At 45.0% G+C, this 144,179-nt stretch overlaps 2 protein-coding genes across 3 annotated transcripts; both read right to left on the bottom strand.

Annotated features, from left to right (window-relative positions):
* Nucleotides 1-54,848: 54,848 nt before the first annotated feature.
* Nucleotides 54,849-58,676, bottom strand: zfp36l2 (zinc finger protein 36, C3H type-like 2). 2 transcript variants are annotated; one of them, XM_070916121.1, is made up of 2 exons: nt 58,360-58,676; nt 54,849-58,086 (listed from the first exon to the last, which is right to left on the bottom strand). In XM_070916121.1, the coding sequence occupies exons 1-2, from the start codon at nt 58,453-58,455 to the stop codon at nt 56,884-56,886; spliced, it is 1,299 nt and encodes a 432-aa protein (XP_070772222.1). In that variant the 5' UTR covers nt 58,456-58,676; the 3' UTR covers nt 54,849-56,883. The 2 variants fall into 2 exon arrangements, with proteins under 2 accessions (XP_070772222.1, XP_070772221.1); XM_070916120.1 differs by having other exon boundaries at nt 58,366-58,676.
* Nucleotides 58,677-61,421: 2,745 nt separating this feature from the next.
* thada (THADA armadillo repeat containing) lies at nt 61,422-143,380 on the bottom strand. Its single transcript, XM_070915950.1, has 37 exons — nt 143,308-143,380; nt 143,024-143,133; nt 142,777-142,907; nt 142,093-142,241; nt 141,948-141,980; nt 141,815-141,863; nt 141,402-141,598; nt 140,924-141,018; nt 140,465-140,688; nt 139,570-140,279; nt 139,234-139,388; nt 138,947-139,102; nt 138,730-138,837; nt 138,441-138,564; nt 137,731-137,876; nt 137,280-137,508; nt 137,054-137,189; nt 136,732-136,868; nt 135,635-135,781; nt 134,760-134,920; nt 128,692-128,801; nt 125,270-125,402; nt 122,583-122,705; nt 122,277-122,399; nt 121,883-121,974; nt 115,395-115,484; nt 110,631-110,762; nt 102,581-102,749; nt 93,006-93,109; nt 90,181-90,263; nt 81,813-82,195; nt 77,713-77,837; nt 75,559-75,631; nt 75,104-75,254; nt 74,836-74,958; nt 63,011-63,186; nt 61,422-62,048 (listed from the first exon to the last, which is right to left on the bottom strand). The coding sequence occupies exons 1-37, from the start codon at nt 143,378-143,380 to the stop codon at nt 61,731-61,733; spliced, it is 5,778 nt and encodes a 1,925-aa protein (XP_070772051.1). The 3' UTR covers nt 61,422-61,730.
* Between the last annotated feature and the right edge of the window lie 799 nt (nt 143,381-144,179).

Genomic DNA, 144,179 nt, shown 5'->3' with positions numbered 1-144,179 from the left:
TTTAACCGAAGCGTAGGTCTTCCATGCCCCAATTTGTTCTTATTCTTTAACATTTTGCAATTTGTAACCCTGGCTGCCACGTGAATACATTTTATGTATGAGTACGAGGTAGATTATGGGGCCTCCCTTCCAGATATATACGTAGCCTCAGTATAGGCCACCTCCCTCTATGTCAACCCGCTAAAACTTTTACAGAAGTTAGTGCCGCACTTAAGACCGGCCTCGTCACCTTTAGTCTGCACAGCAATCTGGTCTGATCTGCAGAGCAACCGATTCAGCTTCTGCAAAAATGGAGACCAGCGAGATAGAGCTGACAGACAGTTTTGTGCTGCTGTGTCAGTGAGTACATGGGAGGAGAAGGCTGTCAATCATCAATGGTCCCGTGGCTTTAGCCTTTCTTGCAAGATTGATTTCTAGTGTCGATTTTCCCATGTGAGACAGCGGAGTGATGCGGGGGTGCGGTTGTGTAAGAGGATTCCTGACGTGCATCGCTCTCTTTGTGCGTGTTTGTTTCCTGCAGAGTTTGTAAGGTTGCTGTTAGTGCACGCATGCAGATGCTTGGGTGTGTTGGGCGCACACCATCGCAAACAACATCGGCCTTTTAATCTATGCTCGGGGCAGGAAGGCCTAGCGCAAGGTTGGAAGAGAAACAGCTCAACGCGACACATTTAGGGTTGCAGCGCTCACGGTTGCGTCAGCGCAAGAAGAAAAGAAGCGAGAAAGAGGCAGAGAGGGAGAGACGGAGTGTGTTTGTATGCTAAAGAGGAAGCCACCGTGGTGAGATAAACAGCTCTTATCTGCGGCCGTGAGCATATTGCAGGGCTGGTTGAGAAACCGCAGTGTACGTAAGAGAGCAGACAGGTACACAGGCTGAGTGTGCTGATGTGAAGGAGATGAGAGGCAACGATTAGCACACCAGCTGTCTTACACACACACACACACACACACACACACACAGTCACACATGAACACTCTTCACAGGCAAAACACATGCATGAAAATATGATTACACACTATACTGTGATTACTATATACTATCTGCCAAGCACCAAACAGCAGACAAACAAAGTTAGCTTCCAGCCAGTGAACATAGCGGAGAATCTGGCAGCTGATGAGCCACAGATTTCCCTCAGGAGGTGGTGGAGACCAAAAACAGAGCTAAAAGGAGAGCGTGTATCGGCCTGACATTCATCAGTTGGCCCGAAAGACGACTCCAAATGAGTGCTCATGTTGCTCCATGTCTGTTGGATGTGCAAACAAGCACCTGTTTGATAGCCATATCAACATTTGCATAATGGGATAATATACAATGCTTGTTGTGAAAATGAGTTAATGCAGGGGTAAGTTTTCAGTCAATGAAGTGTGAGTTTCTCTTGGTTGCACTCCGGCTGTCAGGCCATGGCGTCTATCACCACTCCTATTTCAATCTTGAAATGCTAAAGCATCATGTGGTTGGGTTTTATTATACTTGCAGAAAAACACTTAAAACGCTGAGTTCCCAGACAGGGATTAAACCTACAGCCTCAGACTGCGCTTGACTACCTTTAAAAATGTACGCAACCTTTCACAAAGCCCTGATCCAGGATCCTCAGAACAGTTCAGTCATCGCGAGGAGCGTGACTCAGCCTGTGAAAACCGTTGTATGATGTCTTCTGTTCCTGAGAAACTAACCCCTGGCGATGTAGAGTGGCCTTGAGACTTCAAATTTGAACAGAGAGTGTTACAAGCTGGGGACATGGAGTTTATAAGATGTGTGCATTCACCAGGCAGGGAGCATCTAATGAAAGACGCTATCAGGGTTGCATTATGGGAAGTATAGGATTGATCCAGTGGTTTTGGAGCTTGACCTACATACTAGGGAAGTAAGGATAGCTTGGCTCCTCTGCTCCACCAATTCTTCATAGACTTCATAGAAGTACAGCATTAAACCAAAGGAGTGCCCCTTTAAGCAGCCCTAATAATCCACTTTGGGCTTAAATCCAGAACTCCCTTGCTTTAACTTTGCTTGGTTTTTCCTTGTCCAGACTATGAAAATATTCACTGAAAAATGAAAAAGGCACAGTGCCTGTCTATGGGAGTACGCAGATTATTATTTTAGCTGGTGCGTGTCTACATCCAGTCAGCGTGTGTGCCTGTGTGTGAATCCCACCTATGTCACAGCTTCGTTTCTTCACAGCATCTCATGTCTCATCTGTGCAGTCCGTGAATGAGTCATCCCAGCCTCGGCTCATGCAGGTTGAGTACAGACTGTCCTCATTCACAACAATGTCTTACTCAACCATCCAACCAACCAACCAACCAACCGACGCACCAGAGGATTAGCGAGTGTCCAATAGCGGGCGGTAATGAAATGTGTTTTCCCAGGGAGCAAAGGGCAACTCGATGGGTGTTTGAGGTGGGGAAGCACGTACTGTGTGTGTGTGTGTGTGTGTGTGTGTGTGTTTCTCATTCATCTGTCTGGCTGTGTTTGCCCACACTGAGCCAGTGCACTGGCTGAATGACAGCGCGCACCCACTCGCACAGTGATGTTGTGCATATGTGATGCGTCCATTGCCCAAACACAACCACAGACACGTCATGTACACGCAGAAAAATGGATACACATGCACAGACATGGATGGTAAACACACCTGGGAACAGACACACACACACACACACACACACACACACACACACAGTATCCACAGTCAGCACGTAAACATACACAGGCACGTATTTGAAGTGATCTCTCTGCCCCACGTTTTGCCAGGTACAGGAAGCATGCCTGCATTGGTAGTGTTTTGTGCTAACAGTGTGGTTTTGCATGTGGTGTGGCAATCTCTGCTCATATGGGTCCGCATGTGCTCACTCTGTTCTTTTTTCTTTTTTCTTTTTTCCACATCTCCTGTCAAGAAAACAGTGCGTGTGCACAACGGGAGTACACTGCAGCAGTGTGTCCGTGGGTGCTCCGCTGAGAACGTGTGCCCTCTGTGTGTGTGTGTGTGTGTGTGTGTGTGTGTGTGTGTGTGTGTGTGATGTGGTTTCATCCGTGCAACATCACAGAGGTTTCCAGTCATTCTGCTCAGCAACCAGACTTACCAACAGATAAAGGGACTCAGTGTTCTGATGTTATCGTAACCCGTCTTCATCTCTTTCTGTTTCCCTTCCTCGCTTTCTCTCTTTCCTCTTGAGAGAAAATCACTACAATATTTATAAGTTTCCTATTAAACAAACAGACCGAGTGGAACATGAGATTAACAGTATTTTTTCTTCTATATGTTATGGAATCGTTATGATATTCCTACGTGGGTTGTTTCCACTCAATAATAAACAGCATCATATATGAAGTTTTGCATAATTCTTGCGTATGATTCCTGTGATGATTCCTTATTGGAATTAAGAGTTTTGATGTGACATTTCTAATTTATTATAGATTATTTTAGTGCATTCTTGTTGGGATGCAGAGTCTCTCTTTTTCTGCCTTTTTTCCATCACCCCTGTCGCCCTCTCCCACTGTCTTTCATGTGCACACAGCAGAGCATGTTGCACAGTTGCCTCTGCTGCTGCTGCTGCTGCTGCTGCTGCTGCAGGGAAACCAAACCAGAGATCTTTTGAAGAGGTTTCCTCCAGTGATGCGAAGACAAACACCACAGGTGATTTGCACGAGTTGTGAGGTGACAGTGACTGGAGAGCACATGATTTACAGGCTTGTCTCTCTCTCTCTCTCTTTTTTTTTTTTTTCTTTTTTTTTTTTTAAGACAAAGTTCAAGGTTCCTATCCATATTTCACATAAACCCCCCGCGCTGTAGTAGCGCGACTCGAAAACCGCTGTTTTTGAATATCTCCTACACGATGCACACGTCCCGAACAGACTCCCTCGCTTACAGTAATTCATTATTTAGAACAGCCGGTTGACTCAGTCATTAATGGGAAATCATCAGTTTTTCATCTCAGAGATCTAAAATGGGCACCGTCTATTAGCACGTGTTCTATGAGCTCAACTAATCGTTTCCAGAGGAGCTCGGCTTCGCTCTTACAGTAAACACACTCTCGTCACTGCGTTTTTTTGTCAAACAACTTTGTGTTGTTGTGTTGTTGGTCTGCATCACCGCCATACACTCTTACTATTTCCAAAATTTGACATGGCTTATTGTGAGAGGAATGTCTCTCTGTACTCTTTTATTTCATACAGCTTCGGGTATCGGTCATAAATAAAAACAATCAAAGGAACGGCCTGACTTGTCTGACGCTCGTTGGACTGAGTCACAATCCAGTGAAATGAATTAATTTGATCCGTGTGTCCTTTTTTTGAAGAGTAAGCATTTTAACGCGTCATAGTAGGTTCAACCAACACCATTAACAATGGGTGAATTCCGTTTAGCTGTTATTAGCTCCATCTGCGCTTGTTCTGCTAGAACATACTATTCCCTTCGAAACGCTGCAGTTTACTCTATAGTGAGCAGTGCATTGAGATTTCGGACACTGAATCATCATGATAACAATCCCAAAATGCAATGCGTCAAATGTGATGCTAAAAACCCGTCCGAAATCTCAGCTTGCATTGTTGCATGCCCTTTGCACATTGTAGCATCAAATCTGACGCATTTTGGGATTGCTGGCAAAAGGTGGAGCACATGCTATGGACACTACTACAGACAACAAACTTCACTCACAACAACACAGTCCTACTTACTTTGTCCAAAAATAAAAAAAATCTTCCAATAGAGCAGCAGTACAGGCTAGCATTAGCAGAGGTAGCCTTTTTCACACTTTTTTGGTTTACCAGCTTCACAGAAACCTTGGTGATCATTTCTTGTTAAACTCTACTTCTGTTTCTTACTCTGAGAGCCGCCCTGTCGGAGGCAACGCAGCCTTTCACCTCGTTTCCCTGCTCATTCCGTCATAAAGCTATCATTCCCTCACACTGTCCCTTCCTTTTCTCCCGTATTCCCTTACGACCAGACAGAAAGGCCCAGCATTGCACCCTGTGTGCGGGCATATTGATTTTTACCCCCCCCCTCACCACCACCACCACCACCACCACCTTCCCAGTCCCACAATGGACCCCTGAGCAGAGCCGGGGCCCTTTATGAACTTGGGGGTCCCTTTTTTTTTTGTACAGTCTCCTAAATGAATAGGATAGGTAGGGGGGAAAAAGAGCGAAGGAGGGAGGGGAGAAAAGAAAAAGTGACACAACAAAAGAGGCGAGCGGGGGGTCCTGTGAGATGGAGGCAGGAGGAGGTTCTCCTCTCCTTCCCTCCTTCAACGAGGCTGCTTCTCCTCACTCCGCCTTTGATGTGCAGCGCTAGACCGAGATTCTGTCAAGTGCGCTGGTGGGGAAGAGTGTGTGTGTGTGCGTGTGTGTGTGTGTGTGTGTGTGTGTGTGTGTGTGTGGATAGGGTTGGGGGGCGTGAAAAAGCAAACTTGATGGGCTTCGGAAGTGCGGATAAAAAGAGGCACAGCTGGACTGATGGGAATGATGAGAGCCCCCTCCTCTCCCACACACACCATAAATACACACACACACACATGCAGGTGCACATACACACACACACACACACACACACAGTGAAAGTTTCCTCTTTTTTTTCTGTCTCTGCCCACATAGACACACTCCTCCAGATTCCCCCTCTGTCTCACACACACACACACGCACACACACACACACACACACACACACGGCTCCCTGGTGTTGTTGTCATTCACACTGGGCTTGTAAAAAGCCCCTCTGTTCGGGCTCCACCCCTCATTCTCCACTAATGGTCAGGTGTTTCTGTTCTTACCCACAGAAATCAATCAGCAGTCTGCTAGTTGTCTAGCTTCCTGAATGGTGTGTGTGTGTGTGTGTGTGTGTGTGTGTGTGTGTGTGTGTGTGTCTTTTTCTCCCTTTGACTGTATAACTGTAGGTGAGTTATTGCGAAGCCGATAACTCTCAGAAAGGAAAGTGCAGAGAAATGACTCACTGTAGTTTAAACAGTCTCTCACTCGGCTCATTGTTCCTTCCCTCGCTATCTCGCATATTCAAACCATCAGTCTCAGACAGGCCTGTGAGTCACCGCCCTCAGCCCACAGATTGATTTGCTTCCAGCCAAATCTTTAATTTGGTTTGATTTCTTCTTGGTAGGAGCTGCAGGCTAATCCATGAAAAAGCATTCCAGAAGATTGTCATCTTTGCTGTGCTCAAAGAAAGCAAACCTCTTTTTAAAGACACCATGACGAGCAGATTGCTGAGAAACACCTTTGCTCACGTGTAGATGCTGTCTCCACAAACGTGTTCAATTGTTTTATCCTGTTCGAGAAATGGAGCACGATCTTTACTGTTTAGGACAGTTGTAGACTAAATGACTTGGTCAGATGGATGTTTTTGGCCTGGTGTCCAGGCTGGCACATGGACGCTGCCAGGTGCCCACTGCTCGGGGGCCAGACAGCACTTCTAAGCCCTGCCACCTTTCACTCACTTTAATAGGTGGCGGTGTGAATACCCGATGGCACTAACACCAGCCTTTGGCGGGCAGCAGGCCCGGACGAACAGAACCTCTTATAAAACCGAGAGAAAAGATAGAGAGAGAGTTATAAAATGAAAGGCTGACGCCGTAAAGCAGCGCTCCAACACAGAGGGAAGGCAGAGAATCACCAAAACAAGTTACTCACCCTCGCACTCATCGGCCTGCCAGCCCCCGACATTTACATTAGAAGAGGAAGGACACAGTGGGCCTGTGGAGGGATAGAGGGATGGGGAGGAGAGGTCGGACACGCTATTGGGAGGTTGTAAACACTGTAAGACAGTATCTCCATGGAAGCCCGCACACTGCTCTGAGGCATCTCACCCCCACCCCTCCCCGCCAGCCGCCAGCCCCCCAGCCTTTCCAAAGCCAAGTACCCCTGACGGCCGGGCCCCAAAATCGGCCCCCTCGCCTCGCCTGCCAGCCTGGCTGTCCAGCACAGCAGATGTGCGCAGAGGAGTGGCCTTGGATGACTGGATCCCCTGGGCTTTACAGCGGGCGAGGGAGGAGGAAAGACAATGAGAGTGGCCTTGACAGAGGGCTTGTGTGACCAAGGTCCTGCGTTTGTGGAGCGCTTGCATTAACCGTAGGGCCACGTGTGGGATCACACATGTACACATGTGTATGTGCGCGTCTGTGGGTGTGTTTCCATGCGGCATTAGCTCTTCATGTTATTCAGTTGGATCACATTCATGCCTTCTCTAATGGTTCAATGTAATTAACAGTAAATGCCGCATGCCACCTGATCAGAAATTGGGAATTTACTTTAGGTGTCTTTCAAGCTGCTATAATTATTATATTGTGGATCAAATGACTACGAGTAATGTGAAAGGGAGCGCTCCGTGGTTCCCCTCAGCTCTACAGAACTGTTTAGCATCTGTTGTTGTACCGTTCAGGTCCACCCTCACTGTTCTCACCAGCCTCATTTTTCAGACAAAGTTAGCGGCTAGCTGGTGAACATAACGGACCAAAACAGATCTAAAAGGAGACTGAACATTGGATCTACATGTTAGCCGCGTCAACTTTATGAGGTCATTGCATGTCAAATGTTGTGTCATTTCATGCTGCTTTGAGTTGGATGTGTTTGTCTCAAAAGCTTGACGAAGAAGGCGAGATGGACAGTTCATTCATTCTTTGCTTTGAGTTCTCTTGTAGGTCCACTTTTACGTGTATTAGGGTTCCTGTCTTGTTTGTCCAGTCTCAGTTTGGTGTCGTTCCGAAGATTAGCTTTAAGCTAACTCTGGTACAAAAGCATTTATGTTTAATATTGGACATGGTTCCTTGCAACTAAAATAAAAAATGAATGAATAGATATGATGTATTAGCAATGAATGCATTTTGCTATAGACATAAAGGTCTGGAAATATAATTTTCACATGTATGTGCTGCATTGTGTATCTGGTATATTCACTCGTGGGGTCTTGTAAGCCCTTGTAGTCTGGACACATGACGTGGTATGCATGACAAAATAACAAAAATCTTTATTCATTATCATCTGGAAAAGCAACTTTTCACCCGTCGTGCCATACAAGCTGCCTGACACCTGTTGTATTTGAATGTAAATTTGAACTTCCATCTGTTATGCTGGACAGCTAGACTGGCAAAACTTCACATCGTTGCTATATGTGGACTGCATGTCAGCTTTGATGTTAAACAGCCAGTTTCTCTGTGTGTGCTTCTATGTGTGATCAGAGGCCATACAGCAAGCTATACAGCCGCCTGAACTGCATGCTGCTCCTCTGCAAAGGAAGGATGTGAGGGTGGAGGAGGAGGAGGAGGAGGAGGAGGAGGAGGAGGAAAACAGGTGGATTGAAATGGTGCTCTGCCTTGAAAGAGCCTCCTTTGAGCCTGTGGTCCCATTATACAGCAGCTATTATGTGGCCCTCAGCAGCCAAGCCGCTACGTGGAAGTTCCTTTACAGACAGACAGGAAGACAGACATACTGATAGACAGACACCTATTGACAGCATGGTGGACAGTCGGACGTGCTCTTGCACGGCTTCATTTTATATTCAACATTTTTCAGTTTGCACATTTCTTGACTTTTCAAAAGAATTTCCAAAAGTGAAATCAAAGTTTTTCCACATTAAGGCCCTCGTAAGGGCATGGTACAATTTCAGTACAGTGTCGTCAGCAAACTATAACACGCCGTGTGTTCAGGATAGTTCCCCGTTTGTCTCATATCTGTATTTATCAGACTCACAATCAAGTTTATTGCCAAGTAGGTTTTCACATGCAAGGGATTTGCATTGGTATATTAGTGACAATAAACATATTAAGTAGAAAATATAGAGAAAGCAAGCACTGCAAGCCGAGAAGCATGAATATAATACTGACAATAAAAATGCAATAAAATATTATTAATAAATATGTGCACAGGGGAGAAAGGGACATGGGATGGAGTTGCTGGTAGATGGGTGGATGCCCTGTAAAACAGATTCCCATTCATCAGCTCTGTATAAAGGCCTTTTATTGGGAACTCTGTTCGTTAGCCCTCTCACCTCCTGTATTCGCCACTTCACTCCCGGAGAGAGAGTGGGAAGCAGTTGAAAGATACACATGAGGAGGGAGCGGGACAGAAGTAAAAGGGTAGTTTAGGAAAAAACAGGCCTTCAGGGCTTTTTTTGTACACAAAAGAGTACGACAGAGTAAGAGAGCGAGGGAGGGGGATTGAATGCTCAGAGAGAGGGGAGCGTACAAGAGAAAAGGAGCGAGGGTTTACAGAGCTGGAGCGGGCAGTGCCTGCCAGGCGCTGAGGAATTCATGGTCGATTTGTCCTTGTTCGCGGCCGGTTTGCAATAAAAAAGGAGCTGAAGGGGAGAAGGGGCTGGACCGGGCTGGGGGCAAGCAACAGATTGCAGATGCCTCTATTGGAGAGGGCTCCTTGTGAAAAAGTAGGTCCACCTCTCTGAGTCCCGAGCCACCCTTTAGAGAAAAGAGCCCTTCTCTACTGTAAAGGAACGCTCGGGACATTGTGGGGCTTGTCAATGGCTCTCGGCTGGGGCACCGGGAGAATACAAGGAGGCCCAGTGTTCAGCGCCGCAGCTCCTTCTATAGAGGCCAGAACCGTAATGGGGGCCCTGGGGGCTCTACAGGGAGTTTAGAGGGCCCAGTTTCAATGAAGACCAAGTCTTTTTAACTGGTACATTGTGCGACTCTCTCTCCCTCTGTCCTAGAGATGGGAGAGAGGGAAATTCCTATGCAGATCAAACAGAATGTCTTCATTTCCAAATGAACGTGGGATGGCCGAAATTTGGAGGGACACAGTTTGAGACATTGAGGGGGTATTGTTAGTGTAGAGAGGCAGGGGGTTAGGTAGGTGTGTGTATGAGTGTGTGTGTGTGTGTGTGTGTGTCAAGTGTTGTTAACGCAGGCGGTGGTCAGCGTGGCCCATCCCAGGTGAGATTAGAGCCAATCACGGCCTGTTAAAGCAGCCGTCAATCAACACAGTGGACCACTGGACCCAGGGCAAGCTCCAGCTGTTTTCCAATGTGTGTGTGTGTGTACACTCTGTGCGCTGATTCTGTGTGACTGTGTTAGGTAAGGTCAGTCATGAGTTGTTACGACTCTGTTTTCCCATGAAATGAATTATTTAAAAAGCACATTTAACTTTTAGTTGCTGTAAGTATAATCACTTATAGCATCGAGACAAACACACGCAAACACAGAAAGCCATTCAGGACTTGGCTACCCACAACTTAGAAAAGACAAACTTTACACAGTCACCATGACCGCTGCAGACGGCTGTAGAAAATGTAGCTGATAAACAAAGTGCCGTCCAACGGAGCGGCTGTAGGATTTCCCCTAACCTCAACCAGTGGTCTGAAAACACAGTGAGAGTTCAGGCCTTTTTATACCTCTGTTGTCTAAACTCTTCTATCTATCTATCTGTATGTCTGCCACACTCTGGTTTCCAACTTGGGTCTTACCTTCACAGTTTTGGCCATTAGAAACGTTATGATGATGAGTGAATATGGCAAATGAGATCTGGGAACATAGCAACCTCACTGAAACAATAGTGGGGGTAGGACACACACGCAGTCAGATGATAAACAAGACGGCGCTCGCAGATCATGGAGTTGCACTGCGTGGACAAAAAGTGACAAAGTTGTTGAGTGAGAGTTTGAGAGAGAGGAATGTGAATGTGAGATTGGCAGTTTCGGAAAGTTAAAGAGCTCGTCGGACCCACTAAAGGTGTGGGGTGTGGAGGTTTCAAATGCTGTTAGACAGCTTCTACAGTACGGGCAACCGTACGTTTTATTTCAAATGTGACCATATTTTAAAAGGTCTGGTTGTGACACGTTGTAAAGTTATTGTCTGCTTGTTTGACGTGCATTCCCGGCTGCAGTTGATAAGATGATGCAAAAATGATGCAGTTAATATCCCTGCATGAAACCGCTGACTGGTGGGACGACACAGCGGACACAGTTTAGCCCACAGTTAATACGCTGCTTTGACACTCTGTCCATTCCTCTATATATCGTCATTGAACAGGGTTACCATTCTTCTGATATGGTCACCTCGCAGACTTCCCGAGCCCCCAAGCAACCATGGAAATGGCCCCTAGGCCTCAATGTGCAAGAAAACTGTGCATGTGCAACTACAGCAAGTACGGTAGGTCCGAGTTGAACCAGGAAGTTGGTCTGTAAACTGCTCTGGATGATTACAGTGGTAATGATTCTACCGTTCGCTTTCGTTTTCTCTTCCACACGAGTTGAGCAAACTTTGGGATTGCCTGACAGATCAGTGTTTCTTGTCCTGTCCACACTGTTCTTTGTAGTTGTTGCATGTCCTATAACATTACCTTTGGAGTGCAATTTTATCATAACCATCCTACAAAAAATATCCCAGTTGTAGGCTGTAATAAATTGGAAGTGTCCTTTAAGTTTCTGAAAACCAATAAACAGCCCTCTTGCTGCGATAACAAACACTGCAGTGAAATCACGTGATACCCAACTGTACTTTTGAAGCTATTGTAAAGCGGAGCTATTCTAAATTGAACACGCACTAACTCCCCGGGTTGGAGCGGTCGCCATCCATGAACTCCTGAACGGGAACCGGCGCTTCCTGCAGAAATCCCTCACCTCGCCAGCTGTCTGCCAATGCCTGCAGTGTGTGAGTGTGTGTGCTTTATCTAAGCATGCGACAGAGATACAGTGAGATGCGAGAGCGTGACACCTCTGACTGCCGGGTTCCTCCAATTGTTAGGCAGGAAGCCCGCTCCAGCTCGAGATAAAAGACAACGAGAAGGAAAATCCAGGGGAGAGACAGCGAGAGGGAGGGAGGGCAGGGAGTGCATAGAAATGCTCGCTCACCCCGGGGAGACAGTAGTGCAAAGGTGAGGGCTGTGCAAGAACAGAGGGGCCCGTGAACAACAACAGGAATAACAACAGCATGGTGAGTCACGCCTGTGGTTTAGAGGCTGCACTCAGCTGGTTCAGGGAGTGTGTGTGTGTGTGTGTGCCGAGGAGAGAGACCACACAATGACGCACAATCTCATCTTGACACCTGCTCACTGTGTGTAGGGTTCACACACACGTGTACCACAAATGTACGCAAAACCAAACGTGTAAAAATAATCTTACTTAGAGGTATGGAATTTTTTTTTTACATTGACTGGGTTTAAGATATCTGTATCTTTAGTTCTTTTCTATGTCCGTGAGTGTGTGTGCACTTGCGTACGTATCATAACAGTGGCCCTCCGCGTCGTTAAAACATTGGGGACATTTTGGAGGTCCGCTGTCTTAAATCATGTTAAAATCATGTCATGTAAAACCATCTGGTTAAAGTTCATACCCTTACTTTTTTTTAAAGTAAAGTGGCTGGATACTGCAGGCTGTTGAGGTCGCCTCTTCAGGGTTGCAAGTCCCCTCTTGGAATTTCCTTGGACAACATGTTTTTTTTTTAAGTATATTTGCATTTCAAAAGACCTTAAGAATGCTCTGTTCTATTTTTGTTTTTTCAAATTGAACAGAAACAGCTGTCCACACTTGGGTTGTTGTAAAATAATAGTCCACTGTTGGTAATGTAGGAAAGCCTGTGTGTGTGTGTGTGTGTTAGTTTCCGAAGATATGGTATGGGCTCTTGTTTTGATATTAATCTTTGTGGGTTTTCTTACGTCATGTCTTCTGCCTAATCAAACCAAAGAAACTGCATGAGTATCAAAACTGAGAACAATGACACGCATTAACCCCCGGTCCTTAAAAAGTATTGTTATTGTGCAGACGTATTGATTCTGCATATGCACAGTATGCTTGTTTATGTTGTATTAGTAAGTGTCCCCACACACTGGAATCTCCTGTGTCGTCTTCGTTGTGGCGTTTTGATGAACAAAGGTCTTCTCACGAAACCCTGTGTGGGTGCTTGACTTTTACACAGAATCAGTATAGCTATATATCGATAAATATAGATAGACAATATAGATCTTCTTATCTCATTTTTGGCAAGAAAACAAACAAGTGTATTTCCCAAAACTATGCCATTAATGACATTTTTAGTAATGACGACAAAAGTTGCAAAAAAGTTGCAAAAAAGTTGCTAGTTGCCGTGGAAGAGTGTTAAACAGGAAGCTGGTTTAGCTTTAATGGTGTCAGCCGTTGATCCACGGCTGGAGTTGCTTCCTCTTATTGTCTGCTCAACATTGATAAACAGACAACAGACACAGACATGCAAATACAAGGGCAAACACACATAAACGTATGATCACATGCTTCAGAATGGCACACACACACACACACACAAACAGTCCTTGCTGCTGTCCATCTGTTCAACAGGTCATGTAGATGTGATCAATGTCACATGGGGCCTGCTAAGTGCTTGTGCAGCACTCTCCCATCGCCGTGGTTACCCACTGACGGGCGCACATTGTCACGGCGACAGTGTAAGGGGGATGAACCAGGATTGGCCGTCCGAGCGTGCGCTTCATCAGGTCTGAGATTACATTTTGTTCCAGCAGCGGCGCGCAAGGTAGGCAGTGCCTTCCATGGCTCCCCTGTAAATCCTGCTCAATAAATTTGAATTTGTATTATTAATGTTTGTTCTTGAGATTTCCACATTTCATTTGTGTGTTACTTCAATAGTTTAGACGTTATGATGAGAAATGTAGCAGTTACACGTCATCAAATACGAAAATACTCGGCGGAATAAGCAGGGTTTTTAATGCCCATTCATTGTGAATGCAAGGCGAAAAAGCATGTTGCCTCGATCCTGTACTCCACAACATGAACGTCAAAAAGCAAAACTCTTCTGTGCCTTGTTACGTAAATATGTCACACCAGAAATGCTCTTCATTACGTACGAAATCGAGACTCAACTGGAAAAGTGGTATTTGGATTTGAACGTCGCCACGTCAGAACTCATTTCATTGTAGCCAACTTAAATCCAGTCAACACCAGTGTCATGGCGGCCACGGACGTCCCCGAACTGAACAATTCGGGCGAACAGGTCTCGGATTGACCTTGCATGCAGTACTACCTAGATTTCAACAGATGGCAGTAACGTGCCCTTTGAGACCTGTAACGTCATCCCTTTTTGAAAGAAGACACAGTTCATTAGGTTTAATCTGGCTTTCATAACGCAGTGCCCAGTGGCATGTCCAGACTTTTTTGAGACCCAAGTGGGCTACCAACTTATGCAGGGGTGGCATGAAGTACATGCACACACGTCAGAATAGCATTCATTTATCATTTCTCAGGTCTACTTTAATTACTAACGTTACTGTGTCTTACAGTTTCTTACTAATCCTGTGTATACATTATCATGCAATAAATAGACCTCGCTACGCAACAGAGTGGCAACCTTACCAATGTAATAGTAAAGCTTCCATATTTTATTCTTCAAGTCCTCCACAGGAAATAGTTCCTACAAAAGAGGGCTACACACGAAAGAAAACAATGCACATTCAAAAATACTCGTCAAACAAGGTTCTGTCTCTGAACGGGCAGATAGCCAATCAAACCACCCCAGGCCACCCCATGGACACGCCCCTGGCAGTGCCTACCCTGTCAGTGCCCCCCCCCACACACACACACACACACACAGACACACACACACACACACACACACACACGTCACTGAGCACCAGCTGGGTGGAGTCAGTGGCAGCAGGATAATGAAGCTATTGTCAATGAAGCTGCAAATCAGACATGGACATGGACAGACAACCTGTGGTTATCTAAACTCCGGGGCACGGCGCGGTGAAGCCCCGCTCCTCTGGCAGCCCGGGCAGGGTTACAGCGAGAGCACAGGTTAACACTGTGTGACTGACGCTTCATGTTTACATGTCTGTTTGTTACGTTGTTAGGGTTGGACCAATATGATTTCAATTGCTGATATTCTGGACTGACACTGATATTTCGATGAAAACAATGTTAGTCATTGTCATCCACTTCAGATGTGATGGGTGTTACTCTTTTCAGTGCGCATGATTACATAATTATTCTTTTGTGTGTCATTTTGTATAATTTAATGTGACAGTTTCATTGGGCGTTTGCATGAATATTGATTGTTATTAATTATTGTAATTGCTAGCTTGGGTTCTGGTGTGTTGAATATTGCATTTTTTTATTTGGAATATTCTTTGGTATAAAGAGGTCAGATGTAAAGATATGGAACCATCAGTAATTGGCAGTTTTAATCAGTATCGGCATCTGCCTTCAAAAACCCCAGCGCCTTCCTCATAGAATAAACCACTGAAGAATAATCAGAACCGGAATCAGAATCAGAAATACTTTATTGATCCCCGGGGGACATTGCACCTTAAGAGGTTGGTGATATTCTATGTTTGTCTAAAAACGCACTATTTACTCCTGTTTGAGTGACATTTGCTAAAAACTACAGTGGCCAGCTGTTTCAGGAAATTACTGAGCCTTACTGACAATATATTCGTGACCAGTGTTGGGGAGCAGCTATACTACACGTAGTACCACTACAAATGAAACTACGTTTGTTGTCAGTAAGAGACATAAATCGCCGTCCACATCCTTTAACTGGCTCTTTTTGGAAGTGGCCCGAGCAACACTTTCTAGGAGCAGCATCCTCCTCAAGACAACAAATAAAGGCAACACAATACTTAGTCACAAGGCACTTCTGCACAAACTGAACTAGCCACTTGTCTGAATGAGTCATGGCTCGAACAAAAGATGAGGCAGAACAATGGAAAGTCTATCCGTGGCCTTGAGACAGGTTTCACCGTCACCTGTTTCACCACTGGCAGCCATTTATTATCTATGCAACGCCCTGATCCTCAAACATGACAGGAGCGGATTCCTCTGTGTGGGCATGTACGAGTGCGTATGCTGTGTGTGTGTGTGTGTGTGGGTGTGTGTGTGTGGGTGTGTGGGTGTGTGTGTGTGTGTATCAGAGAGGCTGGGGGTGACAGGCTGACAGCTACCTGCAGAAAAGTGTCTCAGTATGTGGGTCATGTCCGTCAGCCTCTAATCCCCTGTGATGCAGACCTGTTTGAACAGCCAGCAGGTTCTCACCAACACAGTTATGTAAGAGCTGAATGGGGGGGGGGGGGGGGGGGGGGGGCCAAAGACAGAGAGAGAGAGAGAGAGAGAGAGAGAGATTGGTTTGCACTTGTCGTAGTTAATTTACCTGAGCTCACAAGGTCTACAATTAGACAGGAATTTCTTGGCACCTCAGAGTGCATGCGTGTGGGTAGGAAAAAGGGAGTGTGCATGAGTGTGTGTGTGTGTGTGTGTGTGTGTGTGTGTGTGTGTGTGCGTGTGTGTGCGCAGTAATGAGCAGGTGTTTGACTAAACAAAGTTGGGCAGCTGGAGATTCCCCCATGTCGCTCCAAGACTAACATTAGACGCGTACCGCAGGTTAATCGGACGCCACATCCCAATAATCGAATGGAAAATAACCAGCGCAGCGCCTACCGACTGTGCTTAACCCTTTCCGTGCCGGGCTAAAGAGCTGATCAGAACTGATGATAGCTCAGACTGTGTGCTGGCGGCCATCCTCACAAACAATACCACTGCTACTTCTGTCATTGAAATCTTGTATTCAGCTGGAGCAGCGTTAAAACTGATTTGTCTGAGTGATCATCATTCATGTGCAAGTGTGTTGAATGTGATCAAAATGTTGCCTTTATATCAGTTCACCCTCAACACCTTCCACAGACAACCAGTCTGGTACTGACATCCCAGTATCTTTTATTATTATTATTTGTTGCCTACAGCCACGCTAAGCTGTGAGGCTGTACTGTAGCACAGCGGCCCTTTGAGCTAAATGCTAACATCAGCATGCTAACAAGCTCCGAAGTATAATGCCAGCATGATGATGTTTGGTAGGTATAATGTTTACCATGTTCACCACCACCATTTACTTTAGAATATTAGCGTATTAGCTAATTGGCTCTGAACACACACAGCTGAGGCTGACAGGGAAAAGTTTTGCAGGTATTTGGTCGTAAACCAAAGTACGGGACACGTGAAAAACGTTGATGGTGTAAGATGAAACGTTAAGGGATCCCCGAACGCTATCCCGATTCATCCCGAGTCCCACGATTCCATGGCAATCCAGCCGATAGCTGTTTGAGTGTGTTGCACTCAAAGTGTTGCGTCAGTCCATCCAGTGGATGTCGAGATATTTTACCGGATGAGTGACAACTCCGACCTGCTGGTGGCGCTAGAGGAAAAGAAAGGTGATGACCGGAGTCACCATCCAGTCAAACAAGTTCATGGCAATCCATCCAGCAGTTGTTGAGAACATTAAAAGGTTCCGCATTGAATGCCGATAGCAGTGAGATTTGATCTGCTGTACTGTTAACCCGGCTGCATAATACAATGGATAACATTGACTATATAGTCCCTACATGATATAGGTTTATTATGTTGCAGCATGGACACCTCAGACGGGCCATTGTCCGCTGCAGGGTTCAAACATGTGACCTTTTCACTCCATGATCATCACAGAATTCATCTTTTTCAGGCTATCAGTCCCTGGATGAGGATTAAGGCAACGTCAGATCTGAAATAGGCAGCAGTGTTTTTACAAGGGTTAAATCAACATTCCTGGTCTAGGTTGGGTGATAAGAGTGTTGATACGGTGAACTTGCCAGGCAATGTTCTCCTAGTAAGTGATTCATCTTTTTTATGGGGAGGTAAGGTGGATATGAATGTGATTTACTATGAGACTTTTGATTACATTCATTTTCCTCACAGCTCCACATGTTCAGCTTCTACAGTGGCCAGAGTGCAGTTACATATTTCATATTTCCTTTATTTTATGCGACTACACACCACATACACTGAAGTACAACTTCCTGTGTGCAGTGAAGATAGTTTTTATTCATGTCGGCCCCAATTTAAAGTAAATCAGACATCCACCACGCGATCCGCCACCCGTGGACTCAGACACACACACACACACACACACTAACACACACACACCTGGGAATGACATCATGGTGTACAGAGGCCTGATAAGGTCATTAGTCAACAAGAGCTATGACCTGTTGCATAAGAAAGCCTGGCGGCACTGAGTGATTGACTGAGACAACCATGCATGCACCCACACATAGACACACACAGACACACACAGACACACACAAAGTGGGCTACAAGTAGTTAATGATTAGCGGAGTAATGTGATAGGCTTTGCCATCGCGCCTGTCATATCAAGGATAGGTTGGCTCCCGCCTGTTTCTCACAAACCGTCATTGTTTTCACTGGCATGCAACACTGGCCACAAACAAAGGCAGTGTGTGTGTGTGTGTGTGTGTGTGATTATGTGTAGAGTTCAGTGCCAGTTTGTGTGTAAACGGTGTGGGTCTGCGTTTGGAAGGTGGCACTGTTTATGTGAGTGGCCGAGACGGAGATGGAGACAGACAGACAGACAGACAGACAGACAAAAAAATTGGAGAGTTCACCCAAAAATGTTGTTATGTGTTATGTTTTTCATTTTTCTCAGATCCATCCATCAGCGGACATCTCTGAAGTCTGGATTTCATGTCGTACAAAGGATGGCTCGTATGACGGCCTCCCAGTCGGCTACTATTTGTCCAGTGTGAAGGGAATAAGTCATTAGTTCAGAGGGAACAGTGGTGCTTAAAGGAAAACTGTGGTTTAGCACAACTTTGCTTTCAGTTTAATAGCTCTGGTTTAGATAGCACTGTACCCACCAGAGGTATTGCTGACTAAAAACAGGTCCAATGGGATTGATAATAATTGTTAAGAAAAATAGTTGCCAATAAATCAGTTTGGGGTTTTGTGGCCAACCTGTCTGATCATCTAACTGCTTGTGTTTTTTGCGCTGACCGACCTGTTTTTTTTTTTCGTGAGACTGTCGCGTTGCTCAGCAATATCATTGGTCAGTCCAGCGTTATCATAACCAGTGGCGGAAGAGGTATAATTTTACTTCAAAACCTCAAAATTGAACTAGAATACAGAACTTGAGTAGATTGCATTACATTACTTAGTTACATTCCACCAACGCCAATGGCCGTGGCTACAAAAACAACTTTTAATAACTCACTTCGGTTAAGGTATGATTTGTCCCACACGCCACCGAGCCCAGCCGAGCCCATGACCCGACACGTTTGACTACATGACAACAACACCACTTTGAAAGCCAAGTGCGGGAAAATGAGATAGTCTCAAGATAATAGGGTTTCCTTTTCATTCCTGTTATCAGGCCGACTTAATAACCACAGGGCTCCCTCGCACTGCCGAACCTTAATAGGAACATACCTGTAGCCTCTTATGTTTCATCCCCGTGACTATATCCAAGGTCTCTACTTAGCCGGGACCTGGAATCTACAGGATGCAACATGGAGCGGGCGGCCATATTTTAAGATTGGGTGTGTGTCGCATGTATCGACTTGCGGTTGGCGGTGTTTGATTTGTATTATTCAGTGCTTGCATCTGTCACGGGGTAGGTGTCGCACATACATAAATCAGCAAGAACCTGTGATCTGAATCCACATGTCACGACCGTCTTTTTGAAAAACAGCCGTGGAAATTCCTGTTCCTATAAACGTGACGGGACCAAAAAAAAAAAAAAAAAGGTTATCGACGACTCCTTACAAAGAATAACAAGAAAAACAACCTGAGTTGAAACTTTAATGTTAGTTTTGACCTCACACCTCGGGCCAAAAGGGTTCATTAAAGGGGCGGAGTTTCAGTTTGTATATTGAATTAGTTAAATAATAACATTAGCGATGGCTGCATTCCATTCTCTTCATTTCACTTCATTTCCTCGTTCTTCTGAGTGTAATTTAAAAAAAAAAATCTATTAACTGAAATCACATGCACTACAAACTGTGGTTACCAGGTTCATTTAGAAACACCTTTCAATTTTTAGACCATTTCAATGCTAATCTGCATCACACCACAGGGTTCCACTAGCATTTTGCTAACAAGCGGAACTGCACCCCTAGGTCTCTGACCGAAAGGTTTGTGTAATCTGGCCCAGCAATGTTAGCAAAGCAAGTTGGACTATGAAAGCTAACCATTTAGGCGGAACGGCTACATCAGAAGGTCGGAGACACAGAGCTCAGAACACCGACCTTGAATTCCTGAGCACCTGCCAGGCCCTCTCTATGATCTACAGCACATCCTCCCAGAGGAGCCATATAGCATGTGTTGAAAATAACAGTGATGTGTTTGTTTCCCAGGCAAGTGCAATGAGTGTGTGAAATGCAGGTCAGGTGAGTCATCTTCTTCTCTGACAGCGCTGTCTGTTTTTTCACACTTGAATGGAAAAATACACTCGAGTGTGTACGAGCAACAGACACACACGGGCTGATTCATATGCTTTTATGACCGCCCCCCCCCCCGACAGCAGGGGCACAGAGCTGTGCTGAAAGGCCCAAGGATGTGCAGGAGTGTACACGCTCACACACAAACACGTACTCACTCACACTCACACACACACACAGCTACTTTTTTTTGCCAATTTTCTTACTATCACGGAGCCAACAGTATCGCAAGTACCTCTCTACACATGGTTTCACACACACAATTTCTTTCTCTCATTCACAGAGTTCCTCACTGTCACATAAACACACACACACACACACACACACACACACACTAGTGTGTGTGAACTGCTGACGCTATAAAAAGACAGCAGTGTTTTAACCCGTCCTTGAAACTGAACAGACGGCCAAAGACACACACAGATACACACACACACGCACGCACACACATGGTGGGTGTCACAACTGCAGTCTATATTACATACTGCAGTGTTTATGTTTAGAAATGACAGCTCTGTCTGGCTGAGCGTCCTATATGCACGCAGCGGGGATGTAAAGTGCCAGCGTGTCTACTGTAATGACCACTCAGGCGTAAACCACTCGCACAAAAACACTCACGCAAGGTTTTCGCTCGGGTCTCAAAATGCGCCTACCTGCATGATGCCCCCAATTAAAGTGGAGCATTTCCACTTCTGCGTGTGTGTGTTTGCGTGTCTGAGCTGATCCTCCTCAAATGGCCGTCATCAGTTCATCCATCAAACCACAACCTGCACACACACACACACACACACACACACACACACACACACACACATCAAGCTAGGATAGTTGGCATGCTGTGTGTGTGTGTGTGTGTGTGTGTGTGTGTATGTGTGTGTGTGTGCGCGCATGCACCACCCATCTGCTTTCTCCACTGTGAGGCCATTTGCTATTTCTAGAGCAGAGCTGCACTTTTACTCAGCTTTGTCCTTTTGCTGTTGTTTAGTTAGCTGCTTTGTTTCTGCGGCTCTCCCGCTCACTGTCACTCTCTCTCTCACACACACACACACACACACACACGCATGCAGACATGCAGCGATGAACCTACAAACACACACATGGACACAGCGGAGCAGCCTAACCCCCCCCCCCACACCTTGTGTGCCACACTCCTCTGTTTCTCTCGTTGACCTCCTCCCTCTATCTGTCCATTTTGTACTTCTCATCTTCGCCCTCCTCCTCCTCCTCCTCTCGCCCCTCCCAGTGATGTTGTGACCCTTGACCTGCCGTTGACCCTCGCTGGTTTCACTGGTGGCATTCCAGTCATGGCTGCTGTCTGATGTCAGGATGTAAACACAGGTCTCTGGACAGTTTTCATTGTTAAGGATTGTATGGATGTATGTGTTTGTTTATTTACTTATTATTCACTTCCTTATTTTTTTGTGCAGATAAGATTTTAGAGGAGGAGTTTGGGAAATACGCTGACTTGCTTTCTTGCCAAGATTTAGATAAGACTGATACCACTCTCACATCTGTTGGTTAGCTTAGCTTAGCATAAAGACTGGAAGCAGGGGGAAACAGCTAGCCTGGCTCTGTCCAAAATATGCCTTCGAGCCCCTCCAAAGCAAAGCAGTTAACACAATATGTCTTGTTTGTTTAAACTGCACAAAAAAAACGAAGCGTTAAAAAAAACGTAAAAAAAAAAAAACAGGTTGAGGTTTTAAGGGGGGTTATGTGCAGGACTATTTCTTAACTTAAACTTCCTAATGTTAAAGGCACTGTGAGGTTGCCAGGCAACCAGGAGGTGTGCCTTTGGACAGAGCCAGGCTAGCTGTTTCCAGTCTTTTTGCTAAGCTAAGCTTTTACCGGTGGTCTCAATCGTCTCATCTAACTCTCGCCAAGAATAAAATGATGAATGACATTAACAATCAGACTGTAAAAAGTCAACATTTGTACTTTCCTTAGTGCTGTTGCTGGTCTACTGATATAATGCAGTACTTTGTGTGTAAATGTACCTGTGCAGGTCTGCCGCCATGGTGAAGGTCACAGAGATTATCAGCAGAGTGTTAGTTGAAGCGTGTGTGTGTGTGTGTGTGTGTGTGTGTGTGTGTGTGTGTGTGTTGTGGATTTGTATGTGAATGTCTGTGTATGCTTTAGGTTTGTGCATATTATTCAATGTCTGATTTGTGTTCCTCTGTACAAGCCTTTATGGACGACAACTGCTCTGTGTGTGTGTGTGTGTGTGTGTGTGTGTGTGTGTGTGTGTGCGTGTGTGTGTGTTAGATTCCAGCAGGCTGTAGATCATTCGCAGGTATGACGGGTCAATCTTCAATCCAGATGGCCTCACAAGGCCCCTGGGCTGCACTCCAACCAGAAACACGCTTCACTACAATGTCACCTCACTCTCAACCTATATACAGAATATACACCAAGCAGCTATAGCCAGCAGTCAGTCGTTATTTAAGTCCCATACTTACTAATCAAAACTGTGCGGTGAACAAGGAAACGTCTTAAGGGTTCAAGATTTTGAGATGGAATGGTGCCTGACACACAAACGACAGCTATCACACAGGGATCCATAAAGAAATAAACACACACGCACACACAAACACACACACACACACATGGCTGAGTTTAGCTTTTATGAGAGCCACTATCTCCTATTTCAAACAACACCGCCGAGTATCTCTGCTGAGATAGCCTCCACAGGGTAGCACAATATGTGTGTGTGTGTGTGTGTGTGTATGTACGAGTGTGTGTCGGTGCCCATGTCTGCTGTTAAGTGTTTATTATAGCAGACGTCCTTGGCCACAATGGCCTACTTTGCTATAATTAGCATATCGCTTATCGTACAGTGCGCTCTCCGAGGGCAGGAGGGGGGAAGTGAGAGGTGGAAATGTGAAGAAAAACTAAGTTAGAAAAGAAGCGAAGATAGGTTTGAAAGGGAGACGACAGAGTGACCTCTCACCAAAAAAACACCGGCGAATGATGAACGAAAATGGAATGAATGGAGAGAGCGGGGCGCTCAGAGACAAATGTCAGGTTTGGCTCGTCCGTCCCATCTCACGAGTCAGGGGTGGCGTCCTCAACATCTGTCATCGTCCTCATCTCCCTTTCCTCTCGTTCTTTTTCCATCCTTCCGCTCCGCTCCGGACGCCGGGACAGTTGTGGATGACCGCGCGCGACGACAGCTCGCTTAAAGGAGCACTCATGACTATTGACTTATGACAAGAAATCCACGAGCAGACATACCTCACTATGCGCAGCTTTAGCTTACTTTGCTAATGTGCAAACTCACTGCTGTAAGTTGAAGCTTTCTATAGAAAACAAGCACCAAAAAAAACACATTTATGGCCGTGAACACTGAAAACATTTTTACGTTAGAAATGAAAAATCAACTACATGTTTTGCCATAAAGTGCAGCAGATTAAAGCACTTTTCAGTGATTTGTGTGTGTGTGTGTGTGTGTGTGTGTGTGTGTGTTCCTTTTCCCTGTTCTTCCTCATAACAGGATATGACAGATATGGAAAGGCTGTTGGCCGTCTCACTGGCCCGGGTTGCCATTACACACACACACACACACACACACACACACACACACACAGGTCAGTCAGGCTACCGCTGTGATCAGATGTCCACCTTTTCCACGTAAATGTCGCTTCACATCTGGTTCTTTTTTTTCCATGACATAAACCCTCCTCTCTTCACAGAACACGCCTGTACATCCATTACTAAGGTTTGGGTTCCCTGTAATCGTCACACAGCCTTCACAGTGAAGGTGGAAATGACTTTGACATTTACAACGTCCAACAACCTTCAGCGAAACATAAACATGACAGGCAGAACAAAGGGTGAAATACATTCAGGCTCGCAGGGCAGGATACCCTGGATAACAATAGCACAAACGCGGTACGACGAATTTATTGGTTTGCGGATTTAGACATTTTTTATTAAAGTTAGGATCAGCCATCATTTACGTCTGAGAAGATGGAGGTTCCTCCGTCTTGCTGCAGCATGTTGATTAGATATCACACAGGAATGCAACTGTTTTTCTGATGGCTGACAAGAGAACTCATTACAGGGCGGCGTGGGAGGATTTTACCCAACAATCAGTTAACCTGTGTAATGAATTGCTCCCAGCTGTGAATATGCCACTGGGTCAGAGGTCACTCATGCATAGGGATTCTTATCTGGAGACCAAAGTTTAGAAATTGTTACAAAATGTTACAGAAAGGAACAGCTACCCCACCTAAAAGCTCCTACATTACCTCCGTCTACATAAACAACAATTCAAAATCACTCCTGTAAGCTTTTGGCTAACCTGGTGCCCCTGTTGGTAGGATGAAAACACACACTCCAAAATCTGTCTGATCTCCGGGTACAATGTTATCATAATCTATAAAACCAATACCTGGAATTAGGAAAATATAATCCCGCTGTGACAGCTGTTTGGTTCTGGACAGGTAGCATGAAAACAAAGCAGTAAAGTTGTGGGCCTTAAAACCAAAACAACGCGCTGGAAGATGCAAAAATGCTCTATAGAACTGAGGTGAACTGCAGAGTTGGGTGATCATACTCACTACGAGCGACACTGTTCACATTACACATTCACTCATTTAATCGTCGGCTAATATAAAAATATTGATTAGTGCAGCTTTAAATTTAACGCTACATTTCAGATTCAGAACACTTTCCCACCATTAATACCATTAAGGGTTAAGTGTTGAAGAGGTGAAGGCAGCGGAAGGCCGTATATTTAACCGGCAGGCACGGCCACGACGGGGGTGGAAGGGGAGCGGGCTGAAGCGCTTGTGCCCCGGCCTGCCCCGACAGCCCCCAGCAGGACCATGAAACAACACGAGCCTGTCAGCACCTTCAACCGTCCACATCACCGCCAGGACACTGCTGTCAGCAGGGCCGTGCTATACACACTGACGCACACACACACACACACACACACACACACACACACACACTCATTCACATACCACCGCCAAACACACATAGAGAGGGGCAGATTCCCCCCCGCCTACTCACACACACACACACACACAGCATCAACTGAATGTTTGGTTAGCCTGTTTGTGCCTGTCAGTCACCCTTTCCCTGTCCCACACAGCACTACCCACACACGCACGGTTGGAGTCAGTCAAGTCGGGGTAACAAACAGGTGTGAAATGTTCATCTTCAGTGATGTCACTTCCTCTCTTTCTGCCTTTACCTGTTTTTGTGAATTCTCTATGTCCTTTCCCTGACAAACTGACTGCAGTGTTGAGCAGCCACACGATCAGGAGCTGCAGCAGGCGCCTAGAGGGCACCTCCAAATCTACAATATGCATGACTCAGTCCCTTTTTTCCAACCCAATTTATTCCATCAGTGTCCTTCCTGCCCCCACGCTCTATCCTCATACATGCATCTCCAAGCGCCTCCATATTAACTACTGTGTGCTCTGCCTGCCGCCAGCTCCTGCAGTGGCAGCAGACCACAGATGGTGCTGAATACTGGATGGAGTGGTGGCGGTGCTGCGTCACGGAGGCCGGCCGGATGAGGTTAGATCGGGTGAGGTTTGCTCACCGTGACCCCATTCGGCAGACTTCCCATGCCTCTGACTGCTAGGCCTGTTTGGTATCATTGTAGAGGTCAGCTAGTGCGGAAGGGAGGCGTCTTCTATCATCCAGACATACTTAGATATACTATAGATGATGTAATAATACGTAAACATCATCCTGAAACGTTACCCTGTAAAAATGCATGAAATGCTGCAAACCAGCGGGAGTTTAAAAAAAAAAAATTTTCTTCTAGCCATGTCAGTGTCTTCTATTTACGATACAGACAATTGTTATTGGTGTAAAATCTATAAAAAAATATATATATATACAAAGTAAATGTAAAATCCCAGGTGTGGCATTTGAATTTGAAGGGTTACAGCTTAAAATCTCTGGTGTTATAGTTCCCATTTTGCTTATGCGCCTTAAAGTGTGCTTCTTCACGTATTCTTACGGGAGTTCACGTGGTTTCATTTTGAATTTGTATCCTTTCCTATGAAAAAGACATGTTCTGTGTTTCAGCAGGAATACAGCCAGCGTTTTACTCCATCTATTGTTCTGCGGACTTTTCGCTGCAAAGTTCAAGACAGTCCTGCGAAGTGGAGTCCACCGCTTGAAGTTACAGACCCATTAACGTCTGGACTTTCATGTGCGTTTGAAGTACATCAGTTTACATTCTGAGAATAGCTTACTGACCTGGACGATCTGGGAGCTGACATTGCAAAGGTTGTCGGTTAGATTTTAACCAAAACTGCTTCATGCGCTTGTGTGTACTCAAGCCTGCTAAACAGCACCGACACCAAGAGAGCAGGTGACTTTTATGGCCTTATGACTTTATGCTCAAGTGCTGAGCAAGGACTTACATTGCTGTATAAACTCCCTTTTTTTTTTTGTTGTTGTCTAGGTTGAAAAGCTTAAACGAGGCCCTCATTTCCTCTCATATCAGCTCGGACTGGACTCCGGACTGTAATTGACCCGCCTTTCGCAACTAACTTCAGCTCTGCCGTCCTGGCTCGGGTCACCTCTGATCACACTGCAGAGAGGCTCAGCTCATAATAGCTCAGCTCACTTGCTGGGCGTTCAGATAACCGTTATATAACTCAGAGTGTCGAGTCATTATTAAGCAGGACTGCGCTGATTGATGGTTAGAAATGAGTCTCTTCGACAGCACCATATATTTGTCTGATAACTACTTATCTACTGCAGCTGCTCTTATCAGCTGGCCTACATACTGGACTGAGCTCAGGACTAATACGAAGTGTGTGTGTGTGTGTGTGTGTGTCATGCCATACTGACACAAATGTCAGTCAGCGCTGTCTGAACTCAACTTTCTTTGTCACTGTTTCTGCATTTTGAATCATGCAATGCAGTTGTGTGATGATGATGATGAATGTGTACAAAGCACAGTCCGCGCAACTGAGGCGTCATCTTACACTGATGGATTTCAAGTGTCCTGCAAACACTTTAACAAACCTTTTTTTTTTTTTTCTTTTTGCAAAACCGCAAGACGAGTCTGGTTGCATGTTCACAGGCAATTAAGAATGAGTGATGCCTTCCCAATACACACACACACACACACACACACACACACACAACACAAAGAAGCATGAAGGCCTGTTTGTCCGCGGGGATGAGTCAGGCATGACTGGGAAACCTGAGACGAGGAAGCAGTTACATCAGGGAGGAGAGAGTTTCCATTAAAAAAAAAAAGCCAGCAGATCAGGTACGCAGCACCAGATTTAAAAAAACATGAAATATTAGACGAAGAACAGGCAGACAGGCAGGTAGACGCCCAGATAGACAGCTGCCCGCCATATTAAATAGCATTAGCCAGAGTATTGTCTCATAAGGTATTGTCCCCAGGCCAGAGATGTTCCTCACGCTGCATTATAGGTTATGACTGGTCTGACCACAACCAGATACAGTTATCCAGTTTTTATTCCACTCCCTCAGGGCTTTCTGTCCCAAATGGGCCTCTGTAGCCACGGACACGGGCACAGTACAAGGACACAGAAAATATGGATCAAGACACACACACACACACACGTACAGAAACTGGACGGTGACAGTCAACAACATCTGATACAGATATGTGTTGTCATGTTTGTTTTCATTGAGTTGAACAGTTGCCGGTGGAAAAGCCGCAGTCAGCTCAAAGTGTATTACTCCATGGCCGGCCTATGTGAAGAGCTGGCGACACCACACGCAGTCATCTTGTCAATGTGTCGTCTTATCTTCACTGCATGACTGTCACAATAAAGTCCCCTCTATTTGTCTTGTCTTTCTGTTACAGTTAGATGTTTCAGGGCTATTAGCGAACTCAATTGTACTGAAGCATTCAAAGTAAAAGCACTCATTACGTGGAAATACCCCTTTCAGAATGTGTATTTGTATTCATTATATGTGTAATATTATATGTATATTATATATTAATATCAGCATTTTAATGTCATATAGACCAGTGGTTCCCAACCTTGGGGTCGTGACCCCCACAAGGGGTCACAAGACAAATGTAAGGGGTCGCAAGATATTTAAGAGGACAGAAAAGCAGAAAAAAAAAACACATTTCTGTTGAGACGGTCTCAACCTGTAAACAAATGGTGTCTGTGAAGCGGGGTCGCAAGCAGACATTGTTTCATTTGAAGGGGTCCCACGCCAAAAAGGTTGGGAACCACTGTCACAGTGATGATCGCGGTGGAGCTAAATTTAACACGTTTATATACTGTACTCCACTCCTTAAACCTACAGAGACCAGAGGAAAAGGCTGATGTACCACGTATGGCTGGCTCCAAGCGTGTTTTAATATCCCGTGTTATTATAAATTATCAGTATTATCACAAATCCCATTCAAGCTAAAACCCCGAAAGCTCTGGTTTTATTTTCCTAGTTTTGTCCCCTCTGTCCGTGCAGGGAAAACAGAGGATGTTTTCAATTACGCAAAAAAACGTAGACAAGCCATCTGCTGGGACATAGATGATCACTATGCAACGTCGCGTGTAACCATGAATGAGTGAGAAACCAGACTCTGAGTCAGAGACCTGGTCCAGCAGGGGAACAGATAAGACACAAACGGCTGATATCACAAGAGCCCTTTTCAGTTTCACTCTGATCTGAATACTGTTTCAAATAAATCCATCCAGAATCTTCTGAGAAGAGAGATAAAAGGGCGCTTCTCAGCAGAGCTGCAAGAGTATGACAGAGCCAGTTCCCTAGCAGGCTAATATGAGTCAGCGCTTTGAGGGTTAAACCATGCTTTCAGTCCCTGCATGGTTTCACATGCAAATTCCCAGCATGCAAACGCGACATAGACGCATGCATTAGACCACAAGTATGATAATGTCAGCCAATAGGTCAAATTTAAAATGGCCGAGATAAGCATAGAAGTATGAAGGGTTAAAGAAAAGAACACATAAAGAAAAGCACTCACACACACTCACACACTCATAGCTTCACATGATGCTAAGACGCCTCAAAACCTAACTGTGTATTTTTAAAACCATTTGTGGTAGCACTGAAATGTACTCAGTGTCTGGCTAATGTAATCAAATGACACTACTACTACACACACACGCACACACACACACACATACCAACTGACCCCTGAGATTGAATAATTATTTTCACATTGTACACACGCACGCACACACACACACACACACACACACACACACAAGCTCCTTTTCTTTCATTTCCTGTGGTGTTTCCAGGAGACACCTGGGGTCACGCTGAAGGTCACGGTGTTTTGGGTCCGTGTCAGCTGCCCGGAGTGACGATCACACACACACACACACATCGGATGAGCAGTGCAGCAGTGCGTGATTCTGTTAGACGTCTATCAGACGGGTCACGTTAGCTACGTCTGTAAGTCAAAAAGGGGGGCAGAGGTGACCTGAGGGTGACTCACACTGTAATGAGTGGAACGTGGATGCCCTGACTGCTAGATGGTGTAATGAGCTTAGCGTCCGTTTGTGTGTGTGTGTCTGTGTGGGGTTGGGGCGTGTTTGTGTGCTGGTGGAATAGCGGAAGACGGCACATTGTTAACGACAGACTTTGTTTAATGAATGTAATAAGGATGTATTCGTGGCTTTTAGTGCGAGTGAGGGTGTTAGCAATAAACGCTAGCACCAGAGCCGAAGGGAAACGTTTTGTAAAGTATGTAAAGTACTACGCAAGAAGAACAATCTAATGAAGTTGTTTATTTGATATTTCTGTTTTTAGAACATCATTTCCCATAAGCCCTCTGCCGTCACCAGCTCCACCCGATGAGGCCGCGAAGGAGGCGAGTAGCTGTGGCTGTAGTTCCGACGCGGCTTTGGGGCTTGAATTCCGCTCTCATGTCTCCAAGGCAACCGCTGCTGGCTGTGGCTTCATGTTTGCCGAAACAGACACGAGGGTGGTGCCCGTCTCCCCCCTGTCTAAGTCTCGGTCTAAACTATTCCTTTAATAGCAGCAGGACATAGAGGATCTGAACAGTGTGGATGGCAGAGATTACGGCTAAAAAGTTGGTATGTTGTATACCATTGTGTGTTTTGTATTTTTGGTGAACCCTTTACAGCCTTCAACTGTCTCTCTCTTATTTAAAACAACTCACAGCACATCCACACCGTGTCATGTGCTCCCCGTCTAGCTCGACAAGAGCACATGGACCAGGCAGCGAGATGCTCATCATAAAGCGGTTTATCACAGGACACTGCAACATGGACTGTAGGCAGACTGTAGGCAACGTATTGTACGCGGCAGCAACATACACTGAGGGTCACAAGGAAATCCAGAGAAGTGAACTGATTTCCTTGTTTTTCTGGTCGTCCCCTGGCTTGGAGCAGTGAGAAAACATCTTGGGTCGCGTACAAGCCACAGGTATAAAATTATTATTATTATTGTCACATTTCATCCAAAAATCTGATTTAAATTCATTGACTTTCCTTAGAAATCTTCATTCATGCGCACAACAAATACACACACACACACACACACACACACACAATTAAGAAACATTTCCCAAAAGTCTTTTACCCTGGTTTCCTGGAGTTTGTAAAGTAATTGAAAAATTGAGTTAAAAGAAGAGTTATTCAATAACTCTAACTCAGTCTCTAAATGGTGGACTTTCCCGTCTCTCCCCATCTCTTTTCTCCCAGCTGTGTTTACATCAGTTTCTTCTCCTCTCTTTTTGCGTATCTCCCTCTCTCCATCTCTTACCCTCTCCATGGTGTGTTTCCATGGTCTCATGATCAATTAGCACACACCAAGAGGGCAGGAGGGCGGAGTCAAGGTGGCCGTGGCGTCCAGCTCGACGAGGGTTGCCGTTTTGGGTGCGGCCTGAAAAGTCAAGAGAGGAAGAGGTGGTGTGATGTTTCCTATTGAACCAGCAGTGTGTGTGTGTGTGTGTGTGTGTGTGTGCGTGTGTATGTGTGTATGCACATATGTCATGTGGCTGTGTTTTTATAGTGCACTGATCCGGTCATATGATGGTCAACACCTTAATACCACACATTACGAGACGTACATGAACTAGTTTCAGCACATGCAGTTCATTTACATAGCAAACCATATGTATACTAGATGCATTCAGAGCGAAACTAAGTGTGTGAAACAAGTCGACATTTTGCATAAACTAGTCCCAGTTGCACAGTAGTAATAATTTTCCATTTTGCAAAAATATTTGTTTCTACTTCTGCCAAGCCCTCATTTTTTTTTCCCCTGTTCATCATCTTAAATGTAATGTGTTCTACTGTTAGTTGGAAAAAACAAGACATTTGGAGATTCACTTTGGACTCTCCGAACTTTCAACGGGCACATTTCACCGTTTCCTGACATTTCCTACACAAATGCACATGGCACGATTATGATTTACTGTTATTGTCTCTCATCAAAATGTGGTCTGGGATTCTTTCTCACCCTGACAAGAATAAAACTTTGGATAAGAAAAATGCTTAGATGGTCATCAGAACAATATGTCCTCCAGGACTTTGTGTACCGGGTTTGACAGCGTTTGACTGTCCTGGACTGTCCTGGTTTGGGGCGACTCCACCCGTCTTGGTGTCCACACACGTCAAAACAAACACTGCGTGCGCTTTGCCCACACTTTGACCCACTTCCACACGTGCACTGTCATGTGTTTGACAAAGTCCTTCTGATGGGTTTCAGGAAAGTCTATAAATGTTATGTGTGTAAAAGATGTGTTTTTGCTATGTAAGAGTGTGGTAGCGTTCTTAAGTGTGTGTGTGTGTGTGTGTGTGTGTGTGTGTGTGCGCGTGTGTGTGTACACTGAGGTAAACTAATTACCATGTGCTACGATCAGCTGTGGGCCCTGAAGCCTGCAGGGAGAATTCCTCTGTGGTCAGCCGACCCCAGTTGTCCTGTCTATCTCTACCTCCCTCCCTCTCTCTCTCTTTCTCTCTCTCTCACACACACACACACACACACTGTGAACTCAGTCACCCCACTCATGCCACTCACTCAGGCACGTCATGTACTGTAGAGGCCCTGCAACGGAGAGGCTGCGGGAGAGGAACATACATATATACAGTATACTTAGGCTGTCATTATGCTCTGTGCTGAACAAGCATAGAAAGACATCAAATACAGTTTCGTGGGCCAAGAGTCGGAATGAGACTCCTGCCTGAGACTGAGGAGTAGGTTAGTGAGTTGAGTAACTGTGTCAGTGAGTATTAGTTTTGGTGCTCGCCAGGAAGTTTTTGCTGTTTGTTTTTTAAGAATATTCTTTGGGGATTCTTTCACCGTTATTAGTTAGCAGCGGCAGACATGAAACGGGGGGAGCGAGGGACAACGCGCAACAGAGGGCATCGGCTGGAATCACAGCGGCGACGTTGCAGGGGCCACGCGGCATGCGCCGCAACCGTTCGGCTACCAAGGCGCTCCAGGGAATTCAAATGTTACCCAAGACACACAGCGCCAACGCAGGGGTCCGTGGCGCTACCTGCACTGAAAACAGACCTAAACCGTTCGGAAGTCAGAAACGTTCAAGTCATTTCAAAGTGAAGGAAGTCCAATGATCAGCCGAAATACTGAGATCAGATAAATCCAAATTCCCCCAGTGCCATTCCACCCTCAGGGATGTTTTGTCCAGCTACCAAAACTAACAAACAAACAACATTTTTACTTTTTCTCCGCCATTTTATTCATCAATTTAAAGACCTGGCCACACCAGCATTTAAAGTAGTGTGATTGCACAGCAAAATAAATGCATGGATATCGAATGGAATATTCGAATTGGAATTGACAGAGGAGTAAACACGCGCCGTTTGCGCCGTTGACCAATAGCGTCCTTTGATTAAACCGTGTGAACTTATGTGATTAATGATGCCACACCATCAGGACATAACCCTGGGGGAGAGATACTAAATCCCTTTATTATATCTTATTTTCATTTAATATTTGTTTATTAAAACGCTGTAACTGCAGCTAGAGCAAGCACGATGCAAGATGTCTGCATCTGCTCTGTGCATTTAACCTGTTGTTGATATTAGTTCACATAGATCATGTGTCTTATCCTTAACTATCCTAAGGGAAAAGCAAATATATCCCCACGCTAATTAGGAGGACTTTGCTGTGTCAGCTTACACTTGGTTCAAGTTCAAGCATGTACACACGAAGGACAAAGTTTCATGTGCACACACAAGCATATGCACAAACACCTCTATTTCCAGTCAGTCAGGTTGGGCTGTCGAGACGGGAGATTAGCAGCTGTCATGGTTAAAAACACAGGATCTGCAGCAGCGCAGCTAAACACTAGCATGAAGGAATCCAGGCAACCACCCGCTGACCTCCCCGACCCCTAACCCACGCTCATGCACAAGCACACCAGGCCTCTTTCCCACCTGCTGGGAGTGACTGCGTTGTCACCTCAGTAACTCTAAACCTGTTTAAGTCTTTTACTTTGTCATTGTCACCCTACACGCATCTGTGGTCGACAGCCACTAAATTCCACTTGAATTTCAAAATCAACTTCAAATGGGAGCCAATGGCGGTTGACACCTTCACTTCACCTTCGCAGGTTGCAATGAATTTCGGCTGCAAAAGAGCTCTAGATTTTCCTGTGCTTTATTGTTGGATATTAAATGTCGTACCAAAGCAATATAGCAGCAGCTACTATAATGTCACACATAATTAGAATATCGGTTGTACAGAGGCTTGAAGTTGCATCACAAATGTAGAAACCGCATCTCGCCCCATCACTGCGTTTTGGAATTGGATATGCATAAATTAGAGATAAACAAAAACCAAACTAGAAAAAAAACTGTTTGCAGTGTGTGTGTGTGTGTGTGTGTGTCTGTTAAGTCTATTTTCAGATGTTAGTTGCTGTGACACTTGTCTTTAGCCTAATTTAGTCTCATCTGTGCTCTCGTCGTAGCAACTAGTTAGCTTAGACAACAACTGACTTGTGGCTTTGTTAGCTAACTAGCTGGTAGGCTAAGAGCTTAAACCAACCGATAATGTTAGCATTTCATGTGACAGTTAGGTTGCTGTAAACGTTGCTAAGAGTAAAATGACGTTTTAGCGAAGCGTAAAGCTAGCATCTACCTTTATCTATCTATGTTGCTGGATATATTAGCTTTGGTGTAAATGAAATGCGCTAACAGTGAAGTAGCAATGACTAGCAAAACCATACTACCATACCATATTTAGAAAAAAACAATTTGACAGCGTCTGATAATGTTCAAACATTATCAGTGAGAAAAAGGACCAGGCCTCAGTCACAAACAACACTTGTGCTCGTATGCTTGTTGCAACTAGTTAGCTTAGACAACAACTGACTTGTGGCTTTGTTAGCTAACTAGCTGGTAGGCTAAGAGCTTAAACCAACCGATAATGTTAGCATTTCATGTGACAGGTTGCTGTAAACGTTGCTAAGAGTAAAATGAAGTTTTAGCGAAGCGTAAAGCTAGCATCTACCTTTATCTATCTATGTTGCTGGATATGTTAGCTTTGGTGTAAATGAAATGTGCTAACAGTGAAGTAGCAATGACTAGCAAATTTTACATCCCACCCATCAAATTTTAAATAATCCATATACAAAATACTAAAATATGCAGTTTCTGTGTAAATTTACTCGTCCTGAGACCAAATCTAAAAAAACTAGGAGAAAAAAATGCTTGAGAATAGTTTTAAAAATACCAAATAAGTCTGGAGTACCCCCTAAAATGCCATTTTTCTCTTGTCCCACCTATTTAAATCTCATTTTTTTGGTATTATTTGTTTCATTGCTGTTTCTTGTAACTGTGGGGGGGAAAAAATTAATAAACATAATATTTCAAATAATAATTATTATTTATGGAACATGTGTCCCACAACATGCACGCAACCCTGTTACCATAACCTTTTTAGCATGGTAGAACAAGAAGAAAGCAGCGACTTTTTTACATATGTAAGTGTGTCCTCTTGGTCAGCAGTAACAGCTAGCTAAAAAGCTAGCTTGTACTCCTGAGAAAAAGCTAACATTAGCATGGATTTGCAACCCTGTTACTTGCAACCCTGTTACTGTGATTAGAGTAACAGGGTTGCACTACATTAACAGGGTTGCATTTCCTCGAGTTAACTCAGACTTCAGAAACTATTATTTATGATTCAATTCAATAATTTACATTATCTGAAATAGAATTTAGTTAATCTACATATTGTAAACACTTTCCTGAATTTTACAGACTGTATTGTTTCCTTTAATTTCCTAATGGTGGTCCAAATTGATTATGGTTGCAGGAACTACCTTGATGGGATGATTAACTTGACATAAATCAAACTGTATTCAAACAATGAGTTACAATTCATAATAGGGGACACTAAATTAAGTTAGATAAATTGCTTTTCTTACAGTGTGGCCCACCATTGAGTGCTGCTGAAAAGCAGAGACGCTACCGTGCAAAGCGTGATGCTGATGTACAGAGGAGACAACAGTACTTACTAAAAGAAAGAGAGAAATGGAAAAAAAGATGTAGAAACAGGAAAGCAGTGAGAGAGAGGCTCATGAGAGGAGTAAAGCCAGGAGAAAGTTACCTGAAGGGGTAATTAACCCCTCCAATCACCCCTGAACCTCCAGTCACACCAGAAATCCCTTTTAGGGCAGAATATCCAGAATCTAGCTCCAGCTCTCAACCTGGGACTTCAAGGTAAGGATACAATAATGTTATTGAGGAATGTAAGTTAGTGTAAGCACAAAATGGTAAAGGCCGCTAATGCCCATTTTGCTGCAGGTGAAATTGTTATGGAACAAAATGAATGCTTATATGTTTCTTTTAGGCAAAGTGATACTGGGAGAAGAAGAAAATGGGCTGCCCAAAAAAAATCAAAAAGGAACGAAGAGGAACTAGAAGAAAAGTTGAGAAGAGCAGAACAGAAAACAGAAAAATACAGGAAACGGCTTCAACGATTGAAAATGGCTCGTCCATCTCCAAGAGCCAAAGTCAACAAAATACTTAGGGAAGCTTCGCAGACATCCCTAAGAAGAACCCTGCTGTTCCATACAGCAGTAGCTGAGGAAGTGCGTACGAAGTACAAAAAATCAAAGAGCGAGAGTCACAGCCAACTCATTGCCGCAGTAATCACCAGCAAAATCCTGAAGAAGTACAGGCTGCAGAAATTGGCACAGGAGGTACTTGGATTTTCAAGGAGAAGATGGAAGAACCTGGGAAATGAAAATGTCTGCGACTACAAGAGGAAGGAATACACTGGAATTGGTGCGAGACTAAGAGAAAAGGTTACGTCATATTTTGCACGTGACGATGTGAGCAGGATCACTACTGGAAAAAAGCAAACGGTCACAAAAGGAAAAAAGAAAATGCAGAAAAGACTACTTCTGGATTCAGTGAAGAACCTGCATTTGAGGTTCCTCGCTGAGCAGACCAACATCCAGCTGTCATACTCGCTGTTTTGCAGACTTCGTCCCTATTGGGTTGTGCACCCAACATTGGCAGATCGTGAAACATGTATGTGCAAACAACATGAAAATCTTGGCTTCATTGCTAAAAAGCTTCATCAGTATATGTATGGAGAATGTGACAAGTGCAGCAATAAGAGCTATCCACTCACAGGCCATTACAAAGCTACAGATAGTGTCTCCTACCTTCACTGGGCAACTGTTGACAAAAAGCGCAAAGATGATTCTGGAGTAACCTCAAAGGTCACTTTGAAAAAAGAATATGAATCCTCACGAGAAGAGCTGGTGGAAACATTTGCCACTTTGCTCCAGAAGTTTAAGCGTCATCTCTACAACATCAGGCAGCAGTATGCTTTCTCACGGGCCCTGAAGCAGAACCTCCCTGCCAACAAATGTGTACTTCTCATGTTGATTTCTCAGAAAACTATGCTTGCAAATACAGTGCAGAAGTGCAATCTGTTCATTTTGGTGCGTCCCACCAACAGGCCACTTTACACACTGGTGTTTATCATGTGGGGGGAGAATCGGCCCCTACATCCTTCTGCACCATATCGGCATCAAGATTGAAGGGACCACCTGCAGTATGGAAACACATGGACCCCCATTCTGAAGGAAATCAGAGAAAAATTCCCAGATGTGACAACTGTGCATTTTTTGAGCGATGGGCCCTGAACACAATACAAACAGCGTAGAAACTTTTACCTTTTTTGCACTGAAATTTTTAAGAAGGGGTTTACAAGGGGAACTTGGAATTACTTTGAGGAGCCCCAGATGGCATAGGTGGCACACTGAAGAGCCAAGGAGTCAGCCAAGGAGTTGATATTCCCAATGTCCCTTTACCAGGCTCTGAGTGATGGACAAACAAAGGTGAAATTGTTTTACATTCAGGAGCAAGATGTGGATGATGCAGTGAAGGAAATGCCAGCTGACCTTCCAGCGGTACCATCCACAATGAGGCTTCACCAGGTATTCACTTCACTGTTTCTCCATGATTCTTATTTAGGTAAAGCACTTTGAACTAACTTGTGTATGACTGATCTTGCCTTGTCTTGCCAGGTGATTACTCTTTCACCTGGGAAAATGTTGTACCGCGACATCAGCTGCATGTGTTCTGCAAATGGGAATCTGGAATGTAATTGCCAAAAAACCAAAAGCTTCAGCTTTAATTCCACAGATGACCACACAGAACGCCTAACACATAGCACACCAGAAGAAGAGCAGTGGCACACTCCAGAGGTTGTGGGTAAATGGTGTGTCCTGCTGTATGAGGGCTACATCTACCCAGGGATCATCCAAGAGGTGAATGAGACCCACTGCCAGGTGAAATGTATGCACAGAGCGGGGGAAAACCGCTTTTTCTGGCCGTTGAGGGAGGATCGCCATTGGTATCCCTTTCAGGATATGCTGACCATCATTCCACCACCGCAAAATGTTACATCACGCCACCTGGCCATTGCAAAAGACCAATGGAATTCTCTGGTCAGCCATGAGAAATAAAGTGGAAAATTAGAAAACCGATGTTCTAAAGCAGATGGCAAGTTTTAGCCTGTTAAGTGTTAGAGTGAAATGTTTTTAGCTCAGTTAGAGTGAATATGTTGATAGGCCAGGGCAGCCAGCCATCAATAGTAAGGTTTAAAAGCAATGTGGTGTTGTTGTTGTTGGGTGTTGTTAATAGAGAAATAGTGCTGACGAAGTATTAAAAGTTATTCAAAGTATACTTTGGTGTCTTGAGCATTTATTTGTCACTTTTATCTAATGATCTATAATCAAAAATAATGTAGCTAGTCATCCCTCTTACTTTACGCAACCCTAATTTCAACCCTGTTACCTTATCATTATAATTGAAAATAATCACAAATTACTTTCTCAGCTCAAAATGGTTTGACCCATTTTCCTTTAAAGAGTTTATGTAATTATATGCAAAATGTGTTAAATAAATACTCAAATTGGTAAAGTGAGACAGACTTTGAAAGTAAATCAAGTCATATGTGAAACCAAATGGTTATTCAGAGAGAATGTTACTTTCTTCACTTAATGGAAAAGGAATTATATTTCAGAAATCCATTAATGTACTTTTTTCAGGTTCCTTAGCGTCGGTAACAGGGTTGCACAAAGTATTACAAACACCCAATAAATCATGCAATAAACATTGTACCTTTGATCTGTAAGCTGAGACAATCAAGCCTTTGATAGTTTATTACCTATTATTGATGAATATGTAGCAGAAATTTAAAAAAAAGTGACGGTTTATTTTTCAAGAATTTTGAAGCCCAAATGTCCTCTAATTCTGGAATGACCCATTTAGAAAAAAAAAACAATTTGACAGCGTCCGATAATGTTCAGACATTATCAGTGAGAAAAAGGACCAGGCCTCAGTCACAAACAACGCTTGTGCTCGTATGCTTGTTGCAACTAGTTAGCTTAGACAACAACTGACTTGTGGCTTTGTTAGCTAACTAGCTGGTAGGCTAAGAGCTAGAGCTTAAACCAACTGATAATGTTAGCGTTTCATTAGGTTTCAGTCACAAACAACACTTAACCCTGTAACGCCAAGTGTATCATATTTGATACGTGAGTTTTTGAGACCTCTACATCATCAGTGTGTTTTTTTTTTTCCCCAATGTTGTGTTTTATATGTTTTTGTACAAAAATGATACAAATTAAAACTCATATATGCAAATTGATATTTCATTTCTTTTTTTCTTCATTTGTCAGAAGGTTCAATAAACACTCCAGTTTCATGAAATTAGAATTTTCTGGCAATTATTTCATGGTTCAGGCTTTACAGGGTTAAATTGCAACATGCCTGTTCGCCTTTGGGCAAATTAGCCAGCTAACATGGCTCCTAAAGTGGCATGTCATTAAATTGTTTCCCCTACACATTACATATAAATTGCCCTGTCTCCCTCCCGTTGTGCCGTCTGTAACGAAGGTGAAGCAGGCTGAGGCAAGCCCTCCACAGCCGGAGGCAAACCACACAAGGCAAACACACGTTCTCTCCCTCTCACACACACACACACAAACGCTCACGGGGAACTATGATAGAGAGCGAACACAGCTCTGTGGGGAAAGCCATGTGTTCCCCTGACTGTTGATGCACTGATAAAGACTGAATGGACGCGGTGTTGTTTTCACAGAGCAGTTGAACGCACGGTGACGCGACTTGAGCCGTAAGAGAGCTCGACTGTGTGTGTGTGTGAACCAGCATGTGATACGCGGAGACGGACTTATTTCCCATGATAGCTCTGCAAAAACAGCTCTGCCTGGTTGGATAACCCATTGAGACTTCTTTTTTTTTTTTTTTACAGTGGCTCAGTTGACTCAGGTCACGCATCACACTACCTAGAGCTGTCGTGAAAAAAGCAAAAGAATAGTGCTCCAAAATATCGGCGTGTTCACCTACCACCAGACGTACGTGTGAAAATATGTGTCCTTGCGGTTTGTGTGAACTGACACCTAAAGGTCACGGTGCGGAAAAGAACATCTAGCTGACCTGCGTTCTACAGAGATCATTGCTGAATCACATGAGGCAATTTGTTAGGACTTTTTGCAGCTCCCTCTGGAGCCACAAAAGGTTGTTGTTGTTGTTTGTTTTTCACATTATGCAGTAGTACTCCCCACGACCTGTAAACAGACTTAGATGCGTAAGATGTGTTTCGCCTGCTGTTAAGTGATACTATAAATCTATCTGGCTATATTTTGATCGGACCATCTTATCAGAATCTTCTTGGTATTTATTCACAGCTACTTCCTTCTGAGTTGGACCTTCAGCTGCCAGGAGCACGCTCTCATTCCCAGCACAAACAAAACACACTCCAGCTGATAACAGATATGACTTTAACCCCCCCGAGACCTCTGGGAGCTGGTAGGGGGGTGGGGCGGGTCTTGCCCTTGTGAGGCTCGGGTGGGGGTGAGAGAGGCGTCAGAGGTTAAAACTCGGGTCATACTGATGGGCGCACAAACAGTCATACAAACCCCTCTACACACACAAACACTCCGAAACACACACACACACACACACACACACAGATGGGATACAGACGGTAGGTGTGTGTTTGACGCGACTGACAGATGTTGCTGCCTGGTTGCAGCTGTTACCTACCTGGCTCCTCAGGTGAGTTGGGCGGTGTTTTGGGCGCTAATGACACACACACACACACACACACACATGCTCGCACACACTCATTTTGCACACTCACTGCTACAGTTATCACATCAGCTACCTCTGACTCACCCGATTTACGCGATGGCCGCCAACACACACACACACACACACACACACACACAGCAGTATTTCAGCTTGTGTTATGTGTGTGTGTGTGTGTGTGTGTGTGTGTGTGTGTGCGGGACGGGGATGTGTTTACCATTTGGAGGAATGTACAGTATTTGGTAATGTGAAAAGCAGCCCTCAGTGGTCAGGAGTCGTACAAACACACTCTGTTTTATTGGATGGGCCTGCTGAGATTCCTCTGTGTACACCCAGGGGCAAGAGGGAGGAATTTAAACACTTTAACATGCTGTCTTACTGTTGGGGAGATAATACCACGGTGTGTGTGTGTGTGTGTGTTTTGCTGCTACTCCTTAATACAACTCCCTTTTGTCTACCTGAGTCCATTCATTAGCCATAACCCATTTCAGATATTGCCACGTTTGTGAGTAAAATGTACTCCAAGTAATATATTTGATTTCAGATACTAGAACAAAGGACTGTATCTGATCTTCATCATTGGATTACTGACATCTCCATCTTCCATGAGTTTCTCCTGTTTCCAGGTCACATAAGTTACTCTGTGTACATTTCATCATGCGGACGGTTTCTGTTTGCAGAGTAAAGGCTTATGGTATTAGTGAGTCAATAACTACAGCACAGCGTGTGTGTGTGTGTGTGTGTGTGTGTGTGTGTGAGGGCCCGCGGTCTTACTGAAGCCGGAGCAGCAACGTGACCACCTGTGTCTCTTATCATGTTACATACGTGCATGTGAGCACACGCATACGCAGAGTAATCTTCAAGCAAGAATCTAGGTCAGTTGTTGCAACCAGGAGGAGAGCAGGGCCGGAGCGAAACTCGCCCAGCTGGTAACAAGTTTTTGTTACGCTTTTTTGTAATTACCCCCCCCCCCCCCCCCCGTCAACAGCTCCTGTTGCTCCTCCAATCTGTCTTCGAATTTCCTCTTTATGTTTTTTCCTTTTCTCCTTATGTGCTAAGGTTTAGTCTGAGAGTTTCCTTGTTTTCCTAGAAGGCTCGGGCTGGGTCAGGAACTGCAGCTCCCATTGAGAAAATATATGCGATACCAGGCTTAACAAATAAACTTGACTTGTCATCGCCAGAACACTGAGAACCATTTTAATGTGTTTTCTCTCCAGACCTTTTTGGAAGCTGTCAGTGACACCTCTATCTTTAGCCTAAAGCTCATAACTGCAGATTTTTTTTTTTATTTTTTTTTTTTTTGCAGCAGCAGCAGCAGAATACTCTCTTAAAAAAGTAAATGTTTCCCCCAAGGATTTGATAGCCGACTGGTGGGGAAAGAAATGTTTGAAATTACATTTTATGAGGATGGGGCACAAAAACTAGATAAAAAATGACATGATTTGTAATGTAGGCCACACAAGTGCAGCACGGGAGAGAAAGCCTGTAAAGCATACAGTTTATTAAAGTTTTGTTGGCTGAAAACAGCTGCCTGCTGCGACAAGGTTGACGAGAGCATCGAGACTGAACCCAAACAGTCAGGTTACAGGGGGCAAAACCAAAACAATGAGCCCAAAGACGCTAAAGAGCTTCTAATGCGTCGAATTAGTAGATCAAATTGTATCTGCAGAGAATAATATTAAGCTTTTGTCGGCTAATATACTTTTTTTCTCCTGCTAACATGAAAATATAAAGTATAACATTACACAAAGGACAATACAACACGTTTAAGAAAGTTCTGGCAGCTGTTGTAACGTACGTAAAGTTTTTGCACATCTGTATCATGGAATGAAAACTGGGGGTTTTTTTGCTATTAACGCAGGAGTGGTTGTCTGTGTTTCTCTCACACAAAGCCGTCACACATTTTGCCTCTTGGCCTCAGTTGCTCTGACAACCTCACCTCTTCTGGAAAAGACTTTTACAAGAGAGTAAAAACCCATCAGTAAATTTCAACCGCAGTGCTGGAAACTACCTCTATGAATATGAATTCACATGATGTTTGACAAGGAGTTAATGCGGAGCCCAGTGAGTGGCTGAAACACTTGGTAATGAATGACTTCATACAGGTCTCCGGGAATGAAAAAAAAAACAAAAAAAAAACAAAAACGCTCCTCTAATAAACAGCAGCAGAGGAGAAGGACTTAAATTGGAAGTTCTGGCCCGGTGGACGGCGCTGAGAAGCGGCAAAAAAAAAAAAAAAAACGTGCCACTGTGTAAACACGCTGACAGGTTTGCCGCTTTATCAGCGGAGAGATCTCAAGCCTCTCATTTCCTCCGGAGAGCGGGGGGTCCTCCGGGATTTCTGTGTGGATATGAGGCGAGGAGCGCATGATGTGCTCTCCCATCAATATTATTTCAGTGATGTATGGTTGTGAATGCCTCCAGCTGGAGTTGACCGTTTTCTAACCCCCCCCCCGAACAATGACTGTCCTATCATAGCTTAGCAACCGCGACTAGGCACGGCAGGCCTGTCAAAGCTTTGGACCTCTCCACATGTTGAAGCGGTGTGCACGGGGCACTTAAAGACTTAAAGGTTCTACATATGAGATTGTGAACATTAATATAGCGGCGAACAGCTATTTGCTGTGTAAATATATAGCGGAGGAGAGGCGCCCTGAGCGTAAAAACGACATCACACTCCCTCTGCGTGTGTTGCAGTCCGAGCTTCTCTGTTCAAGTGGTTTGCATGTTAGTGCATGTTTTACCTGATGTTTTAGGTCGCTAGCATTAGCAGGACAGCGAGCAAGCTGGTAATTGTGTGGATTTAGGTCACTCAGCAGATCAAAGCGTGTTTGTGTTCAGTTCAGCCTCCGACTGACTGAAAATGCGCAGCGCACATCACGTAAATCACATAACCGTGAGAGGAAAGCAGTTACCGTTGTTCCAGTCTCGCTGAGCTTCTCTGATGAGACGTGAATGGGGTTAAGGAGTTCCTGAAAATGCCTCTCTTGGAAGTGAATGTTGCATAAAGCCTGGCTCCGGGTAAAAAACCGATGCATTGTGCTACACACACATAGGAGTAAGAGAGGCGGATTTAGGTCACACATCGCAAAACGCTTCGGGCCTAATGACTCACCATCCGCCATTATTGCCATTAGTTAGCGTTACAACATGCAAAGTTCGCCGCTGCCGCGCCGTGCTCGAACCCGCTAATCAGGTGGCGCTGGTTTCTGGTTCGGGCTTGTATTCGATTTTCAGAACTTGTGTTTTTACAATACGTGAGCAGTGCTGCCAGTGGGGGTGAAACCAGTCTTGCTGTCGTTACAGTTTGGCATCTTAAATCAAGGTAGAATAAAGCGGATTTTTACCTCGTGTGACTCAAGAAGATTTGTGAATGAGTGGATGTGATTTCCCACAAAGAAAAAGGAAAAAGGAAAAAGAAGAAAAATCAATTTGCCTTTGTTTTAGGACACATTTAGTCTTTTTTAGTAACATCCACTTTCCTGTTTTGTTTGGACTGACTGTGTGTTTATAAGGTGACTCACCATTTTAAATAAGAGATTATTAAGGTTAGTTCCACTAGCTACAGTAACAACAGAGTGTGTGTGTGTGTGTGTGTGTGTGTGTGTGTCCAACCCAAATAAACTCAACAGTGAATATGTGCATGGTGGGTTTATGACTCATCTTTTAAATACCAATGTATTTATTATTAGGGTGAAATGCGCCATTGAGAAATCCGACTGTTGCCGAGTAAACTTCATGGGAAACAGGCAACGGCGTCTGCTGTGCATCTCGGGGAAGCTGCCAAATGGCGCTCACCGAAAAAACCAAACTCCTGAATGGCGGCACACAAGCGCAGGTTTGAGATTGATCATTCAAATAAACATGCGTTTGTTTACAAAATGAAATCTATCTTTATTTACAGTAAACAGAGGTGTGTGTATATGCATAGTCCCGGCTGCAAAACACACACAGACACAGATGCACATACGGAGTCTGCGAATGAGCGCAGGAGGTGTGTTTTCTCGCTCCCCGATGGTGTTTGAGTAAGCAAGTACACACATACACAGGCTTTGCTCAGTGTGTGTGTGTGTGTGTGTGTGTGTGTGTGTGTGTGTGTGTTGCTGCAGATAGCTCCTCCTCTCTGGTGTATGAATGAGTGTCCTGAGAGTGCAAGATAAAGGTGGTCTGTGCTGCAGCCCTGCTCCACTGACCCTTAAAGGAGGCATTGATGGGAGGACCGGCCGGCTGCGGCAGCTCCAGGACCTGCATCCGCCTCCAGCACACCGGCAGAGGATGGATGGGGGGGGGGGGGGGGGTCTAAAAGCAGGTCGGAGATCTGTACAGTAAAACACCTAACAGTGACTTTGTGAACATGTCTGAGGCTGCCAATCTCAGTTCCGTCAGCGTACAAACACAGCCGAGACCTCCGGTATGCGAGGCCACCACGGGTTTGCTTGTCCTGCACATGGACACACACGTGCAAGCAGCTGTTGTAAATGCTGAATGGGTTTTTAATGGCCAATACAGATGCAAGTATTTCTGTAATGATATTCAACTGCCATGGCCGGATTAACCTGCTCGGGAGTCCTGGGCCAAAAAACGACCCGGTGGGCCCTTCTTATACAACATGCAATGCCGTTTGTTCTTTTCTTCTTCTTCTTCTTCTCTGATACACTTTACTATGACCTCAACGTACCTAAACCAAAGATGCACAAATTAAAGGAACAGTTCGACATTCTGGGAAATAGGATGATTATTCTCTTTCTTGGCGAGAGTTAGACGAGAAGACTGGCGCCAGCAGCTGGGAAGCTAAGTTTTGCATGAAGACTAAAAAACAGGGGGAAACAGCTACCCTGGCTCTGTGCAAAGGTGACTGAATCTGCCCACCAGCACCTCTGAAGCTTCCTGGGGTCTCCGCTGGTTGCCTGGCAACTTCATAGTGACAACAAGACTCCAGGAGTGGTATTGATTGCCTCACCTCACTCTCAGCAAGAAAGCGAATAAGTCTATTTCACAAAATGTCAAACTCGATTAAACTGGATAACGTGCGATGTGGGCCTGGCACAACTTGGTAATGTGGACCTGGTCCTGGGTCCAGGGTCGGATCTCTGTTACCAGGAACTGGTAGAGCGCGTGAAGACCTCTAGTGGGTTGAGCTTTTGTGTGTTACTGTGTGACAGCTCAAACTGATTTTCCACGAGGTCCCTCTTGTACCTTTATGACGTGGAGCCGTAAACGCTCATTCAAGAGCGCGTCTTCAGCTCTTCAAGACGCTTGTTTACCTCCGTTCCTGACTCACCTCTTTACATTGATTTTGGCAGCAATCACTCAGCCTTTAAAATGTGCTTCTTCCATCTACGGTGCAGAAAGACTACACGATTAGCTGATATCACTGCAGATCACAAGGTCACCGGTTTGATCCCTACACAGTCTGGTGAAGTCAGGTCGTTCAGGCAAACAAAAAGCAGTCTCCACTCACAGCTCACCGGTAACATCATCTGTTCACAATAACAAGTGCAATACTCATGCTGAATCATAGGACATGATTTGACTTCACCCAGAGTGTGTCTTTCATCATCACGCAAGTATGATGAAACGCTCGGGCCGAAGAGGAATAGATGCGTGGCTGTGCTGAGAAACGAAACAGGGCAATCTAATGAGCTCAGTGGAAAAAACTGGATCGCATTAGAAAGAAAAGTAGAAACATCATTAGGCGGCACACAAACACTCATTTCCTCTGGCTGGCCAGTAGATTGTATCAACATACGGCTTTTGTTTGAAAGCCGCACATATGAAAATATGGACGTGAGTAAGAGCACTGCAACTAGACCGAGAAGTACTAACCGACACCCCCCCCGCCCCCCTCCTCCTCCTCCTTCCGTTCGCACACACATACAGAGATACACATGGCCTTACCAACACCACATCCGGTACTAGGTGACCCGTAGCCCCCTTTAACTCTCTGCCAGATGCGGGTCAAACCTCAAAGGCGCTCTGAATTCTCTACCTCTGAGAGCCAGAGGCACTTCATTTTTTTTTATTGTTTCAGATGTGCTAATGAGCATTCATGATGTATTCGTACTGCCTAATGTATGCCAAGTGATGTATAACATTACAATGCAATTGATAATTATTACAAGGTCCAGAGTGCCTTGACTTTGAATGAATGGTTGACATTGACACTAAAAACTTGCTGCAAGGGTTAGGCAAGACCAAGAGGTCATGGTAGCAGCTCTGTGAGGCTGTGCACACACACACACAGCAGTGCTTTTAGCTAAATGCTAACATCAGCATGTTAACATGCTCACAATGACAATGCAGATGCGTTGATGTTTAGGTATAATGCTTACCATCTTGGCTGTAGCATGCTAACATTACCACCACTAGCGCAACGCACGTCTTTAGTTTGGTCGTCAACCAAAGTGCTGGACAAATGAAACTGTTGACCCGAAAGGTTAAGAGGTCACCGGAGTTATCACAGTTCATGCCGAGGGCACCATAAATGTCTGCGCCAAATTCCATCCAGTAGTTGAAACATTTTCGCATTTCATTTAAAACCAAAAGAATGTCAACTTCATCATCTCTGTACCATGAACCTCTCCGAAAAAGTGAACACTTGATATCTGTGGGGACCACTGATGTCTGAGGTGGATTAACAGACCGACGTTGCCCTTCCTAGAACCGCAGTGGCTCGCGCAGTCCAAAATCTTTTCCAAGTACCATTTATTTAATCCGAGAACAACATGCTCTCTGATCAAACAGAAACAACATAAAACATAATGTTTCAGAGAGGAAATGCTACATCAGGCACTAATTAGCGAGGAATTGCAAAATGTGGGTCATACAATGACACCGACATACTGTACAGTCCAGCGTGCATCATAAGAAACGAGATTTAACATGATTGTTATTTGGCAGGTGTGGATCAAGGCATGGTTTAATGAGAAGCACAAGTTAAAACAACCGAATTAGTTCAACGAATGCGACTATGATGGGACTAATTGGAAAAACAGGTCTTGCGGTTGAGGTCCGTCAGGGCGATGGTATTCACGTAGGCTCAACGAAGAGCACTTCCTTCCCCCGGGCCTCTGCTGTAAACATGGCCGCGAGGCATACGATGACTACATTATACAGTGTGTCTTGATGATATGTTGCGTGGCGCGCTACGGACACAGGGATCATGAAGAGTGTTAGCAGGCCCTCCATCTAGCTGCATCTGACAATCCGAGCCTGGCCCCGAGCCTGGCTAATCACGGAGCGGCCGGGCCCGTTCACAACGCCAGCTATATACCCGTCCCACGCAGCCACTCACTCAGCGTAGTCATGCTATTTGTACAGTATAAACATTTTGGATGATTATATGTAATTAGCCGGCGCAGCACGGGCGCGCGGACATCCACATCGACTCACAAACACACGCACTCACGGACTGACGGACGGGCCGGCAAACCTGCGCGACGACCTCAGGGATTCTCTTCCACGCTGGAAAGTGTTTACCGAGCAATAAGGCAAGCGAAAGAAGTCAGGGACACGCTCACTGCCAAGATCTCCCTCCAAATAAACACCCCCATTTATACGTCCATGTCAATCTCCCCACTTATTGCCATGCCCCGTAATTTCACTCCCTTCCCTCTCGCTCTCTGCTCTCTCAAACCGCAGCGCTGACCGTGAAGCCTCATTCATCACCGCCGAGCTCTCATGTGTGGCTCACTGTCTTGAACCCCATTGGTCAGAAAGCGCGTAGAAGTAGGCCAAGCGCACGCAAAGTCAACACACACTCCCCGCATTCACTCCTTCGGCGGCCCCGCCCTCGCGCCTCACAGATGCTTCCTTATCGCCCTCCGAGCTCGGCTGCCCGTCACGTGCTTTGAGGCCGCGCCTGGTCTAAAGTAAAGGCCCTTACTGAGCTGGACAGGACATGTTAAATTTTACAGCTGCGTCTCTCAAATACCCGGGCCTGAGGCGTCTCTTCCTTTTCACCGTGGGGCAAGTTTCAGGCCCGTTGCAACCCTGCCGGGCTGCAAAGGCTGAGCAGTCAGAGTGACATATAAAGCACAGAGATACTGATTGTTATTTTCAGGTTCCTCTCTTACGGGCTCGAGCTGTTTGCTGATCAGATCTTTTTTTAAAAGCTGCTGGCAATATTATAGATAGACGTTTACTGTTGGAGCTACTGGCCCACTTTCCGCTTTTTTTTTTTATGAAGGTGCCATCTCTTCAGCTTAATGCCTATGTACGTTTTAAAAGGGGGAAATAACATGCTCATGGCAAGCTTACGGTGGCTAGTGTTCGCTAAAGTAAGCGAAGCAAACTTTAGACAGATACCGCTGAGTAATTGACATTTCTGAGTCCGTTATCATTGGCAGTGCAATTGTGGCCACACGTGCTGTTAAAACTGATGCACGTAGTGGCCCGTAGCTCAGAGGTCATCACAAGAAGTAGAAGCAACAACGCGGTCGAGCGAACGCAAAGTAACGACAAACGCATTTAACAATAAAAAGCAGAAGCACAAAGTGCAGAATAAGAGTAAGACTGACATATGATGTGTCATATAGTATAGTAATTGTCAAATAAAATGGTCGAGGCACACGAACCAAAGCATCTTTTCACATTCAGCAAACTGATTTTCTGCAATTAGATATGTTTTGAATGGCAACTATATTAGGAAAATATAAATATTAGGAAAGACGGGCATCTTTTAACTGGTGTCTCGCAGTACATTTGATAAATATACCATTTGTAGTATATTTATTCAGGTTTTTCCTTTAATTTGTCATCTTTCTGCAGCTCTACAATCAAGTAATGGGAATAAATGGACTGATTTAAGTTTTATTGTAAGTGGATCCGAGAGGAAAGCAAGTTTAAGTTTGCTTTTTATTGCAGCTAATTCTATTTTCAGACGATGAAGGCATGTCCATGCACATTGTACATATGTTTTATAACCTTCCTTTGCCAATTGATAATTCTCTTTTTCATGCGTGATATTCGGGAGGCTTTCTGTAACAGTGTCTTACCTTGTGTTGTGCATTTCTTTGTGGTGTCTGTGGCAGATTAAAGGGCAGCCGCGAATATTCTGACCTCTGAAATAAAGCAGCCGGAGACGCAATTAGACCCAGGTTAGCATGTGTGTGTACCTCATTAACCCTACCACAGTGAAACTTCCGCCCAAGCGCTCAGTCTGGGCTGAGCTGATGAAATCTGGAAACATCCTTATACAGAGCTGCTTGCCTAAAAATGGGGCCGGGCCCTTGATGGTATTTACACCCTCTGTATTATTTACATTGGGAGAGGAGTAAAGAAAACATGTTTTATGAGAATGTTCCACCCGCAGAGACGTGATGTCAGAGCCGCAGCCTCGTACGCAGGGTGGGGCGAGGTAAACAAACACTTCTGCCATCTTTCTCTCTCTCTCTCTCTCTCTCTCTGTCATTTGCAGGGGTCAGAGAAGGTAGAGTGAGGGGCGACCGCCTCTCTGCCCGCTGGCTCTCACTGTTGATTCATAGATGGAGCTCAGAGCCAGGGCCTGAACAAGAGCCAGGGGCCAGTGTTAGTAAACTGTGGAGAGACCAAGGGAAGTACCTCATCCGACACGCACACACACACACACACACACACAGCTGAGGGTTTACACTGCGAGGACCAAGAGAAGCATCTTGTCTGCATTGCTCACACACATGCGCACACGCGCTGAGGAGCCACAAGCATTGGAGGTAAACACTCAGGCCTCTCACAAGATGCTCTGTAAATATTTACAGCTCGGCAGGCGTTGAGGGGAGAGGAACATGGCGGACCAAGCGGCGGCAGTGGTGGCTGAGCGTGACCGGCCTCAGCCAACTCCCTCCGCCCTGTACACCACCGACAGAGCACCCCCACCCCCCATCGCCTCTGACCATCACCGGACTTCAGATCCACTGGGCAAACAACATTACCTTATTCAGCATCTGTGCGCTGTGGCTTACCTTGGCGTAAGCTCGCGGCAGCTGGGGAGGTCACCTCAGCCGAGCTGAGGGGGCCGGGAGGCTGCCGCCTGAAAATAAAGTTAAGGGTGTGTTTTTAGCTCCTCACAATAAGAGAGGCTAACGTAAACTGTGACCGCCTGTCAGTGGTCATTCTGGGGTGGAAGATTCTATATTCAGAAGAGTTTCATACTTCTGATACATGAAATGAAGTTACATCAACATTTCACATTATTACTTGACGTTAATACTTACTGTATTATGCCATGGAGCACTTTGAACCCCCAGTACAGTATGTACAGTATGTGGGGAGATAACAGCAGCAACAGTAACACCAGACGTCATATGTCGTATACGTTCTCTAACTGGAATCTTTTCTTGGGAATTTAACTCAGATCAAGACTTGTAAGCAAGTGGATTTCCCTTTATTTTTCCCGGATTTCCTCGATTCAGTTGTTAAAAACATGCATTGATGGAGTTTTAGGAGGCAAGTTGTAAATACAACGCTGACATATTGACACCTAAGAAAATGAGTTACCTATTTACACATTTAGCAGACACAGGGCAACATTAGCATTCATTTGGAGTTGTGTTTCTGGTCACCTGACGAACTCAATATTCACTCCGATTGAGACTCCACCAACTCCTGAGGGAAACATCTGTCTCTTCGGGCCGCTAAACGCTCCACAAGCTCGTCGCTGTTTTGGGTGTCTCTGCCATTTGATGCTGCACAGGTATCACCCAGTGGGTTCTTCAGTGTGTGTGTTTTTTTTTTCCCCTTCTGAAAACAGACACGAAGCGAAGCTGCAGAGTCCGAGGACAACCCGGCGATGATTCTCTGTGCATCTGCCGCACGGCATGCAGTCAATGGATCTATTCAAGTATTCATTAGTAATCTGTGAAGGCATCATTAAGTGATAGGGAGCGGAGTGGAAGCACAAACAGGAAACAACAAACATGGTTTCCTGGTGAGGTATGCGTATCTTTTCACTTCTGTGATGAAATGATTCGAATGTTTACGTGCGACATGCTAAATGTGTGTAGTGTGTAACAGTAGCACAAGTACAGAGACGTCTCCCAACTTGAGCAAACATCAGCCGCCATTCATACACGACCAAGTGAATCTATAGCAGCTAAACCGCTGAGTGTATTGCACTTAAAGTTACAGGACATCAATACTATGACCCTCTGACTTCGTTCCTATTGGCTCAGTGGGGTTAGGGGGGTTGTCCCTGCTAAAAGGAGAAATAGTCTACTTTCACTTTGATTAAAAGCAGCAATTATACCTCATTAAAGATAGAAGATGTCACATAAATCTCTGTAATCGTCTACATCATTGCTAAATCAACAAAAACAAAACCTGGGGGAGAATTGGATCAAATGGAAGGTTAAGGCCTTAAGTCTAATTGGGGGTCTTGCGACACACACAAAAAAATGATTAACTACCTCTGCTTTCCACTTTCTATCTGGCAAACCGCCACCCATCTGGCACCCATGTAGGCCAAAACCCCCGAGTCTAAAAGGTATGCGGGATTACTACTTGACCCCAGGTCTGGGCTTAGCATGCCAAAACAATACCAGGACGAGCCGAGCTTCCCAGTGCAGCGGTGGAACGCAAATAGTAACTTCTAGAAGCCGCCACTACAGAGGAGAGGGGAAGCTGAAAGTAGGGGGGGGGGGGAAACAGCAGGACGAAGAAGAGGTGGAAATGGGTGGTGGCCAGGAAGCTGGACTCTTCCTGTCCTAATCACAAATCAGAGAGTGTTTCCTTTCATTGTCGGAGCTCCAGATCCATTAACCGGCGAGACCCCTGCGTGGACACGCACACACACACACACACACACACACACACACACACACACACACACACACACACACACGAACACCACCAATACACATCCTCATATAGAAAAAATATTTTACAGACACAACATATATGAGCGTTGATACTCTAAATCAAACACTATACGTGGGTTTGTTGATTGACATGCTGAGACACCACACACTCATATTCCCACACACACACACACACACACACACACACACACACACACTGAGTCACAGGTACGCGGATCCTACTTGGCAGGGCCCGGCGCATTGTGAAGCCCTTTGGCTCTGCTCTGATAAACACTTCATTATGAAACCCTGAGGACACAGTAAATATTTGCCGGCGCCCTTATCAGCGTGCCTTATCTTGGCATGAACTCCAGGCACCACATGACTCCTGGGCCCTTTATTTTCTTACTGCCTTTGCTACCACTGATAACTTCACAGAATGGCCCTGCAGAAAGCAGTCCTTCTTTGAAAGGCTCCTGGAAATGGAGGCACCGCAGCCACAGCGGATTCACGCTGAGAAATGTAGGCCAGGGCTTTTAGTGGGTCTAGACGTGACCCAACATTACGCGCCAATCAGGGCAAGGGGGGGGGGGCGGCCGCACGTTGCCCCGCCACTGTCCATGTTTTACCTGCTCTAAGTGACTGTTAGTAGACACACATTTACAGCCGCAGGGTTAATCAGTTATTGGTTAATGGCTGGCGTTCAGTTCCCAGACCGATCCATCCATCTCCTGCCTGTCCGACCTCGGCGCACAGTGATACCGCTCGCAAATGACAGGTCTCTGATCAGCTCCCTTTGAAAGATTCACCGGTGAATCAACACGCAGGATCATTCAGATTTGTCACGCCCGTGAGCAATCACTCAGCTGTAAACCTATAGAGCACAGTGTTCATCACAATCATTCACTCCCTAATCTCAGTGTGGGAAGTCCATTTACCGCCACTACAAGTACTGTGCTTGAGCAGAGTTTTGAGGTACTTGCACTTTACTCGAGTGTTTCCATTTTATTGCTACTTTACACGTCTTCACTGACGTTTTAGGGAGAAGTGTTGTACTTTTTACTCCACCACATTTATTTACATGTCGGATTTTACATACAAACGTACATGAGAAGCTTATGAAATGACATTGTTCAAAATGAAACCAGAGGATTCAAACCTTTTTGGCCTTCCCTTACAAAAAAAACCCAAACAAACAAAAAAAAAGCAGTCGGAGCCCTTTGTCACGAGTTGTTAGCAGCTCCACCAAAGAGACATTTCCCGTCCTGATGGGGGTCCTTTAAATAACCAACTGAATCCAATCTTTCACACAAAGGCAAAACTATGAAAAAAAAAAAAAAAAAAAGTCCAGCAAATACAAATGTGTGCATACAGAAATGTTTGTTCTTTTTTCTTTTTCCTACCCCATTAATCATCTCACCTCCTTCAGATTTATCTTGTGTACTCTCTGAAGGGGTCAGGCCCTTAGATTGGGAACCACTGGACTGAACTACCAAAATATGTCAGTCAATATGTCAAACAGGTACTTTTACTTCTAGAAAGGATCTACTTCTTCCATCACTGGTTGATCTCCATATATACTTTAAGTGGCTGCTCTCTGAGGATTGGGGCGGGGGGGGGGGGGGGGGTAGTTGTGAGAGCCAGTGTACATGTCAAGACCAAAGGATCTTAATACACGACGTATTAAAAGATCAACATCTTATCCTTTGATGGCAGGGATCCAGACAGACTCACAGCCCGAGACACCAACACGTTCAACTGTCCTGCGGCTCTGGGCTCCTACACATTTTCCATTTTAAAATTCCAGACCTCATTCCCCCGAGCAGGCAGACACATCGCTCATCGCGCTCTGTTTATAGCAGAACATTACGGATTATGTAATATTATAACAGCTATCAGTTTCTGCGGCGGTGTTGCTTTTCTCATGTTCATAACGAACCTTCAGATTTCTTTCCTGCGGCAGAGCCCACCTTCCTTTGTTTGACAGGAGACGGGGATTCGGGGTCATGCCTTTCTCTGGAAAACTAACTGGTCAGTGCTTTTACTGTACACTGAGGGCAAAGCACCTCTCCCCCTCCCCCGAGGGCCCCAAGCCAAGTAGTGTCACAAGGCAGCTGGGGCTCTACTGCACCCAGGACACACTCCGTCCCTCCAGCCTCTAGACTTTTCCCACTGGAGGAGGAAGACGGTGACGTCTGATGCGTTTCTGTGAGAGACATGAGAACCGGAGCTGTCGCACTCTCTGCAGCTCTGCACCTGAACATCAGCAGCTGGCGTTTTCCAACTCCAACGTGTAAGAAATCACAGCCCCACAGTCTGAAACGTTTTCAAAATGAACTTTTATTGGGAGAACTACAAAAAAATGTACAGTACAAAGTTAACAGTCTCACACTCAATTTGTAGTGAACTGATTCCCCCAAAAAAATATTACAACTCTCGTTGTCTTTTTGTCCGTTTTTTTGTTACATTCAAAAAGCTTTACTTCTGATAAAGTAGTCAAAAGTACATAGTGCGCATCCCCCTGTACCTACTATGTACAAACCAAACGTGTTCATCCACTTCCCTCACCAGCAAACTCTCAAGACTCAGACTAGATTTCAATATAAAAAAAAAAAAAGAAAAAAAAAAAAAAAGGAAAAACAGAGCAAGAGGAAATCAAAATGATAAAGAGGAATGGGGATTTAGAAAGGTTACGGTTGTTTTTGTCAGAGTGTCTGAGTGGTAACAACCTTTCAAAAAAAAAAAAAAAGTTTCAGAATCCAACACTACATTCAGTTCAACCTGTGTATAAAAGATGCCTGTGTAGGAAAAATACTTTATTTGGTTAATTTTAAGGCATGTCAAGATGGTGAACCCCGTAGGCACTACACAATAATACTGGGGCACAAGGGATTGCTACATTCTTTAGCACGTGGCTGGAATCACAGTGTGACCTCGTGCAAACAGAGAGAAAACAAAAATACTTTTTTGGTTAATTTATTGACTTGGGTTCTTTGTCACTGACGTCTGATCTAGATCAACAAAAAGAAGTAAGGTTTGGACGGTCTGTACAACCACATCGTTTATACATTCTACGGAAACATCTAAATAGGGATCCTCAAAAAAAAAAAAAAAAAAAAGCCTTCTACAGCACTGACACACAACCTCAGGAGCAAACAGCAATCACGCAAACTTTTTTTTTTAATAAACGTAAACAAGGAAACAAAATTAATGAAATAAATATCACATACGTTCTCTTAAATTAAGATTTTTTTTTTTACTCATTTACAATAAAAATAACCAAGTGAAGTTACAAAAAAAAGGAGAAAAAACAAAAACAAAATATATATATTACTGTGAAAAGAACATACACTCCACTTTATGCAGATTAATAATGGCGATCATAATTTAAACATAAAAGAATATAGATCTATTGCTTCATCATACTTGATAAATACAGTATGGACACAAATTACCAATGTAGCCTATACTTTTTTCACAAGATAATAAATAAGTTAAATAGTCCATAGCCAGTTATGCACAGCTATGTAAATCACTCAAAAAACAGCTAAAAAAATATATACTCAACCATCAGCAGTGATTTCCCCAAACAAACCCAACTCAAGAGTGCTTTTTAACCAAGCAACAAACTAGACTAACCAAACGAACCACTGGGTGGCGCTGGGAGAAGACAGATCTGGAATGGAAGTTGAAGCTTTCAGAGGAGGGAAAAAAAAAAAAGAAGAAGAAAAAAAAAACAAAAACCCAAAACACTTTGATAAAGAAAAAAAAAATGTTACTTTGAGTCAAGGCATATTCTTGGCAGGATGGGAGGAAATCTGAAAAACCGCTTACAGTCTCTTCTTCTTGTCAAGTCATGTTACCCACACATCTAATCCCAGGAAAAGTGTGGCTTGCCTGATAGAGCAAAAGGGGAGAGGGGGCTGCCATGAGCCCTTGGGCAAGGCACTGATGGAATGCCTTCTGTTTGCTATCTAAAGTTTTAATACAGCTATATTACATACAAGAAGAAAAAAACAAAAACACTAAACTAATGCCAGGTCAAGGACACTTTAAACTGTATGAAGCTTTATTGATCCCTGTGGGTGAAATTCTCTTCTCTTGCCCCCCTCCAGGGAGGTCAGAGCAGGGTCAGCACCCCTGGAGCTGCTAGGGATTCAATGTCTTGCTCAAAAGGCACTTCGGCAGGGCGGTTGCTGCTGAAATTGGGTAGAGGGCCAGGAGGGAGAGGTGAGGGGGGCTTAACCGGGATCCTCTGCTTGAAGGACAGTCTACCTCACTCACCGACACCCCCTCCGGCTCCTCAACCACCCTGCCTGACCCCGTCCATAAATCCATGTGAAAACAAAATATTATTAGTCGTCTGAAATCGACAGCCTGCTGAAGATTGGCAAACGCCTTCCAGCGTCCAGACTCGGGGACTCGGAGCCGCTGAGGCTCCCGGAAGAGCTGAGGGACCCGCTCGCGTAGCTCTCCCGGTCAGAGAGCGAGTCTGGCGGGCTGGGAGGAGGCTCGAACACCGGCGACTCGCTGAGGCGGCGCAGCGCCTGCAAGTGGCTCATGTTGTAGGTCGGAGGGGAGGGCGGGCACACGCTGCTCTGCATGTTCCCGTAGTAGGCACCGGTGGAGTGGTTGTTGGCGTAGCCGCTGGGGGTGTGCACGGCCAGGGGGGCCAGCAAGGCCTTTAAGTCCTGCCCGGGGAAGGAGAAGGCACTGTTGATGCAGGACATGGAGTTGGGAGAGAGCACCTCCTCGTAGAAGCTGGAGACGGAGGTGCAGGAGGAGGCGGTGGTGGGTGGCGGCGGGGTCCTGGACGTGGGGCTGTCGAGCAGGGGAGACTCGAGTCCGTGGTGGGTGGAGAAGCCGGAGAAGCTGAGGCTGTGGTGAAGCTTTGGTCTGTCCCTCTGGGTGTAGCCGAGCTGCTGCGGCGGCAGGACCTCCCTGTGGCCGTAGCCGCACAGCTCGCGGGCCGACCTGGGCTCCCCCGCCTGCACGTTGGCGTTGGCGGCCGGAGCGGGCCGGCGCTCGTCGGCGTTGTGGATAAAGTGACACCGGGGGCCGTATGGGCAGAAACCGATGGTGTGGAAGGTGCGGCATGGCTCCGTTTTGTATTTAGGGTGGCGGGACAAGCTCCTCAACTCGTGGTAGCCGTGAGCGAACTGACATTTCTCCCCGTACTTGCACGACCCGTTCTCCTCGAATGGCCGGCACAGCTCGGTCTTGTAGCGGGTGGAGTTGATCTGAGAGCCGGTCTTCTGCTGCAGCACGCCCCGGTCCCCGCTCTCGCTGTAAGCGCGGTCGCGGAACTTGTTCTCCTTGTTCATGAGGGCCGTGGCGCTGCTGTTGCTGCTCGGCGTGTTCTCCTTCAGGCTGCCGTAGGAGCCCATCGAGTATTTGTTGCCGTTGTTCATCGCCTCCACGTTGCTGGTCGAGTTTCTGCGGAAAAATCCCGGCGTGAAGGAGCCGCCGGAGCCCGGAGTCGTGACCGGAGCCCCCACCGCCTTCTTGTCCAGCATGCTGTTGATGTGGAGGGCGTTCATGTTTATGCTTTTATCTTGCTGCGGGGAGGAAAAAAGACACGAGTTAGCAACGTACGTCAGGCACCAATTCTGTGACTGTTCTGACCACATGGCATGTTAAAGACAACTTTGTTTGCCTGCGACGCTACAACTTGTTGCTGCAGCAGCAGCAGCTGGACGCATGCTAACGTAACTCCGCCGGAGCTGGAGCACGCTCATTCGGCTACGTTGCAGTGCTTCGCCCTGAACGCAAAACGAAAAAAAAAAAAACCCAAACAAAATAAAACACAACTCTCCTGTATCTTGTCAAACTTTTACCTTGTAAAGCATGTCCATGTCGTAGAAAGCAGACAAGACGGTCGCAGACATCTCTTTTCCCCAAGTTTGCTGCCGCACTCCCTCTTTCATGGAGGACCGACCAGGATCCCTGAATGCGACGGGCGGAAAAGTTAGTTTGTGCCACGACTGGTTTTTGGTTGTGGGGAAAAAAATACAAAACAAAGAAGTTGCCTTAAAAGTTGATGTGCAGTTTAAGTCCGTAGAAGTAGGAAGGAGGGGGGGAGAAAAAAAAGGGGGGAGATAGGTTTGTATTGTTGAGTTGCTGGTGGCTTTAGTTCCTCCCCTCGAGAAGCGCTGAACCAGAGTGCTTCACTGTGCGCTCGATCCTTTTTGCATGGGTATAAATGCCTGGCGGTGGCCAGGGAGGGGCGAGCTGAAGTCGGTGCAAACTTTTGCGAGGGGCCGCCTCCTCCCCTCCTCTCCGCGAAAAAAAAAACTTCCATTCACCGGTTGGCCGCCTATTCTTTAACACCACGCCTTGAAATCCAACCCCAGTTACACCACCCCCCCCCCCCCCCCCTCCCCCTCCCCCCACCATCCTCCTCACACCCCTCAAAACTTTTTTTCCCTTCTTCTTCTAATCACACAACCAATTTTGTGGAAGTTGGTTTTGCTTTTCTTTTTTCTTTTTTTTTTTTTTTAACTCTGGCTGAGAAAGAATGTGGAACCATACAAATGGACCATGCACACGCACGCACGCACACACACACACAGCCTGGTCCTCTAATGAAGCTGGGTGCCTTGCTCAAATGCTCTACCACTGGATTTAAAATGAAAGGGAAATGGCTCCTCAGGCGACCCCCACCCCCACCCCATGTCCCTTACCTACCTCCCAGCAAAGTCCTGGGGGTTTGAGCCAAGCGGCCTACCTACCAGTGACAAGGCCACCCCTCTAGCCTCCGGACCACCACACTTGGAAGCTGACACATGTATTTGTAATGGAAGGAAACTCTGCCTCTCCCTCCCTCTCCCCTGTGGATGGGGTGAGACCACAAGTATGAGCGGAGAGGAGTCCAGGCAGAGTGCAGTACAATTTTTAGAATCCACTGGTTGCATAATCAACTTCCACAGTGCAGCAGCAGCCTATTCCAGTCCACTACACATGGAAAAATAGACAGTTTTGTGCCCACTGTTGCTCGCATGACCTACTTTTGTATTGTTTCAAAGCTGAACTTGAAAACGTTCAAGCTTTTCACCTTTCGATCAGAAGCCTGTCACTCCTGCAGCACAAACACGTCGAGTCATTATTAACACTGAATGGATTTACTTTGGTTAAATTCTTTTTTTAAACCACTCCTCCAAGTTCCCTCCCTGACTTGTTTTTCCCAATCTCGGAGCCCAGACTGCAGGAATGTGGTTTTCGTGCGGTACAGCAGAGCAACACTGCCCCCGTGAGAGCAAAATGGGAACTGACGGGGAAAGGCAGGGGCGCCCCCTGCTGAGCAGAGCTGGAGCAAGACTTTAAAAAGACACATCCAGGCCCATTTGGCTGTAAAAATGTCAAGACTTTTATTGTGGAGGAATTGTCTTTTGTGTGTCTAAAGTGGAGTTCCAGACACAGGGAAAGCATCCATGTTTAGGGGTGTGTTGGCGATTTTTTCGACAAAGCCACCGGGTCGCCACAGTCCCTCCTTTGTAAAGTCAGAAGAGTTGCAGTGCGGTTGCAATAAGCTGCCCCTGTCTGAGCATGACGTAACCTTCCCAGGATGGCAGAATGTTCACATGAAAATGTCAAACTACTCCACTCCACTCTTGGAGTTATGTCAGGTTTAAAAAAAAAATAACAAAAAAAAAACCCCCACAGTGGAAAGATTGCAGAGTTGGCAGCAGAGGATGGGGCTCTATATCAGGGCTCCACAAGGCCGATATTTTGGTCAGCAGGGTGTAAAAACTTTGTGCAACACATATCAACAGAAATTGCCGGTTTCTGCGACACTGGTGACCACTTTTCCATATAGGATCATAATTGGAAGAGTGGTTACAAAAATGATTTTTCTTTCTGTGACATGATTTAATATTCTTAAGTGATGAACGGTTTTGGTTGGAGAAGCGGGGGAAAAAAAGAAAAAGGAGGGGGGGAATAGCAATAGGCGAAAAACAAGTGACATAAGAGCTTGGAATCTACTACTACCAACCCTAAAATTAGGCTGAGGGCTGCCCCAGGACTATTTGCGCTTTGCAAGTTGTGATAAATAGTTTAATGTGAAGGACAGACACGGCGAGGCTCCTGAGAAATCCCTTGAACATGTCCTCGTCCGCAGAAACCGCTCTCCCATCACAGAGCTCTGTTTTTATTGGGGGATGTTGAGCTGTTCCAAAACATTACATCAGTTTTACTGTAACAGGGAACATGGCTACCAGGCAGGGAGAAGGGTCCAGCTGTAAGAGAGGGCAGCATGAATCCACACACACACACACACACACACGCGCACAAACAGAGGACAGTAGTCCATTGTGCCGTCCTCCTAATTACATAACCAGGAAAAGTAGAGGGAAGCATAAAAACACAGTCCAATGGGAAGAATCCTGCAGTAAATTAAATATCACAGGAAAATAACACCTCGTATAAATATATAGTAGAAGTCAAAGCATATACTGAAACACAACTTTGGTGACGTGTCAGAGAAAACACTTTCACAATCCCATGCCTCTGTCATAAAGCCCGGGCTGCTGCACAATCGCGCCATTGAAGTGAGTTGCTTGAAGCTTTAGGCGCAGACTTGTTTTGTTCCAACCTTAAATCCCTGGTAGAAAGCAGAACGGTTCGTGTACTCAATACTGACACTGTTGAAGTCTGTCGTGTGACACATTGCCACTGATAAGAGAACAGTGCATCAAGTGTTGTTTTGCACAAACCCGGGTGGAATTATTGTTATGGCTTCACAACTGCCGGACTCTTCCACCCATGTTCACAGTGTTAATATTATTATTGTCCATTTATGTCCTGATTAACATTAAAAGATGCAAGACATTCAACTTGATCTCCTTCCTTTTAGGGGAAAACAGAACATTGGAGTCAAAAAATGCAGTAATTTCCGACATATTTAATTAAAAAGACATCAAGGAACAGCAATCATAAAAATGATGGCAAACACAAAAACACGGCTGGTTATCAATGAGGGCAACATTCGTAAGACAAAGTAAGAAACACGGTCAGAGTAAGAAACATCTTATCGTTTCCTTCATTCACTTGATTTAATAATAAAAAGACCGCAAGGCCAGTCTGTGGTCTCATGTGGTTCACTGAAGTTCTTTTAGTTAAATATCAGGAACCCTGACCTGAACAAATTTTCACTAAAATAAAAAAAATGTGGTTCTGTTAGAGCCAAACACTGCTGGCTCCTCTACCTCAGCCTCTCCAGCACATCTAGAGCCAGAGTGGCCCTCTGGTGCCGCAGCACCAGCCTGGCGTGCTCCAAGGTGCAGGAGAACTGGGGCAGGGCAGGGAGGGAGTCCAGGGCCTGCCGGGAGCTGAGAGCCTTGGTTTGGGCCTGAGTTGACAGCGTATGGATTTGGTGGAGCTGGTCCGGCCCTGCGATCCCTTGGGTCTGCTTGAAGGTCAGGATGAGGGAGCCAAGATGTCTGTGAAGCAGCTTCACCCACTGGACCGGCTCGGCCCACAGGTTCAGGTCGCCCTTCTCGAACAGGAAGTCCTCTTCATCCTGGTCACAAGCAAAATGGGAGCCAATTTACTGGATGTGGATTTAAATCAGTATTATTTTGGTCACTTGGGGGCAGAAGAACAAGCTGTAAACGCAACACAGACAAACAAAGTTGACATGATGAACCGTTGCCTATTTACAGATCAACAGACACAACAGGAAGTGTGTTTCTGGCCACCCGACAAATGCCAGTTCCATATTCACTCTCCTTTCAGCTTCGTCTCCACACACTTCTGAGGGAAATGCTAAATGCTCCACAGCGTTCACCAGCTGACCGTCGTCGCGAGCCAGAAAACCAATACAGTGAGCTCAAAGCTGCTGAAATGCTAAAATAATTCTCTGTGGGTTGAAGAGCAGCACCTTGTTCATTACACATAACCATATGACCCATAGTTAGTACAAAAATACTGACTAGTGCAGCTTCAAGAATACAGAAACTGGCACTTTACAGCTGAAGATATTTAGGCAGTCAGCCACAAGAAGCCCTCATTTACTGTTACTTTGCTCAAAGTTATGTCTTGCAATGCCTCTCAGCTGTTTAACAGGGTGTCTTCTAACCCTCCGAGCAGAAAGAAACAACCAGCTAAACAAGGACCAAAACTAAACTGGCGGCTAAACAGAGTGTGGTTGGAGAGCAGAAACCTTGGTGGCTTAAAGCTCTCAGTTATGTTGACTACTACTGTGGGCAAGAAAAACAAGTCCAGCGAAGTGAAATATAGTGCTATCTGTCCCTGTGATTCCACACTTTACAGACAGTATAACCAGAATCACAGGCTTAATATAGTGTCAACCAATGTGTTGATAACGAAATGTTTTTAAAAAGGTTGCCCATTTAACACTTGCTCAACTGTTGCCAAATGCCTTACAATGCAGCATCCCTGTTGTAGTCATAGCAACTGAAGCTGTGACAGTCACCATGGTTACACTTACGTCCCCTTTAAGTTACATGACGTGATTCTCACCAGACTGGAAGCCTCGTCTGCAGCTGCCTCGTCGTTGCCTTCTTCCTCTCCCAGCAGCCACTCTGTCAGAGCGAGGGCGCCCGCAGGTACCTGCCCCCACAGCTCAAACAGCTGACACAGGAGCCCCGCGCCCGAGTCCAGGGCTACTGGAGGACACACGGACCCACCGGCCACATCTGAGGACACGAAACACCGCATGTTTATACAAAGTATGCTTCACATTTAACGCACACAGAAAATGCGGCTTTTGGTGCGTGTGATTTTTCCCAAATATTCCCGCCCTTACCCACATGACTTCTACTGCAGATGTCATCAGGTGACTGTGTCAGCTGAGCAGTGGTTGAACGTATGGTTGTTTCACCTGCAGTCTAAAGTTCAGCTTTGGAATGACCAGGAGGCCTTTGCCCTGGGATCTAAGGTTACGCTCAAGCTCATTATGAGGTAGGAGGTCAGGAATACAACAAAGGGGGGAAATAAAACAAAAACTTGTAAGATCGAGAAAGTTGAGACAAACGTTTTCTGGAAGGAACATGCAGAGTGCAGGACCAGGTTGAACCAGCTGTTTGTAAAACTATCACTAAGCTTGTCCTTCGTAAGTTCTTAGTAGCTTCTAACTTCAAACTAGTGACTGTTTCTTCGAGTCGAAAGGGGTCAGTTGAGGTGGTTTGGGCACCTGATCAGGATGCCTCCTTCCTTGGGAGGTTTTCTGGGGACGTCCAACTGATGGGAGACCCCAGGGTAGACCCAGAAAACGCTGGATAGATAATATATCTCTCTATATATAATATGTACCTGGGAACGCCCCGGGATCCCCCAGGAGGAGCTGGAAAACATTGCTGGGGAGAGGGACGTCTGGACTGCCTTGCTTAGCCTGCTGCCACCGTGACCTGTCCCCTGGATAAGCGGAGGAAAATGGACGGATGGATGGACGAGTGTTCAGGCCTTGTACAAGCCTGTAGATATGATTTTGTTGCATTTAATGATGCCTACGTGGAGAAATGTGTGCGTTTCAGAGGTGATAGCATGAATGCAGTTTAGAAGGAGTAGTATCCGTTGTCTGACATCACTCAGGAGAGTCAACCATATTGTTTTATCATGTCTTTTCAGTCTAAACGGGTCATACATTAGCAAGCTAAAGCTCGTTTTGTCAGAAGGGAAGATGACAGCTGACAGTTACATGTGACAGTTACTAAATGTGAATACTTTGTGAAAACCAATAATTCTGTGTTTTCTTTCAGTGGTGTGTGACTCTCCTCTTAGTAAACGCTTTACAGTATGACGAGGCTGTTGGTCTGAGGCTGGACCTGACCAGCGCTTTTAAATGCATGTGAGTCACACCGAGTTGATGCTGGCAGTCTGCAGTAACCTGACGTTTTAAAAATGCAATGCATTTAAAAATCATGTTTACGAGAGCCTGAGTTTCCTCTATCAGGCTTAACAATTAGAGAAACCTGGTGCTGGATTTCTGCTGGAGAAACACGACTTCTCGGCCATGTACAGTATACACAGGTTTCTAATTGGGTCTCTACAAGAGAGGGTGTGTGCATGACATAGACCCAGCCCGTGGAGTATCGTGAGATGCGGTGGCATGAAAGGAAAAACCATTACTCGTAGTGGTGTGTCCCTGTATCCAAAATAATTAAATCCAAAGTCTGACTAAAACTCAAACTGAAATAAAGAATTCTAAATAAGTCGGTTTCCACCGCTGAACAGTGCGCTTTTTGTAAAATTCAGATGCATTCGTACTCCAAGGAAAAAATGTGCGCGTGCCTGTCATTGCACCGCAAGTCCAAAAACAGGGGAAAAAAACTCTTCAGGCTGAAGGATTATCTATTTATGAAATAAATATTACAGGTTTAATCAAAAAATATTGAAATCTGATTACAGAGCAGACCTGTACGTAAACTCTTTTCAACCATCACCTGAGGTCCCCAAATAACCTCGTATCTTGTGGGTGTGTGACTGTTGGTGCTTGTGGAGTTGGGATGTTTAAATGACGCAGGGCTGACGGTATGTTCCAAACTTAGTGCGAGCGTGTGCCCATGTGTGTCTTCTCTGGGCTAGGACGGCCTTCTGGGAAACAAAACTATAACTCATATAACCAACCACGATCAGGGTGTGTGTGTGCGCGTTGAGTGGATTCAAAGCTATTCTGCATGTTGCACCAATATGCGCGTGCACACACAGCGGGTGCAGACGTTGCTCTTAACTTCCCGTTTCCCTGTCAATGAATGGCCTGCCTACATATGTGAATACGATGTTCATGTGGATGAAAAATGAATTCAGTTTTTTAGTGCTCACGCTCGACCTGCTATTTGTAGTCTCCTACAAACAGTCCTGTGTTGCTTCTACACACATGTTCAGAGGCGGGCCTGTCATGAGCCCATACTCGCAGTGGAGGAAGTGTGAGTGCAAGGACGCACGCTTCAAACGGAGGGAAAACATAACGTATGACTTCATTTAACGACTCCAGTTGTCCACGCAGCAACTATCCGACACAGAGGTTGTGTGTATGCGAGTGTGTGAGAGTGTTGTTCTCCCACCTTGACCATCCTCAGCCACAGCTGACACCCAGATAACACCCGAGACTTCAAAGGGCTTCGAGAGCCAATAGCCAAAACACTACCACCATGGGAAGAGAGGAGGGAGGGCGGGAGGGTGGGAGGGTGGAGGTATACAGACCCCCATCAGCACACATACAGTATAAAACACACACACACACACTCAGGGTTTGGGACCCAGATTGTTTTCCCTCTTCAGAGAGGAGGTGTAAAATCGGAGCAGAGCCTGAAGTCTGAGCGGAGAGGGAAACCCGGCCTGTGAACATTAGAGGCTGTTGATTGTACCGTATTAGAAGCGATTTAGGAGTTTAGGAGCTTGAGTGACAAATTCCTTTCTTTACCAAGACGCCGCCTCTCTCTGGGACAGCCCTGCCTCTCTGATGTGAAGCCTTTACAGCCCCCCCCCCAAACATTAAGGAACATAATAGGAAATTTTAGCTGCATTCAATTTATCTACTTTTCTACGGAGGTTTCACACATCGCTTAACGCGATTTCCCTCCTCGAACTTTTGGCGCAAAATACTCCGTTTCTCAAGGGGATAGTCTTTCATGCCGTTACTGGCATGTGTGTTGGGTGTGTAGTGTGTGAGTATGTGTATGTGTGTGTGTGTGTGTGTGTGTGTGTGCTGGCATGACTTTAGTCCTAAGTAGGTATTGTTTGTGTTGGAAGACAATCTTGTCTCTGCAAATGACAATATCAGTGCCAGTTGGCGAATGAATGGGTTTGAGTAAGATGGCCTCAGTGTGTGTGTGTGTGTGGGTGTGGGTTGTGCAGTTGGCATCCACTGGCACACACTCCATCCACTGGCACTCTTATAGTACATTTGAGCTGGGCAGGGCAGGAGTGTGAGGGGAAAAACTTAACCTTGTGCCACTTGTGGAAACAGTATAACAGTTGTACCATTCTGAGCTTCTGTAGAGTAAAAAAAAAAAAACTGAACTAAGATCTTTGGTTGCCTTGTTAGAGACTCTGGCAACCACGTTTTTTGAAAGTGCTTTATATGTAAATCTGTGGGAACCATAATAAGCCCTTCATCATGCACACATTGTCATCTTTTCTGAGGAACACTGCCATCTCTTCGGCGGACACAAAATCCTGCTGGATCAATGTACTGCATGCTAATTCATAGCAGGTTTTGACTCTATAGTGACAACACTGAGCATATTCAAAACAAGACAAAGAGTGCTGTACTTATAGGCACAGCAGTGCTTTGAGCTAAATGCTAACGCCAGCATGGCAACATGCCACAATGACAATACTAACATACTGATGTTTAGCAGGTATAATGTTTACCACGCTTACCATCTTTATTTTCGCATTTGTTACATGCTCACATTTGCTACTTAGCACTAAACACAGAGCACAGCTAAGGTCGTAAGTTTTGCAGGTATTTGATAATAAACCAAATTACTGGACAAATTCAAATTTTGAACCGATGATGGCGCTAGAGGAAAAGTCAGAGGAAAAACCGAGGGGAACATTATTATCTGTACCAAATTCCATGGCAAGCCCTGCAATAGCTTCACTCAAAACCACAAATGTCAACCTCACGGTGACGCTACAGGAAAAGTCAGGGGATCATCAAAGTCATTCGGATACATCTTCTGGGAACCATGAAGATCCGTCTGAACTTTTATAACAATCCTTCAAACGGTTGTTGAGATATTTCAGTCTGGAGCAAAGTGGAGGAGTTGGACTGACTGGGCAACGACACTGTCATCCTTGGAGCCAGAGCCAGGCTAAAAATCAGTATGCATACAAGTGAAGTGTCCATTTCTGAGGGTGGTGTTGACATGCACTTTTATCCCACACTGCAATGCAAAGGAAGTGGATGTTCTGCTCGCAGCCACAAAAAGCTCTGGAAAAAACCGAGTAAGACCTTTGTTGCATTGCACAGTTTTGCTTGTTGCAAACAAAACTATATGCTGTCTCACACACAACTAAAGCAATCTAATCTTGAATTGTAGCAATTCATTTCCTTCCTTGTTTCAGCAGTCTTATGTGTTTAGTATACTTTAGTTTAGTTGTCTTTTCCTTCACATTAGTTTTTATTTTCTTACACGCAGACTAAACACGGAATGATGGGATGTGTTTACTACAATGCAAAACTAACATCAACGACATTTAAAAACTCCCCCACAATATGGTCTGTCTGCATAAACTTAAACTGTCGTTAGCAGGTATGTGAACATCAGGGTTTTGCACACGGCTGCAGCCTCATTGTGTCTGATCAACAGTCATGTCATTAAAGTCACTGAATTAAATTAAGAGAGTGAAGAGACCTTTGCTGTTCAGTAAATCCTTACTGAGCCTCTGCAGCTGGGGGGTGTCAGATGTCCCATTGAGAGGAAGGGGGTGGTGGGTGGTGGGTCGGGGGGGGTTTGGGCGGGCTGTCAGGACAGTGAAATGAGAGAAAACACTTCCCGCCCACACACTCCACTGGTGTCATCATGTTCACTGTATTGGGAATTCATTCCTACACTCAGCCACCCACATCTGAGGGATCTGGGTTTGGGTTCTTACCTTAATGCTTCAACTCACTCATCCCAACCTGCTGACGGACCACCGTAAGGGGTCCCTCAGCTACACCTGCTCTGCCCCATAGTCAGGTCTTTATTCCATACAGCCTGGACAAAGACTGTCTGTCCAAAGATCTATATATGCAGAATTGAATCTAACCCAAATCCCTCAGATGAGGGTGGCTGAGCACAAGAATGAACTCCCAATACAGTGAACATGATGACACCAGCAAGCTTCAAAGTGCATCATGGTAGTGTCTTTCGGTTGCAAAAAAGATACCTGACAGTTGACAAAGACGAGACTTCCACCCAGCAGCAGAAAACGTTCATCTTCACACTCTCTGTCTCTCGCACATGACCCACTCAGAGCGTGTGCTACAGACGCTACAGACGCTACAGTGGAGCCGAGAGACCAGGAAGCATAGGTGCGAGATGGAGCGAGAGGTGCCAAAAAAAAACCCACACACTTTACAGCCCTGACTTCCTGTGGTGGCTGACGAGAAACAGGGAGTGTGGAGACCCAGAGCAACGACGACAACAACAACAACAGCAGCAGCAGCAGCATCAGGAAACATTACCATGAAAATAATAGTACAAAACGTAGTGAATGGTGAACATTACCATAGAAATAATGGTCGGAGAATATGAAACCCAGTCAGTGGTTAGTTCAGTCAGAGGATCACATGCAAGTCAATGGCTGCCTCAACAGGGAGCCAACAGAAGCTCCTGTCCCTAGACACAAAGAGGATCTACTGGTAACTGTAATGTCCTTTAGTCTGATTTCTTTTCTTTGGCCTGCGTGTTCTCTGCAGCTTTTTTATAAATTGCTTGTGTTTTGTTGATCAGGTCAAAGTAGCAATGGAGTGGACTTTTGCCACATGAGACCAACAACTTGTATTTGTTTGACTCAAGACTCCTGGCTGGGTGGAGTTCAGAATTGAAGCACCAGAGGCCGAAATATCCTGACTTTTAGTCGCCAAGTATGGGCCATACATAAAACGCTGGATCCTACAATTCTCATAATGCAACTCAGTGTCATTTTTCTCTAGGCACCCCCCTGACGACATCATCATTTTGAAACTTTGGAAAGCTCCTTTAGCCCCGCAGAAGAAATAATACGACTGCTTTCACAGGCTGCGTGGTGCTCATGACGAGTGAACTGAACTTCCTGTGTAGAACGGGTGGAGTGTCCTAACCCGAATGCTTCACAAACAGCGTCACCTAAGCCTAACCCTTTAACCCCCCCCCAATCCACCCCTCAAAAAAGAGGCTGATCTAAAAAATCTACAATTGGCTCGCTCACACTGTTTTGAGGTTTATTCAGCTGATCTTAATCTCCTTGCACAAAAGGAAGTGATCTTACAAGACGACAAGACGTGCGTTCAGTTTCTGTCCGTGCATATTTATCCCTGCGCTGCTGGAAGATCGCCATCATAACTTTTACATTGAAGTGAGGTGGGGGCTTATTGATTTTTACGACTGAAATCAAAAATGACATCAATTTGTTCCACTTCCCTGACTCTATGTGAACTATCCCAATGAAGTCAACTCCACTGGCTCTGCACGAGGGTTAAAACAACCTATAACTACTATCAGATCTAGGTCTAATTATAACTGTTTCACAATAACAGAGGATGCATAATGAGGCCGACTCAGTTTCACACTGTTAGATTGTGAAATAGCCACACCAAGATACTCTGTGCTCCCTTTTTTATCTTCAAAACACATCACAATCGATGCAGACTGCAATGAACACACTGTACACACACTTCAACACAGCCTGCAGACACCAGTCATTACTGCAGACATGTGACTTTATTTCACACCACCCACCGAATCATTAAAATCTCATTCCCCACGCTGCCTTTTCAGTCAAAGATGGTGAAAACACTATTTTGTTTTGTGTGTTTTCACTGGAGGTTGAAATAACAGCTAATTTATTCCAAAAGCAAAAGGTTAAAGCTGCAAACCAAAAGTTGAGTAATTCCCTTGTAGCAACAAGTGCGTCCAGCGTGTATTTCATAGCTTCTTCTCAAATGAGTGGTGCTTTTCTAAAGTCTCGTTCAGCGATCTATCAAACACAAACTAAAGCTGGGTTAAATGGCTGAGTGGGTATTGTGCTGAAATAGGACGAGGTCTGTTTAATGAGTGTCCTTCAGTGCTGTCAGGTCGTTTACTTCCATTCATCTGCGTCATCCACTGTAAATGAATGAACTGGGGGAGGGGACACACAATGGCATCTTCTGCACAGGCATTTGTCAGCTTTACAGTGAGCAAAGTACTTTACTCCAGGCGAGGTGGTTGATAATGCTTCATTGAAAATGACCTGGAAAACCTGGTCAGCAGAGTGTGTGTGGCCACTACTGCATGTTTCAGAGTGTTGGATAAAACAGGAGGAAGGTTAGGGGACTTTACGCAATTCAGGATTTATATATATCGATGGGAAGCTTGGATCATTTAAAAAGGAATAGCTTCGACATTTTTGGGGAAAACGTTTTCCTTTCTGGCGGAGAGTTAGATGAGAAGATTGACACCACTCTCACAGCAGTGCAGCAAACATAAAGTTGCCGCTAGTAGTCGATTAGCTTAGCGAAGCAGAAAGGTTGGAGAGAGGGGGAAGGCTCTGTCTGCAGGTGGCACATCTGCCTACAAACACCTCTTAAGATGATTAACACTTTCTATCTCAAGACAAAGTGTAAAAACTGAAATTTTGCCGTTTTAAGGGTTATGTGCCGGACTTTTTCTGGGCTGAAGAAGAGCAGCGTTTGTACAGATTCAACAAACAAGATAAAACATGTTAATTAGTGAGCTTTAGAGGTGTTGGGAGGTGGATTTTGTCACCTTTGGACAGAGCCAGGCTAGCTGTTTCCAGTCTTTATGCTAAGCTAAGCTAACTGACTACTGGCTGTAGCTTCATATTTAGCGTACAGACATAAGAGTGGTATCAACCTTCTTATCTAACTCTTCGGCAGAAAGTGAAAAAGCATATCTCTAAAAACGATTGCTTTATTTACCAATACCACATGTTAGAAGCAATACTCCCAATTTAAGTCCAATGTCCAACACACCTGACTCGATTTGATTAGTATTTTTTATATACTGCATATGTGGAACTTAATTCTGTACTTCGTCGTGTCTTTTTATTCCCCTTTTGTCTTGTCATGTCACAACTTAATGTTGTATGATAAAACACTTGAATAAATCATTTGAAAAATAAAAGTGGAGGATTACTGTGTAGCTCCGTTTCCTTGCCCCTTTGTCCTCCAAATCAGAATTCTAATCAATGCCCTCTTACGCACTGCCGTCCAATCCAAATCCCTCTGTGCTCTATATATAAAGTGATCCCTCTGTTCCTGCCCCGAGTCTGTCACAGTGCTGGAGGTCCAGCGAGGGTGAGCGGAGTTTGATTTCAGACCCAATTAGTCTGGAGGTATTTGGGTGGTGGTGGTGGTGGTGATGCTGGTGGGAGTGTTGGAGGGTGGGATGGGGTTAAATTAGATTTGCTCTTCCTGTCCAGGACAATGGCTCCACTGTGGTTCACAGCTTCAACTAAACTGATGTGAATCTGCACACATTTCTCTCCCACACACACACTTAACAGATAAAAGAGAAATTCAACTAATTCAAGCGACACCAAAAAGACCAGATTAAAAACCCAAATTTACCGAATGCTCCAAACTCATTTTAGAGCTTTCATACACAATTTGAAGGAACAGTTCAACACTTTGAGAAGTACGCTTTCTTGCCGAGAGTTAGAGGAGAAAACTGATAGACAGAGCCAGGCTAGCTGCTTCCAGTCTCAAGTCCAGCTCATCGCCTGCTGTCTACAGATTCATATTTAGCGTACAGACATGCGAGCGGTATCAATCTTCTCATCTAACTTTAGGAAAGAAAGTTAAAATGCATAGTTCCCCAAATGTCAAACCGTTCTTTTAATGGCTCTAAGCTATATGGGGAATACACACCGCACTGTCAACATGTTGTTTTTAAATGGTCTGTTGGGCTGAATCCCTTGTTTAGCGTAATACCTGGTTTACATGCAGTCTATGTAACATTATCAGCAACAAAACAGAAAATTTTCCTTTCTAAAGGTGGATGAGTGCTTTGCATTTTGTCTTTCTGCATGTGTGTGTGTGTGTGTGTGTGTGTGTGTGTGTGTGTGTCTGCTGCAGAAACCCGTTCATGTTCCCACATCTCTGCCAGTCCTCCATATCAAAGGGCCAGGAGTCGTCGCCTCCATCTGAAGGAGCTAACACCTAAGATACTTGACTCTGCAACGGCAGGTCATAAAACACACACACAACATCACACTATGGGCAGGCTAGCATGCTGGCTGGCTTGCAAAGGATGGGAAAGATACACAAACACAAACACACACACACACAAACACACACACACACACACACACACACACTTATCTGCTGACCTGAGACATTGTGCAGGTCACCAAGTCATGACCGAATTCAAACTCCAGGTCTCTGCCATGGCGGAACAACACTCGAGCTCCTGAAAACGCATGTACCACAAGTCTGTATTGCAGGTACAGCTACATTGAAAAACAACAGCCTGGATCTCCCCAAAGTTCAAACATACACCTAACAACAACTCTAAAGTTGTACAACTACAAATCGTCATTGTAAAATGATACATGTATATATACACACACTTACACACATTTATACATGTATGATACTGAACAACAACCTCTCTAATGCAAGAAAAAAAGAATGTGAATCTCACTCCTGCTGGCAGCCCTGCATTAACACGCTGATCCGCAGTCACAGAGAGGTCCCCCTTGAGACAGCAGTACGAGCGTCCTCTCAGTCACGATGACTTCATTGTTGCCAAAGCTCCCCAAGCATCAAAATGTCCTCCCAGCTCACTGTCGTGTATTTCATTTTAGAAACATCACTTAAGTTTCAGCTTTCAAAGCAGAAAGATGACATATTTCTCCAATTGTAGGTTTTGGGTTTTTTTTGTTGTTTTTTTTTTTTACAGTCGGTGGGACGTGATTTCTTTTTGGGTTTTTCTGTTGTTTTTCATTTACATGAGGAATTCAACTTTCCAGTCCAAGTCACTCATTCATTTGAAACAAGATTACCAATTTAACGTCTCATTTCTCCCTTCTGCGCTGTGCGCTACATTCCTGTTGTGCGTACGACACATGTCAAAATAAAAACAGGAATTTGGCGCAATTTTCATGATCATCTTGGAGGTTAAAGCGGCTTTTTCGAGTGGCTTGGCTGGAGGGTGAAGGCACACAAAAGAACGGAGGCAAACGCTCGCACACGTGTGCCCAAGAGGAAATGTACGCCAGTTTACAGTAAATAACACGCTCTCTGCCTCCCCCACACACACACACACACACACACACACACAAACTACATTCTCCAAAATTGAGCGGTGGGTATGGATGGACAAAGGAGGATGCCCCACTCTCTTTTCTGCACAAGCACACATAAGGACACCCACCCTGTAATTAAGCCTATTGTGTTCTCTTCCTGTTGGAGAGAAAACCTCTCCGTCTTACTCATGCTGTTGAGCTCCTATCTGATTTTTAGCTGACTGCTTATCTGACCCTGTCTGGCCTTATGTACATAAACACATATAGAACACACACACACACAGCTTTTGGATAAAATCCTGGTATCAAAACATTTTCAGGAATTTTAAATGCGTTTCCTGGTCCTTCAGATCACGATACACGCTCTGCCTTTCAAGGAAAAGTTTGGATTCTTCTAAAATACAAAGTGGTCACTAAACACACCAGAAAACATGTCCATTTCAGCCTTCAGTTCAACTAAGCGCGACTGGAGTTGAGTCTTCCCCCATGACTCCGTCCTCCCATCCATAAACAGCGCTGCCACGAGGGGCTGCGGAGGCTTTTGAGGAGATGTTTTGCCGTCTCGTGTTATGTTATGAGATACTATCAGCGGCGACAGACACAATAAGGGTGGCTCCTGGAGGAAAGCTTGGGAAAATACAGGAAGTGAGTGTTGTGAGGACAGGAAGTCGCGCTGTGGCTGTTTGTGAGGGGCACTTGAGAGTGGGCAGCTGTCAGTCCTCTGATAGGGTGTGTGTGTGTGTGTGTGTGTGTGTGTGTGTGCGTGTGTGAGAGAGAGAGAGAGAACTGGGAGGGCGCTTCCATGGAAATAAGACTCAGTCAACTTTATTTCAGACTCAGAGGGTCCAAAGCAACGAAGAGAAAGGAAAAGAAATGAGTTTGTGTGTGTATACTTGAGGTATTTGTGAGAAAATACATTTGGTAAGGCCTGCCATCATACAATTCTTCAGAAAACAGACCTCAAATGTGCCCAAAACAATGGCACATAACACCACCCCCACACACACACACACACTTTTCACTCTCGCTTCCCAACTGCAAAACTAGAATTAGCATCCTTCATTCCAGGAATGCTCCCCAACCCTTAAGACGAAATGATGTCATCAACCCTTTTTTTTTACATCAGCATGTGTTGGTGGTGTTTTTATGCGTGTGTGTGTGTGTGTCTGTTTATACATGAGTGTGTGTATGCATTACCACTGTTGTCTTACACTGCTTTGGCATAACCCTAACCCGTGCAAATCCCAAATAAGCAAATGTGTATATCATGTGCGTAACCATGGCTGTGTACATGTGCTGAGCAGGTATGGTATAATAGTTAGTGTGTAAACATTGTGTGGGTGTGTGTGTGTGTATGTGTATGTGTGTACTTGTTTCCCATCTTGGCAGTGAGTGTGTACCTGTACTGAGCAGAGGTGCTGGTACATTAGAGATGAAGTCAGAGGCTGAATCTCGGACTTCCTGGTCTTCATCCTGAAGCAGCGTAAACAGACTCCTCCACAGAGACACTGTCGTGAAGAGGCCTGACACACACACACACACACACACACAACTTTATTTTTGGCAGCACACATGTGACTTGTATACATTTCTGTCGACATCAAAACATTTATCTTGACTGCCTGGGAGGTAAACATTTCCTCAAGCGGTACCATTACAGAGACTCACCCAGTGGCAGATGAGCACCAGTCAGCACAGCGGCTGTACAGTCCACCAACACCTTGGCCGCCATCAGCTTCACCTCCACCGGCTGCTCCTCGCTGCAGCATGAGCACACCAGCACCCCCCACTGAGCTAAACAAGCCACTGCGCCCGCGCCCTGGATGACAGATTCGATCAGAAAATGGCTACAATGGTTGTTTGGTTTTAATGTTTAATAGCAGATATTTTCAAAACAATCACAGTTAAAATGATCAAAACTGAAATTAAGACTCAACTAAGGGAGATAACAGCAGTGAGGGCAGTAAGCAGCATGCTAAGCTACCAGGCCACAGCTAAAACTAAACACCACTGGACTGATGGATCTTCTTCCTGTACGTTTGAGAACTGTAGTTTAAACCAAAGGATGCCCGGACATGTCGCTATACCAGGTTAGAGGTTGTTAGTACCAAGTCTGTTTTTACCTGAGGGTTAGAGTTCACCAGTTGAACCACCAGTTGAGAGACCAGGGTCACGGCAGCACAGTGGAGTTCAACACTGAAACACAAAATCAAACACCTGATATAAACTTCCCAATGCATTAGAATAACTCAGTTAGCTTATTATTAGCCTCTTAAAGGGTTTTTGGGGAATGTTTTCTTTGTCCAAAACCAGGGTCTGAGGGAAATTTGTGAATTGTGGCTATATATTATCAGACTAAATTGACTTGACTATGTTTTAATTTTAGTGGATTTAGGGTGCTTTGAAGTACAGTAAGCAAGTAAATGTTCTTGTTAGTAATTTGGGGGTGAACCAGCCCTTTAATTTGACATATTAGTGCAGCGAGAGCCTCTGAAAATGATAATGTGCTCCTCAGGAAACCATTACACACAACATAACACCGCACCGTCAGCTACACACACACACACACACACACACACACACACACACACACATCACTCAGCTGTATTGACTTACAATCCACAAAAGAAGTGTGCTGGTACTCACCACTACATTATGGATCACAATAGCCCGAGCGCCATTCAATCACACGGCAGACAAGGGCAGCCAGCAACCCAATCTCACCCCTCCCCTGCTCTAATCATAACCCTGGGGCCGCTCCAAAGGGAAAGTGGATCCCCGGGTCCAGAGATTGTGGCCAGGAAAAGGCTTTACGGGGCTAAAAGCCTTTGTAATCCAATCCTTATTCAAGCCTGTATTCTCTTGTCGGGGTGAGAAAAGTACAGCAGTGGCTTGTCAAGGAAGGTGTGTGTGTCTGTCAATGCATGTCAAAGGGCTTACACGCACACACACAAACACCGGAACACTATGTGCCAAATGAGCTTGCGGTAAGAGAGGGGCTATGACTCACGAGTCTCTCACAAACTCTCACAGAAAGAACGGTTTGAGCCTGACAGGCGTGAATAATCTAATGTAGGAATAATGTAAATATCAGCTTTCATCCACGTCTGCATTTCTACATTTTTTTCATGTTTAAAAACCACTCGTCTCTGTGGCTGATTTGGTTACCTACATACCGCAACGATGCGCGAGCAACCACACAAACACCCACGCAGAAAGGGGCCGGTGAACTCCAGGTGCGCCCAGGTGCAGAGCTGAGGTGCAGTCAGTGAACCCGAGTGTCCCTCCTCCATGGACTCTGGCTCCGAATGAGGGCTTGACAGCCAGCCTGCCACGGCTGCGTGAGGCCTCTTTCACAAGAGGAGGGAGCCAGAAAAAACAGGGAAATGGACGAGGAGGAGTGTGTGGTTGCATCTTGACCTGGAATACATTCATGTCTCCTCCATTCATCACGGCTAAAAGCTGCTCTGGGATTGCTTAGGGACTGTTTTGACAGCAAGATTTCAGGAGGGAGCAAGCGTTTTGGAGTCGCACAGTTGACTCCCTTTTCCTGCATTTACGTGGAAATGAATTAAAGTGACAGGTACTGGCCTGCCTGCTATGGTGCACAGAGACGAGGGCCTCCGCACGAGATATATCATTTCAGAGGGAGAAAACACAATCCAAGTGTTTGCTGAACACAACCACATATATGAGCTTAATTAAAATATTTGAATGGACTGTCATAAGGTTTGGTAAAGATATACATGGTACACAAAGGATGAATAATAATAACATAATTAATAACTGGTGATCCCTTAACTTTTCATCTAAGGCCATCGTCAGGTGAAATTTGCATTGTCTCTCAGAGCATGATAGCATTTAACTCAAAGAGCCACTGTGCTAAAGTAGAGCCTCACAGAGCTGCTAGCCTGGCCGCAGACTCTCTGTCTTGTTTCTGAATGAATGACAGAATCCATTGCTATGGCCTAGCGGTCAAGGCGTCCATCATGAACCGCGTCAGGCCAGGAACCAGTGTTGTATGCCATACCATTTCTCTCATCTATCCACTGTGGTCCATCTAATAAAAGGCATATCAATTCAGGTATTGTTCCTTTTTAATGGTATTCTTTGAAAGAAAGTATTGGTTAGAGCTGGTTAGAGTCAATCCTGCATGGCCATACCAACCTTGAGTGGAATAATACAATAACTACCTAAACCTTTGGCCCAAACAGAGGCAACATTAAGATGACTTGAGGATGATGTTTGAGATTATTTGTGCATATGTCTTCTCTGACCTGTGAGCAGAATTCTTAGCCAGAGCGAGAAGGTGCCGCAGGACCTCCTCCTGGGACAAAATCTGAACACCGTCCCTCCACTGGAGCTCACTGCTGGAGCTCAACTCACACAACACCGTGAGGACCTGAGAGGAGGAAGCAGAGGCAGAGACAAAGGAGGAAGAAATAAGATATTAATGTAGTCACTCTTTTTCACCTCTCTTTTTCTCTCTCACACACACACACACACACACACACACACGCTTGGTGCTACTGGTTAGGGAAGTTGCTCAGGGCCATCCATCAGCACAGCTTTGGTGTCCTCTCTGCAGTGCGGCTGGCAAGTTGCCCCGAGGGTATTTTTACCACACCGGTCAGATCCTCCCTACGCACACCCTAACCACGGGCACACAGCTGCCTCGCTCTCTCTTTCACACACAAACATATGCACTGAGATGGACGCACAAGCACATGCACGCACACAAAGACGTGCAGGGGCGCAGGTACGTCCAAGCTCTCATCTCTATCTGTTCCTTGTCTTTTGTCGACTCTTAGCATCCAGCGAGCTTAACCTCCTCACTTGATTTTCCGCTTCCCTCGCCCCTCGCTGCTTCCCCCTCCTCTCCATCCCTTCCCCACGCTGTTTTCTTTGCCCGGTCACTCCTCCAGAGAGGGAGGCGGCTGACCCAGTCAGAGGAGGAAAAGACCAGTTTTCCAACGCTCGAGACCCCCGTTAAAAACACACATCCAGCCGAGAACACATGTTGACATTCCTCCCGCATATCTCAATGATTATTATTTCTTTCAAGGACCCACCATGTTATTAGAGCTTTAAAACAAAGCTTGCTTTATAGGATCTGTGTGGGTGGAGAGCAGGGCGAGCGGGTGCACGCAATGCCTGTGTGTAAACATCCGTGTGTGTGTGTGTGTGAGCAGTGAAAACACCAAGTAGCCAGGTAGACCTCCTAGCTGTTGTCCTGGCCGACTCTGAACTGTACACATACATGTATCTAACTGCACAGAATACATGAGCTGTTCTCATTCAGCCATTAAATGAATTTTAAAGCTGCACTAATCATGGAGCATAAGTCTATGTGTAATGTAAAAGGGGCCGCTCATAGTGACAAACCCACAGAGAATTATCATCCAACTCTGCAGCTGAGAGGTGACCAGAAACACAGATGAATGCTAATTTGCTCCGTGTTAATAGGCCATTCTTTTCTAAAACGTCTGCTGTGACAACTTTGCAAAGTGATATCGTGTCAGTGTGGTGCTTTCAGTTTGTTTCGTTGCCTCCAAGTGGCCAAATAAAACCATTAAAGCAGCTTTAAGCATGAGGGAGGTCGTGGTGGATATATATAGCGTATTTTTTCGCGTAATCTTTCATAAAATCCCTTGGCTCTTCTCAACTCCAACGAGAGCGAATCAATCATTGGGCCAGTAATGCCAAGCCAGTGTCGGTATCCATTTGGCCACTGCATTTCTTCATTTCAGGTATTCGACTGCTAGCTCCAACGCAGCTGGTCTGACCAGCTCTGCTGCCTCGGACTTTTACAACCTGCTTTAATGAGCTCCCGTCTTGCAACACACTCGACTGCCCACACACTCAAATATACACAGTCACAGGAAAACATGCCAACTCAGGCGTGGACACGTACAGGCTTTCATTGCTGTAACATGCAAATAAACAGTGACGCCCACCCTGCATGAACAGACACACACACACACACACACACAAAAAAAAACGTTAATAAATATAAGCGCTGCACTCGGCCCAGCTTGAACAGCGGTGCTGTCTGGCCCTTATTCTTTCTGCCTTTTTAACCTCGACAGCCTCAAGGTGTTGCTGCTTTTCACTGGTATTTACAGGCATCTTGGGCCAAAACAGGTCCCTCGCCAAACCATGAAAGAGTCTGACCAAAGAGCAAGACTGCAGGATGACATTTCACTACATGCCTTTTATTTAAGCGTCAAAAAAAAAAAAAAAGGCCTCTTACTTTGTCTTTTGGCATACCCACTACGCTTGTGAGGGGAATCACGGTAGACAACATAAGATCGGACTCACCAAACCAAATGATGACTGTACTGTGTTTTCAGTAAAAACAAAGATTCAGCAGAACAAAACGTTTCAAGAAAGAGAAATTTTAAAAACAGACTACATGCTGCAAATCAGCATATTTGTCTAGACAGACTTTCCATTCGTTGAGACACACCAACAGTTCACGTTGTGCACTTATTGATACTTGCAGCAGTATTCAGATCTCGGTGTACCCCGCGATTCATTGTCTACTGCGCCACACCAGTCCGGTTGTTGGTGGTAATGAGACAATAAACTGGTTTTAGGACCAGCAGCAATCAACACACATGGAGAAGTTGAAGTTCATGACATAATGGATTCAGCCTGAACACTATTATGTCCAAACACACCAGTTAGTCCTCATCCCAAAGGTCTTTTCGCTTGTAACATCAAAAGAGGAACACGCCGTTTGAATGTGTGAACGTTCAAATAAAATATAAGTTAAGCAGCTAAACAGGGTTAAGTCTGAGCAAAATAACCAACCAGGACCAACCAGATCTACACTGCAATATAAGCCCTAACCCTTCTACATGGATGGATGATTTTTTTTTTACCCGGTACCTGCAGCTTTAGCCTCAGTCTTTTATCACATTATCATGTACAGTATGTAGGCATGAAGTACATGTCTAGGACCCTTTTACAGGGTTCTCGTTTCAAAAAGTCAGAGGGAAACATTAAAAAGTCAGTCGGATACAGTGTTTTCAACCAGTTCATGGAGCTAACAACACAAGACCAACAACATCTCCATGTATCTGTACTTGCACAAGTGACAGAATGCCCTCACTAATCAAAGGGTTCCAGTGCGCTCTGATAAACACCCGCACGCTTACGGTTGATTTTTACTTATAATTTTACTAATAATTTGTTGATGGGAATTAAAGGGTATCGACTCTGTGGCATCTCTAGCAGGTAAAAACAGAAGTTTTGCAATTGAGAGTAAAGTGCACAAACCCAAGAATCCCTACAAACAGCCTTATATGGTGTTGAACACCTGCTTTTACCGTTGCGTCTTTGATATGAACTGAATATTTTCTGTTTTTTTTCTTTTATTCCTTCAACACATATACAGTATCTCGAATAAGGACTGATGACAGGTTCTCCAGACTTTGGAAGCATCATCACTGCGCAGAATGGCAGACCAACACTATGTCCTTGGCCTACTGGTGCTCATGATCCTCTCCCAGAATGCCTCACTGGAGTCCAGGGCGAGCTATGGCAACTGGCCGGCCGGGTTGGCGTGTCCTTGGCGCAGGGGAGGCTCCACTTAACGGGGCCGACACTTTAAACATTAACGGCTGGCCTGTAAAGCAGCGCCTGGCGAGGAATGCACAACCAAACGCACATAAACAAAAAAGCTAAAACACAACACACATAAAACACACACACACACACACACACACACACACAGCAGCGTGGAAACACACATATACAGCCAGTCAGTCAGTCCCAGCAGTGCTGAGTCATGTCAGCTCTGGAGGAGTGTTAACGACAGGAGTAACAGAGCAGGACAGAGCAGACCTGCTGGCCGCCTGTCCTCGCTTTATGAACGCACTGAAATGAGACCTTCTGTCCCCAAACAGGAAACGGGCTGCATTTTCTCCGCCAAAACCTGTTAGAGTAGAAGCCTACCAAATCTCTCACGAGTGTGTGCAAGTGAGTGAGAGAGCGAGCGAGTCAGCTCACTGCCAGTGCACTTGGCGTGTCCCCCTGTGGCCGATTAGCCTCTCACGCAAGCCTCTGCAAGATGGATTTGGACATTTAATCAATTTGCAGCAAATGTCCCTGTGGTTCAGTGAGCGCTGTGATGAATAGGAAAAACATATTTTTTGGAGAGGATTCCTCATTGTGTGATGACAGGACTCAGATTATGCTGCTTATGGCCTGTCGCAGACTCACACACACACACACAGGCATGAACAAGGGGTTATACACACACACACACACACATCCATAAAAGGACCAGACACATATACAGGCTCTCAAACAAACACACAACAGAAACAAATGCACCTCCTATAATGTTTGTGTGTGTGTGTGGTCTCACCTTGGCCAGACACTGGGGGTGTGTCTCGTGAAGAGCCAGGTTGGTCAGGTTAGACAGGGTGGTCTCGTCCAGCCACTGAGGTCTCCTCTTTTCCTCTTCCTCCTCCTCCTCCTCCTGCAGCCTCTTCAGGACCCCCTCCAGTGCCAGCTCCCTCACCTCGTACTGTGGACACTGCAGCAGACACTGCAGGAGCTGGCTCGAGAGCTGAGGGCCCCCCCAGAGCTCAGGGATCTCCACGCTGGCACTGAGGGCCACACGGGCCAGGCTGAGCAGGTACTGGGTGCTGCCGGGCCCCATGGTGGTAGGGGAAGTGTCGGAGGAGACGAGGTCTGAGGCCATCAGGACGGACAGAGCCCCCTGACGGAGATCACTGACCTCTGAACCTGACAGACACAAGAATCTTCACGTTAGCTGACAACATAGGATGAGGGAGGTTGTTTATCAGAGGAGGCTGGTCCACAGAGGCAGAGGAGAGTGCTCCTCCTCTGCTTTTGAGCGGCAAGAGGGAGATCAAAACATAATGAAGAGTAATTGGTTGAAATAAACCATCACCAAATCTCAGCATCATTTATAAAATCATTTTTCCCTCTTCTTTGGAAATCCATTGTTGAAATTTTGATCAGAATCAGAATCACACAAATTACACAAAATGCTTCCACAGTGACACCTGCAGGGCAGGCAAGAGGGGAAAGGGCAGTCTGTGTGAAGTGGGGGGCAGAGGAGGGCGGGAACTCCCATGTCAATTTAATATACTGTTACTGGCCAAAACACGTGCAACGATGCTCCAACTGAGGACGTCCACCCTAACCAATCAACAACCAGGATGCAATATTGACATTGGGTTGGTCCAATGATAATTTACTAATTTAATCTTCTGTTCTCCGAGTTAGAATCGTTTGCAAGAGCGCGATTGTAAACACAACGAGGTTGTGAAGGCGGACTAGTGAGTGGATGAGTTTCCGTTTAATGTCCCCGACAACCTCTGTAGTCTCATTTAGCCACTTGTTAGTAACCGCCTTTTTTAAGACAGGTAAAACCTTCAAAATTCACAAGTGGGGTATTTACTGACGTATTTTATGTCGTAGAACAAAACGCGAAAATCTCTTAAGCTTATGTCAGGCAACGAACCAAAAGCCCATTTAGAAACTTGACTACGAAACGAGGGAACCGGAAGGGTTTTAGGACTCATTCCTGCAGGACTCTATTTGCAAGTTATACTTTCTTTTCTATTAAGCTACTGTATGAAATTATGAATCTATTTATCGCTTTATGGCCACTGGCATCTTCAGTCTGACATTGCATCCTCTCTTATACATTTCCATGGGGAAGAGGGATTTGATTTTCCCTAACCAATCACGAGAGACCAAAGTATCCGCCTGAATCTTGACAACAGCTTGACGTCAACTTGAAAACTGCGTTAATACCGCCTGTGGCGCTGATTGGCTAACCGTTCCCCCCGCTGCGCTCATAGGATCGACCGCTTTTCAACCGAGAAACTGCTCTTTCATGTCCTGATGGCAAACCAGAAGTCAACTCGGTGGAGTGGGCGGATTCAAAGGTCTGGACCCAGGCAACTGCTCTCCTGCAGCGTCACAGCTACCTCTCATGCACCAGGTGCCAAATGCTAGTATAGTACAGCTCTATCCACAACGGTTCAGTCACATTTGAATGAAGCCATCTCGGAACATTTACTGTATTGCCAAAAAGCCGACACTTAGATAAGATAGCCAACAGGTAGATGAACCAGCAATGTTACACCTTCCATGTCAGAAGAGGGCTTAAACTACACAGCTTTTCTATTTTCTGTTGAATCCTATTGAAGCTGAATCGTCCCTGTTTCCATTGACGATTAATTCAGTTTCAGCTCATCTTGCCATGCGCATTTAAATAAAAATTGGAGCGTCTAAGAAATATTCCCAGCGGCTTAATGTCTTCACATGTGTCCGGTCCAACCTCTACACGCTAAGCAAACAAACACACAGTCTTTTGTGAAGCAAACAGATGCAGACAACAGGCCAGACTGAAGAAGCCAGTGTCCTCTGTTGCTTTCTATTTTGACTTTTATAGGAAAGGCTGCGTCAGTGTCTGTTTGGAAATGCCCATTGCTGTGCCAACCCAGCCACCTGTGAACATACACCCTTGGGGAGTGATGGACACACAAATTAACACACACGCACGCACGCACGCACTTCCTCTGAAACTTAAGTATAATCCAAAGGCAGGGCAACTATAGAGTAACTCAATGCCATTCTAAAGCTGTGCTCCTCCCTACAGTATTGCTCCAAGACTCCACACAGACCCTGCTTTGACAGCCAACTCAATTAGTTTAACACACACACACACACACACACACAACACACAGCTTATGAAACCCAGTGCAACGCAATCTGGCCCTGCAGCGCCACTCAAAACGTGGCCTGACAAAAGAGCGGGAAATGCCGCATTCCTCCAGAGATGGGCTGGGTTACCGTGGAGACGGGCCAGGTTACTATGGAACCTGATCCTCAAAGGGGGGTCCGGGGCCAAATAAGCATACCCTAATGGTTATAATGGGCGGCCGGGGCACAGTAATGACACCGATGATGAAGGGAGGAGAGAGAGGAGGATGACTGAAGGAGAATGTGAGTGTGTCAAAGAGAAAACGGCTGTCTGTCACGGTGGAGTAGACAGAGACACAGAGAGTGTGTGTGTGTGTGTGTGTGTGTCAAAGGGTAGAAGAAACAGCATGCTACCATTAGCTTGTCACACACTGACACATTCAGCTGTAATGCTGCGGCCCTGATTCATACCTGACTCTTACACGCTAAACTCTGGACAAACACTAAAGGGAAGCAAAATCAAGAAGCACGGAGGCCCAAAAAACAACTTTGTTTCAACTGACTCCAAATGCACTCATTAGAGAGGGAAGGAAGAAGAAGAAGGGCAGAACGAAAGAATGAAAGAAAGAAAAGTCAGAGCCAAAAACTGGAAGAAAAAGAGGGAAGAAAAGGAGCAAATGAGGGAGGAAATAAGAGTAAGAAAGAGAAAGAGGAAAAACATCATTAGTCAGGATGCAAAGCTGTTTTTTATGATGGCCTTTATTAAAATAGAGCGTGTGGAGGAGGGGGGGGTGCAGTCGGGCATTCCCTCAGCAAATGAAAGGCGTTCCTGTGAGAGCCATTTCAATGTGATTTTTCATGTCTGATCATAAACAGCCATTGTTCTCCCACAGCTGTGTCTATTTAAATCGGTGTCACACTTGTGTCTTCTCCATGCTGCCCATGTGCAAACCTGCAGCTGGACGGCGGCCAGACTCCATTAAGTTGTAATTACTATTTGATATTTGGGGACACTCTGGGATGAGGTCTGGCTCAGCGGAACACAATGCGGGCAGAGCATTGAGATCATTCAGACTGGTGTGTTAAGAAGAATGCTGGTGCAGGTCTCGGTGGAGAGTTTCCAAGAGAGAGACTTACAGAGACTTACAGACTGCTAAAAACAAGTCCGAGTGTGACGTGGGAGAACTTGCACACAACTTGCACTGACTTTTAAGGCACGCTAATGTGGCTCTATGGACTGGCAATGTCAATCTGTAGGTCCACCACTTTGGTCCAGACTGAAATATCTCAAATGTCGGATGGATTGCCGTGACATTCAGTACAGATATTCATGGTCCCCAGAGGATGAATTGTCAAGACTTCGCTGATCCCAGACCTTTCCTTTAGCGCCATCACCAGGTTTAAATGTTTTGGTGCAGACTGAATGGATGGACTGCCATTTTATCTAGCGCCGTCATGAGGTCAAATTTTTCATGTGTCCAATACTTTAGTTTAAGGCGGCAACAAACACTTTTTTGTATTCGTTATCGATTAATCGGCCTATTATTTTCTCAATTAATCATCTAATAAGTGAAGAATGCAAAAGCCCAGGTGGCGTCTTCAAAATACTTGTTTTGTCTTAACTAAAGTCCAGAACCCCAAAACATTCAGTTTACCATCACATCAGACAAAGAAAAACAGTGAATCTTTAAACAATCAAATCAATGCCGTTAATTAGCAAATGTTGTCATGCTAACACGCCAAACTTAGATGGTGAACATTACACCATCAGCAAAGCAGTTAGTTTCATTGTTAGCATGTTGATGTTAGCATTCAGCATGCTGACTGGGCCTAAGTACAGCCTCTCCCAGCCTTGCTTTGACATGACAGAGGCTGGGAGTAATTATCATCAATTATGGCACCAAATATCCCACGCTGGTCAGACCTCAACAGAACTCATTTAATATGATTACTAGAACTGAGCCGATTTATGATTCTGCAGTGGATAATTTGATCAAAGCGTTGATAGTGTTTGCAGTAAGCTCATTTCACGTGTTGATAGTCACATTCATGTCCAGAGGGACGTGTGGCAGTCCAAACTTTCAAACAAACACTAATTACACATGGAGAACAATGAAAATATTCCCCATCAAGTCTTGCTTTAGATTCATATCAACTGTGGGTCATGTGTTTAGCGGAGGTCTGAGCTAACCTGCGTAAGGGTTTATGCGTGTGATGGCCTGTTTTACAGCACAGGTCACATATTTAAACGAAATGTAACCGCGACATGTGGTTTAAATAAACCTGGTCCAGCCTTACAGTTGGTGGTTCACGGTTCTGAGCCACGTTTGGATGGGGGACAGAGGGTCAGCACGCTGGTCCAGAGAACACTTTGTCGTCCAAACTAAACTGTGGCTGAACAGCCAAGTTCACTCCAATAACAGCAACATTTCAACAGCATGCTTTCACACAAGTGTCACCGGGAAACACAGAGTGGAGGGCCATGTGTGAGGTTTGAACATGCTAGGCAGTGCCTGAGCATGAGGTAAGTGTGCTTGTGTGTTGTATTGAGTGAACGAAGAGTTTGTGTGTGTGTGTGTGTGTGTGTGTGTGCTGATGTGCCACAGAAACTAAAAGAAAGCGTGCTGCATGTGCACTTGGGTGTAGGTGTCCGTAGCCCGCTAAAAGCTGGCAGTGGAGACGCTTTGCTGTGTCAAGCTAGAACTTTGGCTAGACACTCGCACGTGCTCTCACACGCAAGCACACAGCTGGATTTCACATCAGCTTCCACCGTCATTACCCGAACTGTGAAAAACAAACCCCAGACGCTACGTGTGTGTGTGTGTGTGTGTGTGTGTGTGTGTGTCTGACAGTGTGAGAGAGCTGGCCTCCCTCTCATGCTGATGGAGCTTTACAATTTGCTGAGGTCCCTCCCTCTAATTACCCTAAAAGCTCTGTCCCTACATATATACATATATATACACACACACACATACATATATTCATGCAAGCTAGAAAATGACGACTCTGTCTAGCAGCCACAGTAACTGGTAGATTCCTAAATTCACGAGGAAGTTTTACCACTTTACTGGCCAAATGACTGTTAAATAATACGGCAGATTGTCTGCCAAAAGATTATGACAAAGGCAGTGCATCTGCAGGAGGGAAAATGCTTTAGCAGATAACTCCAGACTCAAGCTGTATTAACACTATATCAACATCATAGCTACATTTCATAAATACTCAGCACTTTCATCTCATATGTTTTAAGGTTGGGAAGCATGGTGCAACGTGGGGACTGGAGTATTTCACAGAAGGAGGAGGAATACAAAGTTCCCTTGACATCGAATTGCAGCGGTTGGCGTATACTTCCCAAAGTGAAGTGGGTGCAAGTATCCAAATATGGAAGTACATGGCTGACCGAGCTGTCGGAGACGAATATCAATCTCAAGTTGCTTGAAGCTTAATTATGGTAACACGCTTTTTCTTGTGTGCCAAGTCAGATTGGACTTATAAAGATGGGTTTGGATATTTTCATTCATTCTCTCTCTTAATACAACACCCACATGCCATACATGTATGTATGCTGAGAGCGTTACGGGATGCTGTATTCATTTCTCCTGTCCATACTGGCCATCAAGAGATTTCTGTGTAGTTCTGGAGTTTTCTTGTAAACAAATCTACAGTCAGTGTTTCCAAAACACATTGCGTGTGTCCTGGAGGTCTAACAATTTTTTTTTTTCCTCACAAAACTGCACTGACCGCCCCGACAGAGTCGCGTGTATTATGGTGTATGCTAGGAGCGGCTAATGCAGCCTCGAGCCGCTAGCCTCGAGCAGAGATGAGGAGATCCAGAGGTCTGGATCAAGCTTGTAGGCCTCAGCCCCAACGGACAATTTATCAGACTTTGTGCAGCTCCCTCTGAAGCTGCTTTATACGACTTTTTAGTACTCCACACCCGTGAACTCTGATGGCTAAAATCAATGCAGTCCTCCTTTAATAGCTGTAAAGAAGTCAGAAGCAGGCTACCATGACAACACTCAAAAGTACTACTCTAAAGAGAGTAAAATATTCAAAATTTACAACATGAAATTTCTGATTTCGGCACAGACACACTTGTCATAATAAAGACTTACCAGGGAATTAATCAGTGCTAATTCCAGTGACTCATTTAACATCCACCATCTGCATCTGCTGCCACACTAATGGAAACACATGAAATTCCAGAAAATTCACTGATGCTTTCAACGTTTTCTGTGTGATCGTTCCCTCTCTATTTATGTCCGTCTCCTTTTTTTTTTTTCCTACTTTCCTCAACCTTCCTCACTCCGTACTTTGCAGCTCGTTTTACTGGCACGGCTGGAAAGCAGGGAAACAGAAGACTGGCATAGGTAGAGATGAAGCAATGGACAGTGGGGGCTTTTTTTTTTTTTTTATGAGTCCAGATGGATCAAAGAGCTGAGGCAGAGAAATGTGTGTGTGTTCAAAAAGACCTGTGTTCAGAGCCGAGAGGAATTGGCTGCTAAATGCAAAGTTCCTGCTTAATGCAGGGTGCCAGTTAAAAGGGGGGAGGGGGGGGGGAAGTAATATTGAAAAAGCCAATTGTTCACCTCCTTCACCCCTGGTGCCAGGCACTCTTAAGAGCCCGCTGCTTTCATATGAACTTGCCCAACCTGTGGCTTTCTAACTCAACATATGATTTGTCTGAAAAGTGCAATTACACAAGAGGAAAAGGGCGAGGGACTGGAAATGGGGGGGGGGGGGGGGGGCAAGGAAGGAGAAACACAAAGGAGTCAAACACCAGCAGAGAGACAGACTTATGATAATAATAGAGAGGATTAAAGGTGTGTAAGCTAGAGGGAGCTTATTTAGTTATGTAAGGAGCAGAGCCAAGTCGGGCCAGGCCGGGTCCTCGATCTACAGGCTTGTTTTGAGAAATCCTCGGTATTTCCACTGTCAAGACGAACATGTGTTCAGCACATGGCCGACCGAAAACATAAGTGCCTCCCCCCCCTCTCGCTCTCTGTACAGCACTCCGACATAAACTGGGTCATAAGGCACAATCCCACCATCTGTCAGAGATCGCTCTCCTTCAGTTTCACATTCCTCCACTGCGGAGACCCCCACCGGTCTGCGCACATGTGCACACAACCACACCACACACACACAACCACACACACACACACACACACACACACACACACCAGGGGTCTTCTCTGAGCTGCCCGAGACGTGAAGCTGACTCCTGTCAACAATCAGTCTAAATGGAGAGCGCGGCGGACAGCCTCGCCAGCAAACGTTGCGGGGTTGTTCTGTTCAGACGTATTCAAAGTCAAATTCACAGCAAATGGGAGGGAACGCAGTTGCTGTTTAGTGAGCTGGTAAACTCCCCCAGCAACTGGTTGACATCAGCACGAGGCCGTCTAAACCACGTTCAAGACCCACAACATTCAAATATTTTCCACTTAATATATAATAAAATTTCCAAATTGGATTAAGTATGGATTATATTTGGTATTTTTATTAGTATTATTTATTGATTATGGATTTACCATTGTATGGTCAATTATTATCCTAAAAGATATCATTCCTATAATTCCTATTTACTTAATTTCCTATTTGCTACATAAAAGAAGAGATACCCGGGCGTTGGGGGGCTTTCACACTTTGCCAGTTTGGTGCGGTTCAAATGAACTCTGGTGTGTTCACCCACTGGTTTGGTTTGTTTGGGCTCGTATAAAAGCTGCCAGTCGAAATCTGGTGCGGACCAAACAACCAGACTGAGGCTGGCTGAGAAGGAGGGTCGAAGCCTGCTTCCAGATGAACCCAGACGGTCCCGTTTGTTTGTGGCACGAACGGCCCAATCACAGGACCTCATGAAGCCGATCGTGAATTGCCAAGAACGCGACCTTAAGCCATCTGTATAGGCCATATACAGTCTATTTATTCAAGATCATTCATGACACGTGTGCATCAAAACGTGGGTGCGGGAATTCTCCCAGATACGCCAGAAAGTGAAAGTTGTATTTGTGCCAGGCCCCATGTATTTTGGCCCCACAGCAGCGACTCACCATCCAGAAGACTGATCTTGGGCCCACACAGGCACACCAACACATCCAGAAAGGCGCCTCTGGTCACCGCACAGCTATTTTGTCTGAAAAGAGAGAGGGAAAACATCTTTTGGATATTTCATTCAACAAGTTAACCTTGGCTAATTAGTTTCGCCTTTGATCTAGCACAGAAAACTGAAGAAAATAAGTTTAACCCCAGAAAGATGATTCATTAGCCTCAATTCTGGATTCAAATTCATTGGGCAAAGCTTGTTCTTAAAGACCTTTTAGAATGAAGGCACCACCACGGCTGCCTCCAGACATTGATTATCTATTTGTCATTAAGATCATAGATGAAGATTTTCTTCAGAGACAGGCTCATGTCTCACCGCAAACTACTGAATTGGGTCACTGGATGTTTGTAACTCAATGAATCTATTGGTTGTGAGGACCTTCATGACTTGGTGCAATTAAGCGTTATCTCTAGGGCTGACGTCAGTCCCCCATCCTGATCAGGCCTCACGTTGTGGGAAAAGCAGCTTTTAATGCCTCCTGTCTGTATGGTGGCACAACAAGGAGTTTTATGAGTATGAGAGTTCATTCTTCACTTCCTGAATACAAGTTAGACTAAATGAACTCAAGCTGCACTTACTAGCTTGTTTCCAGAGCCTTCAACTGCACGTGTCATGTGTCGGGTCTTCTGTTTGCATCCCTCCTTACGCACTTTCATCAGTGACATTTTTGAGATAACGTTCAGTATTTTTAAGATCCAGGTCTTTTGTGTACAACTTGACAGATCAGATTCCGGTACCCACAGCTTTGACTAATGATTATGTGCGAAATCAATTAACCTGCTGATTATTTATGATTAACTGACTAATCATTTAGTCTATCAAATGCCAGAAAATGGTGAAAATGCTCATCACAGTTTCTCTGAGATGAAGACAATAAAATCTACTGTTCTGAATGACCAATGAAACAAGGAAAAATGTTTTGTTTCTTGGATGACATCTTTTACATGTTCATATTATATTATATATTACTTATTTCAGGATTTTATGAATTGCATTTCTGTTCAATTCCTGTGCAAATTTGTGCCATTCTTTGCGTTATCTGTTATTGTCAGGTCAGTCTATCTTGGACAGGACACTCTTGAAAATGAGGCACTCCTGGTTAATTAAAGAAATACAAGAAGTAAAATCATATAAAATAAGAATTGGTGTCGATCAACAAATCAATTAGTTGACTAATGGTTTCAGCGTCATTCTTGTTAGGCGTTGCCATGTGGCCATGATTGAATAATTGAGGAGAGCCATTTAAATGTAGACTACCCAAACAAAAAGTCACTGTAGTTACTGGGTCAACAGCTCGCAGGGAAACATGCAGAATAGGACACTGATGAGAGTTTGTGTGTGTTTTCATTTGCGGTGAAATCCTTGAAGCCCAAAATTTGGGACCATCACATGAGACAGCCCCCAGCTGTATGATCGTAGATTTGTTTAATTCACTTACAGATCTCACACACAAACAGGCAAAGGCTTTATAAAGAGGAAGCTTTTGTAGTTGTTTCCTCCCCGTCCCCAAACACACGATTTACTATGTAGCCTACAACTCTTCGGTATCGCAACGGTCACGATGAAGAATTATTACTGTTGTGAATGTTGACACAAATCTATTATATATATTGTGTGTGTGCGTTCAACCAAGGGTATGACCACGTCGCTGTGAAAGCCCATAAGTGTGTGTGTGTGTGTGTGTGTGTGTGTGTGTGAAAACAAGGGAGACAGTGTGTGAGCTTGATGTCACGTTTTCATCACTCAGATATTAATAAGACACACACCCCCAAACAAATCCTCTGCACACTTCAAGCACGCACACACACACATACACGATACACGTGATGGAGCATGGGCAAAGGGCTGCGGGAGAGTGTGTGTGTGTGTGTGTGGCTTAAGTGAGAATGATGAGTCTTGTGAAGTGGGTTCAACGTGTTTGAATGTGAGGTAACATTGTAAGAAGTTGGATCATTAGATCATCCTCAAACAATACGCTGGAGTTGTGCTAAGAGGTTGGTACTGGGCCTGATGTGCCACCACAAAGCCAAAGTCAACTGCAGGGACCTACGCGAGTGTCTGCAGTCATCGTTACGGCGTTGACACCCTCTTGGAGCCAGAAGGAGTCCAAAATGACACAACACAGAGACGATGCGGGGCCAAAACCCAACCCTGACCCAGACCAGACGAACAATGCATTCCGTCCTTTTTGGAAGCTGGCCGCTTCAAATTAGTGGTGTTCTGGAAGAGAGAGGAGGATTTTCTTTTTCCAAAAACACAGATCCTCTGACCTGTGTTGTCCTTAGATCTGGACGCCGGGCTCTGCATGATCAAACGGACAGACGGCGGGCGCGCTCTGGTGGGCAAGAATTCACCTCGTCATCTTAATAAAGGCTCATCAGTGTAACCATGCGGAGCTAGCGGGGCTAGTGTTGCTAACCCAGCGACCCTGTGTTATCTGCTGTAGGCCGCAGCACGGGGGATACCGGAGACCCAGGTCTGACCTCGGCCAGGCAGGAGGGGCCCAACAAGGTAATCTGTGCTCCATCTTGAGGCCTCGATCTTGGGTGAGAGGGCCAGAGGTAGAAGGAGGGGGGGGGGTCTGCGGATGGGACAGCAGGCGGTCTCTTTGAAATGGAAGCCTGGGCAGGACATGAAGCGGACACGGCCAGGGAGGGGGATGAACGGTGAGACAAGGAGCTATTCTTCTGGTGAGCCAGTTGGAAGAGCGGGAGGGATGCTTATCTGTGCGTGCATGCGTGCGTGCGTGTGTGTGTATGTGTCTAGGATTACCGAGAGGCGAGCCACATGCGCTGACGGAGGGCTTCGGCGATGCCATTTCCTGCTGGCAGGGGTCTGTGTGAGTCAGTCTGGTAGGAGCGCAGCAGAAACAGCACCTGCATACACACAAAGACACACTCTTGAATTGAAATACTGTACATGTGAGAGCGATCTCTTACATTCATACATAACATGGTGTCGCTATGTGTGGTCATCCACTACAAAAGTCAAACTACAGAGACTGGAACCAGAAGGCTTAAACCGTGGGCATGTTAACACGACTACAGTATGAGTACTGGGCGGCATGGTGGGTAACCTTAACAGCAAAAAAAAGTCCTTGGTTCCGCTGTGTGGAGTATGCATGTTCTCCCTGTGTCCATGTGGGTTCCCTCTGGATGTGCCAGTTATCTACCACAGTCAAGACATGCAGGTCAGGTCAATCAGAAACTCTACATCGCCAGTAGGTGAGACTATGTTTCTTCTATCTGCTACACTGAGCACGTGACGCACGTGTTTGAATACATATCACGAAACACACTGCACTGTTACTTGTGATTTGACCAAAGATCCAGTTCAGATCATGAAACGCAAGAGACAGAAGTGTTTAAGGATCTAAATGACGATGACTGAAGCGTTTTCATGAAGGATGGGGAAAGAAAGAACCCTTCTGAGTTTTTACAAGTTGGAAAAAAAAGTCGAGACAAACAACCCAGTCACGATCTGGTGCTGTAGGTCTCATACCAGGCTGTGGTTAGTTTCATTTAACCAGTTGGACAGACGTTTTATCCAATAGAGTCTGTAAGTTCGTTTAAAGTTCGTATTGACAAATTGGACTTTGCAGACTGGACATCAATGGCTGTGATCAGAAGCAAACACACTTCCTGGGGGACACCCTGATTTGTAATTGTCATTCATGTGGACTTTGTGTTCGGTTAATTCATCAAAATGTTACTTTTTAGTGACTAATCCAGAGTGAGACAAGAGTCGGGAATCTTACTGAAATGAAGTATGTGCCTACATTGCGTACTTGTTTTTGTTCAAATTGATTTCTGGTCTTGTTTGAGATACTGTCATTGGCAGATTGCAGGGTCAACCTCAGATTTCATTCTGGGCGACACAAAAATAAAAAATATTTAGTCAAACAGCCAGCGATATGATCGTGTTAATACTATACAGTAATCTCACCAACTGCTGGGCACTCGAAAGTATCCTTTCACCACACAATAAACAAGCTAGCCCCTCTAGACAACCACCCCTCCTGTCACATGACCTCTGGCCCCTGTGACTTGAAAGGATACGTAAACACCTGCAGTAACTCTACTGTAGGTAATGGTGACACAAAATGTTTAAGGATTCTCAAAAAGGATGTTTCCCATTGAAGATCAAATTACTCTTTTCATTGTGGCTGATGTGACAGTGTGCGACAGAGCCAGTTTGGAGCAGGTGGACTGGTGGTTGGGAGTGTTCAGAGGCCAGGACACAGGCTGGCTGGCTGGCTGGCTGGCTGGCTGGCTGGCTGGCTGGGGTGTGTATTCTAGGCCTTGGTAAGTATACTCTTTAAGCCGGGGCCACGGCCACAGACCAGTAGGAAGCCATTCATTACGCTGTGCAGGGAAGGAAACGTGGGGAAAAACCAGGCCGACCACGTAGCACCAAGCCTGGCCACTGAGTCGTGGCCTGCCCCTTCTCTTCTTCTGCAGTCTCCACGCCCAGGCAACACCCGCTGGCTCATGCAAACAGCTTCCACACCCCTGGGTCCTCTCGCTGTCACTCTGGAAGGGCTTTTCCACCTACAAGGAGCCAGTGCTGGAACTGATTCCCGAACCAAGTATTGAACCTTTCCAAGTGATTCCACTGTCAAAAAACTGGTTCTAGAGGATCAGTTACTCTTGAACTAGTCTCTGCAAAGACTCACTGAGCTTCTTATTGACGAATCCAAGACTATGTCTCCAATTGCAGTTTTGGCAGATTCCCAGGTCAGAGCTCACCTGAGTGGAACTTCAATCTGAAAATGTCTACGTTTGACCAATCGACACAATGATCTTTTTATGCATATTGTGTTTGACAAGGGAGAAGTAAATGATTCTAGCAGTGTCCCACCACCCTGTTTGTTCAATATAGTGCTACCAGACTAGAATAATCTAGGTTACCTACACTGGACCAGTGACATCACATCTGTTTTGGTACTGAGTGCGGGGCTATTTTGTTGGACTGGCGATAAGTCAGGGCTTAAATCAGTGAAATCAGCTACGCTCTGGCCTCTTGAACTTGCTAGATTGCAACACGACATTATGTTGAGGGCAGGGTAATGCCACCATATAAAACCCACCAAGATGCATGCAAGGGAAGTGGGGAGGTTCAATTTAAGGAGAAATTGGAAAGATAAAAAAAAAAGTATCAAATGTAGCCTTGGATGATGCGCTAATATAAAGGTGGTACATTTTGACTTAGCATTAAAGTCAACAACCATCATCTTTGAGGTAACACGGAAGTCTCTGGCTCCTCAGAATTGTCTAATTTAGTTGTTATTTGCTGAAAGCCTCGCAAACCAAGGTAGATTCTCAGTGGTTGTTGGTATGCTTTGTATTCAGTTGACTCATTCAGAAGCACGGGGCGGCTCATTAAAAAGGTTGGTTTTGTAGCAGCGCCGGTGCCAGCAGTTCCAGTGGCGGTGGCAGAGCCCTATGTCTTCATTCCTTCTCCCTCTGCTCCACAGCTACACCTCATCCACTGGGTTGGGAAGTCCCTGTATGGGAGGCTCAACCGGCTCAATCCAGCCCGGCATGGAGAAAACCAGAATATTTATAGAAAATACTGCCTCCCTGTTCCTCCTCTCAAAGACAGAACTACACCCCATGTGGGAGGAGATGCTGGGATTGGATCAAACTCAAATGAATGGGAGACGATGGGACAGCAGCACACAGACCTGGTGGAGGCTCATTTATGTTAATCGAATTCCAGGATTTTTCCCTTGACAGTTTCTAAATGTCATCTGATTAACACAATAAGGCAGAGTGCTTCAATTCGTCTAAAACTACTACACCTATAGGAAATATATCATTCGAATTATTACCTAAATAGTACATACTCTATTACTATTCCCTAATTTATTTACATCCATGTTTACAACACAGTTACGTGTTGAAGACCTTTGACCTCAGTACTTACTGCTAAGAATATTTTAGGTCGATTTCTTTGTATTTCTTTAAGGCTTTTTCATAGCATGTGTACACGAAAATACAGTTTTAAACAAACAATTCTTATTTTCACAACTTTATGGAGACCGACGCTCTCCAATCTATTTGTTATCAATTTTCACTTTAAGGCAGCATTAGTATCTAATACCTGGCTCTAAATGCTCCAGTGTGTGGTGGCTTTGTCATTGATATTCGCTAATGCCGTTTTAATTCCCTGATATGCCTTCTACTTCATGAACATGGCAGCACATTCAATCCCCCTCTACAGCTTTGGGCTGCAACTTCAAGGGGGCAAAAAAACTTGGCGTGGCAGTGCTAAATATGAAAAATATCAAAATCTATTTGTACGCCTTGTTTTCTAGTCAGACGTTTAACTGCTTGTGTGTGTGAGTGTGTGAGTGTGTGCTGCAACAAGCCTTACTCCTCTTTTGGGCCTGGTAAAAATAGTGGTGGTGGATGTGAGGTCCCTTCAGACTCTGTTATCAGCCTGCCCTGCCGTCCCTCCCACTGCCGCAACCACAGACTGACCACATGCTGCAGCGAGCACGCACGCTCACACGCTCACGCACACACACACACACACACACACACACACACACACACACACACACACACAGCAAGTGCAAATAATTGCACACCAATTCATGGCTCAGTCCAGTAAAACGCATGCACAAAGAAACATATAAATCGGCATTCACATAAAACCAGATAGAGGTTAGGCAAAGTGTGGACGCGCCCAATTAGGCAAAAAGAGATGCCAATAAAGACGGGCTAAATATAAAAAGAAATAAACACACTCTCTTACTCTATATAGCCGTATTCTCGCACAAACAAAGCTTACATATGCACTCTAGACACCAAGTTACACCCCCTCACATATGCATATGCACATGGGCGTGACAACCAAGTCATTTAGTGGCGTGTGTGTATGTCCGTGTGCACGCAAGAACTGTGTTACCACATTTTTTGTCAAAAGTTATGGCAGTGTATCTCAAGTAGCCTCAAGGGAGCCGTTTGTTATTTCCATTATGTCCAGAGATGCGTTTATATGTTTGTATAGCGTGTATGTGGAATGGTGACATCCAGTAGCGTCACTCCTGCTAATGTCTCCTAAAGCAGCAAAATGTGAGCCAACACAACAAAAGTCAACACCGCTACAACCCGAACGACGGAGCCTCTGTACACTCGCTCGTTTTTTTTCTTTGGTTCAACAAAAGAAACAGAAATACCCCCGAAAAAATGGGTCCGTCGACACAGGTGGCTTTACATTGTTGACCAAGTAAAACTCAACTACATGCTCCGCTTTAGAATGAAAGCCATCTGTTCTGAGAGAAAGCTTCCCTTCTGACCATCATATCTGGCAGGAGTATGGTGTGTATGTGTGAATTAAGGACAATATAAAATTCCGCAAAATTATTTTCTTTGCAGTCCACAGTCTTACTATTTTTTTTTATTTTTTATGAATCTAGTTCAAAAATCACACTTAAACCCAGTGCAAGATTTGAACAACATATAATGTTTTCTAATATATCATTTAATATATCATGTTCCTATTCTTGATATCAAGAGCTAAGGAAAAAGTCCCATATGTGGGTGACTACTGTACAACAGACTCCGGGCCAGCTGATGCTGCGGAAGATCTGTTTCTGAAAATCGAATCTACTAAATTTGAGTGTGAACTATTTTCACCTTGGAAATAGTACTTCAATAAAACTATTTTAACTCAAGGTCCACTTACTAGCTTTTTTTTTTGGACGCTTTTGACCAAATCTCACAGTCTTTATCAGAGGATAGAGTTGTGATCACGTGACCCAAGTATGGAACTTTGGAAGCAAATGTGGTTGAAAGAGGACCTCATTATTATTATTATGATGCTTATTTTGTGAATTTACTAAATGTATTAAGGTGGTCAGTGAAGTTTGGTGGCTCTAGGGATTAATAATAGTATTTTCAAATCCATATCATGATCAGATTAATACTACCACCAGGACAAAAGTGAATGACCAGACTACTACTCCCGTGGCGCTTTAAGCAGTAAAGAGGAATCGTATACATAGAGCGGCCAAGTATCAAACACCTGGGAACACCTCCGGATCGGACGCATCTCATGTCGTATTTAAAGCAGGCTGACTGGGTTTTTCAGGCCCACACATTCTTTCGCTGGTTCAGCCCTGAGGGTTTTCTCAGAAAGCCCAGGCGGACCACTGGCCAAAGGCAGCTGTCGTAACAGCAGACCAAAAGAAAATTATTGGAAGAGAACGGGAAAGAATGCATTTGGGAAAACAACACCAACATCACTGCTGCCAGAGGAAAGGAGGCTGTGATGCTCTTAATTCTCAAGCCTCCTTCTCCTCAGTCTCAAGTCTCTGTTGTGGAAATACACAAAGGATTACATCCGTCAAGTTGGCCCTCCTCAACCCACCACAGGCCACAGCTTTAATACTTCTGGCCCGTACCAGGCATTGTGGGCCAGAGCTGTTGCTGGCGCGTGTCGAGAACAGAGTCCGGTGTCGGGTTGGGTTAGTGCCGGTCCGTCCGATGGGCTTGTTAAGCTCGGGTCTGGTTGTATCAACAGAGGTTTGGGGCATGTTGGACTGACTGAAGTGATTCCAGTGTGTTTTAAGATGTTTTATCAAAGACAGGGGCCTCACTCAGGCCTTCCAGAGGCTGGAGACTGCCTCGAGTTAAACCAATACATCGCTCAAAATCTGATACCAGTCAATTAGTTTTGTCTTATCTGATTGTTATTTTAATGTGCTATTATCATCCTGAGTTTAAACCTACAGTAAGTGTCCTATTGTCACCCAAGCAAAACACTGCAGGTTCTGTGTTTGTAAAGGCCTGGTCACACCAGCATTTAAAAGCTGAGACAGCTCATGGCGAAATCAATTCATTTCAAAAGAAATCTCTTTGATCAGCAGACTCGTCCGTGGGGACAAAGTGAACCCACGTGAATCTTCCGCATCAAGTTCAACTTTGACACACACGTTTTGTGCTGTTGTGCAACCCGTCTCGACAGTGCCGACCTCTGAGGGTTAGCCGGAGTGTTCAAAACAGAGGAAGCCATCATAGCCTGTTAGCTGTCTTGAAGTTTTATATACTCGTGCTCTGATGGAGACTGGGACTGGTCTCCTGAGTAAACTATGTGGATTTATTGCAATGTTAGCGAGCGAGCGAGCAAGCTAGCTTGCAAACTGACAATTACTGTAGCAGTCTGCTAGCTGACAGTTGGCAAACCATCTAGCTTAGAGAGCTACTGTGACTGATAAGCGCTAGAATTTTATGCTAGCAGTTAGTTCTCTGGCTATTGTAGGTCACCAGACGTGTAGCTGTATCTGATTTATCTGTTGTAGTGCAGCACTGAACCGGGGCTATGGATGGAAACCTGTCCTTGTGTGTGGTTATCGGGCCTCTTCACAGTGTGTGTGAAAAAGTCAGCGGGGTGGTACAGCCCGCTCCAGTAGCTGTGATGGATCCCAGCTCCACAACTGGCCCACTAAGCGTTGTTCCTTGACAATAACAGAGGAAGTCATTTCTCCCTCTAGCAAAAACATCTGCTACCTGCTACACACACACACGCACACGCGCACACGCACACGCACACGCACGCGCACACGCACACGCACACGCACACGCACACGCACACGCACACGCACACGCACACGCACACGCACACACACACACACACACACACACACACACACACACACAAAATGAAGCATATTAACATACATTAGGCGCCTCCCAAGGCTGACCACAATGTCCTCATGATCTACATAAACACACCACCAGTGTGTGCGGTGTGCATGTACAGACACACACATACACTCCGCAGACTGCATGGCCACTATCTCCTCTATCAGTGTTTCTGTGTGTGACGCTCCCCTCCACACGTACGCTGCAGACCTCTATCTCTGTCTGACTATGTTTAGACCACTTCACCTGCATACAGCTCCGCAGCTCCCGCTATGACAGACGACCCTGGTTCCCGAAGCTAAGACGCTCCTCATAATTATCAGAACTACTGCCATTAACTTTTGGCCATGGTGAAACTCCTTGCTGTATCACAGAGGTCACTTTCGTAGATGAGTGAAGCTGAACAGACAGTGTGTGAGGTAAGACGGGCTGGTGTGCTTTTAGTGGGAGGAAAAAGGAAATGAAAAGGCCGAGGAAGGGCCTCGGGCATGAGCTGTGCTGTATCCCATGCAGACATTTTTGTGTCTGTGCGAGTGTGACGAACGACACATCTTTACTCTCTCTTCTGGATGGGTGGAGAAAAAGGAGGAGGATGAATGGGCCCATCCATCACCAATCACAGCTGAGCACAAACTCGGACCTTCTGTGTCGTCTTTCTGCTCTCATGACACAGCTAAGTCTACATCTACAGTCTCATTGTGTCCTGAGAGCGTGGACGCTGTTTTCATTCAATTTCCAAAGAGTAAAGCAAACCAATCAGCACGTAGGTGTAGACATCATTGTGTTGTTGACCAAAAGATATCTGGCATAGCAACAGGGGGGCGCGGCTGGGAATGTGCCAGTGCTCAGGGTGCAAGGCGCTAGATAAAAATCCCAATGATGAAAACCACTGGAAGCCACTACAACACATGCTGAAGGAGTAGTAGCGAAAGTGTATTTGAAAGCCATTTTAGTTCATATTCGGGCCGAAACTAATTCGAATCGATAAGTCGGTCGACTGAAAATTTATTAGCTTTCTTAAATTTAATTGATTAATTGTTTGAGTAATTTTTCAAGCAAAACGGCCATCGATTTGCTCCAACTTCACAAGAGTGAGGATTCGCTGCTTTTCTTTGTCTTACATGATAGCACACTGAATATATTTGGGTTGTGGACCGTTGGCCGTACAAAACGAGCAATTTGAACATGTCACCTTGGGCTCTTTTGACATTTTATGACGCATGACAAGAGGCTGAGATGGTGACGATGACGCGTGACAGCACACAGAAATGGTGAAGATGAGACACACAGAACGCATGACAGGACAAAGAAGCTACCTCGTGTTACGGCATTCATTACATAAGACTAGATTACACAGGGCAGCACACAATATGATCTCACCCTTTTGTATGGGAAAGGGAGATGGCGGGAAACAGCCAGAGTGAATGGAGAAAAGGTAGCAGCACAAGGACAGAGGGACAGGACAGCAGAAGGAGAAGATAGGAAAGATGCCAAGAAAGACATTATAAAAAAAAGGAAAGACAGGAAGCAGAGAAACACAGAGACAGAGGGGGGAATAGATGGAGACGGAGCTGAAGAGACGAATGCTGAAGCAGATCAGGAGACGTCTGGGGAAGCTCCACACATGGCGGCCATGACAGGAAGGCAAACTAAAAGCCACTCTCCTCCTGAAATCTCCTCTAAGCCTTTAAGAGGCCCACCTCCCCTCCTTCTCCTCCTCCTCGCCGTCCTTTGCCTTCATCCCCCAGCGGACCTCCCTGCAGTCCAGACCGCCGCCACACCGTAAGTGCTCAAAAGAAGGCAGAGATCCTGAAGGATACGGAGGAGTTCTCATTCTTCGCGTTGACCCCTCGGCCCGGTTCTTACTCCACACCCCCAGCTCCCCCGCCGACCCCATCAGTGGCGTTCAATAAAAAGGCTGGGGGAAACTCCCTCCCCCCTTTTCCTCTGCATGTGTTGATATTACCGGCAGACTGTTTGGTTGTGTTTGTCAGAGTGTGATGACAGAACTAAACACTGGTATTTACCCCGAGATAACCGCCTTGTCTGGACAGGCTCTGTGTGGAAACGGTGTGTGTGGGACTGAGAAAGTGTGTGTGTGTGTGTGTGTGTGTGTGTGTGTGTGTGTGTGTGTGTGTGTGCTGAGGCTTGATGCGCCATATCTATAATCTCCGTGTGGGTGTTCACATACACACGTTATGATAACAGCTCTGGTTATTGCATTTTATATGTTGTCTTTGTTGAGTGAAACCCTCTCAAGTCCATTACAAACTCATCTATGGACGAGGGTAAAACTTCTTCAGCGATATGGTGGAAGTTTTGCCGAACTTTGTCGCTTCCATCCAGCTTTTCCAATTAGATACTTACACATGATAATGCTTGGATGGAAAGTTTTAGAACGAGCTATTTAAAAGAAATCTTTGCGCGTCAAACCCAAACACTGTGTCTGTGACCTTTGTGTGTACGCTCTGTCAATTTGTATGCAAGTACAACATACCATCGAGCAACATACCGTAGAGTCCTGCACCGACAATCAGGGTCTGATTCCACCTGAGGCTCCCACCACTGAGTAAACACTTGTGGTCATCTCAGGGACTTGTGATTACAGCCCCCCCCCCCCACACCGAATGTTATGGCATATGCTGTGTATATGTGAGTGTATTGGTTTATGTTGATGTGTGCGTGGGTGCAGACCTGCAGCAGAGTCCCGTGGATGTGGTTGTGTTGGATCTTGGGTCTGGGCTCTGGAGGGAGCTCCTGCAGTAAAGCGCGGACGGTGGACGGGACCTGGGTGACCAGCACGAAGGGGACGAGGGCCCGTGCCGCCATTTGTCTAGTCCGGTACACTGCTGAGCGGCCGCATCTGCAGAACACACACACACACACACACACACACACACACACACAGAGCTGCAACATGAGTGTCATGGAAAGTTATTGAAATCATAAAACATGGACGGCTGCATCGTTTTAATCTTGTAGCCTTGCATTATGTAACACTGTATGTTTGAGTTACTAAAGGAAGTTATAAGGTCATGGGTTGTTTTTCTAACTGTTGAGTTCAATTAATTTTACAGCGTTAAGTTTGTTATGAATAATTGTGTTATTACTGTGTGTATTATCTTTAATTATAATTATCATTTTGTATTCCAGCCACATTATGTCACGGACACATTCTCAAGTTAAGAGTGATGACCCGTGAGTTATTTCATCACTATTTTTATGCATACCTTACGTAACATCTCCATCGTTCTCCCTCCCTTTGTCTCTCTCCGCTATTGCGAAGGCCAACCATCAGAGTCTGAACAGATCCCAGGCCAGCACACAAACTATCACTACGCCGTTTTGTTTTTTTGCCCACAGATATCCTTCTCCCTCTTTTTCTTTTTCCTAACACGCGATCACACGGCCATTTACAGTAAGCACCGGTGATGGAGAATGTGGCCAGTCACCCCGAGTGCAGGCTAAAATTAACCTCGTTTACAAGCTGATAGTCTTTCCTTCTCCAGTGTCATAACACCGCCATAGCTGACACGAGGGAAGGACATGACCAAGACCTGAATGAGATGAGGTGAGGATGGGTATAGGAAGAGCTACTGCTACTGAAGGGAGTAGCAAACTTAACTGACTTTACTTTATATTTGCAAAAAGCACTTAGCTGTAGTTCAAGGTCAATTCCTCAAGAAAAATTCAATTTAATGTAACATTTCTGTTTCAAAAGATAGTTACCGCACTACCGCTCTCATGTCTGTCCAATAAATATAAGGCTGCAGCTGGCTAGCTCAGCTTAGCACAAAGCCTGCTAACCAGCTTCTGGCAAATCATCAAAGTCAGTAATGTTCATTGTCTGGGATCCATAAATGTCTGCACGGGATTTAGTGCCAATCCATTGAGTAGATGTTGAGATATTTCTCAGGATACGTAAAAACTTTGACCTATCGGTGACGCTAAATGAAAAGTCAGGAGATCACCAAAGTCAGCAGGATTCATCCTCTGGGAACCCACGAATGTCTGTACAAAATGTCCATCGTGGTTGAGACATTTGGGTGTGGCCCAAAGTGGTGGACCAACTTACCAACCTTGCCGTCCATAGAGCCATTGCTAAAAACTTACTGTAGAAGCTCAGTAGAGACAAAAATAAATAACATCCGTTATCTTGAAATCACACAGTGCCTCAGTGGTTTCCTGTGCTCGGATACATTTGACAGACTGTTAACCAACATTATTGCCTGTAAAACATCCACACTTTGGCAGTCAGGTGGTCATGTAGCATTGACACACTATAGCAATATCTGAAATTACCAGCACAAAGTACATATAACTGTACTTTTATCCTCTAGGTTTACAGTAAACTTCAGCACGGAGTTGTTCTCATTCTGGGAAGTTTCACTAAGTAAGCCCCTGCACCAGCATGTACTGCTGTAGGTGATTTTGGTGCAACTTATGGCACAGCAAACGGCAACATCTTACAACAATGCAACCGAGAGGAAGAAAACCCTGCCTGAAAGGAATATAAACAGCTGTGTGGATTCTTTGTTTCTTCCTTTAAACCGGACTCCCCGTTTTACACTTCCTGGTTCATGTTTGATCCTCTCTGCTGTTTTGACACGGTGCTATTGTTGTTCTGAACACGTGTCTTATCCAAGAGTCACACCAGAAGCAGCCCGTCAGAAAGCCGTCTAAACCACGCCAAACCTGACCTCCATCGTGGCTGCTGCTGTACTCAGAACCAGCTGTTCTTTCTCCTGAGGTGATACCAGGACGGTGGTCTTCATCAGATATACCACCAAACTATTTTTCAGTTCAACGGACAAAAACAGCTTTCAAATGGGTCGTATGGGCCGCATGCATCGAATACATTCATACTGTACGGTCACATGGAAGACCGCCAAGCACACGCTCACATACACCCACAGAAGAAAAGTCAAAAGGCGGACGAAAGGTGTGTGTATGTTGCAAGCTGTTTATAGGGCCTGCGGCGGCGTTAAAGGTGGCTGTGGGGGCCAAACAAGCGGCTCAGGTCCACTGTGGAAAATTCAGCGGAGGGTTCCAGAGAAAGCAGAAACAGAGATCACTACAGCGGCACGCGCAGGTGAAAAGCAAGCTCGCTTTCTCAGCTTTGGCGTGAGTGAGGGTGAGACACGCTCGAAGGCACGAGCGTGCGGCCGTGCGCAATCTCTGCTGACGAAAAGCTGAGTGTGTGAGGAAGGGAAACAAGTCAACAAGCGACTTGCAAATAATCACGGGCATGTTGTTCATCTGTGAGCACCGAAAATAATTTGTCCCCTCCTAGTGACTGCTACGAGGAAAAAAAGGCTTGAAATCAATATGGACCTGAACAAAGAGAGGGCTGTCAACTGTCAACAAATGCTTTCCCACCTGCTGTGAGCATGCCTCCCTCTCACACACACACACACTTACAACCCCCCCCCCCCATACCTATGGTCAGACAGACAACCAAAGACCCTGTATCAAACAGACAACAGTTTGCATTCCTGAGCTCTATGCTCCTGTACATGTGATTTATGTGCACAAGCGTCTCTCACACACTCACACACACACACGTCTAATGACCAAAATGGCCATTCCTCACTTTCCACCCCTCCCAGCTCCCATTTGGGGCCCATATGTTAACTATCTGTGCTAATTTGTCCCATTGAAACACTTTTGCAAAAGGAAATGACAGTTTGGAAGGGTGTAATTTTAGAAACGGGGCCGTCCCCTGTGGGGTCAAAGGCAGACTGTTGACTGGCAAGGACGACACTCATCTGGGCCTCATTTTGGAGATTCTGGGAGAATAGTTTCCTCCACAGAGACTGTAGCATGTTGGCTAAATAAGCCCAAGCAGCAAAGTCACTGAAGAATGTGGGCGAGTTAGGAAGGGAAGTGGTGACACAATTAAAATCATTTTGCTTCATTCATTCATTAATACGGACGAGGTGTAGCTGTCTGAATACAATCATTATTCTACTTTACAAACCAAATTCTATAATTGTTTAGTTTCCTATGTAGACCGTCTCTGGCGCCTCCCAGTGGTGGCATAAATAAAAGGACACTGTGGCAAACAGACGTGGATTCGGGAAGAAATTTACATCATGCAAAATTACAACAAATTTCGGCATGCTGCTCAAAATTTATGAACGCAGACTGCTCATGTCTGGACACTTTGGCAGACGCCCAATGTAACATAAACATGACCACAGCCGCCTTCCTGTTTACTGTACGCCTGTGTCAATTTGGAGCATATCGGGGCCTTGAGATGAATAAAAACGATTATGTTATGCTATATGAATCAGTCTATTGTGGGGTTTTTTTATCATTTAGAAAATAGTCGTAAATGAATTTGCCAGTGCTTGTGTTGTTCAAGCAACAGTCCAAAACCCAAAGATAGTCAGGTTAAAATGATATAAGAAAGAATAAACGAGCAAATACTTTTTAAATGTACTTGTTCTGCACTGAAGTAACCACAGACAAAATGTTCCACAGTCATTTGAATAGAACATAAATACAACTTCAGGGCTTCCATACCCAAGGCCAGACTGCCACTGGAGGTACAGCATCAGTCTACGTTTTGAAATTCGATCGTGGAACATGTCGGTAAACTATCTCTCTTTTGTGTCTGGCAGCGTTCAGCCATTGTTGGCGAGCCCAGCTTTCTCTCTGCATCCCCCCCCCCGTCAGCGTCCGTGCCAGCCAACAAAATGATAATACCATGAGCGCGAGGGAAAGCGTACGGCATCTCTGTGGCAGTGGGTCCCTTTTTACCGTGCCCTTTCAAAAGAAATGAGATATGAGGCAGTGAGGACGAGAGAGGAGAGGCAGGGAGGGCGAGGACGGATGCCTGGACTGGATATCACAGGGCATAAATCACCATCGCAGCACTCCAAGGCTTTAGCATTGAGGCAGGGAGAGAGCGAGGGAGAGGAAAAAGAAAGAAGCCGAGAAAGACACAACAATCTGTTCACCAGATATAAAGACGTTGAGGGCTGGGTTGAAGCAGAATAAATGGGTCTGCTAATCATCATCCTCCCCCTCTTTGTCGTCATCACCATCAATCCTCTTCGTCATTACCCAAGCAGGTGTGACGCATGCGGAGGCCAGGCCGCAAAGGAATGCCAAAAATCTCACGGGTGGGATAGGAGGACAGAAAGACGTGTGGTGTGATGGAGGGATATAGGGGAAGAATTATTCGTCAAGATGCTCCGTCCTGTCAACAGAAGAGGAGGTAAGCTACATTTAATCCTTGGAGGTGATGGTCCGATCATATGGGGAGAAGGAAGAAGAGGGTGAGGAGGAGGAAGAGGGTGTGTGTGTGTGTGTGTGTGTGTGTGTGTGTGTGTGTGTGAGACAGTCGTCGATCTCATCAGACACGTCCGCACACGCCTGGGGAGGATGAGTTGGGGGATGGAGGGCCTTGGTGAAGAGAAACACGGCTGGAGCCAAAGAAATTAGAGCCGGGCTATATTTAACATGTCCAACATGTGGGCTTCATTTGGGTGGATGTGTGCTCAGCATACCTTCTCTGACAGTAAGCCAGCAAGTCAGTACTCGAGCCATCAACTTGTAAACTGCACCCACAGGAGACGGGTTCAAAAAGAAAAGGTTTCACTATTCACTGATTCGGAGGAACGTATGCAGTCTTGAGGCTGCACGAGGCATCTTTGCACATTTGCAGCTCCAGATGGTAACTGTTGTTGTTGTTGTTGTTGTTTACAGCCCAGCCACTCTGTGACCCCACTTCACTTTCCATTTGTCACCTTCTGACCAGAATGTCATTTAGAGGGGAGCTGTGTAGCCCAACTTTGTGATTAAGACAACGAGGAGAAAACATTAGAGCTACTGGTTCTACTGGGAAACAGTCCGATGACGATACCTGACTGTTTATATAGACGTTATCTAACAAGTTACTGCTCAGCCATCTAAAACAAGACATTATTTTGTCAATGTGATTTTGACGATTAACTCCTTAGTAATTTCATTGAGCTTGAAATACATTCATTAGTCTGCACAAACACACTCACCTCATCAGCCTGAACCGTGAAATAGAGCTGCACTACCATCTGTTTTAAGGGACAGAAGATTTGCCAGTTTTTGCACAAATGGAATGTTACTGTAATAAGCAAATCATATCTGAAGAGATGAAACAGAAAACAGAAGAGTCTCTTAAATCTCTTAAAACAACAGTCATGAATGCTATACTTGGTAACAATAGTTGGACCCATTCTGCAACTCTGTGGATGTAGATCGGAGGAGTACAAAGTTTAGTCGTGTTACATGGTCCCTGAGCTCTGAGGTCCTCTCATTCCCATGTGCAGACTTGCTTCATAAACCACATGTGAAACAGTGCAGACAGGAACACGAAGGTCATGTGAGCCTCAGCAACACTAAGAGTGCACAGCCATGCTAGCAGCTGTGAGGCTGTACTTAGGCACAACGGTGCTTTGAGCTCAATGCTAACATGCTGACATATACCAGGTATCACGTTTAGCATGTTTACCATCTCAACTCAGTGTGTTAGCTAACATTTGCTAATTAGCATTAAACACAAATTACAGTTGGTGATAAACCAAATTATTTTTGACCTGATGACGGTGTTAAGGGGGAGCCAAGTCTGACTTAAAATAATAGTCAGGGGCCCACATGAACAATGAGACCGGTTTTGCTTGCTGTAATCATCCCACCTGTTCACACTGGCCATTAAAAGATCCCTTCCTAGTGCCCTTTAAGTGCCGGGGAACAAAATCCACAGTCCTCCTTCTGTGCAAAAACATATATCAAAGCTAATCTGAAGCTAATGAGGATTCAGCAGGCTGAGTTTGTTTACTACCAACACGCATACAGTAATAGACACACGGATGAACAAATACCCACACTCGAGTGCTGTTATCTAAACTGCCAGTAGAGCATTCCAACCTCGAACTCTCAGCCTCACCCCCCCGCCCCCATCTCCTCCCAAACACACAACTCTGACTTACAGCACACAATTCTTCCTCTCCACCCTCTCCAGCGGTTAAAACTACAGCGTTTAGCTCAATAAACTAGCTTCCAGCAGGACATTTCACATTACAGATGAACTAAACAGCACACTTTTAAGTCACACTCAGTAACATTGCAAATAATATGATAATCATCATCATCATCATCATCATCATTATCATCATAAGTTGGAAATAATCTTTCCTTCATATATAAGACTAATGAAAAGCTTCTACATTCATGAAAGCTTTTATATTTTACCATGTGAAAGCTTGTCTGAACACGTGATGTGATGTGATGTGATGCCATTCACATTTTTGGGGAGGGTGTGGACTGTCTCCTCTGATACACACCGAGTCGACGCCCGGTTCTGTTCACCTGAGAGTATCACATGCGAGGTAGATCACTTTATCTCCCCATTTGACAGATTTCTATCTACAAAACATCACCAGCAGAAACACCTCCAAAACACCACATTGACTCCGTCGGGTTTCTTTTATACACATATACTGTATATGTGTATACTGTATATAGGGTCGACTTTTTAGGGTCGACTTTTTAGGGTCAACGTTTTAGGGTCAACGTTTTAGGGTCAACGTTTTAGGGTCAACGTTTTAGGGTTAAAGGCTGAGATCAGGCAGGTAAACATTTGTGGATAGGAAATGCATTTGGGTCCTCTTAAGAACAGCAACACAAAAGCGTGCGTGTTAGCTGCGTCAGTTCTATTTGCAGGTGCAGCAGATGAACGCGTATCACCAATATTTGTAGCTTTCCCCATCGCAGGAATGTAAAAAATGAAGGCTGTAACCGCAGTTTCCCATTCGCCTGTAAGGTCAACTCCCCAGTAAACACTGAGCGGAGTTAAGATAAAACCAGTCGCAATCTAATCAACCGCTGCCACACGAGACGGCAGCAGCAACAACACAGAGACCTGCCTGCAGACGCTGACCCAGACGAGGCAGGTGTTTTGTCTTTGTGTGCAGAAACACTAAATCAGACAAAAAGAGGTTGTTAGGCGTAGCCATTTTCCTGTGAGGCCATACATCAACTGGATTTTGGGGAGTGTATCAAAAAAAGAAAAAGAAAAACCCACACAGCTAAGAAATAATGTGAGAGAAGTTTGTATCGGAGACAAACCAAACATAAGACCACACACACACATCAGTGTTTAGACTGCAGGTGTTTTGTCTTGGTGATTATTCTATTCTTAGAGAAACGTTGTTTGAGAGGTTCATCGAGGCTGAGAGAGCAGGTGGGTGACCTTCTTGGATTCGACAGAACATTCCCCGCGCTACTGTTTCTTTTTAATATAAGCATTCGAGCTGACTGGAAACACGTTCTCATTGATAGTGATGACACGAGGGAGGAGCTGCTGATAGGGAGAGCATTACACCCATACGCTCTGCAGGGACTCTTGGAGCAGCTAGGAGCTGGAATTCTTGTTGAAGGACATAAAAAAAAAATGCGTTCCTATGCATACATCATGAGAAAAGCAGATAAATAATACACCATTGTGATGACAGACAACCACATAGATAATATAGAAGCTCTTAAGCTACTGTAGGTGGTGGTGGTGGTGTGTGTGCGCGTCTACCTCGATTTCCTTGATTTGGTTTCCACTTGAAAGTGAAAATAATATGGACTTTTCTTGGAGACCTTAAGGCACTAAAACTAAAAAACAGATCCAGTGTACTGTACGTGTATGTACATGGTATCTATAATGTACATGGATATGTGTATGCTTGTGCGTGTGCCACGGAACACCCACCTAATGATGAAGGGCATGAAAGGAGCGAGCCCCAGAGGTGAAGAGGATCCATCCATGGGAGAAGGGTAGAGCCGACTGAGCACCAGCAGCAGCAGGAACAGACTGGGGTGAAGCTTCACCTGACCACTGTCACTAAACACACACACACACACACACACACACACACACAGCCAGTCAGATTTGAACAATGCAACATGGCTTCTTTGTTTTAAACTTTATTTGACCCGGTCAAAGGTTTCTCATAGATTCCTAATACAAGGTTTCTGGGGAAAGTGTTCAGTATGCTTCAGTATGTCTGAAGGCAAAAGTGTTTACAGCAGTTCCAAATGGCCACACTTGCCTGCCGTCAGAGAAGGGTGGGGGGGGGGGGGGGTCATGGCGCACACTTTTGGAAAGTCCCTCCTCAGATGCATAAGCATACTGACACCTTTCGAGAGCATGGGTTTGGTTGGGGACCATGTGAAGTATATCAAGACAGTGAACAGTGTGTGACATTGGCCTGTAAAAGTCATCTTAACTTGGCCAGTGAGCAACTGTGAAGAGACGCTTGTGGAATCAAATCTCAGCCGTTATCCTGCATGTTTTTAATCAGGTCAGTATACAGTATATTTGGCTGTCTTGCCTGTCATCTTCCTGTACAAGGGTCAGAGACAAGGATTTTTAAAATGTAGGACTGAAGTCAACTAGGCTTTTGCCAAGAACCTCCTTTTTTTTTTTTTATAAATTTGCATTATAGAAATAGTTTTACATTTTAGGAATTACGCTTATTAGCTTTCTTGCTGGCCACTCTCATGTCTGTATGCTCAACATGAAGATAGAGCCAGCAGGTGAGTAGCTTAGCTTAGCATAAAGACTAGTAGCAGAAGGAAAAGTCAGCCTTAAAAAAGGTCCACCTACCAGCACCCCTGAAGCTCTCTAATTAACATGTAATGTTAACATGTAAGTTGTGGTGTGGTGTTTCACTTGGAGTTTTGTGATGTAACAGTTCCAGTCTTTACACTAAGCTAAGCTAGGCTAATCGCCTGCTAGCTCTAGCTTCATAGTTAGTGTGTAGACATGACAGTGGTATTGATCTTCTCATCTCACTCAGCAAGAAGTGAGTGTATATCCCATAATGTCAAAATATTCCTTTATTTTGTCATCTTTGTTGATATGCTGTAGCTGTAGTAGTGGAAGAGAAACAAATAGTTTCTGGTTGCAAGTCTAGTGAGTTGTCCATTTTTGGAATGGGGATCAAACAGCAATATGGCTGACACATGAAAACCGCATATAATAAAATTTCCAAAAGAGGCCTAACTTTCTCTAGCTCCTTAATACACTGCATATCTAAAACCACCCACGCTCCAATACAGTCATCTCCTCATCCGTCCTTGAGCTGAGCTTTTCACCTCCCTCTTCTCCTCCATCCAAAATCTCATCACTGCCAGCTGAGTCAGAATGGAAACTGTGTGTCTCTGCCAGCGGTTTCACAATTTCACTCTGACACACTCGCAGTGAAGGAAGGAGGGAGGACAGTGGAGACACAGACAGGAACGCAAGCTACAAAGTAAGGAAAATGACTAAAATGTTTGAATGCCAGGTGTCTAACATGGAGAGGGAGCGCGCTCTGCCTTCAGAGCAGTTTTATTCCTTCTTGTCGTCCAGATCTTTGAGGGATGAATAAAGCGGAAATCAACTCCCGAAGGTTCAGCGGGTTTTATATCCGCTGCAGGAGGATTTTTACTTTATCCTGGCGCTAATAAAACCACTTGAACTTTAGCAGTGTTACTTTAGCTGTGTGCGTGATGAAAATATCAGCTTATAAATTGGGAATATCATGGGAAAACGCCTGCAGTTGAGCTTTTTGTCGGTATGTAAGTATATAAGGTCTGCTTTCATGAGTGTGTGTGTGTGTGTGTGTGTGTGTGTGTGTGTGTGTGTGTGTGTGTGCGTGTGCGTGTGCGTGTGTGTGTGTGTCGGGACAGCAACATGTCCTTCAGGCCTTGTCATTAGTCATGAGGATCTCATAGAACGGAGACAGAACAACAGACCCCCTGCAAAAACAACTTGTGCTTTTCATTACTTCATTCAACAACACACACACACACACACACACACACACACACACACACAGGACCATCCTCTGGGACGGCCATAGATCAGCGAGAGGGGAAATGTAATAGCAGCCCAATTAGCGACTGGTCTAATGTGTTTAGTGTCACAGTTTAGTCGAGCACGACGGGACAGGAGAGGGGCAGATAGAGGGGAATTGCAAACATATTGGGCCTTGTTGGGATATACAGCTGGAGGCAGAGACACTTGACAGGATGAAAAAAGAGACTCATTTAATGGCACTTGCAAATACCATTTTGAGGACTTCCATGAATGTCTGCCCTCTCTCCCCAAACTCCTCAATCATCTCCAGTACGCGGCTGTTTGATGAGAGGGCTATTTTTGTTTTGCATCTTTTAAAGGGAGTGGAAACAGAACACTGACCTTAAATGTTTTTATTCTTCATTTAGAAAAGCAACGAAGGCGACGCAGTAGCAGAGACACAAACGAGCCTCTAAAGTAAACTGAAGCTTTAGCTTACCATTTAGTTTGCTCGCAGACAAATAAATCAGCAGCTTTGTTTAGAAAATTCGAGTACTTGGGAATATGATATGAAAACTGTTTGCTTTGGAAGTGGAAGGCAGTGGCAGATAAGACGGTGTGTACGGCAACAAATCACTGCACGGCAGTTTCAAATGTGGACGCTGACCTGAAATAGTTTCAGAGATAAACCTGGTTCAGTTTGCTACACTGAGATAATAACATTAGGATATGAAACGTTTTCTCACTAAGAAGTCAGTATCTTTAGCTGTGTGCTAAGGGCTTCAGCTTATTCATACCAACATCTCATTTGGTGCATTGTAAAAATTGGCCAAATACAGCACCAGGTGCATATACATACACACACACACACACACACACACACACACACACACACAATGGAGTTTGTGAGTCAAGGTAAAGGAGACGACACCACAAACAAATCCTAAAGGTGAAGTCCAAAACAAAGACAACATCAGCTTTGCTTCTGTCCAAGGTAAGAGCTAATACAATACTGGAGGAGAAAGATGATTCACTGGTTGAAAATATAGAAATATGTGTTTCACTGTAACACAAAGAATGAGGAGATTAATCATTTCTAGCAACAAATAGGCTAGGAGGAGGATGAGGAGGGGAAGGTTTGCAGTGTTCATTTACTCAATTTTGGTCATTAATAAATAAAAACTTTGTGACTCTTTTAGTCTGATTTTAGGTCAAGACCAAGTATGAGCACTTTAGTATTACTTCAGTAAACTGCTTCCAGGTTAGAATCCATCCACACATGGACAATCTGATACACAAAAGAGCTCGTGCTCTGATACAAGATGCGGTCGAATAACAGACATTGGTCCGGGATATTCGTAGCCGACTGCAGGTGCTGGAAACTCTGTTACAGCCCTCTGTTGTCACTATATGAGCAGGTACGTGTGCACCTGCCTGCGCAGATCTGTGTGTGACATACTCTCGCTTTTGTGTATCATTTTGTGTGCGTGTATTGTGTCTGTTTATTATGGTATGTCTTGGTCCAGAGGTGGAAGAGGTGAGGGTGGCATGTATATGTTGAAAAATCTATGGATAATTATATGTTGTTTTAGACGAAAACACACTGGCACCAAAAGACAAGTTGTATAATGGTCTGCTGATGAAGAAATGGATTATTAATATTTAAAGGACTGCATCGGGACTTTAGAAATTCTCTGGACACAGGACTGATTTTCATTCATAGTTCTTCTTCACGGTATGTTGTTGTGGAGGAACGATGGATTACACAGCACGTAATGTATATACATGGACTCTATAAGTACAACCTTATAATTCCAAATCTCGTTTCTGTAATCTTTTGTATATTGTGACCTAGTTTGGGAATGTACTTGTACTGTGGCTTCCACGAGACTATCTGAAACCACTAACAGCAGCTCCTTTACCTCCTGTCCCGCTGTGTTTTGCTACAGTGTGGTGCGGTTGGTCTGTTTGGGTGGCGCGACACAATGAGACGATGTGGGAAGTCGAGAGAGCCGAGATCTGGTTGCGTGGGAAATTTGCGAATGTTTTAACAAGGGTCGAAGGGAGTGAGGGGAATTGTGAAAGAGCCAGTCTGAAAAAGCATTCAATTAATTGGATCCATATTAAGATAAGGCCGCCTGGGGAGCTGTTGGACCACTCAAATGCTTTTAAAAAGGGAGTTTGGGCTGAGCAAAAAAAAAAAGATAAGGCCAATGAACCTCAGTGGTGCAACTCCCCATTGCAAAAAAAAATCCAAACTAAATCTCAACAAGACATTTACTTTATTCGGTCGTAAAGTCTTACGCTTTGAGCAAATAGTCTGTCAGCTGAGCAAGTGATACTTTGAAAGAAAGAAAAAAAAAAGGCCCACACAAGAACTCAATCCAGTGCAATGCTGATCAGAGAAAATAGCTGAGTTCATAGTTCATGTTAACACACAAAAATCTAGTTGCAGGACTGACGAAGACTGTCAATAGCTTCACTTCTTCCTCTTCCTCCCGGTTACTCCAGGAAGCCTCCAAACACAAAAGCACCACTGCTTACCAAAACAAAAAAGGCTGCCTCGGAAGGCTTAAATGTAAGTCAAATTAAACCTATAAAAAGGGATCAAGGAAGCGTGAAAAGTCATGGCAAGGGCTGAATGTGGAGTTTGCGTCGCGTGTGTGTGTGGATTAAGGAGGACCTCCTCACCTTTCCACTGTGGCTGCGGCCTCCTCCAGCTGGTTCAGAAGGAACGGATAGAGAGCTGGAAAACGAGTGAAAAACTCTCGGCCCGTCATCCTGAGGGGGGAGACGGAGAGAGATAGACAGAAAGAGATTAAGAAGTCAGAGGATCATCGGAATTTATTACATTTCACCCTGAGGTGGACATGGATGTCTGCACCACATTTCATAACAATCCATTCAACTGTTGTCAACACATTTCACTCAAAAGCACAAATGCCAACCTCATGGTGGCACTAGAGGGAAAAGTCAGAGGGTCGCCAACGTCATTAGGATTCATCCTCTGAATGTCTGTACAACAAAACAATAGTTGTGGACCGAAGTGATGGACCGACCAACTGACCATCCACCACTAGCCGCTAGTGTGGCTAAAAATGGTGAATTGGAGCAAATAACCTCAGAACTAGAGTTGTTCTTAAAAAGATCCTGCTGTAACACACGCATTGCATTTAGTATTGCATTTCCATCAAAATGGGACACTTGCAATACATTCATTTAAAAAAAAAAAAAAAAAAAAACCTAGCATGACCACTGATCCTACACCTTCCCATTGTTCAACATGATGGCATCTTTTGTTAGACCCTCGTTTGTAACGCAGGATTTCCATTAACAATGTGTAGTCTGCGAGCACAGGCTGAGACTATGCCTCCATAGCCACTGAAGACATCGTGCAACAGCTCTCAGGCTATATAGCGCTCCCTGTGACTAGTAAACTGACTTTGACATGTAAAATATCTGGAGTTCCCCATTATACTACATAGATTGTGGAACACTGGAATAACTTCCATAAAACTGAAAGAGACACTGAAAGAAGACCTTGAAAACAGTCCTTCAACACAAAAACACTTACTTGCTCTTTTTGGAGCTTTCAACAACATCAATGAGCAAACTCCATCCACTGAGGAAGACTGTGAGCTGCAGATGAAAGCTCTGAAAAATGCTAGCAAGTAAATCTTGAGGAAAGAAACTGCCAAATAGCAGATGTTGCTATAGAAGTTGTAAGGTGAGGTAATATATTTCGGAGACTTACTGCCACATAAACTCATCCCAGGATGGGAGGCAGTAGCGTTAGGATGAAGCTGAAACTGTTGAGGTTTTGAGCAAGCATACTGTATACAAATACAACACCTAGAATCTCTGCAGAGTGTAAATCTAATTATCATGAATCACTCAACAGAGTAGAAATAATCAGGAACAGTAGTGGATTTACTTTGATCCAACTTGAATTTCACTTCATTAAATTACCTGATAGTAGTGATTAGATTCATATGTTCCAAATGCTCTCCCGCCATAAAAGTGACATAACAAGAAACACAAGAAGCAGAGGAGGGGAAATGATGGAGAGAGTGCCTCTAATCAAATGCAGTGAAGTTCTGATAAAGAGACGGCCTCGGGCCAAATACTCTCTACCTAAACAAATCCAGCCTTACAGCTCGAAATAAACACTTGCATTTGTGTGTATGCACATATGCTGCGCCAAGTGCCACAGTCACGTGTGTCTGCGCTGATGTATTCACTCACAAACACACACACACACACACACACACACACAACTGTCAATAAAACGACAAACTTTATATTTAACACTGGCGGTCTTGCTGCTGCAACCACCATTCAGCCTCAGAGCCAATAAAGTTTATATTTAACCCTGCACGTCTAAATCAAGACGCTCCTAAAGGGAAGAGGTCTAGTCTGCCAAGCACATGATCACAAGACTGGAGACATCGCATACTGCTTCAGTCACGACTGCCACTGATTCTGGACTAACGTACAAAAACACACACACACACACACACACACACACACACACACACACACACACACACACACACACACACACAGGACCTGGTTCAAGTTAGCAGCAGGCACCGTCATGGTAGGAAAGTGAGTCATGTGTGTAGGTTTTCAAAATCCCTTTCAACCTGGATATGACACACTCCTCACCTCTTGTGACCTGACACACAGACACACAGACACACAGACACACAGACACACAGACACACACACACACACACACACACACACACACACACACACACACACACACACACACACACAAAGTGCAAAGATAACTGTACATATTCACTGCAAAGGCTAAAAGAATCTACGTAAAATAAAAAGTGTCCCTAAAGGTTTGATGTTCACTGTATGCATGTGCAAATACAGGGCTGCGTATATTATATAAGAGTGTGTGCTCAACTGGCCTCCTCCGCTCTCTCTAATGAGAGCCTCTCAGTCTGACAAGACTCTGCTGCCTGGAGGACAAAGGTCAGAGGTTGTGTCGAGGCAGATTAGACGGGGGAAAAAGGGGTAAGGGTCACCAAGGAGGACAGAGGAGGAGGTGTAAGTGAAAAGGCCTGGTCATGTTTGTGGGCTCACAGCTCATACAGGCGACGTTAAGTGTGTGGAAGACTAGTTGTGACACCCGGCGAGTAGAATATTTTTCACAATGCATACACATAATAGTGTGGGAGAGTATCTAAGTGCATATACTCAAGTGCTGCACTTGAGTACAATTTTGAGGTACTTGTGAGTATTTCTAGTTTGTTACTTTATCCTTCTTCTCCACTACATTTCAGAGGAACAAATTGTACTTTTTATTCTAAAACATTCATTTGACTGCTATAGTTACAACTTACTTTTCATAGTAACAATACACCTAAAAGAGAAACACTTTGGAGGGGACCACTAGACTAAACTACCTAAATGTATATAAAGTAGCTCCACCTTGACCAACTACAACAGTAAAATGCTTCAGTATTAACATCCTAGTAACGTAATGCTCTTTGACTACATTTTTTCAGAAAATAATTCAGTACTTTTACTTATGCAGGATTTGAAAGGCAGGACTTCTACTTGTAATGGAGTATTTTTTCAGTGTTTTGTTGTATTGGTAGAAGATCTGACGCTTTATACACCACTGATAAGAGGTTATACATGTAATCCTGCTGAGGTGTCTTTGGGCAAGGTCCCCCGCTCTCTGAAGAACAACATTTGCTACAATGGTCAAAAGTACTCAAAGTGAGGGAAAAGAAATTTATTTCAACTTATAAAGAGTGACGTTTCCAAAGGCTTCAGGGAGGATGAAGAGGGCTGTTTCTCTTTTTTTGCACCTAAATAACTTTGATGTGGACATTTTCGCACGCACAAGAGCACATGTAGTGCAAAGTGAGGAGTTGACGGAGGCTCCAGATAAAGCTGGAGGCTTTGGTTGGAATGCAGAGAGCAATCTTCGCTCTGTCAGCTTTGTTTACAGTTGCATTTATCTCAGCAACGATATCGGATCAACATCAATGCACGGTCACGGAGCGGAGAAGCCCGAGTCTGGGCTTAGTGGAACGATGGTCCACAAGCAAACAATATGTCTGGATTCAAGCAACTATGTAAAATACACAGCTGCAATTCCCACAGACAGCAAGATGCTCAGTCTTCCCAAACACACAAATAACACACACTGCCGTAAATAAACGGGTTTGTGCGAGAGGGAAATGTGTTTATGCTCCAGCTTCAGCGGACCAAGAGGCGCTTACACACTCGGAGCCAAATATTAGAGTGGACAAGCTGTCACAATGCATTTTCTGCAGCCAGAGATCACAACCGTAAAATCATGGTAATAACAGAGACCAGACATACAACCGACTGTGGAAAAGACAAACTCCAAAAGACACAATCATAAATGAGTTGCAGCTTTCTCGCTCACACACGCACAGTTCCGCACCAATTTCAGGTCAATACACCGAGATGTACTCGCACGACAACTGCATTGCTGCAAGAGCACTATTGTACCATAAAAATAATGATTCCTAAACAAGGAATATAAAAAAAAAAAAGATAAACATGTACAAGCACTGTAAAGAATAAAAGAGTTCCAATGCCAAAAACGGTTCCATTTGTCATTAATGACAGCACACAAACTCTCCCACATGCATATAAAAAAAAAAATCACCCCACACAGTAATAATAAGAAAGAAAGCAGCTGACAAGAGGAGGGGGAGATAACTGAAAGGAATACAAAGGGGGCGGGGGCGGGGGGAGGGGGATAAACAGGAGCAGCCTTGGCTTGGTTAAGGGTATTCTGAGGCCTTCAGAGAAATCAGCCAATATAAATAGTAAAGGGAACCAGACAGAGCTTCCTGGAGCGGGGCCCAAAGCCCTGTGAAACTTTACCCTGGATTATCTGTGGGGTAACAAATCACTTCTGAGCTCAATATAGACCTCACTACAACTATCATATAGTCTTAGAGCCAAACAGTACAAGCACATTACTGGCCATGTTTGTTTTAATATGCTCCGAATACTGCATGAGTTCCAACAGGGGCCAGTAAGATATCAATCATATCAAAGTTTTACATATTATCGTTTCAAGGTGTGCGAGGCTGCAGTGCACGGCAGTGCTGCGAGCTAAATGCTAACGTCAGCATGCCAACATGCTCTCAGCGACAATGGAGAAATAATGTTTTCCATGTTCACCATCTTAGTGCAGGGTGTTAGCATGCTAACATTTGCTAAACAGCGCTAAACACAAAGTACAGCTGAGGCTGTTTGTTGTCAGTGGTGCGGTCATGCACCAAGGTTTTGGACAAATTGAACTTTTGAACTGATCACCAAAGTTGCACAAAGGCAGCTAGCATGGCTAAAAACTGAAATTTAATTACATAGCAATCACTTAGCATGATGGCAGTGAGCAACACACGGCAAACTTGTGCTCTGAAATGCTTCACGTCAAAAAAGCAAAAAGGTCCAGCGTTCTGAATTCCCAGTACTTGCTGTGGCTACACCATCAAATATTTTCCTGTGATGACATAATCCTCTGGAACTTGTTGCGGCATCCTACCTCCACATATCCTGTGTCTAAGTTGGATGCAACAAGTCATAAAATATATGTGGAAAAGACACTTGACCCAGGTCTGCTATCATTTTCATTATCAAGGTTCCCAAATACTTGGATGGCTCGTTTGACAAGGCATCGGGAGCCTGTTTATAATTGAAGACTCTTTTCCCGAAACCTCAAAGACAAACCACACTTTTTCAAACAATCCTTGACAGCACAGCAGGACTCACAACTGATAATAAGCACCCAACTAAAAGTGAGACTGTTGGACCTCTAAACAGATTCCTCATTTGCGCACCTCAAACACAACAGACACAACATTTTGGATAATAGGTTAGTGACTTTTGGCTGCATACGTTTCTGGTAATCTCAACACTTTTGTGAAGGAAATCATCACCTTTTTATCACTTGTAAAACTAAGCGACAACAACCCAGAGAATTTTAGAATGATGCTATTTAAACAGCTAACAGAAAATGAGTCTACATCACCGACAAACTGACTGTGATTTACTGACAAAACCTGACTATCGAGCGGCCTATTATTAAAACTTTCATCTCTGGGGTGATCATTTAATTAATATCATCATGGCCAACATCATCTTGGGTTTCAATAGACACTTTAAGTGCCCCGTGGTCTGTGGTCTAACTGCTGTTTCAGCTCATTCTTCCACCCTGACAAGAACATTCCCAAATTGTGAGACAAAGGAAATGTTTTGTACTTGAGACCATATTGTCGACAGATGTGTCACCTGTGAACATTTCCAGCCCTCATAAGACCAGGCGTGTAGCTTTTTGTCCGTGACTGTACTTAAATTACAACAAAAGTTGCCGTATTGTACTTGGGGCCTTATTAATTGCAGCCTAAAAAGTATGAAATCAGGTACAATGTGGCACCCATGGGAAGTGTTTTTATAGGGCATTAATAATAATAATTTGATTTAATTTATAGTGATTTTTTTTTTTTAAATATAAAACTGCCCTTGTTTTCTCTGCCTGCAGTGGAGACCTGCATCTCCACAAGGAATAATCAGCAGTGGGTTTGAGTCGAGTGAAACCTGCATGGTGTGGTGTTACAACAGTGTCCCCCGGTGGTGCAAAACAACCACTGATTATACACGTGTGCTTCTTTTACCTTGGGTTTAAGTACTCCAAAGTCTTTAAGTACTTTAAGTACTCTGCTTCCTTGTAAATTTGCTGACTGCTGATGTACTACAAAAAGACATTCAGAGATTTACTACATTCTGTGCTTGACAGTCAGGCTCAGAGTCTAAAATAATTTAGTTTAAGTGGAAGGAGTAGTGAGTCAGTCAGGATAAACCAACAGGTGCCAACAGGTGTTTTAGAAACAAGTGAAACTGCACTGGAAATAAATAGAATTACCTCAACACGCTGACTGAATTTTCCTTGTTTTGAGGTAAATATACAGTATTAAATGATTTGCTTGCTGCAGGGAACTTTTGTTGCACTAGTAATTGTGACGTTTGGCCCTTACTTGCACATACATGACTGGTAATCACTGATTTGTACTCCCCTCATTCAAATGTAAGCATCTCATTCTGCACCGATGCACACGGCAGTGGACTTAAACTGGGAGAGCTGTAACAGAGAGGAGGACGCAGCGGACCTGTTCTTTTTCGAGTGCTCGTCCTTCCCCTTCTTCACTCCAAAGATCCTTGTGATCAGAGTGCTGAAGAGAAGAGTGGAGGAGTTCCTCACCTGGGAAACAAACAGGAAAAAAAACAGAGGGAAGGAGGATAAAAGAGAGAGAGTGTGTGTGTGTGGGTAAGTGCGTTTGACATTAAAAGTCACAACAGAGCTGATATGAACATCACAGGAAGAGAAATTAGAGAGCAGTAGCTTTGTTCATCCTCATTGATATAAATGGGGTGGCCAAATATTAGAAACACCTCCCCGGAGAGGTGCTGGAGAGAAACACAGGAATGATGTCGGGGTGTGTGTTAAACGTTAAACAACAGAGACGTAGAATAGAGGTAGAAAACATGGGAGTGGAAACTCACTGCCCAAACAGGAGAGGTGAAGCCCAGCACAGCAGCCTGCACTCCATCTGAGACGAAGGGAATGATGTTCTCCCCCAGACGAGTGTCCCTGTACAGAGCCCTGAGGATGTTCAGAGCGTGGACCTGTTGGTGAGGTAAACCGGTAACATTTAACCTCTCAGCAGAGTCACATTTAGAACTCGTCACGTTACAAATCACACGACGATAAAGATGATCTATTCACCAAAAACACTGAGGACAACTGTGATTAGAAAACAGCTCTCCCACGTACGATCTGACTAGATAGAAGCCACTGGGTGGTCAAACCTGAGGGACGGTGGAGCTGTCAGTGTCCCTGTTAGCGGACGGCATGGCCAGAGCGATCAGCTCTCTCATGGTCACTTTCAACAGACTGCAACTGGAGGACTTGGGCTCGGAGGAGAGCAGAGCCTGAGGAAGTGGGTAGAATAAAGAGAGAGTCACAAGGTCAGCGTGCACGTCAGAGATACTACAATATTTTTTTGTTTCACGAAGGATCCAGATTTTTTATTCCATGCGTTTCTCTGGCTCGTCAAAACCTGGAGCCTACATTTCCTAGAATGCAACTTGACTGTGGAAAGTTCGGGCTGAGATTTGGTTGATTCAGAGTGACACGACTTTAGGCGGTGTCGGTCGGGGCCCAGGTTTCACACAGCTCCCTCTGGAGCCACAAAGAGCTTTAGACAACCTTTTTTCCCCCCACATATACGGTAGTGCTCCCCAAGACCTTTAAACGGACTCCGACGTGTGAAACGGGTGGAGGTCCCCTTTAATGATGACCCTTTGTCTTTAGGGATCACTTTTTTTGTTGTTGTTGTTGTTGTTGTTGTTTCACCTTTTCAATAACAGGATAAGAAGGCTTTGTACTCGTTGCAGTCGTTTCTCATTATAGAGGCCAGAAACATGCTGTAAGTCCTGATGGTCTCGTGCTGTCATGCTGTTATGAGTTCATATGGAGAGGAAAGATTTTTTGTTATTGCAGGCAAATGCAAAAAAAAAAACGACTTTACTCAATATAATAATGGAATGTTATCGGGTCAATGAGTAGTTTGATCGGAGTAACAAATGAGAAGCTACTGTATATCATCTACCCCATGTTGACAGCCATTACTATATACTGTATGGTGTTCAATGTGACAAATATAGGCAACCGATGCATTTGTTCCTCATAACAGGCCACATGAACTGCTGTCAAGTCAGTAGTTTAGCAGCCAGTCTATTTTAATTAAGTTACTTCTTACTTGTTGTTTTGTTGTGAACTAAACTGTGCCCATCACAGCTATACGCTTATATAAGTTTGCATATACTGATAGCTTCACTGAATGACATCATTTGTGTGTGCCAGGAGTGGGAGTCGGGAATGTGGGAGCGAGGAGGTGACAGCAATTGGCTGCTGTGTGAGAAAGGAATTATCTGACTGTGGGAGCTGATGGGAGCCAGCTGCGTGTCTGGCCCGGGTTATGGTTAGGAGTTAGGCCTGGGAGAGATGGAGGTGGAGGAGAAGGAGGAGGAGGAGGAGGAGGCGGCGGCACAGTCTGGCTCTTATGAACTCTTTGGGGGTTGAGGTGCAGGAAGGTTAAGAGGAAGAGGAGGGCTCCTGTGAAGTCTGTCCCAGGTCGGTCCAGACCAGCATGAGGCGAGTGATGGAGCCAGCCTTCCCGGATCCGACTCTGTCTTTCTGTGTGAAGGAATGCGGCCCAAAGCTCTGCCAAGGTGTCCACTTCTGCTTCCCCCAGACTTCCTGTGCTCCGCCGGGCTCTCCCTCTTTCTCCTTTATCTTAGCGAGGACTTTTTGAAATGTAAAACTAATTCTGGCTAGATTCAGCTAAGTTCAAAGATTTTTTTTTTTTTAGCCAGCACACATGCCTGGCATATAAACACATGAAAACAGGAGAGAGTCAGTGATGTCAGCAGGTGCAGCCATGCGGCTCGTACCCATAACCACAAGAAAGAGCAACCCCACTCCGAAATTACTGCTACGATAAAACATGAACTCTGTCATGTCTAGTTTTAATATCAGTAATCAGAGGAAGTGGGGAGGCGAGCTGTGGCTGAATAACAGACTGAGTCAGTCAAGTGTTAAGGCAGGTTAGTCAGAGATTACAACACATTGTTAGAGGTGTGTGGGACTGGTGACGACCAAGAGGGGTCAATCAAAGGACATTGTGTGTGTGTGTGTGTGTGTGTGTGTGTGTGTGTGTGTGTGTGTGTGTGTGTGTGTGTGTGTGTGTGAGTGTGTGTTATGAGTGTTTATGCGAGTCACTGAGTAAAAAGAAGACAGATGGATTAAGAAACTCAATGTTCTTACAGCATGAGTGCTCCAGTGGCACGCCAAGAACTGCTGATTGCACTACTTTTAGGAGTAAACAGGAACACACAAACACACACACACACACACACACAACTTTCCAACATTCATTCACTAACCCTCACTACGTCCATGCATCACATTCCATATCATAACCTTCATTTTTGACCCAATTTTAACCTTAACAGTCACATGACCTCATGTTACAGTTCAGCGCGGATTAGAATTTGTATTTTGCCAAATTTTAATTTACCTAAATCCAGCAGATTAGGGCAGAGTTTACATAAAGCAGCCTGTTTTCCCTAAAGTCTAGTGTCACGTATAAATAAAGCAATGACCCAAAACTCCAAAACTGTGTCTTAAACAGCAACAAAGGATCACTGTGTCCAGAGAGGGAGTAATGATGGAGTAAACCAGTGTGACCACCACTCCACCACTCCACCACACGCTCTGAAGAAACTAAATCAGAGGAATGTGCTGTTTACTGACAAAAGGGCTGCATCTTGTGTGTTCTCAAGTATTTCAAATTACAACAAGCGCCTCTTGAAACCACTCGAAATCAACGGTGCGAGTCCAGCATCGAGGCTGAAACATTACAAGCACCCTTTTGATACCCACATAGCCCAACTGTTGAGGTTTGAAATTTGAAAAGCCCACGCTTACACACCTGGATGTAGAAGGGTATTCCAGCACTGCGTCGGGTGGCACACAGCTTGGACGACGGGTCACTGGATTTGACCTCCTCCAGAACCTCAGACAGCCAGCGGGCCGGAAGCTGCTGCAGTGCCTGACTTCCACTCCTTAAACAAACACACACACACACACACACACATATATATATAAATAACAGGGGTCTAAATCCTTTGAGCTTCTCTTCTTGAATGAGTAATTGTTGAATCACATAAAGAGGAAGACTGTAGTCTAATGCTCACATACTGATCACTAAATTCTTACATCAGATGAACCACTATGAAATGACATGTTGATTCATTAAGTGACATATTTAACTATTTAATAAAATTGTCTATATTTCCGTACACATTTCCGTTCCTTAAGGCACGCTAGCAGCTACAAATGTTGTGCTCCATAATCCATTATATACACACTAGTGCATTGCATGACTCTAATCTCATACAATAAATAGAGTCTGTTTCTCCCAACACAGAACAGTCCACTGTCACAACAAACATCCACCACATAGCCGCAAAAAAAGTTTTCATATTTGCCAACTGGATGGATCTCAAAGTAGGTTTCCATAAAAAGTGCGCAATAAAATGATCAATGTACTTGATTAGCTTCCAAATTCTCTCAACTAGTGGTTCCAAAGACAGTCTCTGAAGGAACCGGCAAAATGAAAAGTCATACATCAATCGCTGTACAGACGTGATTCCTATAAGGTCACACATCCAGTAAACAGAAATGACTCATATTGCTTCCCTTAAGACCAAAACGTATCGATTGTGGATCCGCTGGTCTTATGTGCACCTATTTGGGAGTGGTGGACATTATAAAGGAAACTTCTGCTCTAAACTTTGTGACACATTTGCACTGTTCTCTGTGGCATCGGGTACTCGGAGCGTTTTAAAACAAATTCTAAGAATATGGTCTGAAGCAGGTCTGGCAAACACACACACACACACACACACACACGCGGCCACAAGAAACCGCTCGGCCCCGTTCTGTAAAAAGCAGCTGTATAACAAGAGCCAGTGGAGCGGAGAGGACAAATTAAAAACAATCAAATGTGGACGACGGAGCGAGGGCTCAGCGCAGCTACAAACACTCCAGTGTACTTCATCACACACACTTGACACGCCAGGGACACACACATTCTCACTGACAAACACATGCAGTGTAAACCAGAGATTTCCACAGGGGGGTACTTCTTCAGTTGCCGGGGGAGGGGGGGGGGTTGTAGAAAGATTGTGAAAGAGCTCAACTAATTAAAAAGTTAGCATTCTTACACTTCCAGTTCCTTCGTGTCAAAGTCAACAGGGTTTTGGTTTGGTTTGGTCTGTGGTTAACACAAGCTTAAGAGATTTTCACGTTTTGTTCTACGGCATGAAATACATCAGTAAATACCTCACCCGTGAATTGTGAAGCTTTTACGTGTCTTAAAAAAGGCGGTTGTCGTGGACATTAAACATCTTCACGCTTCATGGAAAGTCATCTACTTACTAGTCCGCCTTTACAGCCTCCTTGTGTTTATACTCTATCTATCTATCTATCTATCTATCTATCTATCTATCTATATTCTTTTATAAGTTAGAAGCTTAGTGGTGGTGACTTTGAAGTGGTGTAGTTCGTTTATAGCCTAACATTAGCTTTTTAATTCTGGCGATTCCATTTACGCTTCAAAAATCACAAAAGTGGTGTTCATTTGTTGTTCAAGATTATCTTTCTGAACAAAATGTTTATGTATCATAAACTTTTGTTTGCCACAGAGGTTATTTTCTGCAAAAATCCCATTGGCTTTTTGTCGAGGATACCAGGGCGATAAAAACAAAAATATGTCATCCCTGCGGCACTCTGTTGAGTACAACACCTGGCTAAATTGTTGAAAATGCTAAAAGTAATGGATAAAGGCTTGAAATAGATACAGTAGCTAACGATTACATTTTAAGTCTAAACGTAATGGATAAATGGCTGAAACGTCCAGCTTCTGCCCAGTGGTGGCAGCACGAATGCAATATCCAGGTCAATCTCATTAATAGTTAACTAATGAAGTAAATGAATACATGTAGAACCTGGTGGGTGGTGTTGATGAAGGGGTACTTGAGTTCATCTGACGAGGCTGTGGGGGGCGCGTCTGACAGAAAAGGTTGGGAACCACTGCTGTAAACAGTTGCAGATATAAATGCACATGCCTAACCAGGGAATTTGGTTAAAGGGGGGCAAAATAAGGAGAAAGTGAAGAGAGATATAGAGAGTAAAAAGAAAGACAAAAAGGGGAAGAATGAAGAGAGAGACCAAGAGACACAGTGAGAGAGTGCAAACACAGTGGAACACACCAGAGCCAGATCCCAAGGCAGAGCATCAAAAGGCCGTGGTTAAGCACCCCGCAATCAACACCCCATAACCCAGCACACGGCCTGCATACCATCCACACACTGCTCTTCCCCTCCTGAAAACACACACTCACATCCACACATGCCCCAAGCAGGACGGACACACACACACACACACACACACACACACACACACTCCCAGTACTCCTACACACCGACCACGAGAATGTCGCCCTCATTACACAACATACTGCGAGACTGGTTTTTGTACAAGAACAAAACAAGTGAGTTTTGTTTTAACTGCTCAGCACTGGGTGGTTCAAAGTCAACAGTGCTGCGACGGTTTTGCGGTTCGTCACCTGCCGCAGGGCTTCAAGACATCTTCCACAACCAGCCATTGAGGAAAACAGGGAGGTACAACAGAGTGAGAAATTCTTTCATGTCGTTCAGAATTAAAATCTAGGTTGTTTTTTTTCCTCTTCCCTTCGGGGGGATAATAGTAGGACTATTTCCATGAATAGCAGAGGTGATGGGGAGCGTGGAGTTGTAAGAGACTCAAGCCACGTTTAACGTTGCCCCTGGCAGCATGTCGCCACAGAGGCCCCATCAGTCTAGTGCTGTTCAATGTGCAATGAAAGAGCACGAGCAGCTTTGAAATATAAAACTAAACCTCAATGTTTTTCTAAATGTAGCAATATTTGGCCATAACTTGCTAAATGATTGTGTTGATTTTCTCTGAAGAAATATATATATATTTGGGCTTCTGACTGAAAGAAGATTCTGCGGCGAATGATAATGCACGATGTAACAATTTGCCTTAATCTACTATCTCCAGGTAAATATTTGCCATGACAATGCGTCTCTGTTGGCCGTCCAAAGGGCACCAGATGATGAATAACACCAATGATCAAGTCTTGATGTATTCAAGTATATTACACCTGAAGAGTGACACTGAGAGGACTTGCCTACTTGCTAATTAAGAGGCACAATGACACTCAGTGTCATGATGGGAGCTAATGCCCACAGCCATTCAGTAGTATTACCTTTCATCCATTTGCCCTGAATGTTAACACACACACACCTGCACAGCATGTCGGTGAGGCGCACAAAGCCCACATAAGCCAGTTCAAAAGCGCCACGGTGACGGGACTGCAGGAGCTGCTGACGGAAGTACAGGCCTACCCCCTCCACCTGTAACAGAGAGAGACGGAGAGGGAGCAACTGGTCAGCAACTGAACTGTAACAAGAGCAATAGTGAACATGCGAGTGTGTGTGTGTGTGTGTTATGTATGCATGACTTTAAAACCTGCTGCTTTACCCTCCAGCAGAGATGGATGTGACCAGTTACACGGGATCAAAATGACATAACTGCAGTCAAAAACATTACGTGACATGTAGGGTTGCGCACGAACTGATCATTTTAACGATGAAGATGAAGGGAGCTGGATTTTCCTGCACACCTAAATAACAGTAGTTTTCAGTCACACGGTCAACATGACAGGTTTCGAGAGTCAAGAAACCAAAGTATGCATATGTGGAAAATGATGATGCTATTGTCGAATTACATTTCAATTTTCAGGTTTACGTTATCATTTTAATATAGTCCCCTACAGGCTTCCATAACATGCAATAAGCTCAATACAAAGCCAAAACAATTGCTCATGGTCAATCAAATGCTTGAACGAAGTAGTAAAATGAGCAATCTCCCAAAGCAGCTTCGTCATTTAGACAGAAAACGGTTCATTGTCTCTTAAAAATTCCAACGAAAAGCAAAGCTGTGGGGTGTATAAAAGATGGTTACACACTGATGAACTGCATTATCTAATCCCGCTTTAGCCTTTCCCCTATTTGGCAAGCAAAGTGAAGCTGTAACGCTGGCCACACTCTTGTTTTAGAGACACCACTTAGTTTTCAGCCAGTGAGCATTGAGCATGTCAAGCGTGAGAGCGACATGTCAGTAGCGTGACAAGTGTGTTCAAATAAGGATGCTGAGACATCCACATAATGGCCACTGTCAGTAAAACCATCCAGTTAGTAATAGTGTTAGCAACATTATTCTAACTATACATTCACACACACACACACACACACACACAACCAAGTGCTGTGGCAGTGTGTAAACTGGTGAGTGTGTTGCAGGTGAGGCGGCAGGGCGAGGCGGACGCAGAGCTCCAGTGCCCTGTCATTAAGGCTGCGGTATCACCGCCACCACAGAGGCGGCCAGGCCTCGACTTAGTCAGGGGTGGCATGGAGGGCACAGGGAGGGGTGGCAAGGCCCCGCTGCAAAAAGCCCTGTGTGAAAAGGGAACAAAAAAATCCCAACGGCCCCTTAGGGGATGTGGGGTTAGACACAACATCTAAACTAACACAGACGCAGACCCGCAGATGAACCAGGAGTACGCCAGTCACTGTAACCTTCAGCAGCGGACTCTGATGTCACTGAGTGGAAGAACAACGATGGGAGGAAAACGGCAGAAGAATGTGCTGAAACAGAAAACATGAATGAATGAAAAATGTGTAAAATGAAAATATTATGAAAAGAATAAATGCAGCAAAAATGTAGGGCTTAGGCCACATGACTGGTCAATAAACTCTACTGACCCTGCAGACCTAAAGTGGACTAACTTAAACACCAAGTATGGACGGAGTAAACCACAGCGGTACCAAGCCCAATGACTTATCACATTGGTGGCCAGAGTGGACTCCCAGGACAGGCCTGACCTCACCGGGGTAAAAATGGCAGCGACAGTCACTGTTAGATGGCCCGTGGCTCCCGGGGCCCAGACCGCTGCGGTGCTGAGCTGGGCCGAGCCGGGCCGCGGCTTCGCCTATTTAAAGCTTCCCTCCCGAAGGTTCCCGTCTGTGTAACTGTTTAAAAGGGCCGAGCAAGCTTCCTGCGCGGGGCGGGGGAGGGTAGAGGGGGGCACTTTATTTAGACGTCAACTTCCTGTTTGCAAACGTGCCTGTTTCCCAGAAAAACTTCCATGTGCGGAGAGAGAAGTTTCCCAAGTCTAATTACATGTATGGCTCGGGGCCGTGACAGTGACCCAAATAGCCAACTTCTCCCCTGAGGCCGCGGGTTAGACAGCACTCTGATAATGCTTGTTGTTGTTGCTGCTGCTGCTGCTGCTGCTGCTGCTGCTGCAATCCGCAGGAGGAATGGTGAAGCTCTGGTTTATAAATGGTACGGACAATAGAAAGCCATAAAGTAATAATCAGATTCTTTTACTACTACACAATAAACAAATGTTGTTCTCGACTGCTCTAGTTCAGCGCTGTTGGACTTAGTTTGGTATCAGGTAAATATGTTGACGCGTGTAACACTGGATGTCATTACAGTTATTGGTAGTTAAAATATAAAGTATTTTAATTAGAATAGAAGCTATCCAAGCAGCAGTGAAAGTCATGGACGCATGTCAGTACCCTTCTTTCTTTATAATGTTGTACGACGCCTTGAGGAAAGAACGAGGAAGACAGGCCAGGAAACCTCCAGGAGGCTGTGCAGTATACACAATTATAGGCGTGTAATGCATTTTTATATTTTTATCTTGTAATGTGTTTTCTCTGTCCCCCTCACTCATTCACTATTCCCTCCATATTAAACACTCAATAGTTGTCTGTAGTCTGTAATGAGCAGAAAAATCTGATCCTTGTATGAATCACCATCTTTGACAGGTACAGGAGATTTTTAGCAAAATGATACGAACAGTACATTTTTCCATTCCACTGTGGGGGCAATACGATTGGGCATACAATTTCCCTTTAGAATTCGGACGCTCAAATAAAATGGTGCAAAGTAAATATTGTGCGCTAGAGAGCAAATATAGAGTGGTGTGTGTGGATGTGGGTGTGTTTCTCCCATAGCTTCAGAGCAGCCAAACAAATGGTCTGTCTCCTCTGTATAACCAGGGCTCCAACCGATCCCGGCCGAGCTACGCCAAATAAACACCAGAGCTGTCAAACTCCGGCTGACCAGCGACTTTGGTGGTCTGTCACACTCATACAGTAAAAGTGTGGTCACGCACATACACATGCTGGTATTGTCCTGTCAGGGCGTCAGAGTGCTACTCCGTCCTTTATTCTCTTTTCCAGTCAGCCAGTTTCATAGATCTCTCTCCCAACAAGTTTAAATCTTTGCTGGAAAAGTCCAGAAATATGGCGGTAACTGATCATCGACAGAAAAAGAAAGTAATGAAAAAAGAAAGAAATTAATCCATTACCATTAATCCACCACTACTGCTGTTGCCATGGTGCCACCCAGTGACAGAAACATCTGCAGTGTTGCCAGGCCAACAAGGATGTAACACAGGATGCTGGCTGAGGAGCGCAGGAGGTGTTGAGCTCACACACGTTTTGGAAAGAGATGTGTTTTGGTCACACACACACACACACACACACTATACACATGTGTTTGCCCATGCATGTCATCGCTGCGGTAGGGCAGAATGACTAGGTCCGCAAAGACTTAGCCAGACCCAACTTTCCAAACTCTATTGGAATCACCCCACTGACTGTTAATGCTAACACACACACACACACACACACACAGACACACACAGACACACACACACACACACACACACACACACACACACACAGACACACACAGACACACACAGACACACACAGACACACACAAAGCGTGGAACTGATGACAAGCGGATAAAAAAGAAAAAAGGGATGCGGTAAAGACAGAGAGGACAGGAGTTCAGATTTTCCTCTCGTCCGCGTGGTCCTCAGCATGAGTTGGTTAAATCATCGGTTATGTAATGAGGCCCATCGCCATAGTTACCACAGTCGACAACATGGTATCCATGATATCACCATCAATTATCTCTTCAGGACACTGTGGTTGTGACATCATTATCGAGTCCATTTCTGTAGTGGCAGTTAAAACAACCCTGGCTGTTTCAGACGGCCCGATATTGTGTCCGTCTGGTTTTCGAGAGAACACTGAATAAACTGTTGAAAACATTTAATGGGGCATGGAACTGGAAAACTCGTTGTCAAACTGCAATGTGCCAAACTGAGCCCTATACATGGATTTCACATGTCTATGCACAATCTGGTCTGAACCATTTTCAAATACTTTGCGTTGATTGTTCAGTGCAGAAGTATTCAATGCCATAAACAGTTTTCAGCAGCGAAATCACTACAGAATATGTTTCAATGTTAGCTGCTAGCATCTGAGCTACAATTATGCGTCAATATTACTGAGTTACAAAGATGTAGTTTGACATTTTGGGAAAAACACTTAATCGCTTTCTTGCTGAGAAAAAAAAAAAACGATCAGAGGATCGTAACATTCTCACATTTGTATGGTAAATATGAGGATACCACCAGCAGCCAGTTAGCTTAGCTTAGCACAAAGACTGGAAACAGGGGGAAACAGCTAGCCTGGCTCTGTCCAAAGGTAACAAATGCCTACCAGCACTTCTAAAGCTCACTACTGCAATAAGCTAAGCTAGCTAAGGTAAGCTAAGCAGCTGCTGGCTGTAGCTTTGTATTCAACTTACAGACATGAGAGTGACATCAACCTTCTCATTCGACTCTCAGCAGGAAAGTGAATAAGCATATTTCCCAAAATATTGAGCCTTTAATATCATTTGGCTCCTCTGCTGTATTACAGAGAATCTGCTGGTATCTGGAAGCCAAATTAGACTTTTGTTAGGCCTTCTTATTGTCACCTGGAAATACATGTTAGACCAAACTGACAAGCACAAATAAAACCTTTAACTTATAAGCCCCACATAGGCAACAATATTATGGAGCACGTGGGGTCAAAAAAAGGAGAAGAACCGGTACGGTTCAGGTAAACTCAATCCAACATCCAATGTTTACAACAAAAAGGTGAACACAGCTACTTGCCTGTTGGTACACATGTCAGTTTTTGGCAAAATGGGAATTGAATGTCAGTAATAAAAGTTATAAAAAAGACAGAATAGATATAAAAGAAAAAAAGAACAGGAAAGCCAATTGCTAATAAATAACATATAGTTATAGTTAACATATAGCCTGCTGCTAACCCTGTAGTAGACTGAGTGATTATCCTGCACAAATACATTCCTGCTACTTGAAACGTTGCAGGTAAACAACCTGGACAGTAAAGAACTGTGGCTCTCCACGCAAACACAAAAAACACACAGTCAGCACATAGTACAGTACAATACTTCCTACTTTCTCTCTCTCTCTCTCAGGAGTGTAAATACACGGTCAACAGGCAAACACACACACACATGCACACACACTCTTTACCCCCTACACAGACAAACACAGCCTATGTCTGGTAGCCTTGTCATTATGGACGTTCACATGCTGAACCACTCAGACAACTATTCCTGTGTGAGTTGTCTGTATGTCAGTCTATGTATATGTGTGTGTATATGTGTGTGTGTGTGTGTGGGGGGGGGGGTATGTTGTTTGCAGCGCTCAGTGTTTTCCTGCTGGCGGTGGAAGTGATTTGGAAAGAATGCAGTGGAAAGGGAGGGGCGTCGCGGCCGTTAAACCAGCAGGGTCGGGCCTCAAATGAAAGCACGGCGCTAACGAGGGCGGATGCTAATTGAAGAGCCTCCCAGCGTGGTGTCACAAACACACACAGACACACATCCATATCATTCCCCGCTACAGTAAGTCTACACACATACAGTTGAAAAATATAATGACACCTTTTTACATGGAAAACATACTTGGTTTGTTTATAGCTTTGGTTATATTCTAGCTCTTAATGTAACATATTACTAGTGAATTAACACAGCAGACTGATGAGAATGCACCAATCTGACCTTTTCTCTACCAATACCAGTGCTCCTCCACATTTAAAATCTGGATGCCACACTGTGTGGAACTCAATGGGATCATTTTTTATGTAAGGTAACATGAGGCCAGGGATCACTGTGATACATGATCTGCGTAATAAGGTCAGTATCGGTACTGATACCAATCCAGTGGGTCGGAAAATTCCTACTGACATAGGTCGGTAATATTTTTGATCAGAATGTACCAATATCTAGTATTTAGTGCTATTTAAATTAGTCTATGTTGGTGCCACAAACACAAGAGGCATCCAATTGTAGTTTGCTGCTGTACATGAGGTAACAGCAGTAGGAGAGTGAGGTTTGTGTGAGTGTGTTTAGTACGTCAGGATCTCACCTGTTCCTCTGTGATGAGCCCAGGGTGTGTGAGTGTGTTGTCATTGGTGTAGTGCAGAGGCAGGCTCTGACACAGCTGTCCAAGCAGCATGGCCACTTCCTTCATGCTCCGCCAGCAACACACCAGCACCATCTGCGCTGTCACCCTGTAGCCCTCCCCGCCTGGAGCCCGCCCACACACACACACACACACACACACACACACACACACACACACACACACACACACACACACACACACACACACACACACACACACACACACACACACACACACACACACACACACACACACACACACACACACACACACACACACACACACACACACACACATGACAAAGTGACAGGGGGAAAGTTTGATCACTTTTTGGTTTATTACCTAATAACTTAAAGTAAAAGATGTATTTGTCTTATTATGTAATGTTCCATGTTAAAGCTTTGTATTCAATGGAAACCAAAAGAAGTCATTGTTGTTACACATTCCTGAACACACACACACACACACACACACACACACACACAGTATTGCATAGGTCCATTTAATTTCCCTTATCACTGTAGAGTTACAGTAGTTATGTTAATCATTTAATAAGATTCCTAGAAGTATTGGACTGTGCACTGTGTAAATAGACCATACAAAAATAAGGTCAAACACTGCCCCCATAAGGTCATCGCTAGTACTCCACTCACAAGCAGTGATGACTGTTGGTTTCACCAACTGAATCCTCTTCTATCACAAGTAAAATATAAAAATGACACAACTAGTGCAAGGGTTTTGAAAGCCTGACACTGTTACTGGACTGTTAAGACTAATGAGGCACCGCAAGACGTCTTTCTGTGTAATGTTGAACGGCATCAGTATAACTAACTCACCTGTGTCCAGTGACGGTGCGTGTGCGCTCTGGGTCTGCGTGTGATCATCTCTGTGGTGTGTGTCCAGCTCTCTGGCGCTTGTGAAGAAGTCATTGGTGTCCCTGGGCTGAATCTCCTGCAGGATCCTCTGCAGACCTGCTGACGTCTCTGTACGAACACACACACACAAAAACATCATGTCGTATTCACACACAATGGGCCTCACTTTGATAAACAGATTTGTTCTTACAGTTACATTAACTCATGTTAAAATCATGCGTGCTTGAACATAATTTTAGTGGGGGGGCTGATTATTTTATTTTATTTTATCTTATGAGAGATTATTTACAAAAGGTAAAAAGGATATTTCACTGTGTCTCGCTTTGGCCAGCGAAGGGGGGCTGCATCCCCTATAGCACCCCCCTTCCTGTGCTTATGGTTAGAATTGTCTATAGCCTACTCTTTCCTGGTGCGTGACAGTCTTCAGACGTTTGCATTTGCTGTTGAAACATTGTTTTTATGCAGCTCTCTGGACCAGGTCTCTCTTGAAAAAGGGATTTTAATCTCAACAACACTTTTTCCTTTTAAATAAAAAGAAAATGAAATGAAATGACGACATTTTGTTGCCACATTTTGGCACGACGATACAATTCAGTATCACTGCAGGAAAGTTCTCAAGGAAAAGAGTCCAAAAGCTGCCTCGGGGTCTTTATGCAGGTCGACCCGTCAGGGTAACATCACCTAATGTGAATGTATTCTCTCTGTCTCTGTGACTGTCATGTTCCCTTGACTGCCTCCTGTTTTAGTCATGGACTGCATAACTTTAAAAAAATCATTGAATGGCCAGGTCAAACCATTCTCTCTTTATTTCTGTCAGTATGACTTTTTATAGTAATATTTTCTAATTTTTCTAATTTGTCTTCACCAGCTGATTTCCAACAGCAGGAATTAAAGATCTGCAGTCTGAAGTTCATCTTTTTACCCTTCTGTGACATTTTTGTTAATAAAACTACAAAACCACAAATAGAGCGGAAAAAGGTACCATACCAGTACCAGTGTTCGTCCATGAGGCTCGCTCGAGTGTGTGTACCTAAGGCCAGGCTGAGAGATCAGATTACCTGAGTCAGTATCCATGGGGATGAGTCCTTCTGGGGAGGAGCTCTGGACCACAGGGGAGACCACATCAGACATCCTGTAGCACACAGCGATCAGCTCTGACACCAGACATCTCCACTGCTCGGTCTGGCTCAAACTCCTGAACACACACACACACACACACAGACACACACACACATTAAAAAAGTAAGCACATGGCTCATGTTGTACTCAGGTGTGTGAGTGTGTAGAGAGCTTTCTTTCTTCGGCTGCCGACAGAAAAGCAACAGACCCAAATACAAATAGGCTGTTTAAGATGTGTGTGTGTTGTTGTCATGTGCTCACTCAGTGTTTAGATGCTGCAGGACAGCAGTGATGCAGTGGGCTCTGCCATAGAGAGGATAGGAAGCTGCTGCTTGCAAGAGAGATGACTCTGCCCTCGACACCTCTAACTGCAGACAGCGCAGCAGGAAGTGAACAACTGAGGACAGAAGAACAATAGAATCCTCTTATTTAACATATGATATTTTACTGTTTAGAGTGCAAACACACACACATTCATTCATCTTACCAGCCAGTGTGTTGAGCTCCAAGACGGCCGTCTCAGAAGCCTGCGACTGGGGGGAAGGAGGCTGGAAATCGAGGCCCTGCTCCTGCGCACAGTGCAGCAGAGCCTGGCTGAGGTCCGGCTGCCGGAGCAGCATGTTGAGGAGGTGGGCTGCTGTAACGCTGTCAAAAGGCTTGGTGCTGGTACTGAGGTCGAGAGCAGCCTGAAGCACACAGCCCATCCTCTCCGGCACCTTCCATCATAAAGTGAAACAACTTGAAAACACTACCATACAAATTCATCTCAGCAATGTAAACACTACATTTTTATGAACAAGAACTTTTTAACATTTAAAAATATACTAAATCGCCCATCGAATAAGAGTGGCAGTGCGATGCAACCAATGTCCACACAAAACAAAAACCAGCCTATTTTGATGAAGTGTGTAGTGCCTGAGCTTGGCCCTCATATTAACCTGTAGTCCCACAGCTGATGGCGGGAGTTGCCGTAGTAACGTCGAGGCCTGCAGTTTGACTTCCAGGAAGTTGCTGGCAACGCAGTAGAGGACATTCTGAGCATGGGCAGAGGTCACGACTTCGCCGAGGGCAAACACATCGGGCCCTGAGGAAAACCAGAGAGGTGGAGGTGAAGGAAACACAGGAGGGGACAGCGAGGGACAAGAGGCAGAGCATACGCTGAGCCAGCTGGAGCGCCAGGTTGGCATCAAAGTAAAGAGGCTGGCCAGTAATGAAAAGACACCAACAGAAAGATGTATTCCAGAGCTGTGAGCTGGCCACTGCCATCGCGTGAAATGTGCCAAGCATCGTCGGCGAGGTGTCCTTGAGTAAAGCAGCAAACTCCAAACTGCTCGGAGCGTGTTGGACGAAATACAACACTATGTACTGAGCTCTTTGGTACATTTATATGTACTATACAAACGGTATGACTGACTGTATGTCTGGTGTGGTATTGTCTTAAAAAGTGTGTATGATAATAGTTCAGCCATGGCAGTCAAAATGACAATAAGACAAACAGAACTGACTTACTTATCAAATTCTTTTTTTAATTCAAAAGTGTAAAAAGGCCATTTCCAGTGATGATATCATTAAATATCTACTTTTGCAATATATTGTGTTTGCCATAAAACCACAGTCTTGTATGTCATATATAACCAGTGCTGTGTACCAGTGCTGAAGGTGAAGAGCTGGCCCAGTAGACAAAGCAGGTGGAGGGACATCAGGCATTTAGAGAAGGAAGCTCCAGGAAGCAAAACCTCCAGCAGCCTCACACACAGCCAGCGCAGGAACTCCTACACCACAGGCAAAACACGCAACGAGCCCTTTAGTTCATTTTTATAAAACTGGAGAGAGGCAGGCCGCTGCATTGTTGTGTTACGTGTGTGTGTGTGTGTGTGTGTGTGTGTGTGTGTGTGTGTGTGTGTGTGTGTGTGTGTATGTGTGTGTGTGTGGTATACCTTGTACAGATGTAGTGTGTGTTGGTCTCTGTCTCTCTGCTCCTGGTCTCTCTCCTGGATCAGCCTCTTCTGCAGCAGCAGAGTGCTGTCCTTCATTCTGCAAAGCAACTGCACAGTAGAGGGCGTCAAGCTCCATGAAGTGACAGTTTTGATTCCAACATTAAATCAAATGCTTCACATTTCAGTGCGAATATAAAATGTGAGGTAAACGGCTGACCTTCTTCAGCAGGCTGACTGTCTGCTGTCTGACGCCCGGTGACTGGCTGTTGAGATTAGGCAGCAGGAAGTGACGGAGCAGGTCCATTTCCTGTGAGGTCAGAACTTCAGTGCTGCGGTGGCTCTCGCACACTAACCCCAAAGCGTCCATCCTCACCTGGGCGGTAGGATTCGATCACGCGTAAATATGGTGGAAATCCAAGACATATGCCACACAAAATGTATGAAAAGATAACAATACCTGCAACACTGAAAACAAAGGATGCACCCGAGGATACAGACACTCACTTGATCGTGTTTGTGTACCAGTGCTTGCTGGAGTAGGAAGAGGGGCACCAGTCCTCCCCACAGACCCTCCTCTGAGGATGGAACAACACCCTGGGCCCTGGCTGCCCGCAGGCACGTCATGAGAGCTCCCAGTGCCCCCCTGCTGCCTGAAGGACCTAAAAGGATAGGAAAAAAAAAAAAGCTTTCATATTATGTCACGACTGTGTTAAACAACAACAAAGGTGAGACGCATCAATATGCAGCCGACATATCATGACAATAACCAGAGAGAGGAAATGGTTGCAGATATATGGGATGTGTTTTTATGTGCAGACCTGTGTGTACTTGTGCCTTTACCTGCGCTGCAAGGCGGTGTGTCCTGCAAGGCCTGCACCATGTGCGCCAAACTGGAGGGGCTGCAGCGTAGCAGCTTGGGCAGGAAATAGTCCAGGATGTATGTGGTCTGGTCCAATCTGGCACGGCACAGCACCTGTAGCAGGGGGGTTACCCACGTCTGGTGCCAACGATCCATCCAGCCCTCTGTGTCTCCAGATTCACTGGCCAGCTGGGCCTTGTGGCTGACAAACAGCCTCTCCAGGAGGTCACTGGCATAAGGAGCCAGGGTCTGGTCACCCATCAGGCCCAGGAGACATGAAGGCAGCCAGGGCTGGATGTCAAGCAGGTACCCTGCCCCATAGAGCTCCACGAAGCAGCCCAAGGAGCCGTACTTCCCCCTCATGTGCCACTCCAGTCCCAGCAGGCTTTGGGTGAGCTCTGTGATGTAGGGGTCCTTGGTTGGGTCAGAGGTGGAGGGGTTGGTGTGCTGATGTAGGAGGAGGAGGTTGCGGAACAGGGAGCGGGTTTGGTGGCGGACTCCGTCCAGTGGGTGCTCCCAGTGGGAGTAGATGTGCTCCAGCAGGTGTCGCTGTAGCTCAGAGCCTCCACTGAGGGACTGCTGGAGGTGGGGAGGGCAGGGCTGCCTCTCCCCCTGCAGGCAGTCCAGGGCAGCACCGCTCCACAGGGTCAGCACCCGAGCCACCACCATGGCTGTACTGGACTCCTTTATACTACGGCAAAGAGAAAAATAACAGACATGCTATTTACACTTTTCAAGTATTCAGACAAAATGTTACCAAACTCTTTGTTTCAAAGGACTTTTTAGCCTAATTTTAGTTGTGATCCGTCTTCTAAGATGAAAGCATTGCACTCTAGGATAGTCAGCACTGAATGGGGATCAGTGAGGCGGACCTACCTGACATCTAGCTCCAGCAGCGTGTTTGGGACCAACAGCAGCAACTGTTCCCATTGGGGCCCTGGGAGAGCGCCCTTCCAGCTCAACATGGCCAGAGCCCCATGACACAGATACAGAGAGACACCTGGCGGGCGGCCACTGGTGCACAGACGCTCACACCTCTGCTTCAGCCACTGAGGGGCTGAGTCTAAACCCTGCACCGAGCTACGCAGCAAACTGCACACCTGACCGAGAACATTTCAAAAGAATGCCATGAATTGAGATCAGTTAAAAAAATATTTCAAAGACTTTCAAGGACCTGCAGATAGGAACTATTTCTTGCCACACGTTTTTTACTGTGTATGATGTTGAAAGTTTTAATGAAGTACCAATCTGCAACTGCTTTACGTAGTAAGTAAATATTCTCAAAATGTATGCATACTGTGCACATTTATCCAGAACTCTTCATCCTCTACTCACCACAGAGGCAACTTCATCTCCACAACCCATGGCAGACCTGGTCAACAACACTACAGCCATGCCGGCTGTACTCTGGACTGACTGGATGAACTCCTCTAGAAACAGAAGGAGCAGAGGAGGGAAGAAGCAATGGAGCAATCAGAAGTTTGGGAAGTTCATGAAAAACACTATCCATGACCACCAGCTACTACGACTGAGACTCATTCATAATGTTTAAAAACAAAGCGAAAGATTTTCCCATATCTTGGGAAAAAGCAGAGGTTTGCCCCCGTTAAACACTGGGAGACATCGGGAACAAGGTGTGTCATTTGATACTGAATTTTAATACCTCTTCTGAGAACACGTGATAAATGACTAGTAAGGATGGATGTTGAAAGATATTTCCGCATTGAAATGAAGCAGGTCTACATGTCCACTGCTATCAGCTGGGTCTCTGTATGTGCCAGGTGTTTCCACATTTTTGAGTTCTGTCTCTTACCATCAGTGAGGATGTGTATGCAGCAGCCCAAGAGGCTGCTCAGCGTGTCCTCCAGCCTGCGCTGACTCTGTTGTTTGGCCTGCAGGACAGCGCCGATGGTCTCCTGGGATCTCTGGATCACCAGCATGGAGGTTTTTACCACAGCCAGGCAGGACTGCATCAGCTGGGCCTGGGCAATGTGACGTCCTGCTAGACCACTTGGACAACAGCAGGGGGCGACAAAGGATCAACAACAAGCTACATATTGTCGCCAGCTTCCCTCATGTATCGACATGTAACCTGGCTGATGAGACTATAAATGCACCCAAGAAGCATAGTACACCCTCTCTGCTGAAAACAAGTTTTTGCAAGTACAAAACAGATAGGAAAGGGGAAATTTGGAGAAATATGGAATACAGAAAATGCCTCAATACCTGTTCTGCTGAAGGTATTCACTCAATCCCTTGTGAAGGAACTGCAACACTACATAGAGGAGAGGAGAGTCAACGAGAGGCTTTTCTAGAAATTAGAAATTTGTTTTTTAAAACAAGTAAATTGGACACTAACCTTCAGGCAGCAGTCTATTAATGCACCTCTCGCCTGGGGAATTTTGAAAAGGTATACTTAACGACAAGAAGTAAGACTCATCTGATATCTGAAGTGATCAACAGTAGAATAAATCTGCAGTATGAGCAAAACCACCCCCACTCACCGAGAGCGAAGCCATCCAGACAGGCAGTGATGGTGTCTACGATGTGTGGATACTGCTCTGGAGTTGGGTTGGACAGACAGTCAGACAAGCAGGCGGACAAACTGCTTACAGTCCGCTCTTGTAGCCAGGCCGGTACTGAACCTAAGGCACTGAGTAAAGCGACACAGAAACATGTTGTTTATTCTTACATCCTAAGGCTAAAAGTATCTCCTGACTGGTGGCGTTAAGATAAACTCCTAAAAATATGGGGGGTGTCAGTCCTAACTTTGGGAGTCGTTTATTTATTATTAGCGCTGAAAGTAGCTCCTGCGTCAGAGGACTCCTAAGTCCTAACTCAGACCTACTCACAGTCCGTCAGCTGCTGCAGGTAACTGCTGTGTCAACTTCACGCTTTTGTTAAACTAAATAATTCATTTCTTGCCTTAAACCTGCATCTCCATCTCTATTGTCACGGCTTCAGCCAGGTCATGAGGTTTACATTGATATGGAATTAACATTGTTATTGTCAGGATTTAAATTCTAGGATTTTCAATTTCACTCAGCGAAGTCAACTTGCTGTTTGCCATTTGAAGGCAGAATAAAATCTGGTTGCCTCATTAGGAAGTGACCACTGAAATTACATTATAGGCTGCGTCTCAATCTCATTTCCTTCCAAACTAAGAATACTAAAGTTTAGCTGTGTACCTGGCAATGGCTCGTCTTAGGGGGTTCTTGGCCTGCAGGGAGGTGTAGACCAGAGACAGGGTGTGTAGGCAGGCCTCTAGAAGAGTTGCATCAGGCTGCTCTTCACTCAGGGCCTCCAGCTGGGACCCTGCCTGGTGCAGTATGGACACACACAGTGGTCATATACCATCTGGTAGCACCCCATGCACACAGTTTGTTAAATAATGAAAACACACACACACACACACTAATAAAGTTACACACTAACCTTTTTAACCAGCTGGATCTGCTGCACTGGCTCCGTCAGCTCCAAACAGGACTGCAGGGTCTGGGCAACCTGCCTGGCTCCATCCTCTCCTCCATCCACAGAGAGGGACGCTGAGAAAGATCACACATTGCTAAACATTAAACACTATGACATACATAACCTAGTAGTGGAGTGTAGGGTACACACACCTTGACTGTACATTGGCATGTAATATCTTTTGGAGGAGCACGAACAGGATCTTTGATTTTTAGTTAGTTTGCTCATCAGTAGTTTGGCCACATTACCTATCAGTGTGTGCAGTTTCTCCTCATCCAGAACCACCGCCTCCACTTTGGCTGTCTTCTTCTTCACCACCATGATGACTCTGCCCTGCGTGTGTTACATCATTCCCATAGACTGTTTATCTAAAACAATGCATAATAAAAACCCGCCATATGGGTGGGTTGTGGGGAACACAGACTGGACTGGATATTCGCAAATTATTCTTTATACATGTCACACCCAACCGCTTTCTGTTTGTCTATCTATCGCTCTCTCTCACACTCTCACACACACACACACACACACACACACACACACACACACAAATACAAATACACACGAAACTTTATGTCCACACTTTCTAGAGTGACTGCATTTTTAGCTTTACCTTGGTTAAGAGGTCTAATGTTAGCCAACTATTGCTAGCTGTATGGCAGTGACTCCACGTCCAAAATTAAAAGGCGAGACAGACACAGCAAACACTGAAGCAACTACGGGACGCTCGCAAAGAGTCGAACGGCTAAATAAAAGTGTAAAGTGAAATATAAGTAGCATTCACCTCAATTCAGCATGAGGTTTACTTGGGGCTCTTCTGCTTCAGCCGGTAGTTGTATCTGACGTCAAGCTCCAGGATAAAACGCTTTCACTTCCGGCATGAATTTTACAGAATAAAACAAACTTGTTAAAAAAAAAAAAGCCCAATAACAAAAGAAAATGCCTCTCAAATCTACTTTTTGTTATTATTTATATTTTTTATTTGATTCAACAATTACAATACATTATTTTGTGCAATATGTGTGATTGAACAGACTTTACAGACTCACTTGTATGTTATACAACTTTTAATTTGAAGCCATATTTATTTAGCCTCCTGTATTGTTCTCGCAATTGACAC

Source organism: Enoplosus armatus, chromosome 12 (genome assembly GCF_043641665.1).
Source record: "Enoplosus armatus isolate fEnoArm2 chromosome 12, fEnoArm2.hap1, whole genome shotgun sequence".
Taxonomy (NCBI): Eukaryota; Metazoa; Chordata; class Actinopteri; order Centrarchiformes; family Enoplosidae; genus Enoplosus; species Enoplosus armatus.
The sequence above is the reverse complement of the archived record's forward strand: the minus strand, read 5'-3'. Positions and strand labels throughout refer to the sequence as shown.

Bases quoted from the DNA above. Each gene is read 5' to 3' on its own strand.
- thada (XM_070915950.1), bottom strand. From the start codon at position 143,380: ATGGTGGTGAAGAAGAAGACAGCCAAAGTGGAGGCGGTGGTTCTGGAT. The intron at 141,864-141,947 runs GTTAGTGTCCAA...TCCTCTATGTAG, and splicing joins TAATAGACTGCTGCCTGAAG to TGTTGCAGTTCCTTCACAAG. The intron at 122,400-122,582 runs GTTTGACCACCC...CCTCACCAACAG, and splicing joins ACAGCTCCACCGTCCCTCAG to GTCCACGCTCTGAACATCCT.
- zfp36l2 (XM_070916121.1), bottom strand. From the start codon at position 58,455: ATGAAAGAGGGAGTGCGGCAGCAAACTTGGGGAAAAGAGATGTCTGCG. The intron at 58,087-58,359 runs GTTTGACAAGAT...TCCTCCCCGCAG, and splicing joins ACATGCTTTACAAGGTAAAA to CAAGATAAAAGCATAAACAT.